The 144,179-nt window shown below is 40.1% G+C and overlaps 4 protein-coding genes across 5 annotated transcripts; 2 read left to right on the top strand and 2 right to left on the bottom strand.

Moving 5' to 3' along the window:
• Positions 1-4,300: 4,300 nt before the first annotated feature.
• Positions 4,301-25,870, bottom strand: CHMP4B (charged multivesicular body protein 4B). Its single transcript, XM_060772339.2, has 5 exons — positions 25,432-25,870; positions 11,185-11,362; positions 9,115-9,229; positions 7,386-7,512; positions 4,301-6,298 (listed from the first exon to the last, which is right to left on the bottom strand). The coding sequence occupies exons 1-5, from the start codon at positions 25,625-25,627 to the stop codon at positions 6,231-6,233; spliced, it is 684 nt and encodes a 227-aa protein (XP_060628322.1). The 5' UTR covers positions 25,628-25,870; the 3' UTR covers positions 4,301-6,230.
• Positions 25,871-31,388: 5,518 nt separating this feature from the next.
• ZNF341 (zinc finger protein 341) lies at positions 31,389-52,332 on the bottom strand. Of its 2 annotated transcripts, XM_060772340.2 has the most exons (15): positions 52,173-52,332; positions 48,244-48,354; positions 46,987-47,174; positions 45,689-45,841; positions 45,035-45,256; positions 43,698-43,887; positions 42,731-42,815; positions 41,461-41,651; positions 40,438-40,631; positions 39,175-39,383; positions 37,798-37,894; positions 37,270-37,402; positions 35,598-35,709; positions 34,571-34,641; positions 31,389-33,654 (listed from the first exon to the last, which is right to left on the bottom strand). In XM_060772340.2, exons 1-15 carry the CDS (start codon positions 52,201-52,203, stop codon positions 33,134-33,136), a joined length of 2,508 nt encoding a protein of 835 aa, XP_060628323.2. In that variant the 5' UTR covers positions 52,204-52,332; the 3' UTR covers positions 31,389-33,133. The 2 variants fall into 2 exon arrangements, with proteins under 2 accessions (XP_060628323.2, XP_060628324.2); XM_060772341.2 differs by lacking the exons at positions 46,987-47,174; positions 48,244-48,354; positions 52,173-52,332 and having other exon boundaries at positions 45,035-45,251; positions 45,689-45,776.
• A 5,425-nt stretch (positions 52,333-57,757) lies between these two features.
• On the top strand, positions 57,758-67,232 carry PXMP4 (peroxisomal membrane protein 4). Its single transcript, XM_060772343.2, has 4 exons — positions 57,758-57,987; positions 62,113-62,175; positions 64,673-64,871; positions 66,713-67,232. The coding sequence occupies exons 1-4, from the start codon at positions 57,875-57,877 to the stop codon at positions 66,974-66,976; spliced, it is 639 nt and encodes a 212-aa protein (XP_060628326.1). The 5' UTR covers positions 57,758-57,874; the 3' UTR covers positions 66,977-67,232.
• A 19,549-nt stretch (positions 67,233-86,781) lies between these two features.
• Positions 86,782-126,242, top strand: E2F1 (E2F transcription factor 1). The gene is made up of 7 exons (XM_060772344.2): positions 86,782-87,487; positions 111,255-111,345; positions 113,852-114,071; positions 116,758-116,910; positions 118,256-118,370; positions 120,271-120,496; positions 121,235-126,242. The coding sequence occupies exons 1-7, from the start codon at positions 87,230-87,232 to the stop codon at positions 121,483-121,485; spliced, it is 1,314 nt and encodes a 437-aa protein (XP_060628327.2). The 5' UTR covers positions 86,782-87,229; the 3' UTR covers positions 121,486-126,242.
• Positions 126,243-144,179: the final 17,937 nt, after the last annotated feature.

Here is a 144,179-nt window from a genome sequence, read left to right as displayed (position 1 = left end):
TTCCTGATTAGGCTCCACGTTGAAAGCTACAGTTCATATAGGCACATGCCAGTTACATCCACTAAGTATTCCAGTTTTGACCTTGAGAATTTTCTAAAGCAGGGGTCCTCAAACTAAGGCCCGGGGGCCGGATACGGCCCTCCAAGGTCATTTATCCAGCCCTCGCTCAGGGTCAACCTAAGTCTAAAACTACTTGAAAGCACATAACAACAATCCTATCTGTCAAAAGCAGGCCGACACTTCCCAATGTTCTTCATTTTAATTACTGTATTGCTTTTAAGTGTTTTTTGTACTACAGATAAAATATGTGCAGCGTGCATAGGAATTCATTCATGTTTTTTTCAAATTATAATCTGGCCCTCCAACAATTTGAAGGACTGTGACCTTTCCCTCTGTTTAAAAAGTTTGAGGACCCCTGTTCTAAAGGCACATGCAATTTTACATATAACAAAGACATTGCTCTATAACATTTGTGTCAGATTACTGTAGCCCACCATGTCATTTTATGTGGCCCTCCAGCTGCTGGACTACTACTCCTTTATTCCTCAACATTAAACAACATGACTAGAGCTTGGGGAGTTGTGATACAGTAACAAAAACGTTTCAAAAAATATGGTTTTCCTTCTGTAACCACAGATTCTCTGTTCATGGCTTCAATGGCCCTTTGAAGCTAACCATAAGGCTGATGTGGCCCTTGATGAAAATGAGTTTGACAGCCCTGCTGTATAGGCTATCTGGGCAATTTATCACACAGAGCATATCATACATGAAATCACAAATCTCTCACTTTTCCTATCTTTTTAAAGTGTTTGGAAATTTGTATCATACCCTTTTGCTAACAAACAGGGGCACCTTGCATGATAATTAATCAATTTTATCTGCACAGTAATATTTTGGAGTAGTGCAGGTAAGAGTATCACTTCTAAATTTGTAATAATTTTAGTATACTTAATTATATTTTAATATTTATCCTTTGTATGTTTTTAAATGTCTAGTTTTGAAAGTTGTCATCTGCTTTGAGGCTCATTCCTAAGGGAAAAAAAGAGGGGTAAATATAACAACAAATAGAAATGAGTAGAAACAACAATAAATACAACCGAGGAAAGGGCTCTCCTATCAACTATGTGGTTAATATCTGAACAGAGATTAGGACAGGCCTCTCCTTTTCTAGTTCAATACTGTATTCACTACACTTTTATTATAATTTATGTAGCTTATTATATATATATATATTCTCCTATTGCAGGAATCCTGCTTTTTAATACCTAAAACAACACAAGAAGTTTTTGAATTTAAAGCTTCTTTGGACAAATAATAATATTATTATTTTACTGACATAAAAACACAGTATGATGCAGCAAACGAGATATGTATGCTGGATTTCGTATCACAAAATCACAAGTTGAACACACCCCAAGCTTTTAGGACTGTGTGATGTATTTTTGAATGAAGTGCATAGATCCAAGTAAGGTGGCCTTTTGCAGTTGACGGATCATGATTTTGTCAATGTTTATTGCTGAGATCTTTTTGCACAATGTCCAGTGTGCCAATTACTACTGGGACCACCTGTACTGGTTTATGCCAGAGCCTTTGCAGTTCAATTTTGAGGTCTTGATAATGGCTGAGTTTTTCCTGTTTGTCGTCAATTCGGCTGTCACCTGGTATGGCGACATCAATAATCCAAACGTTTTTTTTTCCACAATCATGTCTGGTGTATTGTGTTCCTAGACTTTGTCAGTCTGTATTCAAAAGTCTCACAGTATTTTTGCATGTTCATTTTCCACTACCTTTTAAGGTTCATGATCCCAACCAGTTCTTTACTACTAGCAGGTGGTACTTGTGACATAAGTTCCATTGAAACATTTGGGACACATAGTTGTGCCTCTGTGCAATTTTCTTGCAGCAGCTGAAGATATGATCAATAGTTTATCAGCTTCCTTGCAGTCTGCATTCTGGGTCATCAATCCTGGCCTTAATTGCATTTGTTCTGATGACTTGCTCCTGTGCTGCAAAAGTCAGGCCTTCCGTCTCCTTCTTCAGTGTTCCATTTGTGAGCCATAATCAGGTCTTCTCCATATCAACTTTTCCTTCAATTTTGTCAAGGAACTGCACATCCATGCAATGCTCTGTTGTGCCAGCTGTCAGCTCTGGTTTGGAGGGCAGTTTTCTTGTACCGATTCTTTGTCTGCTGTGTTTTGAGAAGTTTCTGATTATTGACTTCAATCAAAGCCGATTCTTCGCTTTCCTTTACATATCCTGCCAGGGCATGTTTTTCTTCTTTGAGTGCTTGCTTTACTTGTAAAAGTCCTCTGCCACCAGACCTTCTAGGCAGATGGAGCCAGTCAACATCACTGCGAGGATGCAGTAAATAATGAAAGATCATGAGTTTCCAAGTTTTTCTGTCCAAATTGTCCAATTCCGCTTGCATCCAGCTTATGATGCCAGCAGTATATCTTAGGGCAAGTACAGCCCAGGTGTTTATGGCCTTGATGGTATTGCCTCCATTGAGCTTGCTTTTGAGAATTTTTCTGACCCTTTGAGTGTATTCTTTGCTGACCACAGTTTTCGCATGATATACACAGCACAATGACAACAAAATTCTTAATATTCCAATTTCATGTGTATGTCTCATGCATCATCTTGCATTTGGCCAATGGTGATTTTCAAAGAATTCAAAAATCCATATTCCATTTTCACACCAGTCTTGGGGGGAAAAAAACCAATTCCAAGTGCATTTCCCCCTTTTGTGCAATATATTCATTAGCTGGTGCTACATCCTGTTAGCATAAGGAAATTATTCTTTTAGACTCAAGATAACAACAAAAGATAAGAGTGATTCTGCAATTCAAATGTGTATGTGCTTCACAGATCACCTCACTGTAAAGCCTGCTTGCAAGCCTTGATTTAAACCAGAGGTGGAAAACGTAAGGCTCCTCAAACGCTGTTGCACTGAAAGATAAAGACTTATGGGAGATACAGTCCATCACCATCTGGTGAATCACACATTCTCAAACCATTACATATGGTTAAATGTTTCTGTGCTTTTAAAGGTCCCATATCTTGATCAATCTTTGCCAGGAGATATATATCAAATAATAGAATACAGATCAAGTTTAAAAAATGAAGAAATAAACATTTAAGAAAATTGTACCTTGACTAATAAAATATCTAAACAGAAAGGAGAATCTGTTATTTCAATAAACTATACAGCTTGACACAATGTAACCTGGAGCATCAGGCTTGAGATGGATTTAGCGGCAGGGCATATTAAAGAAAGATATTGTGAATTAACTTGTTTTTCACCTTTCCTTATGCACTCTCTCTATATCAAACTTCAATCTAGATTGTTCACACCTGGATAAGCAGACTACTTCCATTCCATTTTTATTATATGCTTAAGTGTGAGTGTAACAACTATGTGCTTGTTGAGTGCCATCAAGTCACTTTTGATTTATGGCAACCCCAAACCAATCATGAAGCTTTGACAACATTTGTTCAGAAAGAGTTTGCCACTACCTTCCTCTGAGGTTGAGAATGTAACTTGCCCAAGGTCATCTACTGGGCTTTTATGGTCAAAGGAATTAAAACCCTGCCTCTCATAAGTATAGTTTCATGATATTCAACAATTATCATGAAACTATACTTAGTTGTCTGTTTTGTGCATGGCATCAGAAATAATGCCATGTGGTATTTAGCCTATACTCACAAATAGCAGTATAAGGTATTATGTTATTGAAAGATACTGTATGTCTTGATTATGTAAACTTTCTTTCATGGGATATATAAAATAAATGTATCAAACTTAACAAATTTGATTTGCTGTTGCTTTTTAACAAGGAATGCTCATAATCAGTCAAGAAATTGTCGGTTGTGGTGGTTGAACAGCCATTGGGACTTTATACTGAAAGAACTTCATGACCATTTTTTCTAGCAGGAAAAATATGAATAGTTCAGACTATAGTTCAGTCCCTACAATTACACAACAGGCATGTTGACATGAATACAAAGATACACAAATTTTAGAGGATCAATTTCTTCAAACTTAGCCCCCCCCCCCCCCCCGCCCCCCAAATAGGCCTGGGCTAAACTAAAGGACAAAATCAATTATCTTCTTATTTCTGAATCAATTAAAAAAACCTTTTTTTTAAAAAAAAAAAAAAAGCAAGCAGTATGAAAATATTTTGAAGCAATGTTTTTGTACTATATCTTAAATTTATGTCAGAAAGGCAAGTTGGTTGAATATTCTTCCAGGATGTGACGTCTGCCTACAATAATGTTGTTCAGAAAAAAACGAAATGACTAATTCTACTAAAATTTTATTAGGGTATACTGCAGCAAGGAACAGAATTATAGCAATCCTCCCTCTATTATTTTGCCTGAAATACAACATACACAAAATATTGCAAATAAAGAAGCTAAATAACCTCCTCATTGTTATATTGTACTTATTTTTCCTAATAATTTATATCGTTCACTTCGTAGCATTTGTAATTAAACAGAAATTTCAACTTCAGACAGTTGGTTGAAATGAGAGAAATGTGCAAGAGAAAGGAGAATAAGGCTGTAAAAGCCGCAAACAGATGTAATTCTGGGCCTTATTCCATGGAAGAATAAAGGGGTTTAACATATTAATTATATTGATTAGAATTATTACAGCTCTCCAATTCAGAAGAATCTCATTCAGACACTCTGGCTAATTTTCTAAAGGCTCTACATTTAGAGGCCTCAATAAACTGATCAAGTTTAATTACAGAGTGGGGATTACAGTAAATGCAATTCTGTAAAGACTGTGATGGGATCAGCAGCTGGAAAAGGATCATGGAACACCTTCTAGGAAAGAAGAAGTATGAACTTGAACAGGAGGCAACTACATGGTATCTGCTCAAGAAAAAAATCTGATTTTAGCTAGTTTAGAAACCCTGAGATACAACTCAATGCCTTTTATTTTCTGTATATGATGCATGATGCATGAGGATTATTAGTGTAATTGCATATATTTAGAGTTTCAAAGAAAATGGGCTCAGAATTCTAGGAGCAGAACACTCACACAAGAAGGCAAAACTAAGCTAGCAACACTGGGAAACAAACAAAAACACAAAAAATGCAATTTCACAAAGCCAAGTCCTTTTTCAGGAATAACACCCCTGGGCAAAAATGACTGTTCTGTATAAATATTCAATTCCTTCAAAAATTGCACCTAGTCCTTAATTTTTTTAAAAGAAATAAATCACAGTGCATATCAGACTTGTAATCCTCAGTTACAATTCATGTTAGGGAACAGAGAAATTGGCATGAGCAGTTGCTTTGGCCAGAATATCTTCATTTGCATTTCTACTCTAATCTATCCCAATAATTCTAATATAAAATGTGGTAATACCTGGATATCTACATTTCTGTATCAAAGGGAGATTGAAGTCCCAAAGACAATTATCCGAACAATCTATGTACAAACTACAAGGTGAAGTTTCATTATATAGCGATACAGTGAAGACATCAGGCACATGTGAAAATCACTCAAGGTATTTAATACAGTGCAAACGGAAATGCTTACTTAAATTATGTTTGTGTCTAAATGGGACATTGGTTATCACAAACAGCAATCAACATCGAAGTGCTATGTAGAAAAATGTACAGCTTGAACTGAAGTGTAAATTTCAGCTATTCCCATCATAACATTGCTTTATCATTCCAATTTCAAATCCACCAATAAAAATGGGAAGAGTCACCAAGTTCAGTGTAGTGATAAGTAGAGTAGCAATGGTGCCAATATAAATACAGAAATAAAAAACTAATCTATTTGTACAGCAAAGCATAACAAGCCAACAATGGCTTATTATTTCTTTTTCCATTTTGAAATGCTTTACAAGACCTTTTTAAAAAATTCAATCAACTTAAGTTACAGGCGTCACATCAGTCAGACCTAACATGACCAGAATTCTGAAAGATGACGGTCCAGCAGTGGCGTTAGCGAAGTCCAAAAGCTGAATGTTCGAATTTTGCCAATAAGGTTTATTATTTAAACAAATTCAACATCCTAAATTACAGGCAACCTTCCTTGGAAACTGTGGTTTCCCTTGCTCATACCACGCTACGTAGAATGCGATTCCCACAGCTTTGGGCTTAAAGAAAGATAGATGTTGCGCTTAATGATGTCTCCCACCCATGCGTGCACCTCGAGTGCCAAGTGACCAGAGTCTGGATAGTTTCTCTACTTGACAGGTGATATATAGCTACATGTTCTCGGCCCAGGCTTCTAACTCTTTCATATCATCATCCTCTTCTTCTTCTTTCTTCTTAGCTAGTAATAAACAAAACAACAAAGAATCAAGTTCCTGCCTTTCAACTTTTCATTATTCAATTATATATAGTTCACAGATAGAATTCCTTACAAGTTGTAAGATTCATGATACAGCTTACTGAGCTGGAGCTGTTAAAACTATGCAGTACTATACTGAAAATTAAACAGGACAGTAATACGCAATTATACACTTTGAAGAAAAAAGATTACATACTTTGAAGTGTCCTTAAATCACAGGCTATTAGGTTTAAGGTTATAGGCTAATTTAAATGCTACCTCGTAGTACTCACACATTAGGGAATAGTGTTTTAATGTATTCTCTTGCTGTATGATGTACCCAAACTGCATTTTCGCCAAATATAACACTAAGAGACAACCACTATGGAAAAGCACTTTTTCCTAAAGTACCCCATGAAGACTCTTTAACATTTAAATATTCTGTAATGCCAAAGACAATAGTTTGCAAACTAATAGTAATGACCAAAATGGCTGTTAAGAGATCCTTTCTAACAAACACAGTTGTTCTAAGACCTGGAAGAAGGCTAGCAAGTGAGCATTCCCTTTAACCTGCCAGCTTATGATTAACTGTAATAGATCGGAATATTGTTCACAGGCATCAGGGATATATTCTTTAAAAAAATACGAGTACCATAGACTGGAGTTTCATGAATAGAATGTTGATGTCATGCTCTAAAAACAAGCATGTTTTTAGAGCATGACATGAACATCCTATTCTTGAAACTCCAGTCTATGACAAGATAAGGACTATTCAAGTACATATCTCTAAGGTCTGCTTTTTTGTTGAAGAACAATCACAATTTGTAAGCAGCTACCAACCCATACTTAAGACTACAGGATAAATTTTACATTGATTCTATGAGGCTGTAATTGGGAAACAAATACGAAAATCCCTTAAGAGGAGCAGCCTCGAAATATGCTGCAGAGACCTTATGACTCATAGCACAATTATGTATATATTATGTACAATAATTGAAAAGTAAAATGTCAAGGACACATATTAATTCACTTGGTACAACAAGTACAACTGAAATAAGACACCATTGGCTTCAAGAACTGAAACACCTACCCGGCTTTGAAGGCAAAGATATTGAGGGCACGTTGGGTAGTGGAACTGTCTCAGGGCCACTGATTTCCAGTAAGTTTTTATCCAGTTCTTCCTGTTCTAATTCCTCTAGCTCAGCCATCAGTTCATCCTATTGTTCAATGAGAAAAAAAATCTATTTGCAATTGATAACACAATCAGATTTCCTAACAATATAGCAAAGACCAGCCAAATAAACCTTCATGATGTACTCAACACAACTGGATGTTCTGGGAGATAAATAACACTATGGAACAAAATTTGAAAAGAAAATTGTTCCTAGTTCAAAAGTGTTATTTTCTGTTTAACTGGGTAATATTTAACTTTAAAAGTAGTTGTTATACTACAGAATCTTCATTTTTGTGGCAGCCATTTTTAACCTTTCACATGCAACTTTTAATTCTTTTGTGCATAAAGTTTCATAAACATTTTCCATGCTTTTATAATAGAACCAATTAGGAAATGACATTTAAAACCCAAGAACAAAAATCATGTTACATAGTGTAATGGCTGGCATCCTACTGGGAAATTACATCACCATAAACCAACTTACAACTACTTAAAATTGAATTGTGTCATGTGCAACATTTGTATTTTCTGAATGGAGCTGCGGCATAGCTACATCTATGAACATGTCCAAAGAAGGTCAACCAAAAAGGTCAAAGGTTTCAAAGCCAAGTCCTATGAGGAGATGCTTAGGGAGTTGGGTATGTTTTGCTTGGAGAAAAGAAGGCTCAGAGTGGACGTGATCACCATGTTTAAATATCTGAAAGGATGTCACATTGAGGAGCCAACCTTGTTTTCTGCTGCTCTGGAAACCAAGAAAATGGAGCAATGGATTCAAATTGCAGGAAAAGAGATTCCACCTAAACATTAGGAAGAACTTCCGAACGGTAAGAGCTGCTTAACAATGGAATATCCTGCCATGGAAAGTGGTGGAGTCTCCTTTTCTGAAGGTTTTGAAGCAGAGGCTGGATGACTCTTGATTGGGAGTGCTTTGATTATGTGTTCCTGCATGGCAGGCTGTTGAACTGAATGGCCTTTGTGGTCCCTTCCAATTCCATGAGTCTATGGTTCTATGATTCTATGAGTGGGACCACTATGCAAATGCAGCCAGAAGTGCAGTCACTCAGCAAGATGACCCAATGCACAAGACAACCTGATGCGCATGGTGTTCCAATGAGAAATGGAAGCACCCACTGCATAACAGAACCTCTTATGTGGTGCCCCGCTGCACACTGAAACCAACCACTACTAAGATTAAATTGTGTCAATAACATAGCTCTGTGATTGTAAAGGATCTCAGGCAGTATTTACACACTCAATATATTCTTCTGCTCTTAACATTCCTTTCAGCATCCCTCCAATCACCATTTTCTGCCTTTCAACCAAAAAAAGTTGAGCTCCCTTTCCTGGATACCTTCACTATTTGCCATTTGTTTTTTAAATGTGTTGAAACCCCTCCAAAATTAGCATTTAAAAAAAATCTGTTTTTCAAAAGCATAGTGAACATCTTGATTTCTGCCATTTTGAGCAGCTTATGGTGCTCCCATGGACAGAGAATTGTCCACCTCAACATTAGAGTATCAAATTGGAAAATTCAGTCATTATTTACCATCACAGTATTTGAGTCAAAAGAAGGTACTGTGTCTCCAAATCATTATGTCAGCAAATAAGTATATATACCTGGACAGTAATGTTCACCCTTACTTACCTCATCAAATTCTTCCCCAATTCCTACAGGCTTGGAGATAGCTGTTGAAATTTCATCTGCTAACTCCTGCTGTTCTGCAATATCTTGCATAAGTTCATCTACTTTGTCAATATCCCTGGAACAGAATTTAATACAGTTTAGTCATTCATGCATTTACAGCAGTAATAGTCTTAAAGATCAACAGAAATCCCTATCTTTTTAAAGAAATGTTGAAATATACTCAGACTTTAAGCATTAGGTTAGTTTTTGCAGAAAAGGCCCAGTTTTTTTTAAGTGAATTCTTCTAGAGCAACAACATATATTACGGGTCTGTTGTAACTATTAAAATGTGTCAGTTTGCAATACAATATTTATATGTAATCTAGACACATAATGCAAAATATTCAGAATACAGCCCACCTAGTTTTTGTACTCTACCTCTGCTTATAGACATTATCATTTACTTGGAGGTTAATAATCTTATGCTTATTAGACACAGGAGAAAGCTTCAGTGTACAAAGAAGAATTTACTTCAAAGTAATGTGGGCTGCAATGAGCATTCAAAACGTTCCAGGAAAAAAGGGATGGTACTTATTGAACAAAATAGTTTTGTCCACAGTGTTTACCTGGCAATTTATAATAACTTCCAAACTAAATAGTAAAAAAAAACCCATCTGGTAATAATACAAAATAAGATTTTTGTGCCCTTCATAATATCTTCATTTCCACACTAGCAAATCAATCTTTAATTTGTACTTGATAGAGGGTAATTATTCATATTAAGAGACTGTAAATTCATTCGCGTGCTCTTCTCACACACACACTTTTCAAAACCAATACAGATGGGGTATTTTGACCTAATCTATACCCACAAATTATAAATGGACACACATATTTTTGGATGTAAAAATCACGTAACAGAGAAATGCAAGAATGCAAGAAATCATCCAAAAATTCTCACATTTTCCAAAGTCACATTCATAATTATTATTCGTTCTGAAAAAGAGGTATCCAATTTCTGCAATTTCAAGCTAGAATGGCCCCTAAACCAGGAATGTGCAATATGTGGTGTGCTAGTGAATACTTCAAGTTCTCAGTGGAAGAATTTGACATAAAGATAGACAACTGCACATCCAGAAACCTTCAAGAGGCATAATTAGAAATTTAAGAGCTACTCTAAGGGTCTTGTGGCCTACTTCAAACCCATTTTTAATGAAGTGATTTAAAAGTGGGCCTCAAGTGATTTGTAAGTGGATAGAGACAAGCTGCTAAGCTCCAGAAGATGATAAAATAGTACCCCGGTCTTTAAAATTGCTCTTCCTTCTCTAGACAGTAGATAGCAGCAATGTTAACATTGTTAAGAAAATATATGAGCAAAAGCCATGCTACTCATCTGTCATGGGAGAACAGGGATTATGTTCCTAATATACCAAGGATAATAATATATTTTTGCCCATTGACTACAACTGTTTCCTTTTATGGTGGAGACTAGAGTTTCTGTACTTGTTATACCACAATACACCATACAGATGGTGTATTGTGGGCTCCCACCATCCAGGGGTCACCACTTTTGAGAAGAACTGTGCTAGAAAAAAGCATTAACACAAATATAGACATTTTGTAATAATGTATAAAATATTTGTAAAATTAAAGTATAGGATCTCTAATTTTTGGAATTTAAATGATGACAAATGGTAACTGCAAGCAGAAGCTGGCTGACAGGGCAGTCTGGAAACAAGAGCTAAACCATAGCATTTCAGATTAATTTCAACTAATAAACTGACTACTGCACAGTAGCTTATTTCTAGTCAGAAAAAATCAAAATCATATATTCCTTTCTGTATTTTAAAATGTTGAAACATTGAACCTAAACAGATGTTTAAGCGCAGACAAGTGCTGGTGCCAGTATTCTAAAATGCACTGTGAAGGGGGGGAGGGGGGAGCAGAATTTTGGTGTGAAAAAGGTATTTCTCTCAGAACTACATCACTATAAGGAGCACTTCTAATATTATTGCATTGTGACCATCATATACAAAATCCTTCTGGAAAGAAACTAATCTACATAGTAAACACAAAAGAAGATGGCCTTACATGTTGTCATGAGCAGCTTTCATTGCTTTAGCAGCAAAGCCCATATTCTTGAGCACTTCTGTATTGGTGTTGGCATTCTCCAGGGCTTCCCTCTGGAATTCAATTGTTGATAACGTGCCATCTATTTGTGCAAGCTGCTTCTCATATCTCTTCTTTCGTTTTAGGGCTTGAAGTGCAGCTGAAGAAACAAAAGACAAAGAAAGATTGATATAAGATGTGCATCTGAAACTATCTTTGCTAAAATACTGTTCAGAACACAAATGTATAAATTGACGCTACTTAGTATAATTCTTCCCTTTTTTTTCAAGTGTACTTTGCATGTGTTACCAACACATTATCTTTCCTAAGCAAATCCATTTTGGTGTAATGAAGCCTTTTGTACATCTTGTATAAAACTTCAGAACATAAAGCTAAAACAAATCATACTGAACTGTGACAATATAACGTATTTGTAAATCTGAACTCGTTACTGACAACGGAAACCTTGATTATGTCTTTCTCCAAGAAGGTTTGACAGCTGATGACAGCAAGAGAAGCCTTATTCAAATAATTTCTTGATAACATTCAGGATTAGGCTATTTGTGCACATGAGACAGGACATATTTACACATATTTATGGTAGAACTGAAAGTTCCCCAGATATGGTATTTTAGGAAGCAAAACATTCATTCTGAATATGCTTTAACTCTGATCTGTTAAGTATTACCAGTTTCCATCCCAAAGCAGGCGTCTATATGTTTTGTACTGGTATATGTTTGTACCTTCAAGTCTGTTGACTTATGGTGATCCTAAGAATTTTATAGGGATTTTGTAGGCAAAAATACACAGAGGTAGCTTTGCCAGGTTCCTCCTCTGAAATATAGTCTATCGGTATATAAAACCCAGCTAAAAGAATTTATACCACTTCCTTTGAGGTTCAATATTCAGAATATCCATAATTCTAAAATGGGTATTTTTTATTATTTCAAACTATTTATGCCTTCCCATTTTACAGTATTTTAAATTCTGGATTCTGTACCTTTTCATGTTTTATTATTGCACACTTATTGCCAAATAGCCTAAGTATGAGTTTAAAGTCTTCCTACAAATAAAACTGAGAACATATTTCTATTATATACCAATAGTTACTGATGCACTATTTAGAAATCAGAGAGCCACCCTGGTTTAGGGGTTTGGGTGTTGGATTACGACTTTGGAAACAAGGGTTCAAATCCTTACTTGGCCATGGAAACTCACTATGTAACTTTAGGTAAATCATATTATCCTGGCCTCAGAAAAAGGTAAAGGCAAACCTCTCTGAACTAATATTGACCAAAAACACCAACAAACCCATGAGAGAGTAGCCACATGCCGGAAACAATTTGAAGGCACAAAACAAATATTTAGAAAACAAATTAAAGGTATTTGCAACCCTGAAGATCCACTTTCTATTTCAGATCACCACGTTATCATGGTACAAATCTGCAAAATGAGACCAGGAATACAAAATGTAATAAAGAAAGCTTGGTTGTCTGGTTACATAAACCACTTGAAGTTGCACGGCCTGAGCTATTCAAGCTAATGTAGCAACTGGTGTTCAAACATAATTTTGACTATCGGTAATTACACTTCTAAAAAGATTGTCTACCACTATTAATGTTAAACAATGTACAATCGGATGTCCCTTCTTACCTTTAAAAGTTACATTTTTATACTAATGGAAATTGCATTAAGTAATTTGACATGTTTAAAATGCAGCAATTAACAGTTGCCCAGCATTGACTCCAAGTTTTGAAATTAAGCATTTACCATTTATATCCTAAACCAGAATTATACTTATCGACATATCTAGCCCATATGTGAAATTGTATACAAAGCACACAAAACCAGAATACTTCAGATGTCTCATTTGGCTCCCTTTCATGACCACTGGAATTTGAGCTTTTTCCATTGTAAAAGATTCAAAACATGGGCAGGTGTTACAACAGAACACCCCCTCGATGGACTGTCACCCCCTCGATGGACTGTCACCTTGTCGTGGTGAGGGGGCTTGCGTGTTCCGATGAACCTGTGGGCACAACAACTGGAGTCGTGCACTCCCAGGAGTGGCTGCGGGGGAGGTCCCAGACCAAGCACAGTCCGAAGACCCAAAGACCTCAACGGCGGAGCAGGCGGAGGATAACATGACACATGTTACAACGGCTGCGAAGGCGGAAGAAGGCTGCAACAGACTGAGAAGCCATGGTCATTGTGTTAAACTACATCACCAGTGGAACCTCATCTGTGAAGACTGTGTGTTGTTCAGTTGTGCACTGACCTCCACACATTAAAAAAACCCACGCACAGGCGTCTTCCAAAGAAAATAAAAACCAAGCAATCAAAGTCCCATGGCGATCAGCGAGTGGCGACGGGGGCAGGACTGTGAAATCTGGAAGCCCCTAGTCACAGACTGGCACATGGGCGGTGGGTACGGACTCAGTCGTTCTACCTCAAGGTCCGAGGCAGTTGAGTAGTTCGGCAGCTGTATCCACGACTGAGCAGCCCTATTGAGGACCCACTCTGCTCACCCCACACGGGGAGGGGGCTAGAAAAGGTGCCCTAAACATAGTCTGCCTCACTTATCCCTGACTGGACTGCCGCGTCCAGTGGGGTCACCATCCTGCGGCCAAAAAAGGAAAATGAACTTCGGTACGTGGAACGTACGGACACTGATGGACAACAGTGACAGTGAACGCCCCGAACGCAGAACTGCCATCATCGCAAGGGAGCTGGGACGCTTCAACATCGACATAGCAGCCCTTCAGGAGACCCGGAGAGCAGGAGAGGGACAGCTGAAGGAAGAAAAAGGAGGCTACACCTTCTTCTGGAAGGGACTGCCCGAAGAAGACCAAAGAATGCACGGAGTTGGCTTCGCTATAAGAAATGATCTGATGAAACATCTGTCCGAAGCACCCACTGGCATCAACGAACGACTCTCCACCCTCCGAATTGATCTTGCCAAAAACCAACGGGCAACCATCATAAGTGCCTATGCACCAACACTAGACGCTGATGAAGACATCAAGGAGAAATTCTACTATCAGCTGGACACTGTCCTATCGGGGATACCTAAGGAGGACAAAATCATTCTCCTGGGGGACTTCAATGCAAGAGTCGGGCGAGACTTCGACCTGTGGCCAGGCACCATAGGAAAAGACGGGGTTGGAAACAGCAACTCGAATGGCATCCTGCTTCTCACCAAATGTGCGGAGCACAACCTTGTCATCACCAACACGCTCTTCCGCCAGAAAAACAAGTTCAAGACATCATGGAAGCACCCCCGGTCAAAGCATTGGCACCTCTTAGACTATGTAATCACACGTGCCAGAGACCGCCGTGACGTACTCCTCACAAGAGCCATGACAGGTGCTGACGACTGCTGGACCGACCACAGGCTAATCCGATCCACGATGGCTATCAAGATCGCCCCCAAGCGCAGACTCCAAGGAAGAAAGACAAGGCGCAAAATGAACACCCAAGCCCTTCAGGAGCCCTCCAGACGAGCCCATCTCCAAACAGCACTCAAGGACCATCTACCCACAGTACACCCCGAAAATGTTGAGGAACATTGGAACAAACTGAAGACCTCCATCATCCAAGCCTGCGAAGAAACTATTGGATACCAAGCCAAGAAACATCAAGACTGGTTTGACGAAAATGACATCGAGATCCAACAGCTAATCGACAAGAAAAGGAAAGCCTTCCAAACATGGCAGAGAGACATCAACTGTGCTGCTAAGAAAAAGATCTACGCCAGTGCAAAAGCTGAGGTCCAAAGAAGGACAAGAGAACTCAAGAACATCTGGTGGACAAAGAAGGCTGAAGAAATCCAACACCTGGCAGATACCCATAATGCTCAAGGATTTTTCAAAGCCACAAAGGTCATCTATGGGCCAAGAAACCATGGCATACAGCCTCTACGCTCATCAGACGGAACCAAACTCCTGAAGGACCAAAAGTCAATTGCACTACGTTGGAAAGAACACTACCAAAGCCTCCTAAACCGCAGCTCCAGTGTGGCCGAAGAGGTCCTCTCACAAATCCCGCAACAACAAACCAGGGATGAGCTTGCAGCACTGCCTAGTTTGGAAGAAGTCAGCAATGCCATCAGCCAACAAAAGAACAACAAAGCCAGCGGACCGGATGGGATCCCTGCAGAAATCTTTAAAGAGGGAGGACCTGCGCTGACACACCAACTCCACCAGCTCATAGAAAAAGTGTGGGTGACCGAGAAAATCCCAGCAGACTTCAAGGATGCCACCATCATCACCCTCTTCAAAAAAGGGGAAAGAACAGACTGCGGAAACTATCGAGGTATCTCCCTTCTAACCTCTGCTGGAAAAATCCTCGCAAGAATCCTTGCAAACCGCCTTCTGCCCCTCTCAGAAGACACCCTCCCAGAATCCCAGAACGGCTTCCGCCCCTCCAGAGGAACTGTGGACATGATCTTCACTGCACGACAACTCCAAGAAAAATGCAGGGAACAAAACCAGCCTCTGTACATGGCATTCATCGACCTTGCAAAGGCATTCGACACAGTGAATCGCAGCGCTCTCTGGACCATCCTCCAAAAAATCGGGTGCCCAAGCAAATTTGTGAACATCCTGCGGCTCCTCCACGATGACATGATGGCAACAGTCTTGGACAGCAATGGCTCCCAAAGTGACCCATTTAAGGTGGAATCAGGTGTCAAACAGGGATGTGTTATTGCCCCAACTTTATTCTCCATCTTCATCGCCATGATACTACACCTTGTTGATGGGAAGCTTCCCACCGGAGTGGAAATCATCTATCGGACAGACGGCAAGCTATTTAACCTCAGCAGACTGAAAGCCAAAACCAAGGTCACAACAACATCTGTTATAGAACTCCAGTATGCTGATGACAATGTCGTCTGTGCGCATACAGAAGAAGATCTACAAGCCACTCTCAACACCTTTGCAGAAGCATACACAAAGCTTGGCCTGTCACTGAACATCGAGAAAACCAAAGTGCTGTTCCAGCAGTCACCAGCCGCCCCCTCTCCAATGCCAGAGATACAGCTTAATGGTGTAACATTAGAAAATGTCGACCATTTCCGCTACCTTGGCAGCCACCTCTCCACCAAAGTCAACATCGACGCCGAAATACAACACCGCCTGAGCTCTGCAAGTGCAGCATTTTCCCGAATGAAGCAGAGAGTGTTTGAGGACCGGGACATCCGTAGGGATACTAAGGTGCTTGTCTATAAAGCTATTGTCCTCCCAACCCTGCTATATGCCTGTGAGACGTGGACTGTCTACAGACGTCACATGCAGCTCCTGGAACGATTCCATCAGCGCTGCCTCCGGAAAATCCTGCAAATCTCCTGGGAAGACAAGCGGACAAACGTCAGCGTGCTGGAGGAAGCAAAGACCACCAGCATTGAAGCAATGGTCCTCCAACATCAACTCCGCTGGACAGGCCACGTTGTCCGGATGCCTGACCACCGTCTCCCAAAGCAGTTGCTCTACTCCGAACTCAAGAATGGAAAACGGAATGTTGGTGGACAGGAAAAGAGATTTAAAGATGGGCTCAAAGCCAACCTTAAAAACTCTGGCATAGACACTGAGAACTGGGAGGCCCTGGCCCTTGAGCGCTCCAGCTGGAGGTCAGCTGTGACCAGCAGTGCTGCAGAATTCGAGGAGGCACGAGTGGAGGGTGAAAGAGAGAAACGTGCCAGAAGGAAGGCGCGTCAAGCCAACCCTGACCGGGACCGCCTTCCACCTGGAAACCAATGCCCTCACTGCGGAAGAAGATGCAGAGCAAGAATAGGGCTCCACAGCCACATGCGGACCCACAAGGAAAACCATGATGGAAGACCATCTTACTCGTCCAACGAGGGATCGCCTAAGTAAGTAAGTAACAACAGAACCACAGCACAGTTTCTTCCCAAAGTTTTTTTTTAATCTCCAAAAGGAAAAGAAGTTTCCAAATGATTCCATGGCACTCTTCTATAAATAAAAAGCATTCCTCTGTAAGCTCCAAATAAGGAGTGGTTCATCACATTCAACTTTCAATATTTTCATTTACTTCACAAGTTAAAAAAGCATGTACTGTACAACAGACCAACACTGAAATGAGGTTATTCACATACTGTTTGTCTAGGTTAGAGCTGACACTATCTGTATCCAGTAATTATAGGACTATCTGCAATGTTCAACTGTGATCAATACAATGTAATATACTGAATTTTCTTGCAATTAGTTTTTTATAACACTTATATCCAAACCAGATACAACACAATCCTTCTTATATGCAATGAAGTTCAACTTTGCTAATACTCTATAACACTTTATGACCAGAATACTTCATCTAGGGGTAAAGTATAATTTCTAAACAAGACATCAAATTCAACCTCTTTTCAATAAGATGATTGATTTGAACATAATGATAAACAAACAAAAGAACAAATATGGCAATTCCTAATAATATTACTTATGCACCATTTTTATATTGTATGTTATATCAGATAAGAATCTTAACTATTATGTTTCTTAAGTGACTTGCAAGTTTAGAAATTTGAATCAATGACTTAAATTCAAAGTTCTGGGTAAGACATATTTTAAAAGCAAAGCCTCCCTATCTGTCCCAGGTGAGGAATACCTGAGAAACGGTTACTTCCCATATGAGCCAGTTTTATGATGAGAGGAATCCCATCAACTTCATAACCACATTAAGACACATGAGAGAATTGTCTCGGTGGTTGCGGCCAAATATGAAATTTCCTCACACAGGAGGCTCACTGGGCCTCTCTTGGTTCTCCTTTCACAAGCAGGGAAATATTTTTATTTTGACAAACCTTTGATTTTTAATTGGTTGGTCAGGATTTTTAATGGCATGCTGGAATATGATCTTCACATTTTAAACATGTTTTAAAATGCTTTCAAATAATTTTAACTGTGTTTTCTATCTAATGTGTTTAAACGTCTGTATTATATACACTGTCTTAATCTTATTTGGTTTTAAGATATACTATTGCCTACCTTGGGTATGTATTATAAGCATATTGGTAGTGAAAAATGACAGAGGACTAATCAGCTAAGCAACCTGATATTTATAGGCTCCTGAATATTATTATAAAATCCACTGTTGTAGGATTCATTAAGCAAAAGACAGACAATTGTGAGACACAATAGCAAGTATCACCAGGATTACAGCTCTGATTACCAGATGCTAAAACCTCAGAAACAGATGGGAAACACCATCAAGTCCTGATTATAAGCTCCCAAAATACAACCTGCACAAATTAAGCATCAGAACTCTCACACTGTGACTGACAGTGGGGGCTCTCCAAACTATCAGTATTGTTACAAACAAATGTAGAACCTAAACATTAGCTCTGCATGTGACATCAGCATGTACTCATATATAATAAGAAGCTTAAAATATTATCTACTACATGGAGCATAACCTCTGTGATGAGACAATAATAGATTTGACCAATCCCTTATTATCAGGTAATGGCCAACTGTATTAAAACATTAATTTTATTAGAAAAAAACCACTTTTAATTATTATTAATTACCTAATTTATTTCACAATTATTTAAAGTTTTTGTTAAAATGGTAAACTGCAATGAAATATTAAAGCTTTAACAACAGATATCAAGGCCAAAGTTTCACCAAACACTTCATAATTTTTAACCCAGGACCATTGAGATCAGGCTGTGCTTAAATATTTCTCAAAGGAAATTAAAAAGGGAAATAATGCAAAGCTATACAAACTATTTAAAACAAAGTTCAAATTTAAAGACAGCTTTGCTAACTTAGCCACAGAGCCATTATTCACATATCATCAACATAATGGAAGATTTAATCATTGTTGAGCACAGACAAAAAGTCATCACTAGCGTGCCAACCGTAGGAATGCTATTTTTGAGAGGTTATGGCAGAATGCTGAGCTAGAGACAGAGCATTACACTTTTACAACCTTTCTGCAAAATGAATGTGTAAAACAATCTAAGTCCAATGTGTTGTCAAAGGATTTCTTGACCAGACTCACTGGGTTGCTGTTACTTTTTCAGGTTGTATGGCCATCCTCTAGTAGCATTCTCTCTGAGAATACTACAGGAACATGGCCAAATAGTTTGAAAAATTCACAGCAATCTAAGTCCATTTAACTGTGAAACCTGAACACATGAAAACAGTTATTGTTTCATTAGTGAGTCAACAACACATTTTTAAAGGACCATAAAATGTTGTTTTGAAACTTGCAAAATGATATTTTCATATTTGCAGCCTCTTATTCCAGTTATGGTTAGTGTATTATTGAATACTTCTGTGTCCTAATTATACACTTTTCAAGAGCAATGCCACAATTAAAATACAAAATCAGAGTGAACTGCTGAAGTTATTAATTATATTTGAATTGTATTTGAATACAGCTTATGGCAACAAATACATAAACCTAACAGTTAATTCATTTGCAAGTTTCTGAGTGCAATTAATTCAATTCACTAGTTTAGGCTGCATTGCTATACAAGCCTACAAATATACAGCCCAAGTTTGTCATTGGGAAAATGTTTCTCATCTTCATTCTTGAAGGTGGAGAAGGAATGGAACATCGCTCCCACAATCACATCATTCTTTTGAAGTGCTCTAAGCATTTTAAAAGAATGGCATGAGAAACTCACAACACATTTCACAATCTGAACACCAGAGGAGGACCATTCGCTAGTTGTTTTGAGGCACTTGTGTGAGGGGTTCTCAATAACGCAATGTGACGGTGAGATAACATCATCCACCCACCAAAAGAAGGTATGAAATTTGTTCTTTTACTGCAAAGGACATTAGGAAATGCTTTGTGGAAGACCTGAAGACTGTCTCTTATGTCACAATGAGAATTGGTGGAGAAATAAAGTTCAGAATTGAGTCTTACATTGCACCGAATTTCAAAGATACAGTATGCAATTAGGGGCAGCAGCTTGTTCTTTGAGAACAAGTCCTGATGACCACAAATTTTTGCATGGCTACCAAGACCAGATTAACATCTGTAAATTCCTGTATGTTATCTTAACCCTTCAGATTCATCTTCCAAAATGAAAAATAAATAAGGCATCAGTAATTTATCCATAAAATCGTTGTAGCAATGTAACTTAATTGGTAGTAAAACACTCTTCAAATATAACCTTGCTGCAATACTTGCACAAATTAGAAATGCATACTGAAGACAGAATCTTTAACTAAGAGACTGTGGCTTGTTTTAAATCGACCTAATAAGCATGTATAATATGTCATGAGATTCAAATAGAACACTTTTTGATTTGTAACTCAGTCTATTAGAAAATATAGCACACAAGATGGTTACAAAATAAAATACAATACTGTTTTGAAGCCAGAATATCAATTTAGCCCCTTGCCTGTCTAGAACAAGAAAATATTTGCCAAATCAATTTGGGGCCTTTTTCTTAGGTCACTGGTATATGTTGTTGACATTTTAAACAAAGTAAATATAATATTCATTGCTTCATCTTGTGAAAATAAACAGTTTTGGCATGACTGTAGAGACCCTATTTTGTTGTAATATGACAAGACAAGACAGACATATCAACAAATGGGCTTATCCAACATAAATAGACATCAAACTGCAGTTTCATGAATGAGATCTTGCTTTGTATTTCTTCCATGAACCTGAAGCTCAAAAAAGAAATGAATAATAACCCTTATATGACCAGAATACTACCTGGAACTTAGCCTCAATGACGAAGTACAATGTATAAGCCACGCTTGGCCAAATTATATAATAATAATAATATTAATAAGAAGAAGAAGAAGAAGAAGAAGAAGAAGAAGAAGAAGAAGAAGAAGAAGAAGAAATAATCTCGAAGGGACCCAAAGCAGCTTCCGACATGTTAAAATACAATATAAAATCAACAGGAATTGAACATACAAATATAAGACATTTTAAATCTCATTTTAATTGCTGTTGCCATGTGTGTTTTATTTATTTGTTTACATGTTTGGTTGAGATAAATTGTCATTTTAATTATCTGCATTTAATTTGTTATGCATTTGTAATTTCACTGTATATTATATGGCATTGAATTGTTGCCATTTATGTTGTAAGCTGCCCTGAGTCCCCATGGGGAGATGGGATGGTGTATAAATAAAGTTGACTTGACATTATAAGCAATCAAAATAAAACATAACTAAGCATTTGAAACCATATTCAATATCATAGATCACTCTCTGTCTTCATCTTTAATAGTTTCGCTCCCAGGGATGCAATCCAGAACTAAGCAAACATCTTACAAACAAGTTTTTAGGAGAGAACCTACAGTCATCATGTGTTAACACTCCTTTCCAATCACTGTTCTCAGTGCTATGGCAAAAGTTAAGTGCAATAAAGTGAGAAACTGGAGGACTATATAGTACTAGTAGAAAGACAAGTGGCTCCATAGAACAAAAATAGGTACGTTTCTAATGTACAAATACATCACTCCTGAAAGATGCCCACCCAATGCTGGTTTAAAGACTTTCAGAAGTGGAAATTTGTTCAAAGGGAGACAAAGGACATGACTGAGATGGAGAACACGACTTGCCTAAAGTCACCCTGTGGTTTCCATGGCCAAGCAGGAATTTGAACCCCGGACTCCTGGTTTACATATTTATTTTGACAAGCATTGCACAAATAATCCGGATAAAATTGATAAAGGGAGCACAAGCAGCTAAATAATTTTGGACCAAAACCAGGCAACGGCGACTGTAGCTTAAAACAGTTCTTTCTCTGTGCATGAGTCAGGGCATTGTGGGCAAGCATACATGTACTGAGTTGCTTGTTCCGCTCCACAGTCGCAAGAGATGCAGGGTTCTTCTAGGTAGTGACATTTTGCCAGGTTGTCTTTTGATCTGCTTGTCTTTTGATATTCTTGCTGTTGCAAAAGAAACATTAAGAGGAGTGGTGGTTCACATGAAACTTTTCCTTGATTTGAGTCTACTGGGAGGAGGCTGGTAGCACGCAGAGGGTGACTTTCACAGGGTTCAACCTTTTTTGTCTCACAGTTGGTAACAACGTCCTTGTCACACATCAGGGAGGCAATGCTAGCTAGCTTGTAGAGTTTTATCAACAGGTGTAGTTTGAGACATCCTATGATTATCCTACATGTTTCGTTAAATGCTATACTCACCTGCTTCGTGTGGGCAGACTTGTGTCAAACAGGGCAGGCATACTCAGCAGTTGAATAAGATAAAGCCAGGGCTGATGTTCTTATTGATTTTGGGACTGCACTCCATGCTCTACCAGTAAGTTTCTGCAGAATGTTACCGCGTGCAGCTACTTTGTGCTTGGCGTTCATACTGTGTTTCCTAGATGTTAGTGTTCAATCTAAGATGACACCGAGATATTTTGGGTGGGAACAGTGTTCGAGCTGTGTCTGAGTCCAACACACAAACCACTACACAACACTGGTTCTCACAACTTCCCCCTGTCCCCAGTGTACCAGAGACCAATGACTGATTTGTTTTGACTACATTGTTTGTTTACTTTCCTAGGCCTCTTCCACACAGCTGAATAAAAACCAATATTTTCTGCTTTGAACGGGAATATACGGCAGTGTGGACTCAGGGCCCTTCTACACAGCTTTATATCCCAGTATATCAAGGCAGAAAATCCCACATTATCTGAGTGTGGACTCAGATAACCCAGTACAAAGCAGATATTGTGGGTTATTCTGCCTTTATATTCTGGGTTATATGGTAGTATGGAAGGGCCCACATATAACCCTGGGCCCTTCCATACAGTCCTAGAACCCAGAATAGCCAATCTCCAGAAGGTAGGAGCAGAATTCAAAACAATCTTAACAGATAAGAGAGATGGGCCAAAACTAACAAAACGAAGTTCAACAGTGACAAATGCAAGATACTACACTTAGGCAGAAAAAATGAAATGCAAAGATACAGACTGGGGAACACCTGGCTCAAGAGCAGTACGTTTGAAAAAGATCTTGGAGTCCTTGTGGACAACAAGTTAAACATGAGCCCACAATGTGATGCAGCGGCAAAAAAAAATGGAATTTTGGCCTACATAAATACGAGTATAGTGTCTAGATCCAGGGAAGTCATGCTACTCCTCTATTCTTCCTTGGATGGACCACACCTGGAATACTGTGTCCAATTTTGAGCACCACAATTGAAGGGAGATGTTGACAAGCTGGAATGTGTCCAGAGGAAGGCAACTAAAATGATCAAGGGTCTGGAGAACAAGCCTTATGAGGAGTGGCTTAAAGAGCTGGGCATGTTTAGCCTGAAGAAGAGAAGGCTGAGAGGAGACATGATAGCCATGTATTAAGTATGTGAAAGGAAGTCATAGGGAGGAGGGAACAAGCTTGTTTTCTGCTGCTCTGGAGACTAGGATGCGGAACAATGGCTTCAAACTACAAGAAAGGAGATTCCATCTGAACATTAGGAAGAACTTCCTGACTGTGAGAACCGTTCAGCAGTGGAACTCTCTGCCCTGTAGTGTGGTGGAGGCTCCTTCTTCGGAGGCTTATTAAACAGAGGCTGGATGGCCATCTATCAGGGGTGCTTTTAATGCAATTTTCCTGCTTCTTGGCAGGAGGTTGGACTGGATGGCCCATGAGGTCTCTTCCAACTTTATCATTCTAATATCAAGGCAGAAAATCCTACAATATCTGCTTTGAACTGAGTTACCCGAGGGCCCTTCCACACAGCAATATAACCCAGAATATCAAGGCAGAATAATAATATCTGCTTTAAATTTGGTTATTTATTTATTTATTTCCGGTATTTCTACCCCGTATCTTCTCTACCCCTGAAGGGGGACTCAGGATGGCTTACATTTGGCAACGATTTGATACTGCACACAACAATTACAATAATACAACAACAATTAAAATAATTGTTCCTGTTCCAACAGACCTCACTACCTTTGAGGATGCTTGCCATAGATGCAGGCGAAACATCAGGTGAGAATGCCTCTAGAACAGTGGTTCTCAACCTGTGGGTCCCCAGGTGTTTTGGCCTACAACGCCCAGAATTCCCAGCCAGTCTACCAGCTGTTAGGATTTCTGGGAGTTGAAGGCCAAACCATCTGGGGATCCACAGGTCGAGAACCACTGCTCTAGAACATGGCCATATAGCCTGCAAAAAACTACAACAACCCAGTGATTCCGGCCATGAAAGCCTTCGACCAATATATTAAAACAATACATAAAGCATTAATTAAAACAATAAAAACATGAAAACAGTATCATCCGCTGTATCGCCATTCCAGTCAATTTCCAACTAAAGTGCTAATTATATCTGCTGTCCAAATGCCTGGTTCCAGAACCACGATGTCAATTTCTTCCTGAAGGACAGGAGGGATGAAGCCGATCTTATCTCATCACTGGTATAGAGCTTTATAGGTCAAAATCAGCACTTTGAATTGAGTTCGGAAGTGGACCGGCAGCCAGTGGAGCTGACAAAACATGGGGGTGGTATGCTCCCTGTCACTCAGATACTGTGGGATTTTCTGCCTTGATATTCTGGGATATATGGCTGTGTGGAAAGGCTCTAGAACAGGGGTCCTCAAACTAAGGCCCGGATGCGGCCCTCCAAAGTTATTTACCCGGCCCTCGCTCAGGGTCAACCTAAGTCTGAAATGACTTGAAAGCACACAACAACAACGGCAACAATCCTATCTCATGAGCCAAAAACAGCACCACACTTCCCATTGAAATACTGATAACTTTGTATTTGTTAAAATTGTTCTGCATTTTAATTATTGTATTGTTTAAAGTGTTTTTGCACGACAAATAAGATACTTCAGTGTGCATAGGAATTCATTCATTTTTTTTTCAAATTATAATCTGGCCCTCCAATAGTTTGAGGGACTGTGACCTGGCCCTCTGCTTAAAAAGTTTGAGGACCCCTGCTCTAGAACATGCATGGTCAAACTTCAGCCCTCCAGGTGTTTTGGACTTCAACTCCCACAATTCCTAACAGCCTACCGGCTGTTAGGAATTGTGGGAGTTGAAGTCCAAAACACCTGGAGGGCCGAAGTTTGCTCATGCCTGCTTTAGAAACTTGACAGAGCCGAACACGGGTCCATGGACTGCCAGTATGAGTCCCATTACAGGACATGACTCCCTCCAATGTGTTCACAGAACCACAAAGTCTTAAAAGACACCACAAGGGCCTTCCAGTCCAGCCTGACTGACTGACTGAGAGAGGGCCACCCAGGCCTGGCTCTGCTCTGCTCTGCACTCACCGCGCTTGTTCTTGGTGCCGTGCTTCCGGGCGGCGGCCAGCTCCTGCTCGATCTTCTTCTCGAGGAACTCCTGCTTCTTGCTCAGCATCTCCTCGGTGTCGCGCAGCCGCTGGATGGCCTCCTGAGGGGAAGGCCCCTTCCCGCCCCCCTTCCCCCCGGGGCCCGTCCCGAACAGCTTGCCCAGCAGCCCCGACATGGCCGGGCCTCACTCCGACCAAGCCAAGGGAGGAAAAGGCGCAGGCTCGGCTTCCTCTTCTCCCTCAGCCCACTCCAACTACTACTTCTTCTTCTTCTTCCTGTTGACCCCTCCCGGCCGGGTCAGCTCTGCGCAGGCGCGAACGGCGGCCGCGACCACTCCCTGACCCGCAAGCAGACCCCGGACTGACTCACGGCTCGGAGGAGGACCGCTCTCCTTCCCCCCCCTCCTCCGTGGCCGCGCGCGCAACCTCCTACGTCACCCGGGCGCCATGGCAACGGCAAGTAACCCCGCCCACCTATGCCTCAGCTGATGGGGAGGAAGTATCACTAGAGCGCAAAGGGTGTCGGGAGTGGTAGTTTGTTTGTATTGTCGAAGGCTTTCATGGCCGGAATCACTGGGTTGTTGTTGGTTTTTTCGGGCTATATGGCCATGTTCTAGAGCAGTGTTTCTCAATCTGGGGGTCGGGACCCCTGAGAGGGTCATGAGGGAGTGTCAAAGGGGTCACCAATGACCATCAGAAAACATAGTATTTTCTCTCAGTTCTTGTGGGTTTTTTTCGGGCTATATGGCCATGTTCTAGAGGCATTTCTCCTGACGTTTCGCCTGCATCTATGGCAAGCATCCTCAGAGGTGAGGTCTGCTGGAGATGGGAAAAAGGGGTTTATATATCTGTAGAATGACCAGGGTGAGACAAAGGGCTTTTGTAAGTTGGGCTAGGTGTGAATCTTTCAACTGACCACCTTGATTAGCATTTTCTGTTGGTCATTGGGATTCTATGTGGGAAGTTTGACCCAGTTCTATTGTTGGTCAAGTTCAGAATGCTCTTTGATTGTAGGTTAACTATAAATCCCAACAACTACAACTCCCAAATGTCAAGGCCTATTTTCCTCAGACTCCACCAGTGTTCACGTTTGGGCATATTGAGTATTCATGCCAAGTTTGGTCCAGATCTATCATTGCATGAATCCACAGCACTCCTCTGGACATAGGTGAACTACAATTCCCAAACTCAAGGTCAATGCCCACCAAATCCTTCCAGTGTTTTCTGTTGGCCATGGGAGTTCTGTATGCCAAGTTCAGTTTAAATCCATCACTGGTGGAGTTTAGAATGCTCTTTGATTATAGGTGAACTATAAATCCCAGCAACTACAACTCCCAAATTACAAAATCAATCCTCCCCCCAACCCCACTAGCATTCACATATGGGCATATTGGGTATTTGTGCTCAATTTAGTCCAGTGAATGAAAATACATCCTGCATATCAGATATTTACATTACGATTTACAATAGTAGTAAAATGACAGGTATCAAGTAGCAACGAAAACAATATTATGGTTGGGGGTCACCACAACGTATGGAACTGCATTAAGGGGTCACAGCATTAGCAAGGTTGAGAACCACTGTTCTAGAGGCATTTCTCCTGACGTTTCGCCTGCATCTATGGCAAGCATCCTCAGAGGTAGTGAGGTCTGTTGGAACTAGGCAAATCTGGCTACCAGTATTAAAAAACTCTAAAATTAGAACAGCACAACTGCCAGGAAACAAACAAGGACATCTAATCACCTCTCAAGAAAAGATTGCTCCAGGCACTGCCAGGCAATCAAATGCTAATCAAGGTGGCCAGTTGAAACATTCACACCTAGCTCCAGCAGACAAGAGTCCTTTGTCTCACCCTGGGCATTCCACAGATATATAAACCCTTTTCCCTAGTTCCAACAGACCTCACTACCTCTGAGGATGCTTGCCTTAGATGCAGGCGAAACGTCAGGAGAAATGCCTCTAGAACATGGCCATATAGCCCGAAAAACCTACAATAACCCGGTAGTTTGTTTGCTTGGAAGGTGGATCTCCTTAGCTTTGCTCGATGCTGTTCAACAGGCCTGGGCAAACTTGGACCTTCCCTCCAGGTGTTCTGGACTTCAACTCCCACCACTCTTAACAGCCTCAGGCCATTTTCTTTTCCCCTTCAGCCACTTAAGCTTGGTTGTCCATGTGATGGATCTTCTTCCAGCAGCTCAGAAACAGAAACTGTACACTCTGACTTTTCTTGGCAAGATGGTGCACAAAACCTCACTGTTGCCAAAACGTGTAACTGTTGCCAAAACTTCCAGGCTCAGCTAGCCTCCCGGACATGGCTCAACCAATCAGCTTCGTGCTTTGCATTTTTCAGTTAACACACTCACCAACTGATGTTTACATGCTTCAACAATACACTCCACTTGTCTCATTTCCAGCAGACCTCTGAAGATGCCATTAGCCACAAATGCAGGCCAAATTTCAGGGGAGAATGCTGCTAGAACATGGCCATACAGCTTAGAAAACTCACAGTAACCCAGTGATTCCAGTTAAGAAAGCCTTTACCAAAATAGTTACAAAAGATTATTGAAAGACCTATGATAAGAAAAGAGATGACAATTATGCTGGGGAAAATGGAAGGAAAAAGGAAGAGGGGGCGACCAAGGGCAAGATGGATGGATGGCATTCTTGAAGTGACTGGATTGACCTTGAAGGAGCTGGGGGTGGTGACGGCCAACAGGGAGCTCTGGCGTGGGCTGGTCCATGAGGTCACGAAGAGTCAGAAACGACTGAACGAATGAACAACAATGATAAGAAAGTTAGGGTCTGGCTATCAACTCTCTGGAAACATCTTCTCTCTCTCCATGCTCACAGGAGGATCAAGGGACTTAAGCAGCTGAGGGGGGAAAGGAAGGGGCCTGAGTCTGTTAGGAATAATGGGAGTTGAAGTCCAAAGCACCTGGAGGGAAGCCTATACTGTAGAACCATGAAAGTTGTAGCTTTGCTAACCATCTCTGCCCAAGAGTGCTGTTGGTGCCTCACCAAAACTACATCTCCCATGATCCTATAGCATTGAGCCAGGGCAGTGGAGGTGGTGTCAGACGGCCAGAGGCGGCCCACGCTAATTTTCAACGGTAAGCAAACAGTATTCCCCCCCCCCCCCCACACACACACACACACCAATCACTGATATATATTTTCTGTTCGTCATGGGAGTTCTGTATGCCATATTTGGTTCAATTCCATCATTGGTGGAGTGCAGAATGCTCTTTGATTGTAGGTGAACTATACATCCCAGTAACTACAATTCGCATATGTCAAGGTCTATTTTCCCCCAAGAGTGCCTCAAAAGCATCCCTGGGTAACATCAACTATACTGCGAATGCTTACTTTGCGTAATGGGTTGAGCCACCCCTGCAGACGGCATCAGTTCTACAGTGCGGATGCACCTTCACTCATCCGAAGCTTGCAAACAAAAAGGTGGAAGTGAAAACACTTTCAACAGAGATTTCGAACAGTTTCTGCTTTATGGTTTGTGGCTGGAAACTAGGTACAGCCTTGGGGAAGTTGCACAAATGGCTTTCTGGGGATCTGTCTGTAAGAATAGTGCAGTTTGACTTTACTTGGAACTGCGATGGTATCCTAGAAGTTGTAGTTTTACAAGATCTTCAGCCTTCTCTGCCAAATAGTGCTGATGCCCCACCAGTGGGTTAAACTCCTGTGCCAGCAGAACTGAAGACCAACAGGTTGCAGGTTCGAATCCGGGGAGAACATGGATGAGCTCTCTTAGCAGCTCCAGCTCCTCATGCAGGGACATGAGAAAAGCCTCCTACAAGGATGTTGATAAAACATCAAAACATCTGGGCGTCCCCTAGGCAACGTCTTTGCAGACAGCCAATTCTCTCACACCAGAAGCGATCTGCAGTTTCTCAAATCGCTCCTGACACAACAAAAAAACCCCTACAAATCCCAGCATTCCCTACCGTGGCAGTTAAAGTAGAGTCACGCTGCATTAATTCTGCATTCTAGAGGTAGATCTACACTGCCCTATATCCCAGGAAATCATCTCAGATTTGCGGTGGCGCAATGGGTTAAACCCTTGTGACGGCTGAACTGTTGACCTAAAGACATGAAGATTGACCATTTGAATCCAAGAAACGGGGTGAACTCCCATCTGTCAACCCCAGCTTCCCATGCAGAGACATGAGAGAAACCTCCCACAGGATGGCAACACATTCAGGCATCCCATGGGCAACGTCCTTGCAGACGGCTGATTCTTTCACACCAGAAGTAACCTGCAGTATTCTCAATTCGCTTCTGACACAATAAAATAATCCCTGATGATCTGATAGTGTAAACTCATATAATCCAATTCAAAGCAGATAATCTAGGATCAGATCCTGGGCTATAGGGCAGTATAGACCCAGCCTAGGTATTCCAGCTTGCTGCTATGAAAGTCTAATGAAACTGATTTACAGTGAGTTTAGGATCAATGAAAGAAGCAACTGTTTGGAGATGAACTGGCAACCGTTTGGAGATGAACTGGCATGAGATATAGCAATGGCAAACAATGACTTGTATAGCTTTCTCAAGAAAAAAAAATGGAGAACAGACCTCTTTATATCCCAGTTTAAGAGATGGCAGGGGGAAATTGATAGAGTGTGTTGCTTTTTCCTCTTATAGACATAGCAAACCATGACCGCAAATGACCAAGAGCAGTATTTAAGAGAAAACCTGTAAAAGGAAATGCTCTGCTTTACTTTCCAGAAATAACCTGGTTTTCCAAACATCCCATGCTCAAAAATGCAATGTAGTCAGAGCCAGGCTGTTGTGACCACATAATTATTACTGCCAAGTGATGCAGAAAAAGCTGGAAGAATATATTTAGCATTTTTCTTCTAACATTGTTGAACACCCCATGAATGCTGCCTAGATTTACCAGAAATATACTAAGACTTCAGACATTGACCTGCTGGATTGCCATCTGAGTAAATCTACCAAGGATTATTTTGCACATTTTCATGAATGTTTATTACTGCGAACTGGACGATCGATATACTGTATTATTAAATTTCCTTTTTTTTTCATCACATGACATAACAGAGATTCTATTTTGCTTATCACGGCAGAATTGTAATATGATTCAGACCAGTATCTGGAACCCAACTAATCTATTTTCAGTGATGAAATTAAATTACTAGAAAGTTGCATACAATTTTAAAAGAATCTTACAGGGACTGAATGTAAGAGATTTCTGATGAAGAGGTTTTCAGCAAATAAATGAATTTGTCTTTAAGATAATCCAAACCAGATGTATTTTTAATAGCATCCACTGAGAAATCCTTTGCAGAAATTGAATGCTTGCTTCACTGAAAAAGCAGGCTTTCAAAAGCCAGTTTTAATATATACATCTTCTTTCATCATAGAGCTGGAAAAGACCCCAAACGACATCCAATCAATCCCCCTGCCATATAGAAATAAACAATCAAAGCACTCCCAACAGATGGCCATCCAGCTTCTGCTTAAAAATCTCCAGAGAAGGAAATTCCGCCACACTCTTTTCCTGTTGTTTGAATCCATCACTCTGTGCCCTAGTCTTCTTGGTATGCAAAAAATCCTGCAGTGTAGTGCAGTGCAGATATATCCTAATATAAAGCTATATAAAGCTAATAGAACAAACAGATTTGTTGTACTGAACAGGGAAGGGGCTGCAGTGGTGCAGTGGGTAAAACCGCTGAGTTGCAGAACTTGCTGACCAGAAGGTCAGCGGTTCGAATCTGTGGGACAGGGTGAGCACTCGTTGTTAGCTCCCATTTCCGCCAACCTAGCAGTTCAAAAACATGCAAATGTGAATAGATCAAGCAAGAAGGTAATGGCGCTCGATGCAGTCATGCCAACCACTCTTCGGTTTAGAAATGGAGATGAGCACCACCTCCCAGAGTCAGACACAACTAGACTTAATGTCAAGGGGAAACCTTTACCTTTACTGAACAGATAATCCAGAATTGCAGAAAACAGTGGAAGAGTTGGAGAGGAACCAAAAACCCATCTAGAACAATGCCTTGCCAGTGCAGGAATCCACAGCTGATGTTTTTCTCAGGGATCACTTTCAAATCGCTAAAAACTCCAGTTTCCGAGATAGTCTTTTTCACTGCTGAACAGCTCACAGAAACTCTCCCAAACATTTAGGTAGAATCCACTGTACTAGTTTGTATTTTCAGTTCACCAGTTCAAATTCTGTTCTTTAGAACAACAGAAAACCAGCTCACTCCATCTTCCACATGAAAGACTTTCATCTCTTGTGTCATCTCTCAGCGTTTTCATCTCCAGGCTCAGTACACTCAACTTCAACCTTTTCCGCTAGAGCTTGGTTTTCAAATCTTTTACAGTCTTGGCTGCCCTCCTTTGGATAAATTCCAGCTTTTTTCTTCTTAAACTGTGGTATCAACATAGTAGTCCAGGTGAGGTCAAACCAAAGAAGAGAGTGGAATTACTACTTACTTAGAATACCTGTCAGCTTATCTGTACTTAGAATACCTGTCAGCTTATCTTAATTTTGTACAGAAAAAAGTGAGCATTTCAGCATCCAAGATATTATCTAAACACAATCCTACCTGCTTGTTGTAACACTTCCTTTCATCCAAAATAACTCATCAGGAATCGGTGATTGCTAAATGCATATATTCATGCATATATACACTTGTTCAAGCATTACAATCAGCACGGACTTGGCCACTGGTTTGAATGCAAAATGAAAGTCATTGTAGCTGCAATCCTACAACAGATTTACTAGAGAATTAGTCCCATTGAATTAACTTTTATCTGAGTACACATGTACAGGATTACGCTGTAAGAGGCCTAAACAAGTCAGTTACTCACACTTAGCCTACTTCACAGTGGTGAGACAAAGCTGTTTTGAGTTCCTTGAAAAATGGATATGTAAATATAATTCATGGGAGAAGCAGTAAAGACACTTTTTAAAAAATGTGAAATGCCAACAGACTCGGAGTGAGGGATTTACGAAGCTTTGGTTTCACAGAATGCATCAGTTTTCCTGAAGCTAATGGTCACAAACAACCAAAAACATTGAAATTTGGATAGCATAACAATTCTGACATATTTTAAGAATGTAACATTATATCCAGCACCTGACATAACCATCATATTAAACTGTTATGATTTCTTAGTGCATCTGCTTGGCCCATAATACATCCTTAGCAGCTATTTGTTCCTCTCCTGGCAATTGCTCCAGAAGTTTTGAGGTCACTGCATAATGACAAATAGCAACCTTCCCTTCATTAGAGACATAATGGACTTGCTTGAAAAGGAAAGGCAAACCATCCCAGGGCAGGGCCATGCAGATTTCAGTGCACAGCCACAAATGGGATAGACTTTAACATATTCTGAAAAAAATTGCAGAATACTATACTCATCAAGATTATGTTTCTCACTGGGTTCAGGACAGAACATAAACCTCATTGACCAGAAAAAATACAACTATATTTTCAGAGCCTCTGCTGGTGTGTGCAGTCATGAAAATTGAATTATTCTCCTTTCCCAATGCATTTTCTGCTCCGAGCAGCCCAAAATTTACGAACATACACTTTTCTCATGCCTTTCTAGTCCCTGGCTGTAATCCAGCTCTGCCAAAGACAAGAGGAACCTTCTTCCCACTAAGGTGGCCCACAAATCACAATATTATTCAGTCAGTCTGTAGCCTGAATGTAAACAGGAACTGCCAGCATGCCACATGGGTTCCTTGACCCGGGCTGCAACTCAGTGAGAGAAACATTGGATGGGATGCCACTACACTGGGTAGAGTGGCCATGTTCTGAATTTGATGGCATTGGGGCTGGCCTGCCAACCACAATGGACAGGACTGTGTCAGACTCTGGAAACTGTTCTTTATTCGAACCACTTTTTTGAGGATTCTCTCCACCTGCATTGTCCTTTAATTCAGTCAAGGCCAGTTGAGTTGAAAGAGAAAGTCCCACTTTCCGCCCACGAGTCCCCCACTTCTTCTGGGACCTTCTGATTGGCAATTCTTTGTCCTTGGGTAGGCTTATCCTGCAGTTGTGATCTTTCATGTATTTCTGTCGTGTAAAACCTTTGCTACAGGTAGGGCAACGGTACCTGTAGTTGCCTGTGTGAGCACGTTGATGCTCTGCCATGTGAGCTCGCCGGCTAAAGGTCTTATGGCAATACTGGCACTTGTGGATCTTCATCCCTAAAGAAGAAAAGACACAAACAGTGGAATTATTTGTGCACTAATGCTTTGACTAGAGCAGGAAATGGCAAAGTATACAGTTCAGCAATGTCCTACATTGCCTATTCTGGGCCTAGACCCACTTTATAATCAAGGTACAATTTGAAAATGGGTGTTAAATGGAACTGTAAAATTTGGAGGGATTTGGAGGGACATGAAGAATAATTTAATCCAACCCACCAGCAGCATACAGATCCTCAATTAACATTTCCCTGACAGGTGACCAGCCGTCCTCTACATGGTCTAAAGTCTTAGCAACTTTACTACATCATATTAAATTAACCTGTTTCTCTGCATCCCAACCAGAATAAAATGCAACAGGTTTTGCATGAGAAGACATGTAAAGTCCATTCTGCTGAATACGTTTTGGACAAAATCTAAGGCTGGACCTACAGTCATATAATACAATTTGAACTCCACTGAACTGCATTATATGGGTCTAAACCAGGCATGGGCAAACTTCAGCCCTCCAGTTGTTTTGGACTTCAACTCCTAATTCCTAATTTTGAGCATTGAAGTCCAAAACACCTGGAGGGCCAAAGTTGTCCAATCTACACTGACTATATAACACAATTCAAATACATTATATTACAGTGGGTATCCAGCCTAAGTGTTGTAGAAAAATTGAGCTGACATGATTAAGTTTTGCTATCATTAGCTTCTTTGGATAGTTTCTGGGACATACATTTCAATGCAGGGTGGATTATTTAGCTACAGCAGCAGACAGAATTAGGTCCAGCTTAATCAGATGGTCCTAAAACCTCATGGCTTGAGCTACATTTCTTCCCCACTTCACTACAGATGAAGTACAACAAAGCTTACTTTGAAGGAACAATGATATGTTCATTCCTCCCCAAAAAGCTGTAAACTTGTTTACCTGAATGGGAAAGAATATGAGCTTTCAACTTGTCTGGCCTGTTGAACTCTTTACTGCAGCCTGTGCGATTTCTGCAACAGCAACAAAAATCAAAATGATGAACAAAATATACCAGAATCAAGGTATTTTAACAATGGTTGCATCTTGTAATTTAAATAGTAGGAAAATTACAAGAGCTCCTGATCACTGCAGAAACTGAAGCCTGAACACCAATGCAGATATCAGCTTGCAAAAAAGATCAGTGCTCTATCTACGCTGTTCCTTCATCCTGCAAAGCTTTTGAAAATTGGCTTACTGAAAAAGACACCAAAATTGTGCCAGAAAAAGAGCTGCAGGTTTCTCTTGAATTGAAGAACTGGAAGGGACCAAGAACATCTGATAGCTATCTATCTCCAAGCAAGTCCATGTTCACCATTTCAATTTATAGCATAGCACACTAAATCCCAGCAAGATGCCTGCTCAGCAAATGACTCAGGAAGACATGTCCAAACAATGACAAGAAAAAAAACACAAAAATAAACGAAAACACTCTTGCTGGGAACAAAAGTAATACTCAAGGTAATAAAGTAGATATCGAGGTTTTCCTTAACTGAGTGAACCGAAGGATAAAACTACATCTGTGTGGCTAAATATATAGTGTGAGGTGGTGGCATTTGACTTCAGTCCTCACAGAACTGCCAGGCTCTCACATTAACCACCACCAGCCTCCTCTAATTTCTTCCATTTGCAAAATATACTATAATGAATTGTGAAGACAGAGAATGCTACTGAATGCCTCATTAATCAGATGTGGACTGAAGATCCTAGAGTAAGAAGGCTATTCCTCCTATGGGTTATCTAATACTGCTACTTGTTTGGGAATCATGCAGAATGTTTGGATTGACAATCAGAAAAAATGACCTCAAAAGTAATAAATAATTACAGTAATAAAGCCTAATTTGAGAAGAATCACACTTCCCAACCATTATAATTATCCCAACATTATCTGCAATGCCAGTGCTATTCTCAAGGCACATGTGATACTTACGAGAATGGACATTTATACTTCTTGAAAGGCTCATGGATCAACATATGCCTTTTGAGTTTATCCTTCCGGTTGAAGGCTGAGTCACACATGGAGCATTTGAAAGGCTTTTCACCTGCACAAGAAAAAGAAAAGATGGGTTTGGTGTAAGCACTTAAAGATTTTCTACTGACTTTGCAAGGAGACTTCCAAGATGGAAACAGTTTATCATCCCTGGAACCACGTTTCCATTTTTTTGTAACAATTAATGTAGGCCACAAATAAAACAAGGGGTGGGATATATCTGACTTGAAAACCACACTTTGACCACACTTTATATTAAATATTTCTAGAATATATTAGATCACATGTTGAAAAGACACATTAAAATATAATTTCCAAGAAACATTTAGAATGTACTATAGAATTAATGCAATTTGATTCCTGCCAAGGCTCTATGCTATGGAATCACAGGAGTTGTAGGTTTACAAAGTCCTTATCGATTACTTGAAGATTGTTAGTGCCTCATCAAACTACAAACTCCAGGACTCCATAGCATGGAGCCATGGTAGTTAAAGTAGTGTCAAGCTGCAGTAGTTCTACAATATTATTATTATTATTATTATTATTATTATTAAACTTTATTTGTACCCCGCTAGCATCTCCCGAAGGATTCAATGCGGATTACATAGGCCGAGGCCTCAACACAACAATACAATCTAAGCAAATCAAACAATTAAAACCAGAATAAAGCAAAATAAACAACAGGCACAATACAGTAAACACAATAAAACTGGGCCGGACCAGAGCAATGGGTACAAGATTAAAAGTGCTGATGTGACAGGAGGTGTATATAGGGCTTCCAGGGCAAGTGCGATGTGTGATGTGCAGCAATCATTGGTTCTGATAAAGTGCTTATGGGACTTGGTGGTGGAGATTTCCTAATCTGGGAAGGCGCATCGGAAAAGCCAGGTCTTAAAAGTTCTTTCTGAAGGCAGCCAATGTAGGGGCCTATCTAAGGTCTTTGGGGAGGGTGTTCCAGAGTCGGGGGGCCACCACGGAAAAGGCCCTGTCCCGCATCTCCACCAAGCGCGCTTGCGACGCCGGTGGGATCACGAGCAGGGCCTCTCCAGATGACCGAAGAGAACGTGTGGATTCGTAGATGGAGATGCGGTCACGCAGGTAGGGTGGTCCCAAACCGTTCAGGGCTTTGTAGGTAAGCACCTGCACCTTGAATTGGGCTCGGAAAATAAATGGCAGCCAGTGGAGCTCCACTATATAGCTGCACCCTAAGATAATGAAAATTTTCATAAATAAAAGAGAGTGGTTCTAAAAACAGGTGAGAGATGAGGCTTAAAGGGGAATCCCAAGATGCAAAAGCTATTAATGTAATCACAATTCTTCCTCACCCCACTATTTCTTAATACTCTGATTTGTTCACAGTTTCTTATGAAGCTTTCATCTGCGGGCTAATCTGTTTAGGCTGCTTTATGCAAAAGGGCTGACCACAATTCAACAGTAAGTTTGAAACTAATGCTAACAATCACCAAACTGGGAACAATTACTCCTACAGATAAGTGAAATCCAAGCAGTGTGGGCTACTGACCATTGCTAAAGATAGTAACAGCAATTTCCCCAACCCTAGGACTGAAAAACAAGTATGATGCATTGTAGATATTTTTGCCTCATTACCTACCAGAGTGAATGTGAGCGTGTAGTTTGAGGTAGTGTTCTCGGCGGAATAATTTCTTGCAGATATGGCATCTGAATTTACCTCCACCCCCATGTGTGGGGAGGTGCCGTCTCAGGTACCTCTCACAGGGGAACACCTGCAAACACACACACACACAGCTAAGAGCAAGGTCATCACTAAACAGTATATGTGTATCTGAATGTAGCTGCAACTCATTCCCAGAATGGAGAAAAGCTTAAGGGACCTTAGAAGAGTCTTTTAGTTACTACTGCATAATCAAATCTTGTGGATGTAACATGGAAGAAAGAGTCACAGAACAAAATGTCCCTAGTTAACTAAGGACAATGTTGTACAGCCTTTCTGTGATACTTTGGATCTGCAGTATAGATTGCACTCCTCAGTTGGACATTAACATTTGACTTCATGAATTTGTAACTTAAGAAGTCTGGTGAAATACATCAGATGGACAAAAAAAAAATCCCAGCTATACACCCAAACAGTCAAGTAACTTCATTAAATCCACCTACTCACCTTTTGACAGTGAGGGCAGGGGAAATTGTGTGTTGCTGTCTGTAAATGATGTTCCAGGGCTTCTGGTGTGGAATATTTATTTACACACTTGACACACCTGAAGCAGAAAGGAGAAGGAAATATGTTTGGAGTTAGCTTAACTAAAAATGGATGTAAGTCTTTGTGCTCTTTGCCCTAGCATGCAAGGCTGAACAGTGTGCAAATTGTTCTCCCTGCTAAAGAAGAAAATGGAGATTTGTACACAGGTCTCAAGAGATATTTTCCCATTGCAAAGACTTCTAATGAAATATTATGTATATGTGGCTTTCCTATGCAAATATATGCATAAAGTATTTCTCTGCATAGGAAGTATAGCTTTCTGCAAATATAGAGATTGTGTAAAAATACATTTCTTGGAAATTTTCTAGAACACTGTCACTATTCTATTTTTCCTGAGTGTTGGGAAAACCAACATTCTGATAGGAAACCAATACGAACATTTCCCTCCATTTCTAAATTGAAATTTTCTGCAAACAAAGTGACACTTAAAAAAAAACTTTTCTAATTTGTCAACATAATGGAAAACTAGACATTTTGTAGTCACAAGTGTCATTGGGGTACAGTGTCTAAAATACTGGAGGTGGATGTAAGAGGTCTGATCTCTGCTCAGCCATGAAGCTATTTGGTGACCCTTTCCTAGCCTAACTCAAACATTTGTTTTGAGAATAAAAGAGTAGGAGGATACCATAGGTATTACTGTGAAAATATGTATGGAGAAGGGAAGCCTTAGAATGCAAATGAAGAAATGAATCCTTCCTCCAACTGTCCAGTTCTAAACTGTCCAACAAAAGTGGAAAGAGGGGGAAGCATGAGCATGGCTTGAAAGGGCAGTGAAAGAAAATGGCTGAAAACAGTTGTCCTTGAGCCCAAACTTCATCACAGATATCAGAGGCCTAAAACATATGAACATAAAAACATATGAACATAGTTCATTTCTGAGGGTTTTTTAAACTAGCCTAGAAGTTCTAGATCTAAATGCCAGGTAGTCTCATCAAAATGTTCTCCTATCTGGAATAAGGGATAATGGCGTAACAGTGACAAAACAAGATTTGAGATAAAAATGAGCAACAGTAAACTTCAGCCAACGTGTTTCTAACATGTTGCAAACTACATATTATCTTCATTACTGCAAGTTATGGTTTGTTCTCAACCAGCTGATTTGGTTTGTTAGTATTTCTCAACTAAGCAAATTAGATCTAACCACCTAAACCTCATGGCACTGATAGATTTCCTAAGTTTATTTCACATGTTTGCCCTGCTAAGAACACATTCAAAAAGCAGTTTTAACTTTCTCCCTTCAAACTCAGATGACAACTGCTGGCTCTGCAACTACTGTACTTGTAAATGGCCAAGTCTTTCTTTGGACTGTGTTGAGGCAGCAGGCTGTGGGAATATTGGTGGACGCCCAGTTCATATAAGGAAGAAAAGTCCTTGATGCAGAGGTGGCAGCGGTAGCTCAGCTCCTCCTGGTGGTTCTTGGTATGTTCTAAGAAAGAGTCCAGCTTCTGAAACGTTTGTGCACAACTTTTCACAACACATTTGTAAACCTACACAGGAATGGAAAACAGAGAATTCAGTCTGATAATAATCATTAATCTGTATTCTACAAAGACCATCCAACTAACCATAACGTACTGTTTGAAATAAATTAACACAAGTAATTGAAGGCTTTTGTGAGTTTCAGGTTCCTCCTTCATGCACAGGAGGGGGTCTACTACTACCCTATATTCCTATAAACTTTCCTCTGTCTGATCCCAGAGTGAAGGTGATTAAGAAAGAATACACCAAAGAAGCTAGCAGAACTTTTTTTGAAACTGAATTAAGCCCTTAAAGTTTAAAGAAGTCTTCCCTTCCCCCAGCAAGTAGCCCGAACACATTCTAAAATAAACATGGAGGTTGGACTCAAAATGAATAATTTACTTCAGATATCAAAAGTTTGACAAAAACTAAGATGAAGTTTTCATGGATTTGTTTTAGTTTTACCCTTCCATCTTGGCGAACAGTGAGAATATATGCTCTATCAGTGAGTGTAATATATTCCAGAAGGGCTGCAGATGAACTATAAGACCTTAATGCCTCTGATTCTGCCTCTAATATTTCTACCCAAATAATGACATAGAACTGTGACTAACAGGTGAAAAGTATACTAGGCTAGAATGATAGACTGAAATAGGATATGGAGTTATATAGAAACACAGAATTGGAACAGACCACAAGGGTCATCTAGCCCAATCCCCTTCCATGCAGGAACACACAATCAAAGCACTCCGACAGATGGACATCCAGCTTCTGCTTAAAAACCTCCAGAGAAGGTGACTCCACCACCCTCCAAGACAGCAAACTCCACTGCTAAACAGCTCTTACCACCATGAATCTCTTCCTAGCGTTTAGGTGAAATCTTTTTTCCTGCGTTTTGTTCTGAATGGCACTACAGAAGGAAAAGCCCTGCACCAAATTATCCTACATTCTGCACCAAGAAAAGCTTAATTCTATGTTCTACTTAGATTATACAAATTTCAGACATAAATTCCTCAATTTCTACAGGTCAAGGAAAGACCTAAGCAAGGCAGGAGGAAATCCATGCCTTGGCTAGTCACCCACCTGCTCATGTTTGTGCTGAGTCATGTGTGATTTCAGTTGGAAGTATGTGCTGAATTTGTTGGGACAGAACTGGCACTGGTAAGAACTGTCTATCAAGACCACTTGCTGGGCTTCCAACTTGCTGGATTCATGCTCTTGTGTTGGAGGCATGGTCTGAGGTTGTGGGGGGCTGTTTCCTGGAGATGGGTTTAGGTCTGCAGGAAAAAAATAAGACACAAAACATTAGAGTTCTAATTTGAGGTATTATTGAGAAGGGTTATTTTTAGGCCAGGTTACCCACCAAAACCATCCTTCTACTTTCGTTCAAATTCACTAATCCAAATTTTCATTTTCATTTGTTCAAATTATGATGAGCTCTTAAAAATGCAAAACTAGGTCCTCTTCATTTTCCATTTTCATTTCACTAAATGTGTCAAACCACTGTGGAACTTTGTTTTGGGTACCTTTACTATAGGAACTGCTCATCCTTCAGAGATGGAAGACACGCACCATAAAAATATTTGGTATTTTCAAAGCATGATATACAAAGAGCATAGTGTCCACAGATTATCCACAACTCCTTCAAATCAATGACAGCCCATAGCAGTTATATTTAGGAAGCCAACTGGATCACCCTTCATCACAAGCTACACTCTACACTCTACATGTAAATGTTTGTGTTGTTAATGGTCATCAGGTCAACTCCCATTCAAAATAACCATATGAATGAGAGACCTCCATCTTATCCCATTATCACTATCACTGCTCCGGTTTTGAATTTATGTCAGATTGATCTCAGGAACAAACCAGCTGGGACATACTCTCATAAATATGACTGGAGAACACATAGCATAGAGATGTGACTGAAGGGGCATGTTGACATATACATTTGACCTTGCAGTAAGTAGGATAAACAAATAAAAATCTTCAACTCTGCTAGTCTTAGGACTGAAAAAGACAGATGTGTAAAAGCAAGCACAAATATTCAGAGGTTTGGGGAGCAGGTCATCAGTCAACTGGTCATTTCACCAGTAAGCAATGCACCTGCATCTTCCTCATCCTCCTCCTGATTGGGGTTGAGTGGCAAGACTTGCACAGTGACAGAGCTCCGAGAGAGGGTACACCCAACTCCTGGTGGCCACACCTTATGCGTCTGCATGTGCTTCTTCACGTTGGACTTTTGTGCAAAGGCACGGCCACAAACGATGCACTGGAAGGGCTTTTCCCCTGTGTGGCTGTAGGAAAAGAGGACACAAATTCAGAACCTGGAAAGCAGACTCTTAATTGTAACTCTGCCTTGGTTTTCAACAATAAACTGTACTTAAGGTGGTTCCAAAAAGTAAAGTAAGCTAAAAACATTATAAAACAAATCAACATCCTGACTGCTACATCCCAATTAGACTACTGCAATGCACTCTACGTGGGGCTGCCTTTGAAGGCTGCTCAGAAGCTTCAATTAGTCCAATGGTCAGCAGCCAGGTTCCAGAAGTGGGAAGACTCTTTCTCTTCTTAATTTGTGTCTACTCAACTATAGCCCTTCACCTAAAAGTTGGAATCAAATGTGATCACAGTGATCACATCAATCCCATCAATTTTGCATTGACTATTCTGCCTCAGATTGCAAAATGTCTTGGGCTGTTCCAGCTCCTGGACCATCAAGTTAGTTTCTTTCGACACAAGAATGATCCTGTGCCTGGGTCAACAATCAAGATCCCTCCATTTTATGTGCTCAGAATGTGCATTGGTGTTTGCTATTGTGGTCACCAATATGTCTAATGCTATCAAATATGGCTTGGATTTTGGAGGCATATTCCTGGCTACTGCAACCCTCCCCATGTCCAATTCAGTTTCTAAAATAATAATAATTAGTTGGTGATTTTTTTTCTTAGAACAGTATGTCAAAGTACAGTAAAAATTCCCCCAGAGAAAAGCAAGAGGCACATGAAACAGGGATGTGGACTGGTAGCACAGATCAAAAACTGGAACATATGGACAGACAGAATGAAGAAGCAGAACCTGAACATGACAATCTGGAAGCTAATACTGTTAACAAGATTACCAATGGCTAGACAGAAGTGTCAATGTTAGGGGAAATGCAGCAGGCTGATAACAGGCAGTCAAGAGCTGGAACTGAGTTACTTTCATGCATGCATGCTGTAGCCAGTGTTCAATGTTTGGGAAACCACCCCAGTCTAGTAGACAGATAGTTTCCAAAGCCTTAGCCAAGTAGTAAGAATGGCTCCAATGGAAGCATAATTGTTGCCTTTGATCTATAGCTAATGCCACTGTGTCCCATCTGGAAGCCTAGCATTACCTTCTGATATGCTGCTGCAAGTCAAAGTTCTTGGTGAAAGTCTTGTCACAATATGTACATTTCAATTTGGGTGATTTAGATTTCCCTGAAATGCAAACAGCAGGAACAAAAGCATTAGTTCATATCAAGAAAGCTGCTGTCATAGATTCTTACTGTTTCACTTCAGTTCACGAACACTGTATTTTAATTTCCTTCTCATTAAATTCTTGTACTACAGCAGCTTAAATAACATGATCGACCACCCCCCACCCCCCAGTGGCACAATGGGCAGGACTGCTGACCAAAAGATCAGCAGTTCGAATCCAGGGAGTGGGGTGAGCTCCTGTCTGTCAGCTCCAGCTTCCCATGTAGGTACATGACAGAAGCCTCCCACAGAATGGTAAAACATCCAGGCGTCCCCTGGGCAACGTTCTTACAGATGGCCAATTTTTTTCACACCTGAAGCGACTTGCAGTTTCTCAAGTCACTCCTGGCATGAAAAAAGTGCAGCTTAAATATAGTCCCAATCCTATAGAGAGATATTGCCAGAGAGTGCCTAGTGCTTCCTTTCCTCAGAGCTTCTTGTATCTTCAAAAATATCCAAATATGTTTTTAATCAGTTTTTTATGGATGTTAACGGTATATTTTTAATACTATTGATATTTAATTCTGTTTTAATGTTTGTATATCTGTAAATTTTGAATTATTTTGAAATGCTTTTAATGTAAGATGCTTTGAGTCTCCTTTGTGGAGAGAAAAAGCGGGGTATAAATGGACATAGTAGTAGTAATAATAATAGTAATAGTAATAATAATAATAATAATAATAATAATAATAAATTATTTTCTTAGTTTTACACAAAAATGCACAAGATTCTAAAGTGGGAAGGTCACCTAGAGATGAATCATGTCCACAGCTCAGTTTTCTCTCTCTCCCTTCTTCTGCTGCCACATTTTAGGTAAATCAGAGGAAAGGTAAACACGCTTACCTTCCAGAAAAGTGCTATCCGGTTTAGAACGACGGTTCTTTGGAGTTGAATCAAAATTGGTCACATTTCCCCTGCATGTATTGTTCAAGGGATGAGCAGCATTCGGGCTTTTGGACTTAAAACCTTGCTTGCCTGGGCTGTATGCCGGAGGAGAGCGGTACACAGAGGCTTCCACACATTGGCTAGGCACCTAAAACATAAAGTATTGGTGAAAACATGTTTGAAAGTGTTATATTAACATCACAAAATGCCTTATTTTTTAGAAGCCTCAAGGCTCCAACATTCATTTTTAAAGGCTGAAGCAGCATCAAACATATCTGTAACTAAGGCTTGGACTACAATTCCCATGGATATGCCCTCTGGTGGTGCAGCAGGTTAAACTGCTGAGCTGCTGAACTTGCTGACTGAAAGGTTGGTGGTTCAAATCCAGGGAGTGGGGTGAGCTCCCACTGTTAGCCCCAGCTTCTGCCAACCTAGCAGTTTGAAAACATGCAAATATGAGTAGATCAATAGGTATCGCTTCTGCGGGGAAGTAACTAATCCATGTAGTCATTTCAGCCACATGACCTTGGAGGTGTCTCCATTTGTAAGCTCTTCAGCTTACAAATAGAGATGAGCATCACCCCCCAAAGTCAGACACGACTAGATTTAATGTCAGGAGAAACCTTTACCTTTACTATGACCATATTTTAATTCAACTCTTGGCTAACAGTACAAAATAATTACTGTAACAAAATACATATAAACACATACAGGTAATAATTTAGTTTTAAACTCTATAGAAATGATGAGGGCATGTTGGGCGTTTCTGAATTTCCATGCCTGATAGTTGTCTTTAATACTGAGGATAAGGCCCCATCTACACTGCCATATGATACAGTTTGGAACAGTCTAATAAGGTGAGTGGATGCTCATATAATGCATTATATGGCAGTGTGGGTGGGGCCTCCATTTCCAATACTCACCTTCCCAATGAATAAATAAGGCTTCTGTTTCATGACTTGGCATTTGAGTACTTGAGGTCAGTTCCCACTATATCACATGCACATGTGCCATTTTAGTAACTTCTCTATATCAGTCAGTTCCTGTAGCCTATGCTGTCAATAATTTTCCTTCTTGTCTCAATTCCATGCATGAGGCGGACATCTTCCTGATAAACACTCTGGTCACTAATGAAATAATCACCAACTAGAAGACAGCTGTCTACATTCTGTTATGCTTTTCTCTAATTATGTTGGTAAATCACCTTTTGGAGCTGGATGAATCAGAAGCAGCATTTTAGACCACAAACAATACTAGCAGCACACTGAACAATGCAGGCCCAAACTCATCGGTACCTCCATATTTGGGTAGGGCTGCATCCCCAGATTCTGTATCTCTACTGCACCATTCCTGACCATGGGGGGAGGAGCACTGTACACTTCCACAACTCCTCTGTTACGAGCGCTGGCTTGGACTGGTGCTCCCAGGCTTGGAGGGGGAGGCTGAGGAGGTGGAGGAGGAGGGGGTGGTGGTGGTTGAGAAAGATATCCTGCTCCAGCGTGCATATTCAGGCTGCTCTAAAAAAGGAAAATGGGGAATTAGAAAAACGTTGGAAAGAAAACATCAAAAAGATTTGTACCCAGACTCTTGCCTCCATTCATAAACCTGATCAGTATTCTTACTACTACTACCATCATTATTATATACAATACGTTCTACCCTCTGTATTCTGAGATTCCGTAATCATTCACAAGTTGAAAATACTAAAATAAAATCCCCAAAGCAAACATTGATTTTGCCATTTTATATAATGGATACCACTTTACTGTGCTACTGAATATAATGGGACTTCAGCATCCATGGATTTTGGTACTACCACCAAAATACAAAAAATGTTGGGAAAGTACAAAACATATTTTAAAAATACACGAGCTGCCTATAAAATCTTACACCTGGCACAGTTTTACAAATTTTCGGGCACCTTAAAATAAGAAAAGCATTCTGTTTACCTGAACAGAGGGTTGTACAGTGGGCATTTGTGGTTGGTCCAGAGTTGTAAAGGCAGACATAGCTGACATCAGGACTTCATCACTTACTAAAATATTCCCTTGCACTAATGTCTGGATCAGAGGAGACGGTGGGACTGTAATGTATGTAGAGATCTGTTCGGAAGAAGGCATTAAAAAAATCTTACTTTGCCTGTAACAAAATTTCCAATCCCACTCTTTCAGAAAGGATTCGGTATTTAAGATAAATACTGCACTTTGGAATGTTCAAACATTTCACAAATCTTTACAATACCAGTCATGAATTTACTGTTATACTGCTTTCAGATGATTTGAGGTTATTAAGATAGGTATAACGAACTTTTTATGGCTATCAAGAGTCCAGGGGTTAAAGGAACACATAAGAAGGGCCACTATCTTTATTATATGATGGCACCTTCACTGCATAATTCTGCTATCTTCTATGTTATATAGTCCCATAAATATATATTGTTCAGATCTGGAAAACCTACAATCTTCCAAATGTATCTAAACACAAATTACCATTAGTTCCAGACAGCCTACCCAACTGTTAGGTTGACTTTTCCAGATGTAAGATGCTAATGATATATCCTCCTCTTTCTTAACTTTTCCAGCCAGGTTAGGCTGTGAATCACTTTCAAACGTAACAGTAAGGCAGGATTTCAGTGGACAGTATCATGAATATACTACATGTTAGTGTATTCACCTTGTTCCTCTCATGAGCACATCCAGGTAAAAGCATAGTGCTTCCTCTGAATCTGGTACCCTACTCTATTGCTCCAGAACCAAGCATGATACTTAAATAAGGAAGACACATTGGTTTACAATCCTGATTTGTAAAGTCCTATCTACATTCAGACAATAAGTTATGTTTCTGAATCAGGTCAAACAAGTCAATGCTCATCTGTACACAGCTCATTTATGGCAACCCGGCATCTTCGTGTTTGTGTGGCCAGGAGCTCCACATTCTGCCCTGGTTACTTAAAATTGTATTGGATTTTCTAGATATTCAGCATCCAGCACAATTAGCAGCTTGTCATTGGCTTAATTTTTATATGATGTTATAAAGTTGAACAAAATTGTAGTGAGATAATTCATTACCAACTTGAGAACAAATATAATAATTGTGTTGGTAACACTTTTGTGAATGCTCCTGTAAACCAAAGGAATCCTTGGTTTTCTTCCCCCCTCACAAATGTCTAACTTTGAATCAATGGCTTATGATTATAACCTTTTATCCCCTTATAGTGCAGAGATGCCTAAACATTCAGCATTTTTACCTGGCGATTTGTGGTTTGAGCTTGGTGCACTGACGTAATGGACGGTGTGTAGCCACTGTTAGTAGCCAGGGACACTGTAGCCAATGAGGGGGAATTGCCTTGACACTGTTCTCGCTTATGGGTCATGAATGTTGGCAGCGAGTTGAATTGCTTCTTACATTTCCCACAAAGGAATACGTCCTCATCATCTGTGATTACAAAAAAGTTATTTTCCAATTGTCAAAGTTGATTCTGCATCACTCAACCAGGCTCTTGCATGCAAGTACAAACACAAAACTATTATCATATTTAAACATAATTAAGATAAAATAGTTGAACTGGTAACAAAAACATACAACATTGGTTAGAGATTAATTCTTGTGGCTCGACAGGTTTAAAGTTTCACTTTGATAGGACACATATAGCCAGCTCCTACTAAAAAAAGTCAAGGTTTTATCTAGAGGACAACATCTCTAATAGAAATAATAAGAGAGTCGAGTCAATGTAGTGTTCTTAAAAGAACACTTTTTTAAAAATGTCATTTATCTTCCATTTTTCCATAGCCATATGATCACAGACTATCTATGTTAGGTATGTCATAATATCACCCTCTGACTTTCATTAGATGCAAATTACGGTATTTCATCTGTACAGGGGAACGTCTACTTATGAGTGTTTTGAGTTAAGAGCTTTGCTTGGCCTGTGTTTTGCTTTGACATACAAGCAACATTTTGAGTTAAGAGCTAGTGCCAGAGGCTTTATGGCTTTCGGGGCTTTATGGCTTCTAGCCTCCATGCCTTGTTCCTTGTGCTTGTCCACTTTGGGAAACTGCTATCTGCATTGGTCTTGTCTGCTTTTAGGAAATTTGGGTTAGTTGATTTTGTGTAGTTTTTATTTGTTGTATGTTTGACTTCATGAAGAGAGGGAGGGAGAGCAAGAGAGGGAAGGAGGCTGGAATGAGTACAGTATGAAAAAAATAATGCTTCTACCTCTTCACGTTGTGCTTCCTTGCCAAAACTTTGTGCTTCTACCATTTAAAAGTTGATCTTCCTTTCTGTGAATGTGCAGGTTTTGCCTTGCTCATAGCCAAAATTCTTTGAATGCTATGAGCTCAAATCTCTTGAAAGAGATCTGTTGCTTACATTTCCACACAATTTTAGCTCACAGCACAGGTTCAAAAGCATTACAAGCAAACAATAAAGATACAATATAACTGGAAAACAAGTTTTTTATTTCCTCCCACCCCATGTTCCTTTAATATTAACACAAAGGACTCACCCATGGTCTGAATGGTGGTGGATGCATTGACAGTTTGTGCTGATGGATCTGCTACTCCTCCTTGGCCATCTAACAATGACTGAACAGCTAAGACAGTTTGATTATCCATTCCTAAAGAGGACAAAAATGGTGGCTAGAGATATTGCCTTCCGAAATATGCCATAAACAGTTCCAAGGTTGTCTTAAGACCTAACTAAATCAATTGTATCGAACACCATGTCTTCGTCAAGTTCTGATGCAGCTTTTGTTGTTCTACAATGAGCCACCCAATTATATTTAAAACTATCCATACAACATCACAGTCTTCAAAGCTTACCATGTGAATGATCCAAATAAATTGGAATATTGAATGTGACAACTCAACAAGACTGATAAGATTTCTGACTATGATGCAGAAACATCCTTTGAAGGATACCTGAACATGATCCAGGTTACGTCAGATGTCATTTAAATCACTAAATGCTAGGACAGCCCTTAATTTCTTTGGACTGGTATTTAAGAATCACAGTATGGTCCCTTCTACACAGTGAAATCTGCACTATCAGAGAAGTTAAGTAAATAGCATGCCATTTAAGATCAGTTTCTTTTTTTACTGTTCTTTAAGCATACATAGCCTTGCCTGGATAGGGGGGATTTAAACCTCCTCCCCTCCTCCCCACATAAATATAGATACATAGATATATATGAAAGAGAAGACTCTGATCCATTGGCTGCAATTGCAATCTTCCTTGTACCTTTAGCACTTTCACAGGGTTGGAATATGCAACAATCAAGGCAGATTTGCACTTTGAAGGAATCTCCCTTCTACTATCAAAGCTTCATAGGATTGAATATTGTTGAATATTCCCTAGCACTTTTAGGAATAGTCTTGCATATAAAAATATGCTTGAATGCTTGTTGACTAGGACTTCAAGAGACAAAGGTTCAAATCCCTGCCCAGTTACTCGGCAATCATACTTTCTCAGGGTAACATCTACACTGTCAATTTAATGCAGTTCGACACTAGTTTAGAACTGCCATGGTTCCATCTTATGGGATCCTGGGAATGAGAAAGTTGAAGACACTGTTACATCGTATGGAGCCATGATGGTTATAAACTAATGTTGGACTACATTAGTTCTACAGTGTAGATGCACCCAAGACAGTCCTTTTCTTTGTAGTACATTTTTAAAGTATCTTCAGCTATAACCAAGGAATAATTCAGGACAGGTTGAGTATCTCTTATTCAAAATGCTTGGCACCAGAAATATGCTTGGCACCAGAAATATTCTATATTTCATATTGTTTTCATCTTTGAATAGATGGATAGATATATAGATAGATACTCATTTCCAAGGATGAATATATGGGTGGATAGATAGCTACAGTAGAGTCTCATTTATCCAACTTTTGCTCATCCAGCGTTCTGCATTATCCAACGATGTCTGTCTCCCGCCTGGATCTACAGCTGTTTCAATACATTGTGATGTTTTGGTGCTAAATTCGTAAATACAGTAATTAATGCATAACGTTACCGTGTATTGTACTGTTTTTTTCTGTTGACTTGTTGTAAAACATGATGTTTTGGTGTTTAATTTGTAAAATCATAATGTAATTTGATGTTTAATAGGCTCTTCCTTAATCCTTATTATCCAACATTTTCGCTTATCCAACGTTCTGCAGGCCCGTTTATGTTGGATAAGCGAAACGCTACTGTAGATAGATTTATTTATTTCCTTTGCTTATATACCACTGTTCTCAGCCCGAAGGCGACTCACAGCAGTTTACACACAATAAAAACAGCAATAATTCAATGCACATATAACAATTGACCACTTAACCCTTATCCACTTAATAAACAACAAGCAATTACACTAACAATCGATCGATCTATTTATCCTTGGAAATGAGACTCAAGCTTAAACACACAATGTGTGGATATTTCATATTTCCCAGATGTGTGACGGGAAGGTGATGCTGTGAGAGAAAGAAGGTTGAACACTGTGAAAGCCATCCACTGCATGGCTATCAGCCTCCTCCCATTAGATTCAAACCAAGGGAAAGCTTCATGAGAACCACCACACCCCTTAATGTTCCCTCAGCTAACGTTCCCCCAGCAACAGCAAGAATATCCCTCTGGGTAGCTAAACCATGAAATCCCAATTGCATGGCCCCCCACGAGGGTCTGCCTCCAGAGGCAAACCAAGAATGGGCAACTTGGAAGTCCCCGAACAGACTCAGAAGTAGTGTTGGGAGATCAAAAGATAACCTGGCAAAATTGCACTACTTAGAGAATCCTCCACCTTGTGTGACTGTGGAGCAGAGAAAAAAACTCAGCATCTGTATGCTTGTCCACAATGCCCTGCCTCATGTACAGAGGAAGAATTGTTTAAAGCTACAGACAATGTGGTCGTTGTTGCCCGTTTTTGGCCATAAATTGTTTAGCTGCTTATGTTCTTTCTATTTCTATCGGTTTTATACTTATTTATGTAGCTCCCGGTGCGCAATGGGTTAAACCCTTGTGCTGGCAGGACTGAAAACTAACAAGTCAGAAGTTCAAATCTGAGGCAAGCACAGATGAGCTCCCTCTGTCAGCTCCAGCTCCCTATGCGGGGACATGAGAGAAGCCTCCCACAAGGATGGTAAAACATCAAAACATCCAGGCGTCCCTTGGGTGACGTCCTTGCAGATGGTGAATTCTCTCACACCAGAAGTGACTTGCAGTTTTTCAAGTCGCTTGACACACACAAAAACAACTTATTTATGCAATGCTTTTGATACGAAATAATAATCTTATACACATTGTTTCAAGGACAATATGTGCACACTATTGAGCACAAAAAGTTTGGATACATTGAACCATCAGAAAGGAAAGTTGTCACTATCTCAGCCACCCATGTTTAAAGGGTTTTATTGTAATTTTTAAACATTTTATGCTCATATTGTTTTACTTTATGTGATGTCGATTGTTAGCCACCTTGAGTCCGTATATTGATAGAAAGGTAGGATAAAACAAAAACAAAGCAAACGAAGAAATAAATCCATGAGGAGGCTCAACCTTCCATCATGACATGGTATTTTATATGGTTTTAATCTGTTTGATATGTGTGTTTAATATTTAGATTGTTTATATTTTGATGAGATGTGCAGCATTGAATTTTTGCCAGATTTGCAAGCCGCCTTGAGTCCCTTTTGGGGTAAATAAAAGCGGGGTAGAAATGAAGTAAATAATAATAAAATAAATAATAGCCTGTAATATGAGACTTTTACCAAGGTACAGGCAAACTTGGGCCCTCCAGGTGTTTTGGACTCCAACTCCCACAATTCCTAACAGCCTACCGGCTGTTAGGAATTGTGGGAGTTGGAGTCCAAAACACCTGGAGGGCCCAAGTTTGCCTGTGCCTGATCTAAACTATACAATTGTGACACCAATTTAACTGTAGTGGCTCAATCCTATGGAGTCCTGGGATTCGTAGTTTGCACCACAGAAAGTTTAAGGCCTTGTAAAGCTTCCAAGATTCCACAAAATTGATCCAATGCAGTTAAAGTGGTGTCAAACTGCATTATTTCTGATGTAGATGCACCCTTATGAGGAAAAGCAACCTATGAAAGAAACTGAGGGATGTTTGTGTTGTATCAAGGATTTAGGATGCCTCATTCCTCAGTCAGACGCCCAAAAAAAAAGATATAAAGGCAGACATGGGCCTCAAGAACTCCAATTGTGTTTCCTCCCAGAGAGGCTGCCTCAGTCTCTGAGCGCGTCCGCCAAACGCTCCCCCTCCCTCCGCTCGCCTCTCCGGCTGTTCCATGCACCCTCCCCTCGGCCCTTCTGAGCCCGTCCCGCCCGCCCGCAGCGGCGGGAGGGGAGCCACCTGGCGTGGAACAGCCGCGCCCTTGACACGCCAGGCCTCCACTCCCCCCGCGCGCCCACGCTTCCCCGGCTGAAGTACCTTCCAGCGCCTCGAATATCGCCTGCGCCATCTTGGAGCTGAGGCAGCCGCGGCAGAAGCAGCCTCAACGGGCATTGTGGGAAAGGAGAGGAGGCTGGCTCGGCCGGCAGGGGGAGCCCGGGGAGGGGAGGCCGGCTGAAGGAACAGCCTCTCTATGTGAACGGGTAGCTAGGGAGGGAGATTGATTGACAGCCAGGAGGCGGGACCTTCGCTTCAGAGCCTTCCAGTGGAGCCTGAGCTGTGATGGACAGGCGGGGGGCGGGAAATCGATTCTGCTGCCTTCAATGGAGCCTGAGGCCCCATCTCACGTTCCATATAATACAGTTTGAAACTGCGTTATATAGCCTGTGTAGACGCATATAAATTCAGTGCAGTCAAATAAATGTCTGGGTTGCTGTGAGTTTTCCAAGTTGTATGGCCATGTTTTAGAAGCATTCTCTCCTGATGTATTGTCGAAAGCTTTCATGGCCGGAATCAAGGACATCTAATCACCTCTCAACAAAAGTTTGCCCCAGGCTCTGTCAGGCCATTATATGCTAATCAAGGTGGTCAGTTGAAACATTCACACCTAGCTCCAGCAGACAAGAGTCCTTTGTCTCACCCTGGTCATTCCACAGATATTTGTTGTTCATTCGTTCAGTCGTCTCCGACTCTTCGTGACTTCATGGACCAGCCCACGCCAGCGCTCCCTGTCGGCCGTCACCACCCCCAGCTCCTTCAAGGTCAGTCCAGTCACTTCAAGGATGCCATCCATCCATCTTGCCCTTGGTTGGCCCCTCTTCCTTTTACCTAGTTGGATCTTCTCGCAGTCCAAGGCACTCTCAGCACTTTCCTCCAACACCACAGCTCAAAAGCATCGATCTTCCTTCGCTCAGCCTTCCCTAAGGTCCAGCTCTCACATCCGTAGGTGACTACAGGGAATACCATGGCTTTGACTAGGCGGATCTTTGTTGCCAGTGTGATGTCTCTACTCTTCACTATTTTATCAAGATTGGACATTGCTCTCCTCCCAAGAAGTAAGCGTCTTCTGATTTTCTGGCCACAGTCTGCATCTGCAATCATCTTTGCACCTAGAAATGCAAAGTCTGTCACAGCCTCCACATTTTCTCTCTCTGTTTTCCAGTTGTCAATCATTCTTGTTGCCATAATCTTGGTTTCTTTGATGTATAAACCCACTTTCCTAGTTCCAACAGACCTCACTACCTCTGAGGATGCTTGCCATAGGTGCAGGGGAAACGCCAGGAGAGAATGCCTCTAGAACATGGCCATATAGCCCGAAAAAACCTACAACAACCCATTCTCTCCTGATGTTTTGCCCACATCTATGGCAGGCATCTTCAGAGGTTGTGAGGTCTGTTGGAAACTAGGCAAGTAGGGGTTTATATATCTGTGGAATAATGTTCAGGGTGGGAGCAATAACTTGTTTGCTTGAGGCAAGTGTGAATAGTCTTGCAGCTTCAAATTGAATAGTCTTGCAGCTTCAAAGCCTGGCTGCTTCCTGCCTGGGGGGTCCTTTGTTGGGAGGTGTTACCTGCCCCTGATTGTTTCCTGTCTGGAATTCCCCAGGTTTTTTTAGTGTTGCTCTTTATTCAGAATCAGGACAGTAAATAAACTAGATTATATGGCAGTGTGGACTCATATAACCCAGTTCAAACGAGATAATATGGATTATCTACCATGATAATCTGGATTATATGGCAGTGGAGATCAAACTCCAGATGGTGATTGTGTGTGTGTGTCAGGAGCAACTTGAGAAACTGCACCCAGATGGTGATGACGCAAACGACAGTGATGCTCATTAGGGGTTTTCTTTCATGCTAGCTTCGAACTGCATTAAATGCTCAATGTAGATGGATCCTAAGAAGCGGTAATGATCTCTGTACTTTTTGCCATATTTAATAATAATAATAAACCTTTATTTGTACCCCGCTACCATCTCCCGGAGGACTTGGTGCGGCTTACAAGAGGCCGAGCCCAAATACAATAGTCAAACAATAACAACAACAGCAAAATAACTCAAAAAAAAAACAAAGCAATAACATTAACAACACACAATGACGCAATTAAAAACAATGGCAGGGCCAAATGTAATAATAAAGTTAAAAGTGCTAGGCATGACAGGTGGAGTGTTTGGAGGGGGTGGGCATGTAGATATCCTAGATCTCTGATAAAGTGCATTGGGACATAATCCTAGGAGTTTCCTTATTCTGGAAAGGCACACATATTTGAACTGAGACAACACTCCATACATTTATCAGCTATAGTTCTCAAAAACTGGTGGCAATTACTGCAACAGACAAATACATCTGCTGCCTTCCTCCTTCAAATAGTTTGGAAAAGGATTGTTACACACTTCACCATGATAAAATTCATCACACAACCTTGGTAAACTTTGGGATCAACACACACTTTAAAAGTAATAATGGTTCTGGGAAATAAAGCCTTGGATAAAGCCTAGGGGCCACTGATAGCACAGCGGGTTAAACCATTAGCTGCAGAAAATCTGCTGGCCGGAAGGTTGGCAGTTTAAAGCCATGAGTCAGGCTGAGCTCTCGACTATCAGCCCTAGCTGCTGCCAACCTAGCAGTCTGAAAGCATGCAATGCGAGTAGGTCATTAGGTACCATCTTGGCAGGAACGTAAAAAGGGTGCCCCATGCAGATATGCAGACATGCCAGCAACACAATCGGAGATGCCCATGGCATTATGATTCATAAATACTAATTATTTAAAATCCGAATGCATTTCTGTGTGTGCTGATGGTGGGGTGACGAAATGGATTGATCTTGATGGTCCACGATGTATCCAATTTTTGCCTCAGTGATCCATGGTCTCTTGAAGTTCGGGAACCACTCACAGTTCTACAGTAATATTGACAATTTTGTAAAATGTTAGTTAATCCACTAGGGGGCACTGTAAACCTAGCGAGGATTAACATAACTAATTCAACTTTTTCAGAGCACATTTTTAATTGAAAAGTGTTCTGAAAGAGAACATCAAATCATTTCCAATTACTACTTGGCAAGACTAATGTTTCTGATTGGCATCAAGATTATGTCTTTTCCAAAAGGTATAATTATCTTAAATTGTTCCATTTAACAATTAAAGTTTAATGATAGGGTGCAAAATAGATATAGTTCATAACTGAGAAAGGTAAATGAACATATCAAATAGTCTAGATGGCTTTAAAAGCCTATGTCTTTAAAACATCCATATTGACAATTGGCTTCAGCCATAGACAAGACTTCCTGGTTACTTTTAATATCAAGCTTCTTTTTATGTCAAAGAGTGAAATTGGCAGCTGCTCATAGGTACAAATATGTGTGCCTTCAAGCTGCCTGTCAAATTTCTCAGGTAAAGAATACTCAGGTGTGGCTTTGTCTTTTCTTCCTTCTGATATATTGCCTACTGAACCTGATATTCTTTGGTAGTCTCCCTGCTAGGTTTAGACAAAAACTATTGCCCTTAGGCTTGTTAGAATGGAAACATTTAGGACAATGTGACAGTAGTGATTTGGAAGCAATGTATCCCCTACAGCATATCAGTAAGAAAAAAAAGAAGTATAAAGCCAAGTCACTGAGTGAAGAGAGAAGTTGGCGTTCTTCCTCATTTCGATCTTTCCCAAGTAGGATTCCTGATTTCTGAACTGTGCTGCAAATAAACAAAAATCCTAAGTTGAAGACTCATATTAAGCTTTCAACAAGTTGAACTCAATTTCAGCATTCAGTATACATGCTTAGTGTGTGTGTATATATAAAAGCTGTATGTCTATGGGTTTGTATGTATGTACACACACATATATATAAAGCTAGGAACTTTCTGAAAAAAATACGTACAGACACACACGCACACACAGTTTTAATGCATTTCAATATTGTAATCTTTAATGGTTTTAATAACAGTTTGTTTTTTAATTTTCATATTATATTTAGAGTATATATACTGTTTTAATTTGCATCCTTTTATATTAATTTTGAACTACCTGAGTTCTAGTATTGGGAGAAAGGTGGGATAGAAATAAACATACACACATATATACATATATAAAATTTGTGCAGATAAGCTGAAAGTACATATATAAGTATATCTGTATAGAAGTACATGTGCACATATGCACATTATATATATCATATACACACATACACATATAACTTGTGTTTTATAGAAATATGTTTTAATATGTATCTTTTATAGACATACATTTTAATATGTGTATTTTTGGTCTTTTTACACTGTTCACAGTTTTATAGTTTTATTAGATGGAAATGTGTTTATGATGGGATTGTTTATTGTCATGGTTTGTGATGTCTTTGCTTTTTATATGTTGTTCGCCGCTTTGAGTCCCCATGAAGGACTCAAATAAATAAATAATGTGTTTTTAAAATTCTATATCTGGCTTTTCTCCCATAAGTGGGACTCAAAGTGGCATACAGTAGTTAGAAACAACAGACGTTTTAATTATTCTGTAACCTGACTCAAGCCTTATTTGCCTTATTTCTATCTTGCCTTTCTCCCGATATAGGAACTCAAAAGTGGCTATCAATACATATAAAACCATACATATGTATTTGAAGAAGGTTCCTCATTAACACACACAAACATATACATGCAGGGTATTCCATTAGTCTCCATACATAGGGAATGTATATGTATGTATGTGTGTGTGCGTGTGTGTGTAAATATGTGTGTGTGTGTGTGTGTGTGTGTGTAGAAAGAAGTGCCAACATTTATTTATTCATATATTTACGACATTTATATGCCACCCTTCTCACCTCAAAGGGGACTCAGAGCGGCTTACATACAATATATATATACATACAAGATATATATACATACATTATATTATTAGCATAGTACAATATCTGTATTATATATTACTATATTGTATTATACCATTATATTGTAATATTATTAGTAATATTGCATGTAATATAAATATATAATTATATTATTAGCATTATATTGTATTATAATATTATAAATATTATATGTGCTGTATATACATTCTTCATTCGTTCAGTCGCTTCCGACTTTTCGTGACCTCATGGACCAGCCCACGGCAGAGCTCCCTGTCAGCCGTCAACACCCCCAGCTCCTTCAAGGTCAAGCCAGTTACTTCAAGGATGCCATCCACCCATCTTGCCCTTGATCAGCCCCTCTTCCTTTTTCCTTCCATTTTTCCCAGCATTGTCTTCTCATTATGTGTCCAAAATACTTCATCTTGGCCTCTATTATCCTTCCCTCCAATGAGCAGTCGGGCTTTATTTCCTGAAGTATGGACTGGTTGGATCTGGTTGGATTATAATATAATGTAGTATATTGCATTATCTTATATTTTTAGCATAGCACAGGAGACAAGGTAGAACTGTCCCCTGGCCCCCTCTCTCTTCTATGTAGAAAATAGTTTGCAAATATTTTGAAATAATTATGATCCTTTTGTAAATAAAGGTGCATTTTGCTGTACTTTTACTGTAGTTTCCATTTAATATACGTGTGTGCGCGTGCGCAGGAAGTTCCTCGTTCGACCGCTGTGGCAAACGAGGAAAACCGCATGGTCTTGTTTTCTTCCCCGGAACCACAGTTCAGGAGCGAGTGTTCCGCACGGACTGCATTCCTGTGGACTCCATTCCCACGCATTCGGTGCAGTAGACAAAGCGTTCCCCCTCTGCCGAGCTGAGAGGCTGCCGGGCTGTGTCGTCGAGCATGGGGGCCGAGACGATGGTGCGCACCCTGCTGTATACTGTCAACTCTCTGCTGCAGCAGCGCAGATACCAGGCCGCCCTGGCAGTGCTTAAGGGCTTCCGGAACGGCGCAGTGTAAGCCCCGGGGCGGGGTTGTTTCTTCTTCCGCTCACAGCCGGGCTTCAGAAGGGCCCCATTGGGCCTGGGGGGCGAGGCCTTTTCCCTCGAGAGGAGGCGAACTCCCCTTGGATAGTGGGTTCCTCTGTCTCAGGCGCGGGCAAACTTGGGCCCTCCAGGTGTTTTGGACTTCAACTCCCACAATTCCTAACAGCCAGTTGCCTGACGCAACATGTATGGCGCCCCAGTTATTAACCTGGCTGCCTCTCGTTGTACTATTAGAACCTTTCAAACAGTCTTCAAAGGCAACCCCACGTAGAGCACGTTGCAGTAGTCTATCCTAGATGTTAGTTAGAAGTTAGGCAATCCCTCTGTGGACGAGTAGGATAGTCTTCCATGATCAGTAGGTGGCTGTGGAGCCCTATTCTTGACCTGCATCTTCTCCCACAGTGAGGGCATTTGTTTCCAGGTGGAAGGCGGTCTCGGTCGGGGTTGGCTTGACACGCCTTCCTCTTGGCACGCTTCTCCCTTTCGCCCTCCATTCGTGCCTCTTCAAATTCTGCAGCACTGCTGGTCACAGCTGACCTCCAGCTGGAGCGCTAAAGGGCCAGGGCTTCCCAGTTCTCAGTGTCTATGCCAGAGTTTTTAAGGTTGACTTTGAGCCCATCTTTAAATCTCTTTTCCTGTCCACCAACATTCCGTTTTCCGTTCTTGAGTTCGGAGTAGAGCAACTGCTTTGGGAGATGGTGGTCGGGCATCCGCGCCAACGTGGCTGGTCCAGCGGAGTTGGTGGCGGAGGACCATCGCTTCAATGCTGGTGGTCTTTGCTTCTTCCAGCACGCTGATGTTTGTCCGCTTGTCTTCCCAAGAGATTTGCAGGATTTTCCAGAGGCAGCGCTGATGGAATCGTTCTAGGAGTTGCATGTGATGTCTGTAGACAGTCCACGTTTCGCAGGCATATAGCAGGGTTAGGAGGAAGCTCAGCCTATCCTAGATGTAACGAGAGCATGAACCACCATGGCCAAGTAAATTGTGTACAACAATTTATATTTATTCAAATACATAGGTACAGGAATACTCTTGAATATTTATACCTCAGTATAAATACTCAAGCTAATAATCATTTTCCCCTAGTTTCTCCAGCTGTTCTATGGTTTAAACATAATAAAAAAATAATTTACTGTAACTAAAAGTGTCTTTAATCTTACACATAACCATAAGCCTGAGGTTCTCAAAAGTAAGCGAAACTAAAGGGTATGCTTTTCTACGTTACCCAAGCCCTTTCCAGGACACCTCTTCAGATATGACGTTATGGCCTGTCACGTTGAATTTTGCTCTTTAAACTTTTTAGCTGCTTTGGTATTTACAGGACATTATTACACATTTTTGTCTTCTTTATCATCCTGTACCCAGTTTTAAATAATGTTCCTTTTTTCTCCCTCCCTCCTCTCCCCGAGAACAGTTTACTAATTTTGGTATACTCATTGAGACTGTTCAGTCATGAGGATAATCTTGTTTAATTCCTTATATTTATATTTCCCCATTATTCTAGAAATAAGAACATTTCCATTTTGTCTCCCAGATCTTTCTGATTTGGCCGTTCCTGTAATAACTATATTAAAAATGTTATTTACTTTGAAATATGAACAAGTATAGAATTCAGTGTTCTGCCTGCACTGTAATGTGAAAAAGCTAAATTTCAATGTAATACTTTTATTTGTAAAATTCTAAACTTACAATTATTGGTGTAAAATCAAGGTAATGGAGCCTGATAGACTCCCAAAATTGTGCCTACTAGAACAGATAAAATCCCAACTACCGACCTCCTGGATTACACAACTGACAAATTATATAAGAAGTTGTGGGCTTCCTGTCTCCTGCGCCTCAAATGACCAAGTAAGAAAGGGTGCTATACAAAGGATTTTGGATATAGAAGCACAAAAAGATATAGCCACCCTCAGTAAGACTGCTAACCTAAAATGGCTGAGTCAATATAAACGTACCTTTCAAACTGCTAACTACCTAAAAATGCAAATACCAAAACATCTCAGAGAGGTATTCACTTGAGCCAGATTTGACCAGCTCGAGACAATGGTTAGATACAGGAGATTTAACAGCATCCCTTATAATGAACGGAGTTGTATCTGCGGGGCACCTGAAATTGAGGATATAGCACACATATTGTTTGATTGCAAATTGTATCAAAAGGTGAGAGACTTCCACCTTGGTCCATATATCAAACGGACAATGTATTGGGATTCTCACATCAGAACAACATATTTTATGTGTGGCCAAGACCCAAAAATAACGTATAAAACAGCTCTGTACTTAAGCAAAACAATACGTCTGAGAACCACATATGTAAGGCTGATTGGGGTAAATTGTAGGGGTGATAATGAAATATGATGTATATACTCAGCTTGATCAGTTTATCAGTTTTATCATGTCTTATCATATGTATTTACTGTATTATTATAAGTGTCTTATTTTAACTTTCTACGTGGAGTGTGATCAGGTCTTGTCAGACCTTGTTGTTCTGTTTCTTATTGTGATATGGCCTAAGGGCTAATCAATAAAAATTACTATTACTGTAAAATTTATACAGTTTAGATCAAGGGTATTTGATGGATTGTAATCCCCCTTATGGGCTTGTCTAGACCATGAAACTTTCAAGAGAGGACTTTCTTTCAGACCCATCACCTTGGACAGGACACATCTATACTGTGAAAATAATGCAGCTTGACACCACTTTTAACTTCCATGATTCAGTGCTACAAGTTTGACAAGGTCTTTAGCTTTCTCTGCTAAAGTGTGCTGGTGCCACACCAAACTCTATCTCCCAGGGCTCCGGAGCATTAAGCTTTGGCAGTTAAAGTGATGTCAAACTGTATTGATTCTACAGTGCAGATGCACCTCTTGTTAGGAAAGAATTGTGGGTAGACAAGATTGGGCCTCATCAATGTCCACCCCTAGGTTTTTAAAGCTGAAGTTTTAAAGAAAGGAGCTTTTAAGAAGATGCCATATTGTTTTAAATTATACTGTTATCATCAGTGTTTAGTTTTAATATTATTAATAATATTATTTAATATTATTAATAGTTTAATTGTATTTTAATGTTGACTTACTATATATTTTAACTATATTATCATTGTTTTAATATAATAACTGTCTCTAGTTCCAATCTCAGAGAAAGAAGAAGTATAAAGATGATTATTATAATAATGTCCAATATATTTGATTTGCTGTTGAATCATTTCATTTTTGTCTTCACATGTGATATCCATAAACCAATATATTCTTTATTATTCGTTCACTACAGCAACACCAAAATCTACAGTTGGGCAATGCTTTACCAAGACTTCTAAAGTTTCCCACCTCTGCCCCCAATTCTGACCTGTTGTAAAAAATAATCTATCTTTGTATTTGATATTGTGACTGTGTTCAGTTACTGCTTTGTTCCTTTGATTAATATGCTGGGTCTGATCTGTGCCTCTCATTTCAATGTGTTTTGAAATATATACCTTTTAGAATTTCTGTATTTAAATCTGTGCTCAAAATTTGCATTTTCCACTTGGTGTTTACATAGACAGTTTTTAAGGATATTTGTGCCTTAATTCAGTAGCTTTCAGTAATGCAAAGAGAATATACCCGTTCGTATTTGCATTTTACAATCTAGATGCATCTTATTTTATTCCTTTGATTTACATTATGGATTCACTTGGGGCAAAGATTTTATTTTAGTTATCTGTGAAATACTAGTCAGATGTTCAATGCTTTATCCTTTTTAAAAAATGATGAGTGATCTGGAAAATCGGCTAAAGCTATTAGAGTACAAAGAATCCTTTTTTAACAGGGAAATGATAACATTGGCATTTTCAGATGTGTACACTGAATTAGGCAGCCATTTTAAACTAGTCCTGCCAAGACTTGTTTTAATTCTCTTGTTCCAGAAAGTTGCATGAAGAGCAAGTCCAACCTGCTTGTGAAACCTGTATGCCTAACATAATAATACAGGTACTTTCTCTACAAACTTGGCTGCTTCATGGCTAATAGGACACAGGCACTTATCACTGCAGTCATAAACAAAATAATATTGAGACCTTTTTGTGTATTGTATTTTATTTTTCTTTCTTTCTTTGGCAGTTATGGAGCAAAAATCCGTGCCCCCCATGCATTGGTAATGACATTTCTCTTCAGGAGCGGAAGGTACATTTCTCTGTCTGAAATCTTTGAAGCATTTTTTACAAGCTTGTGATTTGAATTATTTATGAGAGCAAATGAGGTTAAGCTCTTCTAAATGATAAAAAATGCTTTCTGTATGTATCAAACTTGTTGAGATGTATTTTCCATGTGGTTTTCCATTCTGTGCATTGCTCTGACAGGTTACCAAGGTAAAACATTTATTGTTGTTAACTGCCATCAAGTTGACTTTGATTTATAGTAACCCTATGAATGAGATACCTGCAAGTTACCCTCCTCAGGTCCTCAGGCGTATTTGAGACCATTCATCTTCAATCCAGTCTTCTTACATTCCCAAGTGCCTTCTACCTTACCAAGCATTATTTTCTTTTTTTAGTCAGTCATGCCTTCTCATTGTATGTCCAAAGTACAACCATATGTCCAAAGTACAAATTCAGTCATCTAGGCTTCAAGGGAAAGTTCAGGCTTGATTTGCTCTATGACTCATTTCTTGGTCTTTTACCAGTCCATGATTACTGGAGCATCAGCACCACACTTCAAATGATTTTCTTTCATCAACTTTCTTGGAGGTATCAGTACGATCCTACGCATGTCTTCTCAGAAGAAAATAAAGCAACTTCATTCAGTGAAACTTGCTTCCAAAAAGTTTATAAGGCAATCTCCAAGAACATCAGACTTATAATTACAAATGGGGGTAAGACATCAGGAAATGGGAGAAATCTATCACTCGGATGGTTTATACACCCCTGAAAGAGTTATTATGGAGAAAAGGTATCCCATCTGAAGACTTATCACCAATCCTTGTTTTCATAACAAGCCAATTTTTTCAAAGTCCAAGTTATCACAGGGACAGAAAGTGAGGTGACATCTTCTGAACAGGGGCACAGACTGCAAAACAAACAACACAAAGGGTGTTAATCCTTCCCTATGCTATCCAAAGCTTTTCTGTGTGTGTGGCTGGAATTACACTTAAAAATGTACATGTTCCAACTTACAAACAAATTCAACTTAAGAGCAAACCTAAATAACCTATCTTGTTTGTAACTCGGGGACTGCCTGTAGAGAAGTCTCATTACTTCAAGAGAATACTCATACATAAAATTATATTAGATATCATTAATATGTATGGCTGAATTTCAAGTAGGACAAATAGGCCAATCACTATATTAGGTGTGGAGAATATCTGACTGGGGGAGAGATTCAGTCTTTCAAAGTTCTTCAGATGGCCCCCTATTCCTTCCCTTAATATCATTGTCTGTTGTTTCCAAGCTCTGTTATGTCCCCACTCCAACACTGAAAGTTGAAAAGGCATTTTCTAGGCGTGTTACTGAAAATAAGACTTAAATAATATTAAATAATATTCTTGTATTTTGGGTCTCACCTTTTTTTTCATCTTCCCCCTGGAATGTAAACCCCAAGATTATATTTGATCTGGGTTTTTTTAAGTGCTGCCCAGCTTGATAGTCTCTTCTCCTACAGAACCTGACCCTTTCAAATGTCCACACAGTCTGAGAAGTCCCCCAGCCATTCTATGCCTCCTGAGGAGTAGGGGGGATAAAATACCAAGTTGACTGCGTTTTCATAACTAGTGGCTACATCAGCACTGAGACCTCCAGAGGACCTTACTAGATCTCAGCACTACTGTGATAATTTTGTGTCCGGCTAGTTAGACCTTTCTGTGCTCTACCCACTCTCCATGAGTCACAGGCTACATCTACACTGGAGAATTAATGCAGTTTGATACCACTGACTAGTACTACCATGGCTTACTGCTATGGAATTGTGGGAGTTGTAGTTTGGGTGGCGCATCCACACTCTTTGGTAGAGAATGCTAAAGATCTAGTAAAACTACAGCTCCCAGCATTCCATAGTGTTGAGTTATGGCAGTTAAAGTGCCATCAAACTCCAGTAATTCTACAGTACAGTAGATGCACACACAGAATGACCATGCAAGAAAAGAGACCTCTGAAACTGTATGGTAAGTGTGGAGGGCAAGAGAGGTATATGGCTTAGGTCAACGTATGTTTGCATGTGAAAATGTGATGCTGTGTTGAGCCATGTGGGATTGTGGTTTTTAAGTGTAACTTTTAAAGTACTGGTATTCTGTTTTTGAGTTGATGTGAGTTCTAATTGTGGGATATCTCAATGATTTCTTCTCATGTTCCATTTCATTGTAACCTCATCCTTTACCATTCTCCATCCCCCACCAAGTACGTGTGTGTGTGTGTGTGTGTGGGTAGAGAGAGAGAGAGAGAGAGAGATGTTAATTTTCAAGTCTTACAAGAATATACTGGTTTGGTATAGGAATTTCTAAAATGTTAAGACTAACAAAGTCTATAAATTACTATGAATATATTATCTCATTTTAATTTTCTTTAGCTTTAAATATGTCTTAACTGCTTTTTTCTATTGACACACAATGGATTATGGGTATTTGAGCATTAGATTATGTGTAATAATAATTAGTTATGTGTATTGATTCTTCTCAATTTCCTTTTTTCAGTTTACAGGAGAAATTGAAAGCTATTTTTTGGGCCACTTATACTCATTCGAGAAACCTGGCGTACTTCGTATTCACATACAAGGGTTTAATGGCCTTACAGTTGCGAATGCAGGGGAAAAAGATTCCAGTTCACTCCTTTCTTGCAGCCTGTGTTGGGGGCTGGTTAGTGTTTGGGGAAAACAATAATATTAACAGTCAGGTAAGCAACAGCTGAGTTCTTTGGATTCTGTTTCTGGCTTTCCATTCAAAGTTACAAATCAAGTGAGACTAGTGATTGATGTTGCTTTTCTTTTGTTCCCGTGCTCTGAATTTATCTTTATGCATTTCCAGTTAAAGCTCTTGGGAATAATAAAATGAACTACACCAATAGCTACTGCATCTTCCAGTCATGAAGGTGCTGAAAAAAATGGGAAGGGAAGGGATTTGTTAAAGTACATGTAGTCCCCAAGTTACAAACATTTGACTTGCATTCCTAGTTACAGACAAGGATGAGACAACAGGAAGTGAGAGGAAATCTTCTCCTAGGAAGGTAAATTGACTCTTGAAAGAGTTATTGTGGGGAAAAGGTATCTCCACTGAAGCTTTATCACCAGTCCTTGTTTGCACAACAACCCAAAATTTTCAATTCTCAGAGGGGCCAGAAAACAAGGTGAAATCTTCTGAACACGGGTGCAAGCAGCAAAACAAAGATTACAAGAGTGTTAGCCCTTCCCTACGCTATTCAAAACTAAAAAAAATGCACTTAAAAAAGTATGTGTTCTGACTTACATACAAATTCAACTTAAGAACAGACCTACAGAATCTATCTTGTTCATAAATCGGGGACTGCCTGTACAGAGTGTTTGCTACAACTCTATCCATTTTTAGCTGCCTATATAGATCAACCAAATGCAAATATAACTGTAGTAGAACAACCGCTCTACTTCTTCTTGGACAAACACATTGCCTCTGAAAAGTTGCAGTTCATTATATTATTGTAGAATAAGAAATGTATGATAGAAAAAGCACCTGTTTATCCTGATATTTCCAAATGACGAGACGATTAGAGACTCCAGGAATTAAGTGCAGGTCAACCCCCCCCCCCTCCAAAATATTGCAACTGAGCAAAGATTGCAAATGAAACCATTTTTTTTTTCAGCAACTATATTTTGAAACAAATAGAATCATAGAGTTGGAAGAGATCCTAAGGGCCATCCAGTCCAACTGCATTTGGCTATGCAGGGATACGAGTGCACAAGTTTATTCACTGCTTAGACCATAGGTCTTTCACATATAAGGCAAACAAAAAAACCAGATTATTAAATACATTATAAAATACACCATTAAAGTCCTGTATAAATTATTAAAATGCTACATGTATCAATGGCGAGACAGGCCCTTAAAATATTACATACTGCATGGACTAGCACCTGCATAATTAAAAACCAGGTAAAACCAAGGAAATACAGCATCATTAAAACTTAAGCAGGGAACACCTTGGATATAAACAGCTACTATTAGTTAAAAGCACTCCCAGCATAGTCGACTGCAGTATCAGAAATTAGTCTTGCTAGGATTTTCTGTGTTGCCAGGGCATAGAGTAACCACAGGATTAGTGTCAGCCAAGAGATAGAAAATCTTTCCCAGGATTTTAGTTCTTGGCTCAGAATACAGAGGGCAGGGAAACAAATAGTGAGGCAAATCCTCACTATTTGGGGCGCCACAAACACATAAACAGAGAACCAGAGGGGTGCCCGTGTATCTACCATCAATCACTGCTGTGGGCATACTTTGGATACTTTGTAGGGATACACAATCAAAGCACTCCTGACAAATGGCCATCCAGCCTCTGCTTAAAAACTTCAAGAGAAGGAGATTTCACCACACTCCAACGCAACACATTCATATAAGCAGCCCATTTAATAGAATCTAAAAATACTGCAATAAGAATACCATTAATGTAACAACTGGGAGATGATGCAAGTGAAAGATTGTTTGAAATAATTGTGTCTTTTGAGTATGCTATTTGCCTTACAATCTTACAAATTTCCCCTATTACAGATAAACATGTACCTGTTGTCTCGCATCCTGTTTGGCTTGTCTCGGTTGGCCGTGGAGAAAGGTTACATCCCAGAGCCAAAACGCGACCCCTTCCCACTCTTTGGTGCTCTGGTTTGGGGGATTGTTCTCTGGCTCTTTGAGTATCACCGACACACTCTACAACCATCATTGCAATCTTCCATGACCTACCTGTATGACGACAGTAATGTCTGGCATGATGTTTCTGACTTTCTTGTATATAACAAAAGACCCGCTGTGAAATAGTCTTGAAAGGTTTTTGCACAATGGCACATTCCAGTAGCAGTGCTTACAGGGTTTTTGCCTGTACACACAAGTTTACTATGGTTAGCATTGAATGTGAACCTCTACTTGAGCCTGGCCATAGTGTTTTGTGTAAGCTGCTGGTTTCTGTTGGTTAGAGCTTGAAAAGGGGTCACTGCAAGCAACATGTTTTTGTGAAGTGTTTCTTTGTTCTGCAAGAGACCTTGTTTTCTTTTCTAAAATAAAGTTGTAGAATTGCCTTGTGGATGGGAAAACAAGTTATTCGGTGCACTAGGCCAAAGTGCAAAAAACCTCCTTACATTTTCTAAAGTAATAACTATAGAACTACTTAGAAGATGGGAAAACAAACTATTAACAGTTTCTCTGAAAACTTGAAAAAATATAATTAAATATTAAATTAGCAATAGAAAAAATAAGACAGTTTTCTCCATGATATATAGCACTATATAAAGCTCAAGTTTTGGATTTTTGTGTGTAAACAAACATGGCACTTGGAAACTTACAATGTATCTTCTTTGTATATTTTCTATTCTCTTTGAATTATACGTAGCAATCTGTAAAGGTTAATTTTAAAAAGTAGCCTATTTTTTTAAAATATAAGCTACAGAGGTTAGGGTTGCTAATGATAGATGCACCCAGCACTGTGGTAGGTTTTTAAAAGGTATAATCAGCATGGTATCGAAAAGCCAGAGATTGGTTATATGCACATGATTAATTTTCTGGCACCTTCTTCAAGGTTTAAAAGTCCAAAAAGACTATAGGAGTGGTGGCAAATTAATTATCTATTGTTTTGTCATGTTCATCATTATTTGGTGTGTGGGGGCATTAATACCAGAATAATTTTATTTGCTGTAGCTGTCACCTCACAATAATATGCAATTACAACAGTTTGTACTTTTGGAAAATTATACTGTGGTGCTAGTTCGTCTTTGATCAAAATACTGTTAATTAGCAATCTACTGTCCTAGAAGCAAATGTTCTAAGTGGATCATTAGGCTGGTTCTGTCATCAGAATGTTTTTATCAGAATGTTTATATGTAGGGAAAGCTAGGAAATGATTAAGAATTGCCCAGATTATTAGCCCAATAAGTGAAAGCATAGTCCCATTGCTTGGTTTGGCTAGAGCAGGTTTTCTTGCTTGTGGGGACAGGATAATGTGGGGAGAAAAGTACTTTACTGTTTTATTTTTCAGGGTAGCTTGAGGAAGGAAGGATTTTGAAAACATTTACTCTCATAGAAAATTCAAAGCTTCCCAAATATTACTTCCAGTGTGTAGTCTCTCTGCTTCAAAATAAGTATTAGGACCTCATATATACTAAATTTGAAATGGCCCACTATATAAGTTACACTGTATGACTGCAATTCTTATTTCAATTTAGAGTAGTGAACATGAGCTCAGTAGGTCTGCTGTGGAGAAAGTGTACCCAAAACACAGGTACTGGTTATGGTCTCTTTAAGTGAGTGTAAACGTGCATTCTTTTATATGTGTTGTTTAGACATGAATTGTTAGCGGTAAAATGAGGACATGTTGGTCAAAGAGCATGAAAATGATTACAAAATATGGTTTTGGTTATTTTCTAAAAGAAAAAGACTGGTTTGGAGTTTTTCACCAAATTTCTCAATATCTTTGCTTGCTAATCTTTTGGTTTGTTTTTTAAAAAAATCTCTGAGGGCCAATGATTTTACTTAATACTGTGTTTCCCCAAAAATAAGATACTTTCTTATATTTATTTTTCCTCAAGAAGATACACTATGGCTTATTTTCAGAGGATGCATTATTCTTATTAAGTACGGTACAACAATCTATGTTTATTCAAATATAGTTAAGTCATCTTCTTCTGAAACTGTTGCTGGTTGGTACTGGGGAAAAGAGACCAGCCTCGCTGGGCCCTGGCTGGAGGAGGCTACCAAAGCCGGCAGCACTGTTGGTAGTGTTTGCATGCGGTGAGCACTCCAGTGGCCCCGAGTGGCTTAAGGAAGTTGCTTAAGAAAGCTGGAGGCAAAAGGAGATAGAGGAGGTGGCCTAGTGTTCACACTCGCCTTAGTTGGGCCTAAGGAAGTGGAGGAGGAGTAGGCAGCCTCACTGAGCTCCATCTGGGCCTAGGAAATGATGAGTGAGGCTGGAGAGAGAGAGGGTGGAGGGTGCCCGGGAAGAAGAGAACCGCGTGCCCCAAGAAGGCCTTGCTGCAAACCTAATACTTCAAAACATTAAAAAGGAACGTCTAAAGGAGACAAGTAGGGGCCCTTAAAGAAAAAAATAGGGGAGAGCACGCCTATCACTATGTCTTATTTTTGGGGTATGGCTTACATTGCGCAAATGCTTAGAAATCCTGCTCCAGTTCATTTTATGGGTATGTCTTATTTTCAGGAAAACACAGTATTCAGTTCTTGTGGGTTTTTTCGGGCTATATGGCCATGTTCTAGAGGCATTTCTCCTGACGTTTCGCCTGCATCTATGGCAAGCATCCTCAGAGGTCTGCTGGAGCTGGGAAAAAGGGGTTTATATATCTGTGGAATGACCAGGGTGAGACAAAAGGCTTTTGTGAGTTGGGCTAGGTGTGAATCTTTTCAACTGACAGTTTTAAAATTGTTGAAAAGATTCACACCTAGTTGAAAAGATTCACACCTAGCCCAACTCACAAAAGCCTTTTGTCTCACCCTGGTCATTCCACAGATATATAAACCCCTTTTTCCCAGCTCCAGCAGACCTCTGAGGATGCTTGCCATAGATGCAGGCGAAACGTCAGGAGAAATGCCTCTAGAACATGGCCATATAGCCCGAAAAAACCCACAAGAACTGAGTGATTCCGGCCATGAAAGCCTTCGACAATACATACAAACACAGTATTACAAGAACATCCTACCATTGAATACAGTATTTGTAATATTTTTGCAGTTGCTTTTCCCACTCTCAGCACTCATCGGCCCTGCACTGTTTGCTTGTTTGATGTTCATTATCATCGTATATCCTTGAGTCCTCAATAGATGATTTGTGAATTACTGTTTCCTGGTCAGCTGCATTTTACCATCACACATAAAATCTTTTGCAAACCACTATATCACAAAACTGACTTATAGATATAAAAGTCCATATTCCTCAACATTGGCTGTCTTCATTAGCTTTACTGAACTCTCCCAACCCCTTACCAAAACACATTTTGTCTCCTCTATGTAACAACCCAATTTTCTATTGCCCACATCCCAACAATTGCCGATAATTGTTTCTGGCTAGAGACATAGCATGCTCTTAACAGTGCCTGCAATATATTTCCTTAATTTCCATATATTTGCTGCCCTCGGTCTCCAGAATAGTAATACCAAGCTTTTTCTAACAAACTGTGTGAGACTCTAACTGTTTGCAATTCACAGAGCACAAAACTGCCATAAAACAAATCAAACTGTGATCCCAACACAGCAGCACCCTTTACATATCTGTCTGTGGCAATTAACTGTGCTTTTTACAGATTGCTCTCCTGCTGTGTAAGGCTAGAATGCTATGGCTGCAAAGTCAGTCAATTTCCCAGGAAGGTAGCGGGAATAATTTTCAACAGCATTTAACATCCACCACTGTTCCTTTCGCCCAGGAGGCGAGGTTGAATCCCTTCTGCCACTAATGTGGCTGAACAATGCCAGTGTGTGCTGAGGAAGTGAACTAGAAGTAATGGGTCTGTCTGAAGACCCTTGGATATGTAGGTTCTGTTCCTCACTCTTCCAGATTGTATTGTTTGGCAAGCTAAGTGTCCTGTTTGGTTTTCATGCTAATAAGAAAGAAACACAAACAGAAATAAGGAGACCGTTTGACAACCCACCTCCCAAGCAGCTCATCACAGCAAAATGAAGTAAGGCCCAACTATCCCCACTTGGAAGATCAAAACAGACATGCATATAAACTACAACGGTGGCTTCTCATTTGAGGGCCCATCTCTTTTGTGTTTTGTTCAACATGGGAGCTTGGTTCCCAATGCTGGGGACCTATCCAGCCCTATCTATCATGCTGTTGTTCTGCTGTGCTTGAAAAATAGTGTTTCCACAAAGAGTTGAAATAATTCTAGAATGTAACTATATGCAGAGGTTTTTGGGGAAAGCAGAGACTCCAAGGTGAGAAAAATAAAACTGAATGGCCGCATCAGTTGAATTGCTTATGGAAATATGATATTGAACTCAAAAGGGCAAAACATTAGAACCCCTTTATGTTCTTGTACTTATTCTAAAGAATCTGGAGTATTACAAGATGGTCCATAGTAAGGCACATTTTCATTTCTCATCACAACATTTTTATGAAGGCTGTTTAGAATAAGCTTCCTTGTATGTTTTCAAAAATTGATTGGCAGACAAATGAAATGTTATGTATAAGTTTAGGTAATTAAATAGGAAAAACAATCTGTTAAAAGTGCCAAGAGTCTGTAAGTGCCTTTCTATTAATCAATGCGTATCCCTGTAAGAAAATCTTTTTTCTTCATACCTTGTTGCTTTTTTACTAAATCAACCACTGTATGTGATACTATACCTACGCTGAACTATACCTACATAATGTTACAGGGATGAGGAATGAAATGTGTACATATGCAGTTGTATGACATTTATATATGTTTCTCTTCTCAAGTATATGGGCATTAGAAATAATCAATTACATCTCCCTGACAAATACCATATTTTTAAATAAATGTGTTATGTTCTATTCTCCAGAATTCCTATAGGGAAAATGTCATATATGATATTTCAAAGCACTTAATAGGAAAACCCAAGTAGATGCAACACTGTTGCTAGTTAGTAAAGCCTAGCCAAGAACACAGCTAGAGGATGCATTTTACTTGATATTGGAATAGCAGAAACAAATTATGTACTAAATATCTGCATTCAGATGCACTTTCTCTGTAAAATATGTTTTTCTCTTTTTATTGTAATTGTTATTTTGTAGGGAAGGTCAACATCCATCTTGTAGATTCTTGTAAGAGTCCGGAGAATTCCAGTTTTCATTCTGGATAGATGTGTCTGCTTATTATTGCTATAAATGTTACTGGCATGGAGAACACTAAAGGATTGGGAACGAAAAGGTGATTTAGAAAATGTAAACTCATTTTTTCTGGAGTTCTTCATTTGTATATCAGAATTCAGCAACGTTGATTTACGTTTTTCATACTCAAACAATAATTATTGTAGACTAAGCATTTTCTCCAATTGTAACATATCTGTCAACTGTAATTTGGCATCTGCCATATTCATTAAAATGATATGCAAATTATGGAGAGTGATTAAATATGCATATTAGCTGCAGCTGTCCAGCTGACTGTTTGCTAGTGGGGTCTTTCACAGTGACCAAGTTGCCTGTCTCTACTCTCAATGATTGATATTGCTAATTAAACAGATCTTAATTAGGTACATATTTCTAACAACCTTGGAAAGAAATTATAAGCAACTAATATACTCTTACAGCTATTTGGTATCCCAATTTACAATAGAAATTAGACAGTTGTGATCTCCAGTTAAAGCTTGCAGGGGATGTAGGTATCTTGCTGTTCAGTTCTGTTGCATATATTGGGTTCAAGTGGGCACTTAAAAGACATCGTGAACAGAAGTGCTGAGGTTTATTAAAAAAAAGTAGTCATATGATTTAGAGGTGGAAGAGACCACATGCGTCACCCAGTCCAACCTTCTGCCATGCAGGAAAGGCACAATCGGTACCCTTGACAGATGGCCATCAGCCTCTGTTTAAAAGCCTCCAAGGAAGAAGTTTCCACCACACTTCAAGGCAGAGAGTTCCACTGTTGAACAACTCTTACAGTCAGGAAGTTATTCCTAATGTTCAGGTGGAATCTCCTTTCCTTTAATTTGAACACATTGCTGTGAGTCTAGACTCCAGGGCAGCAGAAAACAAACCTGCTTATGACATCCTTTCAAATATTTAAACGTGGCTATCATTCTTCCTCAACATTTTCTGCCATTTTGAATTTTGCCATTCATAAAGCTGAGGAGAACTTATATGCTTGTGTTAGCTATGAAAATAGTCGAACTTAACTCATATCCTGAAGTATAATGACATCTCCTAGATTACAACTTCCATGAAACATGCACCAATGAGCTATGTTGTGTATTAGTTTGTATTGTAACTCTTCACCTTGTGCACAACTCAGTGGTGTGTGTGAGAAGCCATAAGGTCAACTTCAAGTGTCTACCTTACAAAGAATTTGAAAAAATAGGATTATACACTTCAGACATTGTAATTCTGATATGCATCTCACAAATGCATCTGTGGAACAGACAGTAATCTCTTCAGAATTCCTTCATTTGGGCCAAGCTAGACGCATGCATTTTTATATCTTGCTTTTGGCTTTTTCTTCTCAAAGGGAACTGAGCAAAGGGTTGTGAAAATGTTTAACTCTTTTCCCTACCTGTTACCTTTTAACAACCATTGACCCTGAATTGCGTCCAGCAAGGAAAGGAGGTATCCCTCTTCAGTGGATAGACATACCTTGGGCAGCTCTGTTCTCTTTAAAGCAATACAATAATTCCAAGTTTACCTATTTCTTTGAACAATGACAGATAGATATAAGCAAAGTGGCATTAAAATTGAAAACAATGAGCTTAGTTTCAATATTTTTAATTGTTTTTAATTTGGCTTTTGTTTTGATTATATAATCTGATTAATTGTATTTTTATATTACAATGTATTGTGGTTTTAGGTGCAGGTTTGTAATCATGTTCTGAGTCACCTTGTATTATAAATAAATAAATAAACCTAGATTTAGGAGGATGCCAGTGGGATTTAAAAATAAAATAAATCATGTTCCGAATCACCTTGTATCATAAATAAAATACAAACAAATAAGTACATAATCTAGATTTAGGAGGATGCCAGTGAGCTAGAAGAAGCAGGTTTGCCCTTCTCATCTGCTCTTCCAGACGTCTGAAATGCTACGTGAAGGCATGCCAACAGCTTCTAAGGGTTTGAATATTTCAGTGAAAGAGCATATTGATGAATTGGGATACTATCTCCTTGTTAATTAATGTGATGATTACTGTTTCGTTATTTTTTTAGAAAAAAAGTTTTGAACAACACAAAAATAAAGGCAGTTAAGTTTTGAGGAAGTTAAACAGAAGTATCTTGCAAGGAGTGACTTGGTTTATGGGAATGCCACCCACACCATTAATTTACTACTACAATCCTCACAAGAAGAAGGTACATTATAATGTTATGTAAGACTGAAATACAAATTAAAGTTTACATTGAAGGCCTGAATGTCTCCTATGTGTATGTGTATTTCCCAGTTACACTGTCCCATTGTCCTTGCAGATACAAGTGGTGGGAACATGGGGAGTGGACTTAGGGCCCTCCTTGCTATCCTTCATAGCAAAGTGAAGACCTTTTTGTTTCAGCAGCCCCATGTTGGTTCAATCTTAGGGAGGAAAGGACTTTTCAGAATGGGCCGTTGTGCTTGCTGTTTTGAATGTTGATACTTTAAATTGCTTTTAATTCTATTCATTAATTTAAGTATACTCTTTGCCTTTGTATGATGTGATTTTTTTTTCAACACTATCACTTTGACCTTTGTAAACAGATTTGAGTTCCAGACTGGGAATTTTTGGCATATACATGTGTATGTGCTTTCAAATCATCTCTCAGTGGTGACCCCATGAATTTCATTGCATTTTAATAGATAAGGGGGTTGTTTGCCAATTCTTTCTTATGAAATATAAACCTATAGTAGCTATCATTTGTTAGAAGTCTCCTATCCAAGTACTAACCAGGGATGATCCTGTTTAGCTTCCAAAATCAGATGAGAATCTGATGCCCTTACGGTATTTTGACAGTTTAGGATTTCAGTTCTGTAAAGTAGTAATAACGATTTTATCCAAATGCCTACAGGCAACACAAACCACAGAATTCACTTGGGTCTCTATTTGGCTGATAGCCCAGTTTTTATCAGATTTCCTTGGTGATTGCCTGAATTGACTGAGATCTTTGCGAATTCTGAAACTTTGTTTTCTGCAGCCCATTACCTATAATTGTAAAATAGAAAAAAATGATATAACATGCTTTGGTTTTTGTTTTGTGGAGAATTTTTTGGATAGACGTAACATCTGCAAGCCTAGTTATCCCTTGCAGGGATGGAGCTTGCTAACTTTGAGGTGCAAGGGATTTTGTGCAAGACCTGCCTCAGCTGGATTTCAAAAGGGATGTACTGCTCACTCCACTGTCAGTTGCCAAAAATTGTTATTAAAGTGTCATACACTATAGAGAAGGTCCCTGAGCGCCCCCCCCCCCTGGGGGGGGGGGTTGAGAAGGGCGGGGTACAAATGTTTGAAATAAAATAAAGAAAAGTTCTGTAAAATGTTCTTGTAAAGACTGCACATGAGAGTGATTTGTTACTAATAAGTGTTTGAATATTATACTTATTTTATGTACCTATATATACGGGTCGCATAAAACTTTCTCGAGCCAAAAGGGGTCCAGAGTGCAAAAGTTTAAGAAGCCCTGCTCCTGACTGTAAGATAGGTGAGGCTGAAAGTGTCTGCTGCAAAGTAACCCAGCATAGATCAGAATCTCGACTCACCCATGCTCCAAGTCAAATCACGGCACCACTGGTCTCTCATAGGAGCTAACCAGTTTGACTTTGGATTCATTTTAATCTGATGTGTTTCCTTTGACAACCAGCTCTGAAGTGCTAGAATCATGTAATGTTGAAGGGAAACTGCCCCCTTTTCTCCCCAAGGAGGAGTGGCTGGTGAACTGCCTGCCTGCTTCTTTCTCTCTCCAGGGGGTGTGGGTGTGGGATTAAGCAGATCTGCTCACCCTGAATAAACTTACCCCATGGATTTGAAATTAAACTTTTTAATTCCACTTGGCGTTTCTGAGCTCCTTGCCAATGAAGGCTGCCTTGCTTTTTAAAAAATGGCATCTTTTGTAACAGTAGGAGGAACAGCTGGTGCAGCAGCTGTGTCCAAAAACTGCACAGTAAGGGAGTTGCAGAGCCTCCATGGGGGAAGGGACCAGGCAGAGCTACCACAAAACTCTGCCCTAGTTTCTCACAGATGGGGGTGGGAGGGTGGGGAGGGGATGGAAGCAAGCTATAGGCTGCTTCCATCTGGCCAAACTGTTGCTCGGGTTAGAATCACACCAGTGGTTGGGATCGGAATTGTACTGTACATACAATGACTAGATGAAGTTGTTTATTTATCTCAAGGTATAAAAGTGACCAGGTTTTTACTATCTGTCATTTAAAGCATGCTATTTAGCACCAGTCTTGTAATATCAAAGTGATAGCATCTTAACTTGAGGTTCCTATACATGCAACCACAGTGATGTGGCACATTGATGAAGGCACATCCTTATATGGTCCCACGACACTGCAAATTGTTTGCAAAAGAGAAATGACATTTGGCTGGATCATGAACATGCATCCCACAGACATGTGGAATTATACCACAAAGATGCCAGTCCTGAGTTCTATCTCAATGCAAAAAAGGCCTATACAGCCAATACTGTGCTTCCAGTGGCACAGTGGATTAAGCCGCTGAGCTGCTGAACTTGCTGACCAAAAGGTCGCTGGTTCGAATCTGGGAAGTGGAGTGAGCTCCCTACTAGTCCCAGCTTCTGCCAATCTAGCAGTTCGAAAACATGCAAATGTGAATAGATCAATAGATACCGCTCCAGCCAGAAGGTAATGGCGCTCCATGCAGACATGTCGGCCACATGACCTTGGAGATGTCTGGACAACGCCGGCTCTTTAGCCTAGAAATGGAGATGAGCACCAACCCCAGAGTCGGACACAACTGGACTTAATGTCAGGGGAAAACATTTACATTTTTACAGCCAATACAAAGTGGGAGAAGACAATGGAATGGAAGGATTAATGAGAATATGATTGAGAGTAATGAGAATATGGGTGGAAAAAACAATTTCTCCACTTTATTTATTTATTTATTTACTATATTTGTATACCGCTCTTCTCAGCCCTTGGGCGACTCAGAGCGGTTCACAATAGCAAAATTCAATGCTTAAAACATCATAAAACAGTTAAAAACAATTAAAACAATAACATTATAACAATAAATTAAACATCATTTAACATCTCATCGTCTCATAGTTAAAATCAAGATCCAATCTCATCATCCAATTGTTCCATATTCCTATATTCGTTACACTGCCTATTCAAAGCCTGCTCGAACAACCATGTCTTCACTTTCCTCCGTAAACACAAAGCTATCAGCAACCAGTTTTGTGCTGTCCAAAAGCATTTGTTTCTGGCTAAATATGCAATCTTGACTCAGTGAATCTTAGGTGGTCACTGCATAAAAATGTAGAGCAGAGCAAGGTTTGCAGAGATACTTCTTCACTGTCATGAAGACACAAGTACTGTTTGGCAACATGAAATCTTGCCAAAGCCACAGGACTTTGGAGTGGGGTTGCAAACATGAAACTCGAATAGGTCCTAGGAGTATCATTCTGGCACATAGTTTGCCACATCCTTTTTGACACATGCTGCTCTTATTGCTGTGGTGATATGGAAACGAAACTGAAGGCTGTAGAGCACAAGACCTTTACCATGAAGCAGTTGTGGACTGGATTGTAAGTGGCATCCCCAAGGTCAGAAGAGAGTAACACCTCTTGAATTATCTCTTCTCATAAGCACAGTTATTACTTAAAATTAACCTCTCCAACACACACATACACACCTAAGATGGATTTTTCAACCAGTTGGATTTTTTTAAAAAAACTTGCAACAGGTGGCATATTTGGTATTCCTGAATGCATAGAAATTCCAGTGTATTTCAAGAGATGGATGTGACCCCGTCCACAAGAGTGCGTAAAATTAAGGATATTCCACCTCTAGAAGCAGAGGTAGACATCCAGAATCAGACATGAGGCAAAACATTTGTTTTGAATAGCAACATTAGTTTGTGTCCTAAAACCCCTGATATTTTCAAAATGAAAAAACCACCTTGTGAGCCCCCCCCCAATAAGAAACAGAAAACATTGTTTTTATCAATAGTTTGCCCTCCACACCCACAAATTTTGCATCCATAGATCCCCCCCCCCCAAATAATCCAAAAGACAAACCTTGATCTTGCAATTTTCTGACACTAATTTACTATTGTACTATAACAGAACATGAGTAATCACATATTTTGGTATCCATCAGAGGTCCTGGAACCAAACCCTATCAAGATCCCACTGTATTGTATTAGTACTATAACAGAATTAACACTTGAAGACAATATCCCTACAATGAAGGCAATTCTATAGACAACTACAGCCTGCCACTTGGTTACTAGAGTGGTTCCTACAAGCAAATTTATTAATCTACTGATTTTCTTTGCATTGCTCTATTAGTGAAATAATTACAGAGCGGGGCATATGGTTCATTTTGTCAAATGATACCAACATACATTGGGTCTTTTGGTTAACAGACCTCCTGTTGTTCTAATTCCATTTTCCAGCTATATCCACATATTTAGTTCTTTATGGAGACATATGTCTTGGCAAATTACCAAGGAGGTATGGATCTTTAGAAAAAGAAATTTTTGTTTACATTTTTTAGCTTTTTTACTTTTTGTACTTTTTGTATTTTATTTTCACTGTTTTTTCTTTTTACTTGTGGTTTGTTTTTTCTTTTGGATTTTTTGTGGACTTATGTGAAGGGGGGGTGTCTTTTTATCTTTTCCTACTTTGCTATCTTCTTTTTTAATATTCACCCTCTTTCGCTGTTATTTTCAAATACTTTAATAAAAACTACTTTTTTAAAAAAGAAAAAGACTTCAAAACAGGAAATTATCTGAAAACTTGAAATGTGTAAATGTATTAGAATTGTTATTAAAGTTTTTTGTATTGTTTACTACTGAATTAGTACGATTTGATAATTATATGCCATTCCTTGTTACTTTGTTTATCTGCAAACCTTCCATTATAGTTATCTTGTTTCCATTAATAGCCTTTTACTACATTTTTATACTACTTGATTCTACATGGTTTTCTGTTATGCGTTTATTTTGTGACTATGTAAATGGTTTATGTTATTCTTAATATTGTATACAGTCTATTGATTTCCTACAATATACCCCCTTTGGGTATTTGGCATAAGGCATTTTTTGCCTAAACTCATCAGCATGATTGCTGTTGTTTTTCTTATAATATTTATTTTTATATGACTTTTTTCTATCTGGGATTCAAGGCAGGTTACAAAAGTGAAAGCAGAACCACCTTTTGAAAAATCATAGAATCAAAGAGTTGGAAGAGACCTCATGGGCCATCCAGTCCAACCGCCTGCCAAGAAGCAGGAATCTTGCATTCAAATCACCCCTGACAGATGGCCATCCAGCCTCTGTTTAAAAGCTTCCAAAGAAGGAGTCTCCACCACACTCTGGGGCAGAGAGTTCCACTGCTGAATGGCTCTCACAGTCAGGAAGTTCTTCCTCATGTTCAGATGGAATCTCCTCTCTTGTAGTTTGAAGCCATCACATCATACAAAAGTTTTAAAAGTGTATGTGAATTCTACAACAGCAACATGAGTATCTAGTATTGGGATAGTCAAATGTTCTGTTTCATAGGATAAGAATCAATGGTCACTGGATAGTTCAGTACTGACTTGCACTTTATTAAATTAAATTATTTCTACCAAAATGATGTTCAGGATGACCATAATGTAAAACACAATGATATAGTTATTTATTTATTGTGTCAGAAGCGAATTGAGGGTACAGTTATAATATATCGTATTTTCCGGCATATAGAACGACTGGGCATAGAAGACAAGCCCCAACTTTTCCAGTTAAAATATAGAGTTTGGTATATACTTGCCGTATAAGACTACCCCTCTTCCAAAGAACACCAAATAAAAATTTTAAAAGCATCAGATTTGATTTCAATATGGTAATTTTCCCATTACTGTACCTCCTTCTCTGCCTCTCAGATCTCACACATGTGCACCTGCACCACTTCACTCTAGTCTTCAAGAACAAGATCTGAGAGGCAGAGGAGGAGGTACAGTAATAGGATACAAGAGCGGACCAGACAGGTAAAAGAGGTGCATTTTTCTGGGCCCAGAGCCATTCTATCTCTTTTTTCAATACCCGGACTCCTGCAGCTTGCTCCACTCTTCACTTATACCTTCCCGGTGAGGCGCCCCTTCACCTCACCATTGGAACCGCATTAAGTCCACAAATCCTGATGAATGGATTTTCTTCTACTGTACTTGTACAGTGTCACCCTTAATGCTTTCATACAGTCGCTGCATACGGCAGGGACGCGGCCACTGCCATTTTTGAGCTCCCCCCACCATAAGCAGCAACCACAGATTCTCCAATCCAGATTGGAAGTTTCAGCACCCGCTCTACAAGACGACTCCCAGCGTATAAGATTACCCCCACGTATAAGGCTACCCTGCATATAAGACAACCCCTGACTTTTGAGATTTTCTTGGGTTAAAAAGTACTCTTATATACCAGAAAGTATAGTATTTAAAAGTACAAACAAAGTTAAAAACTTGGCATTATGCTAAATGTCCTTTGAACAAAACCTGGCCACTTGGAGTGCCTCTGGTGTCGCTGTAAAAAGGTCCTCCATTGTGCATGTGGCAGGGCTCAGACCACATTGTAGTAAGTGGTTTATGGTTTGCTCTTCTCCACACTCGCATGTTGTGGACTCCATTTTGTAGCCCCATTTGTTAAGGTTAGCTCTGCATCTCATGAAGCCAGTGTTCAGTCTGTTCAGCACCTTCTAAGTCACCCAGTCTTCTGTGTGCCAGAGGGAGTCTCTCATCCGGTATGAGCCATGGAATGAGGTTCAGTGTTTTAGCCTGCCACTTTGGGACTCTCACTTGCTGAGGAGTTCCTGCGAGTATCTCTGTAGATCTTAGATTTAAAGCGTTGGCATCAGGCATGTAGCCGGGGGGGGGGGGGCTCGGGGGGCTTCAGCCCCCCCCGAAATTCTCATGGTGGTTTGCGAAAAGGCCTTACTGGTGCATTATTTAAACTGTTATGTTTATTAATATCATGATTTGATCACCATACTCAATATATCCCATATGTATGGGGGTATTGGGGTAATGATACAAAAGGTTTGCTAGGCTAGACCCTCTTTCACTCAGACTCAGCCCCCCCCGAAACTCAGCCCCCCCCCCCCGAAACCCCCCCTGAAAATTTTTTAGCCCCCCCCCCCCCCCCCCGAAACGAAATCCTGGCTACGGGCCTGGTTGGCATGCTAGCTGATATCCTAACAGAGGATGGGCCGGAGATATCTCTGCCTTGGTCTTTTCATTATTGGCTGCTACTTTCCAATGGATGTCAGGTAGTGCAATATTGGCTAAATAGTATAATTTCTCCAGTACTGTAGGTCATAGACATCTTGTGATAATGTCATTAAGAACCACATCCACTCTTTTAGTGTGGTGAGATGTGTTCCACACTGGACATACATATTCAGCAACAGAGTAGAAAAGCACAAGGGCTACACTGTATCTGGTTGTGATCCCCAGGTTGTGCCAGTCAGCTTTCATGTGATATTATTTCCAGTGCTATAGTTAGCACCCAACAAAGACCCTTCCTTTAATAGCTAACCATATTACATTTCAAAGGTTGACCTGACTTGAAATGATGTTACTGCACAACAGGTAAAAATGATGTCCTTTGAAGGCATCACCCAGTGTGGTCTGGAGAAAAAGATTTCCCCAATTTACCCCATAACTTAAAATACTAGTGTCCATATTTTGTTTTCGTAATATTTTGCAGAAAGTCAAAAATAGCTTATCATCCTAATGCACATTAGAAGGCACACAGAGGGACTACAATCATCTAGACCACATTTTGTGGGTGTTCCTTCTGACACAAATGCTTATTTATACTTTGAACAACTAACATTCTAAATTCTAGCTTGCATTCAGTCTATCATTGAACAGTTTAACCCAGAACAAATGGCATGTGTGGATGCAGAGTAAGTCTACGAAAGCTTGTGTTCCAACTTCTTTTTCTCAGCCTTTTTCTCAAGCACAAAATATACTCAACTGCAATAAGTACAAAGTTATGTAAGATTTTGCTGCTACAAGCACACAATATGTGCCCGATTTATTTGAATTCTCTCATCTTCTCAGTGTGGGTTGTGAGCAAATTTGGGCTTTCCCATATCACACAGATCAGATCGATATGCAGGCAAGGGATGTAAACAGAATGAATGTGGGTTGTTGTGAGTTTTCCGGGCTGTATGGCCATGTTCCAGAAGCATTCTCTACTGACGTTTTGCCTGCACCTATGGCAGGCATCCTCAGAGATTGTGAGACCAGTTTGTCAGGAGAGAATGCTTCTGGAACATGTATGGTCAAGATGGCAAAAGTTATTAAGGAAGAAAGGCAAAGGCCCCTTCTACACAGCTGTATAAAATCCATATTGAATTTTTTTTGTGTGTGTCAGGAGTGACTTGAGAAACTGCAAGTTGTTTCTGGTGTGAAAAAAATTGACTGTCTGCAGGGAAGTTAGCCAGGGGACACCCGGATGTGTTACCATCTTGTGGTAGGCTTTTCTCATGTCCCTGCATGGGAAACTGGAACTGACAGATAGGAGCTCACCCTGTCTTGCAGATTTGAACTGCCAACCTTCAGGTCAGAAGTTCAGCCGGCACAAGGGTTTCACCACATTAAACTGGGATATTCCCACATTAAACTGGAATATATGGCAGTGTGAACTCAGATAATCCAGTTCAAAGCAGATATTCTGGGTTATATGGATGTGTGGAAGGGCAAAAAGGAACAAGGAGAGGTTGCAGCAGTGTGCTTTGCCCAAGCATCCTGCGAAGGGCCTTATTCTCCCCTCTCCTTCTGAAGTCAAACATGACCTCCCCCCATAAGAGATAGTAACTTATAGTTTTGCTAAGGACAAGGACATCAGGCTGGATGATAGGGGTCAAGTCTTGGTCAATTTGCAAAGACACTAACAACAACAATAACAGTGACCCTTCCCATGTCAGATAGTGGTTTTATGCCCTATGTTTCATATATAGCAGAAGGTAACACATTTATTACTGAGAAACCACCTCCCTTTACACTTATGTACTCTCTTGAACTTCTATGGGACTTTTTTCCCTTCTGAAGGACTCTTAGAATTTTGTATTGTCGAAGGCTTTCATGGCCGGAATCACTCAGTTCTTGTGGGTTTTTTCGGGCTATATGGCCATGTTCCAGAGGCATTTCTCCTGACGTTTCGCCTGCATCTATGGCAAGCATCCTCAGAGGTCTGCTGGAGCTGGGGAAAAAGGGGTTTATATATCTGTGGACTGACCAGGGTGAGACAAAAGGCTTTTGTAAGTTGGGCTAGGTGTGAATCTTTTCAACTGACCACCTTGATTAGCATACAATGGGCTGACTGTGCCTGGAGCAAAGTCTTAATGAAAGGTGCTTAGAAGTCCCTGCCTGTTTTTCTCTCTGCTGTTTTAATTTTAGAATTTTTTAATACTGGTAGCCAGATTTTGTTCATTTTCATGGTTTCTTCCTTTCTGTTGAAATTGTCCACATGTTTGTGGATTTCAGTGGCTTCTCTGTGTAGTCTGACATGGTGGTTGTGAGAGTGGTCCAGCATTTTTGTGTTCTCAAATAAAATGCTGTGTCCAGGTTGGTTCATCAGGTGCTCTGCTATGGCTGACTTCTCTGGTTGAAGTAGTCTGCAGTGCCTTTCATGTTCCTGGATTCTTGTTTGGGCGCTGTGTTTGGTGGTCCCTATGTAGACTTGTCCACAGCTGCATGGTATACGGTAGACTCCTGCAGAGGTGAGAGGATCCCTCTTGTCCTTTGCTGAACGTAGCATTTGTTGGATTTTCCTGGTGGGTTTGTAGATTGTTTGTATGTTGTGTTTCCTCATCAGCTTCCCTATGCGATCAGTGGTTCCCTTGATGTATGGCAGGAACACCTTTCCTCTGGGTGGATCTTCATCTTTACTCTTGTGGCTTGTTCTTGGTCTTGCAGCTCTTCTGATGTCTGAGGTGGAGTATCCATTGGCCTGTAGAGCCCAGTTGAGGTGGTTCAGTTCATCTTGGAGGAGGTGGGGTTCGCAGATTCTTTTTGCACGGTCTGCCAAGGCTTTAATGGTGCTTCTTTACAGAAAACCCCCACACACAGATAGATATCTACATAAAAACTCCAACCATCACCCAAGTCAAAAAAGAAGCACCATTAAAGCCTTGGCAGACCGTGCAAAAAGAATCTGCGAACCCCACCTCCTCCAAGATGAACTGAACCACCTCAACTGGGCTCTCCAGGCCAATGGATATTCCACCTCAGACATCAGAAGAGCTACAAGACCAAGAACAAGCCACAAGAGTAAAGATGAAGATCCACCCAGAGGAAAAGTGTTCCTGCCATACATCAAGGGAACCACTGATCGCATAGGAAAGCTGATGAGGAAACACAACATACAAACAATCTACAAACCCACCAAGAAAATCCAACAAATGCTACGTTCAGCAAAGGACAAGAGGGATCCTCTCACCTCTGCAGGAGTCTACCGTATACCATGCAGCTGTGGACAAGTCTACATAGGGACCACCAAACGCAGCGCCCAAACAAGAATCCAGGAACATGAAAGGCACTGCAGACTACTTCAACCAGAGAAATCAGCCATAGCAGAGCACCTGATGAACCAACCTGGACACAGCATTTTATTTGAGAACACAAAAATGCTGGACCACTCTCACAACCACCATGTCAGACTACACAGAGAAGCCATTGAAATCCACAAACATGTGGACAATTTCAACAGAAAGGAAGAAACCATGAAAATGAACAAAATCTGGCTACCAGTATTAAAAAATTCTAAAATTAAAACAGCAGAGAGAAAAACAGGCAGGGACTTCTAAGCACCTTTCATTAAGACTTTGCTCCAGGCACAGTCAGCCCATTGTATGCTAATCAAGGTGGTCAGTTGAAAAGATTCACACCTAGCCCAACTTACAAAAGCCTTTTGTCTCACCCTGGTCAGTCCACAGATATATAAACCCCTTTTTTCCCAGCTCCAGCAGACCTCTGAGGATGCTTGCCATAGATGCAGGCGAAACGTCAGGAGAAATGCCTCTGGAACATGGCCATATAGCCCGAAAAAACCCACAAGAACTGAGATCTTAGAATTTTGTTTTGGAAATTTTACCTTTTCAAGCCCCCTATGAATGATCTTTGCCTGACCCTTCTGTCCTATTCCTTTTTATAAAAAAATGTATAAAAAATTAAGAAGCCACTCTCAGTGACCTTGGAAGGAGGAAATCTCCTGTTTGAAAAGAACTTTGTCAAAAGACATATTTGCATGGACAATATAATGGGATTTGACCCTGGGGCTCGGAGTTTGGCCTCCCAGCGGAAGGTGCCCACTTGGCATGACTGATCATATCTCAACAGGTCAAAGGGCCTTCGGAAAGCCACAATTTGTCCTGATCTGTTCTCTCAGTTATCTTCCTTTTTCTTTTTTCTTTTTTGAAATAATTTTTATTGTGCAGTTTTTCCATTTACAAATAAAAACAAATAAAACAGAACAAATAAGTATCACCCTGTGCCCCACCCATCTCCTCCATCCCTCCTCCCCAGTTATCTTCCATCTACCAAAACTACAGCCAGGATTACCCCATTGTCTCCATATCTCAGTTCAAGAAAAATCTGGACTCTGGCTATCTCGCCAGACATCAACGTTGATTGCCACCTCTCAAGACAATAGGCTGGTTGGCTAGAAGGCCCCCTGAGGACTCGCCAACCACATGGACACCACATACTTCCATAATCCACCCCAGTTCTCATTGTTTCCCTCTCGTCCCGCCTCCTGATAGGCCAGGAGGCCGAAGTGGTGTGAGCTCACCCATTGGTTAAGGCGCTCAGGAGGCAGCCAAGCCTCCTCCCAGCTGTAGAGCGCCAACCAAACAGCTCTGTTTCGTGTATAAAAAGGCTTTATTTTGTGTACACTGTATGCTTGCCTGACGAAATATCGCGGCTTTGCATCCTTTCCAGCTGGATCGCAATAAACAACTCAGTGGCTTACTTCAACTTGGTGAAAACTTTTATTGGGAAAAATCAGGGAAAATATTGGGTGCTTCTTTCTGTCTCGCCAGGGCAACGAACTCTTTGATGAGTCTGATAGGCCTCTTGGCAAAGACCCCTAAATTCTTGCTCGATATCACTTCCCTCTATTGTGCTGAATCAATTGAGTGCAAACTACAGTGGGCTCTCCATATCTACTGATTAAAACAGTTTGAAAATATTCCATCTAAATCGAAATAAATCAAGCAAACCTTGATTTTACCATTTCATGTAAGGGGGATTTTATCACAGGCAGAGGAAGCTGAAAGACTTTGTGAAACTACAATTCCCATGATCCCACCACAGCACAGAGCTATAAGTGTCAAACTACATTCATTCTCCAATGCAGATGCACCTCAGATCTCGAGTTGCTAGATAAAGGTTTTGCCCTGACATTAAGTCCAGTCGTGTCCGACTCCAGAGTTGTGACTTCCAAACTAAAAGAGCAGACCCAGCGGAGGCAGCAATTCTGACTCTTCTACAGAGAAACCGGATTGGCGGCAAACGAGGGAGGGCGGAGACTTTGACAAACCACCACGGGGGCCGCCCCTCGGTGGGCGTGCCCACCCTGCTCCGCCCTCCGCTTCTCATTGGCAGAGCGCCGTTCCCTTTTCCGCCGCTCGAGCCTCATCCATTGGTCGTTCCTCCAGCACGTTCTCTCCGTCCCCAGCGGCGGCCGCCTTAGCCAACCAGAGGGCGGCGGCGCCGTTATCAATCTCTCCCCGCCGGCCAATGAGAGCGCCGCTCCCCTTCCGAGGCCGAATGTTGATACGCGGGAGCCGTCCAATGGGAGCGGCGCTGCCGGGCTCGTGCGGCTTTCGCGGCAAAAAGGATTTGGCGCGCAAAGGCGTGCGAGGCCGGGACCAGCTGGGAACAATAACAGAGAAGCGGGATCGGATCGGATCGCGGCCTGCGAGCGGGTTCTCCGGGGGATGCCCCGGAGCGGAGCCTTGGCTGGCTTCTCCCTCCTCGGCGGCGGCAGCAGCGGCGTCGTCGTCTCTTGACTCGGAGGCGATGGGGCGTGTTCCTGGCCGCCAGCCCCCGGCGCCCGGAAGGAACCCAAAGGAAGAAGGGGGCTCGGCAGAAAGACAGGGCGCTCGCCCGCTTTGCTGAAGGGGCGCGGGGCTTGGGGCGGACGGCGATGTGACCGCAGGGCCGCGTCTTGGCGGGAAAGAGGCCCTCCGCTCCCCTCCCTCGGACCATGTCTCTGGGAGTGGCCCACAGCGTGGCCGACCTGGAAGCCCTGCTGCGGGGCGCCGAGGCCATCCACGTCGTGGACCAGCAGATCGTCATCATTTCCACCCCGGACCCGCTGCCCGCGCCCCGCAGCGAGGCCGAGGCCGCCGCCGCCGCCGAGCTGCTCCTCTTCGCCACCCCGGAGGCCGCCGCCACCAACGCCACCGCCGCCGCCGCCGCGCAGAGGCCTACTCCTTCTGCCGCTGCCCTGGAGCGCCCGCCGGTAATAATCCAGCCTCCCCCGCGCTTGCCTCCGGGGAAGCCAGGGCTGGCCGGGCAGAGAGGCGCCCTCCCTCCTCCTCTTCCTTCTCTTCCTCCCCCTTAAAAAGGCCCCAATGCCCCTCCGGGCCCAGACTAAAGAGACACAAATCAAGATATATATATCTATATCTATATCTATGTATATACATTTGAGGGGGAGAGGGGGGTAATCCACCATGTTAAGGGGAAAGGGCACACTTCCATGCTGGGAAAATGGCCTTTTGTTAGGGCTCCATGAGGCCTGGTTCCTGAAGCAGAGCCTTTTTCAGGGTAATGAGACTCAGGGCCCTTCCTCACAGCCTTATATCCCAGCAGATCAAGGCAGAAAACCCCACAAGATCTGCTTTGAATTGGAATATATGGCAGTGTGGATTCAAATAGCTCAGATCTTGTGGGATTATCTGCCTGAGTGATATGGCTGTCTGGTAAGGCCCTCAACTTCAAAAGTGTACGATTGCTATTCATAAGCTTCAAAAGAGTGTGATTGCAATATTCAACCCCTTGCTGCTCTTAATAATAATCATAACAATGATACAAATGGCCTTTTGTTAGGGCTCCATGAGGCCTGGTTCCTGGAGCAGAGCCTTTTCCAGAGTAGTGAGATTTAGGCCCCTTCCACACAGCTGGATAAAGTCCCACATGGTCTGTTTTGAACTGGGATATTTGGCAGTGTGGGCTCAGATCACCAGTTCAAAGCAGATATTGTGGGATTTTCTGCCTTGATATTCAGGGATATAGAACTGTGTGGAAGGGCCCTACATTTCAAAAGTGTACGATTGCTATTCATAAGCTTCAAAAGTGTGTGATTGTAATATTTAATAACTATAGTAATGATACAAATGGCCTTTTGTTAGGGCTCCATGAGGCCTGGTTCCTGGAGCAGATCCTTTTTCAGGAAAGTGAGACTTAGGCCCCTTCCACACAGCTGGATAAAATCCCACATGGTCTATTTTGAACTGGGATATTTGGCAGTGTGGACTCAGATCACCCAGTTCAAAGCAGATATTGTGGGGTTCTCTTCTTTGATATTTAGTATTATAGGGCTGTGTGGAAGGGCCCTTAAGTAAGCTTCAAAAGAGTGTGATTGCAATATTCAGCCCCTTGCTGCTCTGAATAATAATCATAACAATGATACAAATGGCCTTTTGTATGGGCTCCACGAGGCCTGGTTCCTGGAGCAGATCCTTTTTCAGGACAGTGAGACTTAGGCCCCTTCCACACAAATGGATAAAATCCCACATTATATGTTTTGAACTGGGATATATGGCAGTGTGGACTCAGATCACCCAGTTCAAAGCAGATATTTTGGGATTCTCTTCCTTGACATTCTGGGATATAGGCCCTTCCACACAGCTGAATAAAATCCCACACTTTTTGCTTCGAACTGGAATATATGGCAGTGTGGACTCAGATCACCCAGTTCAAAGCAGATATTGTGGGGTTTTCTGCTTTGATATTCTGGGTTATAGGACTGTGCGGAAGGGCCCTAAATCACACCATTCTGAAAAAGGATCTGGTCCAGGAACCAGGCCTCATGGAGCCCTAACAAAAGGCTATCATTATAGTTATTAAATATTACAATCACACAGTTTTGAAGCTTACAGTATCTGCTTTGAAGTGTGATATATGGCAGTGTGGATTCCGATTGCCCAGTTCAAAGCAGATATTGTGGGATTTTCTGCCTTGATATTCAGTGGTATAGGGCCTGTCTGGAAGGGCCTTTAAGTCAGCTTCAAAAGTGTGTGATTGTAATGTTAAGTGTCTTCCTTGGATTAATAATAATCATAATAATGAAACAGTTGCCTTTAGTTATTGCCCCATGAGGCCTGGTTCCCAGAGCAATGTGGTGACACATGGGGCCCTGCCATACAACCTTAAATCCCACAATATCTGTTTTGAACTGGTTATCTGAGTCCACATTGAGATAATGTGGTATTTTCTGCCTTGATATTTTGGGATATAGGGCTGTGTGGAAGAGCCCTTAGGCCCCTTCCACCCAGCTGAACAAAATCACATTTTCTGCTTGGAACTGGAATATATGGCAATGTGGACTCAGATAACCCAGTTCAAACCTATTCATAAGCTTCAGAAGTGTGTGATTGTTATTTATAAGCTTCAAAGATGTATAATATTAATGACAAAAATGTTTATTTTATTAGAGCTTCCATGGGGCCTGGTTCCTAGAACAAATCTCTCAAGATGGAAGGGCTTCAAAACTGTATTATTACTATTATGAATAATGATAAAAATGGCCTTTTGTTCAGGCTCCATGAGGCCTGGTTCCTGGAACAGATTGTTCAGGATGGTGGAAGAGCAAGTTTCAAAAGTGTATGATGGTTATGAAGTGTATTACTGCTATTATAATAATGATAAGATCGACCTTTTGTCAGAGCTCCATGAGGCCTGGTTCCTGGAGCAAATCTTTCAGGATGGAATAGCTTCAGGGCCCTTCCTCGCAACCATATAATATAGCCCAGAATGTCAAGGCAGAAAATCCTACAATATCTGCTTTGAACTGGGTTAACTGAGTCCACACTCAGATAATGTGGGATTTTATGCTTTGTTATTCTGGGATATAGGGCTGTGTGGAAGGGCTGTGGATTATCTGAGTCCACACTGCCATATATTCCAGTTCAAAGCCGATAATGTGGGATTTTATTTAGCTGTGTGAAAGGGGCCTTAGTTAGAGCTCTACCAGGCCTGATTCTTCAAAAGTGTTGTTGTTGTTGTTGTTGTTGTTGTTGTTGTTATTGTTATTGTCATTAGTGATCAAAATGTTAGAGCTCCATAGAGCCTGGTTCCTGGAGTAATTCTTCTAGGATGATTATAAAACAACTTTCAAAAGTGCATTATTATTATTATTATTACTACTACTACTACTACTATGCTTATTATTATTATTAATGATAATGATAATCAGTGTCCATTGTTAGGTCTCAATGGGTTCTGGTTCCTGGAGCTAGGATAGAAGAGCTTCAAATGTGTGTTTCTATTACTAATAATGATAAAAATTGCCCTTTGTTCAGGCTCCATGAGGCCTGCTTCCTGGAGCAAATCTTCCAAGATAAAAGAGCATCAAAATATATTATTAATATTAATAATTATAATGATTAAATATTAGAGTTCCATAAGGCCTGGTTTATAAAGCAGCTCCTCCAAGATGGTGTTGTAACAAGCTTCAAATGTATATTACAGGCAGTCCCTGAGTTACAACATCCAACTTACAAACGTTTCATGGTTACAAATGGGGATGAGAGAAATCTATCCCCCAGGAATGGAAATTAATTTCTGAGAGAGTTGTCTCCATTGAACTTCTGAGAGAGTTGTCTCCAATGAAGCTTTATTACCAGTCCTTGTTTTCACAACAACCCAAAATTTTTGAAGAGGTTCAAAAGTGTACCCTTGTAGACATTTTCCACCTGGATAGTGGGGCACTTTGTTATTTCAATAAAAGAAATATAAGTTAATAAATGAGATCAAAACTAATATGATAGGGGCTAAAGGACAGTTTTACAAATCATGGTTCCTCGAGCAGATCTTCCAGGATGGTGATAGAACAAGCATTATAATATATTATTATTAATTATAATGATAATAAATTTTATTTGCTACCTGCCTGTCCTCAAGGCGGGGTATAACACGGCATAATGCCAAGTTTTTAACTATTATTTATTCATCGTGTCAGAAGTGAATTGAGGGTACAGTTAAAATGTATTTAAAACACAAAGTTAAAAACTTGGCATTATGCTAACTGTCCTTTGTCCAGTAGCTGGCCACTTGGAGTGCCTCTGGTGTCGCTGTGAGAAGGTTCTCCATTGTGCATGTGGCAGGGCTCAGGTTGCATTGTAGTAAGTAGTCTGTGGTTTGTTCTTCTCCACACTCGCATGTCGTGGACTCCACTTGTTGGCCCCATTTCTTAAGGTTGGCTCTGCATATTGTGGTGCCAGAGCAAAGTCTGTTAGCACCTTCCAAGTCACCCAGTCTTCTGTGTGCCCAGGAAGAATCTCTCATTTGGTATCAGACATGGGTTGAGGTTCCGGGCCTGCCACTTTTGGACTCGCGCTTGCTGAGGTGTTCCTGCAAGTATCTCTGTAGGTCTTAGAAAGCTATTTCTTGATTTAAGGTGTTGGCATGCTGGCTGATATCCGAACGGGATGGGCCATAGATGTCACACGAGAAGTGACTTACAACAAAGTTAAAATACATAGATAAAGATACATGGTGGGCCCAAACCCACAAACAGATTTTGATATTTAATAAATCCTTTATTTTTTTTGGGGGGGGGGGTTAATTTCCAATACCATAGTGTCATGCAGGAAATAATAATAAATAATGAAAAACTTTATTTATAACCTGCCACCATCTTTCGGAGGGACTCAGGGCAGCACCCAAAGGTGCAAACACGTAGTATACACAAAGTGCAAAGGCAACAACACAGAGCAACAACAATCAACATAAACATCACAAAACCTCCCAATTAAGATCAATACAATGCAGCAATAGCTGCAGAAAACAATACAAATTACAATCAATAACAGTCTTGTAAAATGTATGGAGAAAAATCTCTAGGTCCTCAAATGTCTAGAAATGATTAAGGACTTGTCTAAAAAGCCATGTGTTCAGTTGTATACGGAAGGCTTGGAGAGTGGGGCTAACCTAATCTCCCTTGGAAGGGCATTCCAAAGCTGCGGAGCCACCACCAAGAAAGCCCTCTCTCCCTCTCATCCCCACCAATGCACTTAAAATAAATTTACAGTATGTGTGAAAAATCAAATATAGGAGATATTTTGGCTCATCCTATTTAAGACGATTAAAACAGATGGGAGGAAGGGTGCCTATACACTGGACACTGCTTTAACTGCCTGTAGTTTGATACTGTCTTAAAAGACAGACCTAAGATTTAAATATTTTGGAACATCCCAAATGATAATGTTTACATTTTCCACCTGGATAATGGAGCGGTTTATTATGCTATTATTATTTATTATCTTAGTAAAACAAAATATTATTACCATATACACTCGAGTATAAGCCGACCCGAATATAAGCTGAGGCATCTAATTTTACCACAAAAAACAAAACAAACAAAACAGGAAAAAGTATTGACTCGAGTATAAGCCGAGGGTGGATGGGAAATGCAGCAGCTACTGGTAAATTTCAAAAATGAAAATGGATACTGATAAAATCGCATTAATTGAAGCACCAGTAGGTTAAGTGTTTTTGATTATTTAATATTTTGAATATTAAAACTGTAATTTAAGATAAGACTGTTCAACTCTGATTACTCCAGTATAAGCTGACCCAAATATAAGGTGTCCAGGACTCTCCCTCGAGTATAAGCCGAAGGGGGCTTTTTCAGCCCTAAAAAAGGGCTGGAAAGCTCAGCTTATACTCAAATATATATGGTAATAACAATATGATAAGGACTAAAAGTGTAGCTTTGATCACTACTCTAATGTTCCCCTTTGTAAGAGTTGGTTTCCTAGTTCCAGAAAGCCCTGCAAGAACACGCAAAATCCTCTGACACCTATTCTAGCCTCTTAATATTATTAATAATTAATAGTAATATTAATAAAACAATATGATATGGGCTCAAAGGGTAGTTTAGTAGATCGCCTGAACACTCCTTTGTAAGAGTTGGTTTGTTAATTCTGTTTAGCTCTGCAGGAGCATGTAAAATCCTAAATAGTGTGCCATTGTATCCCTGTCTAGTTTTCTCAGGCCCAGCAAGAAGAACAGGGCCAGTAGTTATATTTGTGTGCTGATAGAGTTGTTTGTCAAAACCCCTGTGGCTTGGTGAAGACTCACCCGATGCTTATAATTAAAGGAGGGATGTGGGGAGAGCTTCAAAACAGACTGGATTGGTGTTTCTTCAACGTGGCATATGCAGCAGGCCTGCAGGAAGGGCAAAGATAGTGCTCTTGAGAGCATGCAAAGAAATGATTAACTTAGAAGGGCCAGACTGCAAAAGTTGCATGACAGGAGGAAACCCAACAACGCTCTTGCGTTTGAACCCCAGAAAGATAGTTTTAATTTTTTTCAATCTGCTGTCAAGTTTTCTGGATTGCGAACAGGCCTCCTTGCTCTTCCCTTGACATCATTTCAAAGCAGTAGTCTGTAAGTGTTGTTAATGAGGCAGCTTAACTTCCTGTTACAGGATGTTAAGGCCCAAGTTTTGTGCAATCTGTTCTTAAATTAACAAAAGCAAATCGTGGAGTTTGTTTGTGTTCTGCGTTATTTCTTTGCATCAAAATACTCCAAGGTACATATCCAGGGAGAAGAGCAGGGTGATGGTTTGAGCATTGCACTATGACACTGGAGAACAGTGTGTGAATCCCACTTGGCCACGGTCTTGGGTGCATCTGCACTGCAGAATTAATGCAGTTCGACACCACTTCAACTGCCATGGCTTAATGCTATGGAATCATGGGAGTTGTAGCTTTCCATAGTTTTTATGCTCTGCCAAATAGTCCTGCAGACTCACCAAACTATGGTTCCTATAATTGCAAAGCAATGAGCCGTGGCAGTTAAAGTGGTGTCAAACTGCATTCGTTCTTTCATGCAGATGCAGCCTTTGGGCAAGACATACGCTTTTATCCTCAGATCTCCTTAGGGCCTCCATGAGTTGGAAACAACTTGAAGGTGTACAACAATGCAATGTGCAATTGAATATAATGAGATGGGAAGGATAACATTGTCCTCCCCTGCCCCAAATGTAGTAACAGCGTAACACTCTCTTCTGTCACATCCAGCTAGCGAAACAATGTACTGTGAGAGAAATTACAAGTGTAACACAATTTTTCTAATTTGTCACAGTGAGGCATGTATGTTTACATGTATTCAGGAGCTAATGGAAATGCCGGTTGTGGCTAATAATTGTGTGTGTAACAAAGTACTATACTATTGGTATAATCATGAAATCTAAAATATTTTTTAAAATACAGAATGTAGGAAAAGCAGTCATATCTTCTTCGTGCTATAATACTTTCATGTTTGAAGAAATAAGGAACTGGGGAGAAAAAGATTTTCCGCTGTCTTGTGTTAATACATGAGGAAATAATTTAAGGTTTCGGTGCCAAAGGGGTGGATACTAAGGAAGACAGTTGAGGCGAGGCTGGATTGGACAGTTATTTTATGCAGACCAGTACTCAATTTAAAGGGAGCATCTCTTTTGTGTAGTGCTGTCCACACCATGTGACACTGACCAGCTCTCAGGGTTGGTTCTATTAACTGCTTCAGGCAGCAGATATTGAGGGGCATCTATTTGTGGATAACTTCCAACCTGTGCATCTCTTAAAAGATAGAAGTCTGTGCTCTGCAATGGTTTATATCCCATAAAATCATAGAGTTGGAAGAGACCTCATGGGCCATCCAGTCCAATCCCCTGCCAAGAAGCAGGAAAACTGCATTCAAAGCACCCTTGACAGATGGCCATCCCGCCACTGTTTAAAAACTTCCAAAGATAGAGCCTCCACCACACTCCAGGGCAGAGAATTCCACTGCTGAACGGCTCTCACAGTCAGAAAGTTCTTCCTCATGTTCTGATGGAATCTCCTTTCTTATAGTTTGAACCCATTGTTCCACATCCTAGTCTCCAGGGCAGCAGAAAACAAGCCTGTTCCCTCCTCCCTGTGACTTCCTCTTACATATTTATACATGGCTATCATGTCTCCTCTCAGCCTTCTCTTCTTCAGGCTAAACATGCCCAGCTCTTTAAGCCACTTCTCATAGGGCTTGTTCTCCAGACCCTTGATCATTTTAGTCACCCTTCTCTGGATACATTCCAGCTTATCAATAGCTCTCTTCAATTGTGGTGCCCAGAATTGGACACAATATTCCAGGTGTGGTCTAACCAAGGCAGAATAGAGGGGTAGCATGACTTCCCTGGATTCAGACACTATAGTCGTATTGATGCAGGCCAAAATCTCATTGGCTTTTTTTGCCGCCACATCACATCCTAGTCTCTATATTAGCCCAGTGTTCTTGGGTGTGATGCAGGGAAACTGCCCCATTGCTAGTATTTATTTATTTATTGCATTTGTATGCTGCTTTTACTTCAGTGGTTCCCAACCTTTTTTTCCCCAGGGACCACTCTCCAACATTAGTACCAAAAGGGTTATGAATCCGTTTTTGGTCAACTTTAAATTTGGTTTGGTTATATGGGGTGCTGGATCAGAAAATTGCATTGGATAGACCACATCAGCCCTAGTTTCTGATACAGAACATATGCCATCCAGTAGTCTCCATCTGCTTGCCCACAGTAAACCATATTCAGTAAGCCTCGGTATGATGAGGTTTCATGAGACCAGTCACTCTCATTGCAATGGTGTAGTTATGGTGAGGCCGTAGACCACATTTTAGTTCTTGCGGACCACTGGTGGTCCATGGACCACAGGTTGGGAATCACTGCTTTGCATGGATTGGAGAATGGCACAGTCTTGTTTTTTCTTTCTGACTGCAAAGTGTCCTGGGGCAAGCCTGCAATGATCTATCATACTTTTGAGAATTAATGTATGGCCTACTACTTTTTGTTATATCTAGTTTAAATTGTAAATATTGTGTATGTGACTGTTTAGTTGCATGAGGGCACTAAAATATTGATAAGAATGATGAGGCATTGTTTGAATGTGAAAAGGATCAGACATGTCAAGGAAGTGATTTTAGTTCTGCAGGCGAAACATTTGACAGCAGAAAGTCCTCCTGAGTGTTTCTCTTCAGGCTTTTGGCACATAAGGAAAGAGTGGAGGAATGCATGCTGGACTTCTGTATGTTCAATGCAGTGTCTGCAAAGGAAAACCAACATGAGGAATAAGCAGAGAAATAGGCTGTTCATAAGGTGCCAGAAAGACTGGGACTTACTTATTATATTTCTACAGAAAAAATGGGGTTAAACCTTCACTATTATCTTTTTGAATGGGCAAAGAAAACCCCAACATGTGAAGAGATGTACCCATATAGATTTCAGTGCGACAGGGACTCTTATCACTGCATATTAGGATAGTATTATGTGTCTAGGCTTCTCTTTGCATCTGTCACACCAAATACAACAAGACAGAGAACAGCTGGAACTGGCATGATGAATGGATGGATGGTATTGGATGGTATTGGGTTCCCATGTATTAGTACATATCAGAGGGACTACAAGGGCTAGATAATCAGGAGTGCTCCTTGAGAGAAGGCCATCCATCCTCTGTTTAAAAACATCTAGAGAAGGAGTGTACTCTACCCTTCAAGGCAGTTTACTGTCAAGCTTTTCTTACAGTAAAAAGTTGTTAATATTTAGGTGGAATTTCTTGTAATTTGAATCCACTGGTTCATGTTTCAGTTTCTGTAGCAACAGAAGAAAAGCTTCCCCCATCTTTCACATGACATCTATTCAGATATCCAGTCCCTTCTCAGTCTATTCTTCTTAAAAGCGAATCTTCCTAGCTCCCGAAGTCATTCATCATAAGGCTTGGCTTCCAAAATTTTGACTCTCTTGGTTTCATTTTCTTGACACATTCTAGCTTGTTGGTATCCTTCTTGAATGGTGAATTGCTCTCTGAAACTGCACATAGTATTTGAGATGAGAATAGAGTGCCACTGTTATCTCCCTTGCTCTGGAAACTATACATCTATTGATGTAGCCCAGGATTTCTTTAAATTGTGGTCTGCTACAACCTGTAGATCCCTTTCATGTCTACTGCTTTCAAGCCAGGTGTCACCCAGTCTATATTTGTGTACAAGCATCCCCCAAGTTACAAACATCCGACTTACAAACAATTCATAGTTAAGAACGGGGTGGGACAATAAGAAGTGAGAGAAATCTACTCCTCAAAAGGGAAATTCCCTCCTGAAAAGAGTTATCTTGGGGAAGCAATGTGTCCACTGAAGCTTTATCACCAGTCCTTGTTTCCACAACAAACCAAAATTTTCAAAATTCAATTATTACAAGGACATCATCTAAGTGATTTATAAAGGCATTAAACAACACTGGGTTCAGGATAGAACCCTGAAACATTCCCCAAGTCAGTTCTTTTCAGGATTAAGAGTAGTCATTGATGAGCACTCTGTGAACCTTTCCTGAAATAATTGGTCTACCGTATTCAACATTTTCTATATCCCAAGAATTCAGCCATTTTCAGCTTGAAAATATTTAAAAACAAGACCTAAAAAGGAATCTTGATTTTTTTTTTATTTTATATAAGGGACACAATTTTATTACATCATTGCATTTAATGAGACCTGAGCATCCACTTTTGGTATCCATAGGCCTGGAACCAAATCCCAGCTGATACCAACGTTCATTGTATTCGTGTCAAACTGACTGGTTCATGTATTGTCGAAGGCTTTCATGGCCAGAATCACTCCAGAGAATGCCTCTAGAACATGGCCATATAGCCCGAAAAAACCTACAACAACCCAGCGATTGGTTCATAGTTGCTTGTGTCTCCCCCCCCCCCCCCAGCTTTATTGCATTGTTGGTTCTGTTTGTACTAGGTTTAACACTCTTTTTAGAAGGAAGAACGTGTTGAGTACATTCCCTTTTTCCCTTTGCCCCGTTTTCATTTTACTAAGTTCTCCACAAAGCGTTCCCAGCATTTCCTTGTTTCTCCTGATATGAACATGCCCTTTCTATTATTTTTAGCTTCTCAAGGAAGTGAGTGATAATTTTCAGGTTTAGCTTTTCTGATTATCTCCCAACAAATGCTGACAGTTCATTTTCCTCTTTCTTTGATGATTGTCCTCTTTTACATATCCCTTTTACATTTCAGCTCATATGAAATGTTGCAATTATCTACCCACCCTGGTTTCTTTAGACAACTGACCGCTTTTCTTCCTCAATTTTCTTCCTCAGTGTGATCGTGTCTTTAGCATATCATTTTTAAGAAATGTCCATGCCTCCCAAGCTCTGTTACCTTTGAACATTTCTGACCATAGGGCCTCCCCAGCGCTTCCACAAGCTTACTGAAATCAGCTTTCTTCAAGTATAGATTACATGATCTTACTTCATTTGACTTTCCCTTTCCCCTGTATAACAAATGCCAGGAGAAAGTGGTCACTTCCACCTCAGCATCCCAGGGATCCATTTCCACCCCAAGGATCAAATCCAAAATAAACAATCCCTTTGTTGACTCCTCCAATTGCTAGGCAATAAAAACTAAGTAGAGAGGGACAACTGAAGAAGTATGAAGAGAGCTGTTAAGTCTTATCACTTCTTATTATGACTTAATTACTTTTTCTATGCCTTCTTTCAATTTCAATTCCAAGAATTCCCATCCCACTGAAGCTACTACTTATGCTGCTGGTTGGTGGTTCTGGAAATTGCAGTCCAAAGAGTAACTTCAACAAATGGTTTTGATACCTATGTTTTTGCCTGCCCATCTTAATTTTCCCTCCATTGTGATTACTTTCTTTCAGTAGAAGCTCAGTCCTCATCAAGGTTATATGACAAACATCTCCTCAAATAGCACAGCCTCTCTGTTAATGCATCTCCAAGTTCACAAGTCTATTTCAGGATAGAATAATAATAACTCTTTCTACTCTTCCAACTGAATTTCTGCTAAGTGTATGTGTGTATGTTTATGCATTCAAGTTGCCTGTTGGTTTATGGTGAGCTCATGGATTTCATGAGGTTTTCTTAGACAGGGAATCCTCAAAGGAAATTTTAGCAAATCAGTAGGTAGCCTACTGTAGGGGGATGGTGGACCCTCATCCAATTACTAACCACACTGACTCTGTTTAGCCTCCAAGATCAAATCAGATCTAGTGCCTTTAGTGCATTTAAGCCTCCCCTGAACAATGAATCAGGAAAAAGGTGGGATGTAAGCTAAATATATTGAGCCCCCAGTGGTGTAATGGGTTGAACACTTGTGCCAGCAGGACTGCTGACCGAAAGGTTGGTGGTTTGAATCTGGGGAGTGGGGTGAGTTCCCATCTGTCAGCCACAGCTACCTATCAGAAGCTTCCCACAGGATGGTAAACATCAAGATGTCCCCCTGGGCATTGTCCTTGCAGACGGCCAATTCTCTCACAGCAGTTGCTCCTAACATGAAAAAAAGCTAAATTTATGAATACAGACCACCACTCCTCTTAATGTTCCCCCAGCAGCCTCAAGAGCATCCCTCTGGGCAGCTAAACCAGAAAATCACAATTGGATGGTCCCCCATGAGGATCTGCCTCCAGGAGCAAGCCAAGAATGGTCAACCAAACAGACTCAGAAGTAGACTGAGCAGATAAAAAGACAACCTGGCAAAATGGAACTATCTAAAAGAATTCTCTACTTGATGCGACTTCTTCTTAGGTGATTCCTTGTTGAACGAGTAGGATAGTCTTCCAGGATCAGTGTACTGGTGGTGGGTCCGTAGGTGACTGTGGGACCCTATTCTTGATCTGCATCTTCTTCCGCAGTGAGGGCATTGATTTCCTGGTGGAAGGCAGTCCCGGTCGGGGTTGGCTTGATGCGCCTTCCTCTTGGCACGTTTCTCTCTTTCGCCCTCCATTCGTGCCTCTTCAAATTCTACAGCACTGCTGGTCACAGCTGACCTCCAGCTGGAGCACTCAAGGGCCAGGTCTTCCCAGTTTTGAGTGTCTATGCCAGAGTTTTTAAGGTTGGCTTTGAGCCCATCTTTAAATCTCTTTTCCTGTCCACCAACATTCCATTTTCCATTCTTGAGTTTGGAGCAGAGCAACTGCTTTGGGCATCCGGACAATGTGGCCGGTCCAGCAGAGTTGATGGCGGAGGACCATCGCTTCAATGCTGGTGGTCTTTGCTTCTTCCAGCACGCTGACATTTGTCCGCTTTTCTACCCAAGAGATTTGCAGGATTTTCTGGAGGCAGCGCTGATGGAATCGTTCCAGGAGTTGCATGTGATGTCTGTAGACAGTCCACGTCTCGTAGGCATATAGCAGGGTTGGGAGGACAATAGCTTTATAAACAAGCACCTTGGTATCCCTACGGATGTCCTAGCGGAAATGATCAACGTTTTCTAATGTTACACCATTAAGCTGTATTTCTGGCATTTGAGAAGGATTGGCTGGTGACCTCTTGGAAGAGCACTTTGGTTTTCTTGATGTTCAATGACAGGACGAGAGCAGAACAAACAACTCTTCACCTGTATGCTTGTCCACAATACTCTGCCTCATGTACAGAGGAAGAATGGTTTAAAACTACAGACAATGTGGTCCTTGTTGCCCTGTTTTGGTAAAAAAAAATAAAAATCATATGCTTGTACTCCTTTTATTTTTATGTATGCAATGCTTTTGACATGAAATAGAAAATAAATAAATACAGTATTAAAAACAATGAATTAAAAGGAGCACAAAATTGTACAGTTCAGCATTGACTTGTGACAATAGATGCAGAGAGCTCTTTTCTCACCCTTTCTCCAATTTAAGGCTTTGAACTGGCAAATAAAACCTTTTCCATAGTCTTCTCAAATGGACTGGATTATGGAAGATTAAGGAAATGGGCTTTGGACACTTAAATGACTTACTGTCATCTATAATGAGACAGCTGCTGAGCTAAAATAGGGAACTCCAATTGTCCATGACCATATTGTGAGGGTCCTTCCTCCTCTTCCTCCTAACTGTCCACCCTTGGGAGAGCCAATGCTATTGTTGGATCGTGCCCATCGCAAGGGACTTGGTGGTCTACCATCGCCATCCTTGTGGCTGCTCTTTCTCCGCAGGCAGCGCAAGGGAGGTGATGTGCACAAAGCTTACTGCTAGTTTGACATCCTCCTCCCACAGAGGCCTTTTCTGTTGAGGGGGCCTGCAGTAGGCGGCTGCTTTACAGTCGTGTCTTTGTTTTAACTGTAGGGTCTACTGTTTGGGTCAGGAATTTGTAATGAGCTTTTACTTTGTGTCGTCTCCTTGGGGTGCCTGTTGTTTGGGGAAGGGCTGAAGATGTCTGGCTTCCCCACCCAGTTCACATGGATGTACACAAGCTGTGGGGTGGGCTGGAGGGCATGGCCTGGGATGAGTAGAAGGTGACTATGCCCCAGAACCTGGTTTGCATAATTCATTGCATAGAAGGCGCTTGTAGATTAGGAAATGAGGGATAATGGGGAGCGGATTTTATATTTCAAGATTTTTTTTTAACTTTTGGAGATTCAGCATCAACTTTTTTGGCTGCAAACACAACATGTTTAGATGCCGTTGGGATGCCTGGGATTTTCCTGCTTTGTTCAGAATGAATGAAGTCTGGTCGTGAATTTCTCAACTTGACTGAGGCACATTTCTACTGATATTTTCCTCTTCCATCACAACTCAATATACAGTATAATAAAATCATATCTTGTTTTGGTTCTTTTTTGCCTTCTTCCTCTTTTCTTATTTTCTTCTCTCAGTCTTCATTTTGCAACACCATTTCTGAAGATCATGAAATCATGCTGTAATAGGACTCTTGGGTTCTGCTTTATTGTCTGTCTGGTCAAGATTGAAGTGTTCTTGTAAATGGGTTTACATATTGAAGTTCTTTTCTCAGCCCAGCAATTCCAGCATTGCTCAAAAATTTGAATAGCTGGGTTGAATGGCACAGGCATAATAAGGGCTCTTTGCTGTACCAGATCGCACCCATATCTTCATATGTGTTGACCATTTTTCCTATTTCTTGGCAGGGGGTTGGACTGGATGGCCCTTGAGGTCTCTTCCAACTCTATGATTCTATGTGTCCATCTAAATTAGGCATAGGCAAGCTTCAGCCCTCCAGGTGTTTTGGACTCCCAACTCCCTCAATTCCTAACAGCCGAAATTGTGGGAGTTGGGAGTCCAAAACACCTGGAGGGGTGAAGTTTGGCCATGCCTCATCTAGATCAAGCCTTTATTGTCCAATTTGTCTTTCTAATTTACATAATTTTACAAGTGGATGGTAATAGGGTTCAAACCCTCTTATCTTCCATTTGTAACCCACCCAGTGCTGCTTCTGCTGCCTTTTTTTTTGCCATAGATAACCTGTTAAGTGGGGGGGGGGGGGGGGGGAACAATATGGAAGTGTCTCACAAAATAACAGCATAATATCTATGCAAGGCAAAGCATAACTTGTGTGTTTACATATAGGACAGTCATCCAGAATCCAAAGTGAGTTTGACCCACTTCATACATGCTTAAATAGAAAAAAAATATATTCTGTGAGATATATCACTATCCAACTGTGAATGATATTGCTATTCTCTCTCACGTGAAATGTATATATTGCCTATTCTCTTTATCCATTCTTATACCTAAAAGGAAAGAACTAAAAAGCCTAGATTCCTAAATGTATTTAGTTATTTGTTTTATCATCTGCCTATCTCCCTAATATAGGACCCAACACAACTCACAATACAATTTTTAAAAAAAACAGTCAAAACAATAATTAAAATTTTAATTACATATATATTACAATATTTATTAAAACTTTCAAAAATATAAAGCCTAAAATAAAACCGCAGCTCATTAAAAGACACTTCTACCATGCTCAGTTAAAGACCAATGACCTGTTTAATTAGATTTCTCTGGTTTGTGCTATGATTATGTGGTCTGACACATGTTCATACATTGATGTTTTTATGCCTATAGAAAGAATGTGCCTGCTGCCATCTAAGAAAACTAAGGCGGAATACAGCATTTTATTGTGCCCTAAATGAATTTCTGTTGACAGAACAGGAAAATGCATTTAGAGACGAAACAGATCATTCACACTGAAAAGCAATACTTTTTGGGACTGATTAAAAATGACTGTCTTAATGCATTGTGTGCTCCATTAACTGCGCTCACTAGTTCCAACTCGCGCCTGCCTTCAAAAGGCATTTTTGGCACCACTTTGTGGAAGCATCCAAAGGGCAAGTCTACTTTGCAGATCTAAACTGGCTTAATTGCCTTATTGCCATAGTTCTCTATCCAAGACTCCTAGAAATTCTGGTTTTACAACAAAGAAAAGCTTTGCTTGCTAATTTGCGATGCTTCAAAATACTAATTCCTGCTTTCATTCACTATTGACGGTACTTGTATTATTCGATAAAGATGAGGAACATACCAGATTCCAGATAATATTGAACTGCAACACTCCTCGTTCCTCATCACTGACTGCTATTAAGGACTGATGGGAGATGCAGTCAACATCTGGAGTGTCTTATTTTCCTCACCACTGCTATAGAGCGTCTTCGAACCGCAATATGTCAAATCTGTTCACTGTAGTAATAAACCATGCAGAGTTCCTGCCAACCATGGCATTGACTGTTTAAGTATCATTAGAATCTAGAAACATTTGGTTTTACATGGGGCTTGCAGAAAACATGTTTTTCTCACTTCGAGCTGATGTTGCAAAAAGGAAGGGTGACAGTATGCTGTGGTCAAAGGACCTTATGTTGCCAGAGTATCAAGCAATGAATAATTGAGTCAGCTTCCTGAGCCATCTCTTATCTGAAAAGAGTAGCTGCCCCTTTGAAGGACAGCTCTCTTTTGGAACGAGAGGTAAACTCTTGCAGCGGTGAGAGGATCCCTCTTGTCCTTTGCTGAATGTAGCATTTGTTGGATTTCCTTAGTGGGTCTCTAGATAGTTTGTAGGTTGTATTTCTTCATCAGCTTCCCTAAGCATCACCGTATACCATGTAGCTGTGGACAAGTCTACATAGGAACCACCAAACGCAGCATTGCCCAAACACGAATCAAGGAACATGAAAGGCACTGTGGACTACTTCAACTAGAGAAGTCAACCATAGGAGAGCACCTGATGAACCAACCTGGACACAGCATATTATTTGAGAACACAGAAATGCTGGACCACTCTAACAACTGCCATGTCAGGCTACACAAAGAAGACATTGAAATCCACAAGCATGTGGACAACTACAACAGAAAGGAAGAAACCATGAAAATGAACAAAATCTGGCTACCAGTATTAAAAAACTCTAAAATTATAATAGTAAATAAATAACAACACTCAAACGCAGGGGAACTCCAGACAAGAAACAAACAGGGACAGCTAATCACCTCAACAAAGGATTCCTCCAAGCAGTAAGAAGCCAGACTTTGAAACTGCTAGGCCATTAAATGCTAATCAAGGTGGCCAATTGAAACATTCACACCTGTTGTATGGTGCAGACTGTACTGCTTCCAAAAAAGGGTATCCTTAGACAAGCACTGCTGAAACAGTATTGTGCAGCATTGACCCCAATGGGATGTTTCTTGGGAAATACATCATCTTACCCCTTCTCTGTCTTCCATCCTCACTCGATCTGTCTACGTTAAAGATCTATGCCAGGGGTCCTCAAACTTTTTAAACAGAGGGCCAGGTCACAGTCCCACAAACTGTTGAAGGGCCGTATTATAATTTGAAAAGAAAAAAAACGAATGAATTCCTATGTGCACTGTGCATATCTTATTTGTAGTGCAAATGCACTTAAAAACAATACAATAATTAAAATGAAGAACAATTTCAGCAAATATAAACTTATTAGTATTTCAGTGGGAAGTGTGGGCCTTCTTTTGGCTGATGAGATAGGATTGTTGTTGTTGTGTGCTTTCAAGTCATTTCAGACTTGACCCTGAGTGAGGGCCGGGTAAATTACCTTGGAGGGCCGCATCCGGCCCCCGGGCCTTAATTTGAGGACCCCTGATCTATGCCCTTGTACTATCTATCCCCTTCTCCCTCTCCTACTCAGGTATGTAAATGAAGAGACATGAGTGTGACCATGCACTCTGCTAGTTTGATTTGTTCTCAGCGACCAAAGATTTCACCATTGACTAAGCTTGACTCAGTATAGACATGAAGGTTATTAAACTTCATATTAAAATGGTGTAGGGCAGCAGCAGAGGTGGTTGTGAAATTTTAACTCAAAACCTTTTATTTATCAAAGTCTTAAAGGATAGAAACAAAACAAGGGCTCTTTCAGTACCTGGTCCATGAATGGGCATTGCCCATTAGAAGTGGTTGCCTCAGGAATTTAACATCCCTAGAGATACTGGTAGAAGAGGCCAATCCTATATCCAGAAAGGTGTAGACGTTTGGATGATGACAACTTTCAGATGTCAGTTCTAGACTGTTTGATTTATTTCTGTGAATTGAGAAGTCTGGGGTATTGGCCACGGTGGTGTCCAGGAACAACGTGATAGGCTGGGTTGCTGTGAGTTTACCGGGCTGTATAGCCATGTTCCAGAAGCATTCCTTCTTGACGTTTTGCCCACATCTATGGCAGGCATCCTCAGAGGTTGTGACATCTGTTGGAAACTAGACAAGTCAGGTTTATATATTTGGGGAAATGCACAAAACCTGGCTACCAGTATTAAAAACCTCTAAAATCAGAACAGTAAATAAGGAACAATGCTCAAAAAACAGGGGAATTCCAGACAAGGATCAATCAGGGCCAGCTAACACCTCCCAAGAAAGGATCCCCCTAGCCAGCAACCAGTCAGGCTTTGAAGTTGCAAGGCCATTAATTGCTAATCAAAGTGTCCAATTGCAACATTAACACTTGTCTCAAACAGGCAAGAGTTCTTTCTCCCACCCTGGACATTTCCACAGATATATACACCCCACTTGCCTAGTTTCCAACAGACCCCTCAACCTCTGAGGATGCCTGCCATAGATGTGGCTGAAACGTCAGGAGAGAATGCTTCTGGAACATTGCCATACAGCCTGGAAAAGTCACAGCAACCCAGTGATTCCAGCCATGAAAGCCTTTGGCAACACAATGTAATAGGCTGTTGGCACTCTGAACGAATTCAGGGCGATGGACTGGTCGAGGGCCTAGAAGCTCAGACTTTGTCCAGACAAGATGAAGGTACTGTTTGTAGGTGGTTCACCTATCTAGGTAAGTGATGTTCATCTTGTTCTGGAACTGGTTGCACTCATCCTACTAGATAATTTATAGGTGCTCTTGGATGATTCATTGTTGTTAGAGGCCCAAAACTATTAACTGGGGCTTGGCTGACAGTGTCATATTATGTTAGTGCTTTGGCATCTGTACTGGCTTATTCTGGGTCCAGGTCAGAGTTCCGGTTTTAATCTTGAAAGTATTCAGTGGTTTGGGACTAAGTCCTCCTATGTTTACCTGCTAAAAGTCATCTGCAAACCTTCTCCAAAAAAAAAAAAAAAGTTTTGAGTGGCAGTGAAAAGACATTTTCAGTGATGGTACCTTAGTTGTACTTTTCCAAGATAGAAAATACATCCAGGTATTTTCAGCACCAGTTCCCCCAGGCGTTGCATTAATTATTTCTGTTTTTAGTCTTCTACATTGCTTAATTTTGAAAATATTTTATTTGTTGCTGGTAGTTTTATTATGTTACATGCTGCCTTGTTTGTGAATTTATTTTGTGTTTCTTGTGCTGTTTTTTTTTTTTTTTTGTTATGTTATAGCTTTCATTTTACACCCTTGTAAACTACCCTGAGAATTTTGTTTACTGGACTGGCTAAAAGTATAAACACACACATTTAAAAATAGCACTTTTTAGATACATGAAGAACTCTCGCAGAAAGAGCAAATATTTGTTCCCTGCTTCCTCAGAAGACAGTCCATGTTGGAAATAGCAATCTTCTCAAGCCTCCACTGGTTATGTGTTATGTATATAATTGCTTGTTGTATTGTATATCTGTTTATTGGTTTGCAGTTTTCTTTAACCTCTTTGTTGTTGGAGGGACTGCAGACCATGTGATCAGAACTGGGCATATTCAGGACAGACTCCATTTTTACAAAACGGTTAGTTTAGAAGACTGTAGAATCAGAGTACCTTTAGAAGACCGTAGGAACATCACACTTTAGACTTCAGTGTATGCTTAGAGACCACAGAGACTATTAGACTCTCAGAACAGAGAGATGCTTTGGACTATGGGCTGTTTGGAGAAGGATGCCCTGTGTTACCTACACAGAGAAACTACTTCAAATCCTATTTTACTGGATTCATATGCAAAGTACCTAAATTCTGAATACATTAAGTTTGTGAGTAAACCAACGATGTTCCTTTTGAAGAAGTCTGCTTATTTTGTCTCTTGGGAGCATTATTTAAAGGCAAATATGTTTTAACAGAGTAGCTATGTTGGGGCAACTAAAAAGGAACACTTCTGAAACTCTGCTAAATATAAGTGATTTTTGTGCATTGGCATATCTTTGCCCCTCATAGTTCAAAGAGATATTTAGGATATTAATTTAACAGCTGAGAAACCTGATTGCCTTGCATGAATGCTGGTGAATGCCATTTTCCCAATAGGTCATGACTCCTAACACAGTGTTTTGCAACCTTCCTAATGCCACGACCCCTTAATACAATTCTTCATGTTGTGGTGACCCTCAACCATAAAATTATTTTTGTTGTTACTTCATAACTGTAATATTGCTACTGTTATGAATCGTAATGTAAATATCTGATATGCAGGACAAGTTTTAATTCAATGGACCAAATTTGGCACAAATACCCAATACACCTACATTTGAATACTGGTAGGGTTGGGAGAAGATTGATTTTGTCATTTAGGAGTTGTAGTTGCTGGGATTTATAATTCTCCTACAATCGAAAGAGCATTCTGAACTCCACCAACTATGGAATTGAACCAAACTTGGCACACAGAACTCCCATGACCAACAGAAAATACTGGAAGGATTTGGTGGGCATTGACCTTGAGTTTTGGAGTTGTAGTTCACTTACATCCAGAGATCACTGTGGACTCAAACAGTGATGGATCTGGACCAAACTCTACACGAATATTCAATATGCCCTAAAGTGAACACTGGCGGAGTTTTGAGAAAATAGAATCTTGACATTTGGGAGTTGTAGATTTGTAGTTCACCTACAATCACAGAAAAGGGTCTGGTGGACATTAACCTTGAGTTTTGAACTTGTAGTTCACCTGCATCCAGAGAGCACTATTGACTCAAACAATAATGAATCTGAACCAAACTTGGCATGAATACTCAAATATGCCCAAATGTGAACACTGGTGGAGTTTGGGAAAAATAACCTTGACATTTGGGAGTTGTAGTTGATGGGATTTATAGTTCATCTACAATCAAAGAATGGGGCCAAACTTCCCACACAGAACCCCCATGACCAACAGAAAATACTGTGTTTTCTGATGGTCTTTGGCAACCCATCTGACACCCCTTCACGACCCCCCCAGGGTACGGTTCCCCCCCCCCCCAGGTTGAGAAACACTGCTCTAACCAATCATGCTTTTAACCCGGAGGTTTTGGCATCATTTTTCAAAAGATTATGACTTCTAACAAGGTCATGCTTTCCCAAAGATTATAAAATCTCCAAAAAGATTATGGAGATTTCCATTTTCCAAAAGTCCAGATTGTGTATCCAGTGCCTAAAATGCAGCAATGAGAACAAAAAATGAGGGGAAACATATTGAAAACCTTTTTTTAAAAAGAAAGACAAATACTTTGAATACATAATATTTTCTTTTAGGGTTATAAATACTTAAAACAAGGTTTTTGTACATCCTCCCCCCCCCCCCCCAATTATTTATTTAAACATAACTTAATACAAACAGGAACATCTTTAGATAAGAATATTCTAGTATCAAACTAATTCAATTCTTTTTATAGCTCTTTGATGGGAATCAATGTCTGTGCCTGTGAAACTGTGAAGAGACAAAGCTTCCTTTCTTTTGCAAATGTGATAGTTTCCTTTCTTCTAAAAAAGGCCTTTTTAAATATTTGTCATAAATTAACAAAAGCAAAGATGTTCTTTATTACAGTTCACTTTGTAACAAAAAAAACATTTAAAAATCCATTTGTAATAAATTTCCAAATAAAGTGTATTTTTAATATTTCAAATATAATTTTATGCCGAACCAAATTAAAGGTTAAATATTTTATGTTCCCACAATAACCGACTTTCAGTTTGAAAAGGGCACTTATAGCTTCCTCCCTCCCACACACATACATAAATTTTCTGCAGATTACTTAATAAAATGAAGAAGAATTGGGTTTTCCCATAGTTTCAAATTTCTGGAAATCTTAGATCTGCACTTCTAAGGAATGGAGGAGGGGTAACCCAGAGAAGCATTGGGATTGAAAACAGAAAATGGAAAGTGACCTTAGTGGACTTATTTATAGTATATGTGACCCTGCACTGGATGTCCTGCAAATCTCCCTATCCAAATTCTGTTCCTGTAATAAGGACATTCATGGCAAACATAGGTTTTCATACTGCTTATGTTCTCAAAATTATGCTTACTAAAGTAGTAAATGTTACCACTCCGGGATCACCCAGTGACCTTCATCTGGCCACGGTGGTCCATGCCTTAGTTATATATTGTATGGATTATTCCAATGCAATCTACGTAGGGCTGCCTCTGAAGACAGTTCAGAAGCTTCAACTAGTACTAAGATTGTCAACCAGGCTGCTGATGGGGGCAGATTATAGATATCATACAACCACCTTCCTGAAGCAGCTTCACTGGTTGTCTATTTGCTTCCGGACCCAATTGAAAATGCAGGTTATTATTTCTTATAAAGCTCTGTATGGCTCAGGTCCTTCTTATTTACATGACCGCATCCCCCCGTATAAACCTGTTCGGGCCTTATGATTGACTGGGGAGGTTCTCCTCTCGGTCCTGGCTCCTTTGTAAGCAAGGCTAGCAGGGACAAAGGGGAGGGCCTTCTCAGTGGTGTCCCCCTGAGTCTAGAGCATCTTCTCCAGAGAGGTTAGGCAGGCATCCACTCTCATGGCATTCAAGAGGGGGATTTCAAGATATGGTTATTTAAGCAGACTTTTGACCGTGATTAGTCAACCTCTAGAACATGGATTTACTATAACAAGCCCCCTTTATCTCATAGAAATGACTGTGTTTTTAATCTAATGTTCATAATTTTATTATTCATTTTTTTACTTGACTATGCTGTATTTTGTGTTTTATATCGATTGGATGTGTTATTAATAGTTTATTCCATTTTATGCATTTTATAGTATTGCACTTATTGTATTATTTATGTTGTAAGCTGCCCCAAGTCCCCTGGGGAGAGGGAGAGGGATATAAATAAACGTTGTTATTATTATTCATAGCAAAGTGGGGATTCTTGTCCAGTAGCAACGTCAGCTGTGAGATTCCGGAAGTTGCGGGAGAAGTGGCATTTCCAAATACTTTTCATTGCTGCCACTATGCTACATCTATAATTTTTGTGTTGTATTTTCAAGTTGTTTTAGAGAAGACAGAACTGGACAGTCAAAAAAGTTTTAAGGGACCTATGTTAGATCTGAATAGCAGCTGAAATTGAGCCAAAAATGTTGCCAACATGATTTGAGGATGTTTTGAAGGACAGTCTACTCAAAGTTTCTGAAGGCTTCCAGGAATTGCAATTCATTGGCTGGGGAAAATTTTCTTGGAGGCTTTCAGGGGATCATGGATACAATAAAAGAAAAGACTTTGAGAGGCTATATGCTTCCTGTGGACTGCATTGTACCCACCTATGAGATAGGCACCAGTGTGGTATAGTGGCTTGAATGGTGGACTACAATTCTGGAGACTAGGGTTAATATCCCTGCTTGGCCATGGAATCCCATTGACCAAATCAGAGGAAGGCAAAGGCACTGCCTCTTGAACAATTTTTTTCAAGAAAATCCTGTGGTTTAGCTTTAAGGTTGCCATAAGTTGAAACTGACTTAAGAGCACACACCCACTAGAGAGAGTACTACATTAATAGCTCCTTATGTAAATTGGCGTTACAATTCTTTCCCTCATTTTTAGCTGCCAGTATAACTGTAAAGTTGAAGAACCTCTGTTGTTCGGTGTCTTTTTTTTAAAAGGGCTTCTTTTTCCCTTTCAGGTAAAACGGAAACTGAATTTGGAGACCGACCACCAGTACATTGCAGAGAGCTTTCAGGGAAACCGAGGAAAAGCAAGAAATGCTGTCAAAGGTAGGCAGAAGAAAGCCCTTGTGCATTAAATTTCTCCTCCATTTCTGCATAGGTTACTTGGCTAAATAGGTAACACTTTTCTGCCAAAGAGGCAGCGTGTTAAGGTGTAGAAGCAGAGACTATTAAGGAACGTTTGGGATCTTTGGATGGGCTCCTTCAGTTTCTACTTTCTTTTAAACTGAGGGATGAAATTTTCTTTAAGGAAATTGTCTTCCAAGTGATCTGCAGCATGTTGTGTGAATAGGGGAGATCAAGAGCATGCAGTTCTGCCTTCTCATCCATGTTGTGGCAATATTTATGGCTAGTGGTCAGTTTTCTGAGAACTACTAGGATTCCAAAACTTGGAAGTAGTACTTTTTAAAAATTCTAGATCCCAGAATCCCAGAATCCCCCAGTCAGCTTATCAAGAAAAAGAGCTTTCTCAGAGTGTTACTTCCACGGCAGCCCCACAGAACTGGGACAGGGAATGCAGTGTCACAAAGAGCACAGTGATTTGTATTTCAGTGCTGTTAAGATAAGTGTCTGCATGATTAAGAAAGCAGTGAAGGAACAGCAGGCTTAGCATCCCTAACAACACCTGCCATTCTGTATCATCCAGTGAGAACATTGAGTTTCCCTTTGCCATTCACCACACCATGTGTTAACTTGTTGTCTACCTAAATCTGATGCTGGCTAACCTTTCACCATTGGAATATTTTCACTTAAAGCATGGCCAGCAGTAAGGGATTGTGGAAGTTGCAATCCAAACTATATGGAGACCCAACAATTCCCCATGTTTGACCAAAATTAAGAAACGATCAGGGGCTTAAGGAGCTGGGACGTGCTATTTGTGTAATTCTGTGATTGCATTGCTATGTGTCTTATTTTGGATGCTTGGTAAAAAGAATATGGTTTTAAAAAATATTGAGGGTTTTTAAAAATAATGGCGAATGTTTTGAACCCAGAATTTCTCACATTGAAATCTGAGATTGCTTGCCAAGAATAGCAAGTTTCTATCCCTCAAAGTGTGTACTGATGTGACCTGAAAGTGTATTGGCAATAGCAGTTGGAAATATAGAAGCAAGGAGCACCATAACACTTTTATCACTTCATCCAATATGTCATCTTCCAATTGTCTCTGGAGAGCAGATCCCAGGATCCCACACTGTTCACCATATTGTTCAGCAACATCTGGAAGACCACACAATTCCCATCCTGATCTATTATACTCTGCTTCTCTTAAGAAATGTAAGAGGCAGAGATATGTGCAATTACAATAGTGTCAAAGGTCTGGTTATCCTTCAAAGGCACTTTTGGGTGGGTGAGCTCTCTGTGCACTCTTATCCATGTCCTTTATCTCCAGCTTGGATGCTCCTTTCCATAATTTCAGCACCAAAGTGCTGAGGTTTACTTAGCATGAAAGTCAGTGTCTGTTACCACCAGACCCTCTGCGGTCATGAGAGAATGGGGAGTTGGTTGAAAACCTTTCTTTCTTGCATCTTTTTTATTTTTTTATTTTATAATTTTTATTTACATACGTCAACAGCTTACAGTGTAAACAGAACACAAAACAATGAACATTTTACAAACATATAACCCCACAACCAAGGCTTGAACAAGTAGCATTCCCTTTGCTATAAATTTATGAGTCAACCGGTAAACAAATGTCATATCCAATATTCCTGACAAACAAGGTCTCTACAATATGTTTAATGAAAACTGATCAATATGAATCAATTTCTGATCTTTTAATTTCCCCCCTGAACACCCTCATTTCCACTGATAGTTTATCATTTAAAGTTACATTCCATACCTCCCCATTCCATGCTTCCAGCATGTGATTGGTCACTATCTTCTAATTCCTTGCAATGATAAGTCTGGCCACTGTGAGTAAAATAATCACCAGTTGTTTTTTTCTCTTTCTAAGTTCAGCTTTGTGGCATCCCTTAGTAATGCTGACCTAGCATCTGGGGCAATATTTAATCCTATAATGTTGCCTATTTCCATAAATATATTGTTCCAAACATTCAGCTGGGGGCATTCCCACCATAAATGAAAATATGTGCCTTTGTGCATGCCACATCTCCAGCAGAGGTTACTTTGCTTCCTATCAATATATGGTGTAATTTAACCTGTGTGGTATACCATCTCCATATGACTTTAAATGCGTCTTCTTTTAATTTATTGACAGATTCTTAACCACTCTCCACTTTTCCAATTGGGATCCGTCAGAGGCCCTAGGTCTCCTTCCCATACCTTTTCTAACAACTTCAACCCTATTTCCTCGCCTATTAATCCATTGCTTTTCTTGCATCTTTATGAAGCTTTCATATACTCACTAAAAGTAGTATGGAGAATAGGAAAGTATTTATGCTCTGAGACACAACACTCTGTAGCAAAGCAGCTTGGTCTCATGACATAGCCAGACAAGGTTTATAATTCAGCAGGGTAGGTGCTTGAATTATCATGACATATGACATTATTCAGACATATCATGAGGTGTAATCAAGTCCTCCTTAATCTCAAGGGGTGAAGTCTCCTGGAGAGAAATCCCGTTATGAAACCTCTTTGAATCTGACCACCAAGCGTTTTCTGGAGCTGCTGAGCCAATCTCCTGATGGTGTTGTGGATCTCAACTGGGCCGCAGATGTACTGAAGGTGCAGAAGAGGCGGATCTATGACATCACAAACGTTCTGGAGGGCATCCAGCTGATCACCAAGAAATCCAAGAACCATATTCAGTGGTTGTAAGTAGACCCGTATAGTTGATTTATGCCTTGAGGGCAGAGATGGAGAAATTCTGTCCATTACTTGCAAGGCACACCCTTGGCCATCCCCTAACCAGGGGAGAAATACCCATGTGGTGTTCCTGTTGTATAATGGGATTGATCAACAGAAATAAAACTTCCTTTTTTCCAATTGAATGAATAAATTAGCCTGCATGGTTTATACACAGACGATCTGAAATACTGTATCTCCCTGTCTGCCACCAGTACACTTAGTGAAGACATAGATTCCCTCCTACAGACGCAACCATCCACAGCTTGAAAATATTCCAGACAACAAAAATCCAAAAAGCAAATACTGGTTGTTCAGTTTTCTGTAAGGAACATCATTTTACTATAGCATTGGAAATAACATGACTTAAGTATCCAAGGATTTTGATATTCATGGGAGGTCCTGGAATCAAAGCCCAGTGGATACCAAGGACCAGTGATCAGGCATTTGATGAGTAAAGGTCTTTCAATGAGATGATTTTGGTTTTGGTTTTATTGTTGTGTTTTAAATGCTTGTACAATGTATCAAATTAATGTTTGTTTTAATATGATAAGGGTTTCCTCTCTTAAAATGACCTTTGTATCACAAGTTTTTAGCTATTTTTGTTACTATTTAGCTTTATTTATATATATTCGACAATGAAAGAGGGCTAGGTTTACATAATAGCTTTTTACAAACGCTTTATTATTTCAAATCTAAGTACAAATCGCAACGAAGACAGTAAAACATACAAAAAACTACATTCTTAATATTAATATTAAACCAAATAAAATAAATATATTTTCATTAACTCTTCTATTCCATGAATTGAATAAGACCCATCTATCAGTAAATTATCTGTTTTGTTGAGAATTCAGTTCTGGCCTATAAAAAGTTAATGTGAACCTTAAATGTGCTTATTTATATCTTCTTCTTTTTTTGCCAAAACTGGGGAAATACATATATTTAATAATCATGAGTGAAGATCTAACCATTCGTATGTCAACTCTACAGTTGTATTCAATCTACATAATAGGGGAGCTTTTAGAGTAGGGAACAAACGATATCTGTTAACTAATGAATTATTGATAACACAAAGTTCCAGGTTTTAAAAAATGTCCTGCGAAAATTAGCTTTTGTGGTTTTATATCTCCAGCAGACCATTTTAGAATGATAGATCTTATTCAATCTACATAGAGTGAGATACCATTGGTAAATAGATTTGTAAAGATTGTCTTTGAAATTCAGTAGTTGTATTTTGTTTTAACCTTCTTGTGAGCTCTCTTGAATCCTGTGTCAGAAGAAAAACAGGATGTAAATTAAATGAAAACATTAGTATGGAGATGGTTGGTCAGATAGAGGAGAAGAGTGATGTCTGTATTGGACTTAGGGCTGCTTCACTGATTTTCTTGTATGGGTGTACTTCCAGTAAAACATAGCCAGGACTATACACCAGGGTTGCAGTGAGTCTTAGATTAAGAGATGGGAATATAAAGACTGCAGGGATCATGGCTTGTTATATATGAAAAGACTGTGGACAGTAATAGAAACATGGGCAAGTCCATACAATAACACAGAGATGTTTATCATATTTTATTTATTTATTTACTATATTTCTATCCCGCTCTTCTCACCCTGAGGGGGACTCAGAGTGACTTACAGGCAAGGGAAAATTCAATGCTGCATTATCAAAACAAATAGACAAACTACAATATAGTAAGTGATAAAAACCAATAAAACATATTAATACAGTTAATACATATTAAATCATAATACCTGTTCTCATATTATTATTCATGGTGCTGCATTTAAGTTGAGATCCATAGTGCATATTCCATATTACACTATTCCCTGACCACCTGGTTCCAGAACCAGGTCTTTAGCTATTTCTGAACATCAGGAGGAAGGCGGTCAGTCTGATGTCACTGGAGAGGGAGTTCCATAGCTTAGATGCCACCACTGAGAAGGCCCTGTCTCTTGACCTCACCAGTCAGACTTGTGAGGGGGGTGGGATCAAGAGCAGGGCCTCCCTGGCAGAACTTAACGCTCTAGCTGGTTCATATTTTATTCTGCAGAGGGGGATTTGGAAATATTGTTTTGGCTTTCTTCAAGCTCTATGATTCTATGTCATGTAAATTTACAAACATACCTGTCCACAATCAGGAGATAAATGTCTTTTTTTATCATAGTTACTTTATGGCTACATTTTAAAGGACCTGCTCTGTTGTAAGGACAAAAAACCCTCCACCAACACATCCTTTTGCATTGTTCAGGCTTTGGGTTCTGTTGTGTAGATATCTAAAGCAACAGCAGTCACATGGAAGAAGCAGGCTTGGGGAATGCTAGGATTTGCAGAGCTTTCCTTGAGGGAAGGAAAATCCTAAAGGGAAAACCATATTTCATAGCCACAGAATTGCAGGGGAAGTACAGGGGGTGGGAAATGGGGTGGCCTGAATCACAGCAGTAAATCACAGTACAGCGGTTGGTTGCAAGTTTTGCTTGTGGAACCTGTTTTTTACCCATTTGGGCAGGCACTCAGGTGCTGAATCAATTTCGACAAAATGGATGCTAGTAAAATGCTTTTTGGCCCTCCTTTGTGCTTGGATGCTTGAGTCAGCAAGTGCATGCAGGTCATGAAATATGATCTCTTCATCTTTGTTTTCTTCTGTTCCCTAGGGGTAGCAGGTCTACAGTGGGAGGCCCCAGCAATTGTCAAGGGTTGATGAAGGAGCTCCAGGATCTTCAGGCTGCAGAACAGCAGCTGGACACTCTCATTCAGATGTGTACGACTCAGTTCAAGCTTCTCACGGAGGACCTGGAGAACAAGCAATATCCTTTGCAGAGAGATGGACGGAGGAGTGGGTGGTTTTAACCAGTATGAGGGTGTGAAACAGGTTCATAGCATCCTTTCTGCAGGGTTAGCTGAGAGCAGCACAAGTTCCAGCTTCCAAACAGGTAGCTGCCCTCCTGGCATTCCAGAACTGGGTGTTGGTGTTTTAATGTATACTTCCCCACCCTGTGAGCTGAAGGAAAATCCCTCCCTAACTGCCAGTTAAGACTGAATATTCCTGGTGGAGGAGGAGCAGGGTGTGTGTGAGAGAACCATAGTACGCGAAAGCTGATGGTGAGTCAGTCAGATGTTTGTTGTTGATTTTTGTCTGGCAGCTCTGTAACTGAACCTGTTCCTGATAATGAACCTCAGAGGCCGCCCTCTGCGCTCGATAACACTGCCTTAGGTCTGCGTTGGAGCATGTGCATATGCTGGATCAGTGGCTGTCTCCATTCATTATTATTTATTATATTCAATGATAAATTGGTTATTTGTTTTACTAATCTATTTTGCTCCCACCCTGTTCTATGTAGCATAAAATAAAATCAAGTTCAATAAATAATTTGAAATTTAGAACTGAAAAGACATAATAATAAATATTTGAAATAATAATAAAACAACAATTAAAAAGAGTGTAAAACTATGTATATTTACAGTTACAGCTGTAACTGCCATGGCTCAATGCTATGGAATCCTGGGATTTATGGAGTGTTTTAAAATGATTATGTGTTTGTTTATGTTTTAGTAATGCTGTAACCCACCTCAAGCCATGAGGAGAGGCAGGCAAGAATTAAAAGTATTATTATTATTATTATTATTATTACTTGTAGTTATACAAAATGGTTAGCCTTTTCTGCTAAATAGTGCTGGTGTCCCACCAAATGACAACAGCTACGGCATTGAGTTCTGACAGTTGAAGTGATGTCAAACTAATTTAATTCAACAGTGTGGATGCACCTATGGCAAGAAATTAATAGGTGTGGCATACCTCAATAGTGCCTTTATAGTGCTGAAACAATTAAATAATCATGTAGGTATCTTAAAACAAGGGAAATTGCATTCACATTTTTGGATGTACAAAGTCCATGTTTCAAAAGGAAAGGAAAATGTTTTGGATGTTATGAGGAGTTTTCACTCCAACCAGAAGTGTATCTGCTTACTGGTTCAATTACATACATACATTTTGTGTTGCAGAAGGCAGTCTTAGGTATTAGTATGACTGTTTCCCAGCACTTTCTGATTTAAGTGTGGTGGTGGTGGTGGTGGTACATATAATGTTGTAGCAGTGAGTTTTTGGTGCTATGGACTATGATTCAACTTCTTACAAAACTTGACTGAGCACACTTCAGCTTATGTGACTTGCCAAGACTTACGAAGCGTTGTAGATCCATCTGAGCAGTTGGTGATGGTGATCAAAGCCCCTCCGGAGACACAGATGCAAGTCTCTGATCCAGCAGAGGTACGTTTTCCTGGTTTCCCAGATTTACCCCGGCCTTACTGCTGCACCAGTCCTTTAGAAACCAAATTCACGTGGAACGGCTTGACCACCCAGCCATGGTATTTCTCACAGTAAAAGACAGCTGACTGCGTTGCAGCCCATTTTGAATCAATGGCATGGCTAAGAACATGAGAGGATCATAGAACCTGGAGAGATCTACGCATCCCCAAAAATCCACTTTGACCATTCATATGCAAAATATACAATTGATCCTGGACATTTCACTTTCAGTTAAATCAGTCTCATTCTGATAATTGTATATAGAGCAAATACAATGACTGGAATAGTTTACTAACTGAACCTAAATTGTTCAGACAGGAAGAGGCCAGTTACATATTAGCAGATGAAGGGGAGAGCCCAACTTAAGTGGTTAATGGCATATCCTAGGCTGGTTGATTCAACAGGATAGCATGCTGGGTGATGAGTCAATGTTAAGTTGTGAATTTTAATCTGCATTTGATCGATGTATTTTTACCTTGGGTTGCATGGAGAGTATTATTATGATTACTATTGTTATTATTAACAATCAAAATCCCAGCCACAATCTTACCATGCACAAGTCTTCCCAAGGGGTGAAATGTTCAGATCTTTATAGAATAAGAGAACTTAACCTCCTTTGTTTAACCCTGTAAAATATAATTGAAGAATCAAGGAAAGAGCCATACTGTTATAGCAGGCAGCTAACATTACACTGGCCAACACACCTTTTAGCGTCTCAAATGTTAGTCCTGTTTCTGGGTGTATTTGACCTGCTGATTCCAAAAACAACTCCAGGTTTCCCCTATTAGCTCTAGTTTTTAAGATACGGGACATAATGCTATATGCCAGCCTTCATCTGCGGGCTTTGGGAAGGCTGGGTGAGATTGGGGAGAATATGAATTTTAAAGACCATTTTAGTGTATTTAAATTCTGTTTTTACCACATTATTATTTAATTGTTTTTAAACTTTTTGTATTGCACTTTTTAAATGTGTTTAGGGTGGCATGTTGCCGCTTTGAGTCACCACAGGGAGAAAAGTGGGGTATAAATAAAGATAATAATAATAATAATAATAATAATAATAATAATTCATCTGCCAGCCCATAAAAAACCATGGTAACCATCTTTTAAGAAACTAAAGCTGATGTGGTCTATCCAATGCAATTTTCTGAGTCAGTGGCCCAAATAACCCCAGGAACAGGCCTAAAAATTAATACACCAAGACAAAAAATGGAGGGTTGAAGTGTGAATTATTCATCTCTGTAAGTGCAATAAGTGATTGACTATTAATTGGCTCATGATTACAGTCAGGGATAGAAAATAGTGGCATCTTTCTAAGCCACTTTCAATTCCCCTCTAATTTCCAGCTAGGTCCACCATTTGTACCATCCTTCATGTTAGACTTAGAGCCCTTTGTCTGAAGAGCCTAGAATACTTTGGAATGTGCCCGATGACCAAAAAAAGGGTATTTTGAGCTTGCAAAGTCCACAGCTACTTGCACTTTTAAGAGAAGGTTGCAAAGAGAGATCGAGCTTCCTCAACCCCTTTGCTTCTCAAAGGCTTAAGAAGTAGCAGCATCTTGGTCTTTTTGAAAAGAGAAAGTTGTAGAAAAAAACAGGAGGTATCTTGTTTATTAGCAGTAGTGGAACCAGATGAGTGAAACAAGTCACAGACTTCTGTGGTATGTTTTTTCTCTCTCACACAATGCTAGATCTTGGTGATGGCTGATCAAATTCATGTTAGTCTCATACATTCATATTAAAACAAAACGCTCATCCATCTCTTTTGGGGGGGAAGGAAGCAATAGAGAGCAACCATGCCAAACATATCTGCAGTCTTCTGATAGCATCCTCCCATGCCCACTTTTGTTCTTTTCTTCCAGGCTTTCCAAATTGCTGTGAAAAGCACTCAGGGACCCATTGATGTGTTCCTGTGCCCGGAAGAAAGCTCTGAGGTATGCAGTCCCACCAAGAGTCCACAGAAAGTGGCTGTTGGGCAACGTACTCCAGAACCTTCACAAGCAGCGCCTGTAGTCACCACTGCAGCCACATCTGCGCTTCTGCACCCTTCCCAGGAAATGAACTTGCCACTGCTGAGTGGAGACCAAGGTATGATCTGGAAGAGAATGTAGTGTTTTTGTTGGGATTTGGCATTCAAGAGATGCATTTGCCATTAAGCCTTCACTCTCACCCATTTTGACCTCATGGTAATGGGATTGCTTGCTTCGATGAGGCAAGACACTGTCCTGAATTCAGACAGCATTGTCTGAACAGGAAGGCCTTTGCTGAAGAACCAGACCAAATGTACCAAAGAGTTACTGGGCAGCAGCCGGTTTTATAGGAGGCGGGAAGGGTTGATGACATTGGCAGAAGATCTCTCAGAGATAACAACAGTGACATTTTAGCTAAATCTGGCACAATCTGAAATGAAGCAAGAGTTAGTGTTTTCCTTTTTCTTTTTTTTTTACCTCAAAGCCAGTTTGGCAGCACACAACAAGAACTTCTCTGTCAAACTGTGCTTGCCACTTCTTGTTGGATCTCCAGTCCAAAGCCATAGAAGAAGGTGCATCTACACTGTAGAATTAATGCAATTTGACACCACTTTAATTGCCATGGTGTAATGCTGTACAATCCAAGGATTTGCAGTTTGATGAGGCAGTCTTTGGAAAATAAGGTTAAAGAGCCTGTGAAACTACAATTCCCATGATTCCAAAGCATTGAGCCATGGCAGTGGTGTCACACTTCATTAATTCTACAGTGTAGATGCACCCTGAATTATGTATCTTGATTTTGTTAACAATCTAATCCAAGTTTACCCATTTTCCTGCTTTGTCTTTCTCTTGGCAGAGCCCTTGTTGTCTGGTGAAAATACTCTGCCTCTGAAGTGCCCAGGAGACGACGTGAGCCTCTCGCCCCTGGCCTCCGTGGACACCTTGCTCCAGCAGGGCAAAGATGACTTCTCAAGCTTCCTCCCTGCTGAATTCATCGCACTTTCGCCCCCACAGACCCAGGACTATCACTTTGGGCTCGAGGAGGGGGAAGGCATCAGCGAACTCTTTGACTGTGACTTTGGAGACTTCACCTCCTTGGATTTCTGAACATCTGCTGGTGGTTGGGGATGGAATGCCACTCAACTGATCCCACTCCACCAAGGCAGGGAGCTGACCTCTGAATGTAACCTCAAGGCCAGCTGTGGCCTCCAGGGCCAGCATCCTGTGGGTTCCAGGGGAGAAAAGGGTAGGCTGGGACAGGGGCAGTAGTGGGCAGGGGTGGGATTCAACTCTTGGAGATGGCCACCCAATGTGGGTCACCTCGCCATGACTGAGGAAGGTGGCTGGAAAGCTGCTTGCTGCTCTGAACGTTGCAGGCCTCATTCTGTGACTTTTTAGATAGCATCAGGCAGACATTACCTCGAGCCTATTGTCCCCAGCCCCCTAAGTGGTAGTGGCTAGGAGTCAGTGGGTAGATTCGCCTTAAATCTCTGGTGCCATGTTTTGATTCTGTAGGGATAGTCCTAGCAGTGCTGTTGCCACACCAACAACTGACCCATTTGGGCTGAACCATTCTTTCCTCCTGAATTCTCAATTTAAATCCCACTGAGTGATGGGCCGGTTGCTTTTTGTCAGATGGTTCTCTCTCCTTCCTGTGAGCAGTTTCCCTTTATGCCTTAGAAAAGAAGCTCTCTTTTGGAGAAGCAAAGCAATTTTGCCACCCTTTCAGCAAAATTTCCTTTGGGATGTGAGGCAGCTCAAAACTGTCCTTTGAAGCAAGATGGGGAGGCAGACCATTTGTCAGATAGCTATGGGGGAAAGACACAAGAATGGTACTTCTAATAACAGTCAGCAATAATGCGACACCCCCTCGTCCTGCACACTTGGCCTTTTTGATTGGTCGGTGATGAAGCATGACGAAAAGTTCAGGGATAAACAGACGTTCTTTTGCAGGGAAGATGTGAACCTGAGATTTGTAACTGTAGTGAAATAATGGCCATGGTGAGGAAAGGAAGCCAAGTATGTGAAGCGGTAGTGTGGCACCAGGGGAACCTTTAATTAAAAACAAGCTGCTGAGGCTAATGAGAAGAACTGAGAAATCAGACATCCTAAAAAAATGAAGTCTTCTTTTTTTCTTGTTTTTTTTTTAAAAAAAATCTAATTGCTGTTTCTGGATATTAGTGCCGATCTCGTTCTTTAAAAGTCCTTGTGGTAAAGCTTTAAGGAGAGTCTTGTATGAAATATTTATTTATTTTGGGGCTTTTGCTTTCCTGTTCCCGCTTTTTGGAGTGGCTCTGATCCTCCCTAATCCTTGGTGGAATATGTACATGACTGAAGGGTGGATTGGATTTTTATTTTTTGTTAGAGACATATTTGGCTTGGAGGCCAGTGTACTCAGTTATCCATGTTTCTGAGCAAAAGGCCAACAAGGCAAATGAGACAACCCTTCGGGTAGGGAGCAAAGTTAGTTTGCTTTAGCAGGAGAGAGGCAGTGTGGCTAGATAGTTCTTTTAGCAGCAAGGGACTCTCTCCCAGAAAATACTGTCAGCCAAGAAGTGATGCAAATGCCTTGTGTTCAGAGCCTGTCTGACTTTTCCCCTGTGAAGCAAGGAAGAAGATGCGGACTCCTGTCTCCATGCTGTCACCTCCTATACAAAGCTCTTTTTGGGAGGGGAGGAGGAAGGCGGATGTCCAAATGTCAATTCACATTAATTTATTTATTTATGTGGCTCCATTCTGTACTTCTGGAAGGTAAGGAAAGTGTCCAAGGAAGAGTTGGCATGAGCGTGGACCCTACATGTCCAAGTATGAGGAAAGAGGCCATACTGTGTCCTGTTAGAATAGCTAATTTAGCAATTGAGAATGCAGAAAAAAAGATTTGGGGGGGAGGAAAGAGTTAGCCTGTGTGTGCCGTAGATGTTCTGTTAGGATCAGGTGACAAAAGTCTGCTGAGTTTCCCATCCATGAGATGGGAGTGTGACTGGTCAAGATTGCTATATTGAAATGCTATTTATTGGTAGAAAGTGGACCTCAGGTTCATCTGGTAGAGAAATATTTGGAAATGTTGAAGGGTGGAGATTGAGAAAAGTAGAAAAAGAGAGAGAACGAAACTAGGCTAGTGAATGTGTGAGGAAGAAATGGCTCGCTTTTTGACTTATCTGTTCTGATAAGTAGCTTTAGTTGTCGAAACGTAAATGTTACCAGCTTGATTAAGAGCTGTAACTAGCTAGAGCTTGAAAATGTTTCATTTTGACTAGAGCTCCCTGAATTCCCTAGCCATATGCATAGATACAAAAAAATAATGTTTCCAAGCTCTATACCTAGCCTATGACAAGGTAATGATTGGTGCTGTCCCTTAGGTGCCTTCCTGTTTCAATAAGTACTATGTATTTTAGTTAACTGGAACTCACCAAAGCATGCCCCTCTTTGAAAGGGGCTTCTCTTGCTTTACAAAATGGCAGCTGTAATGGTGTGTGTGTGTGTGTTTTCTCTGTGTGTTTGTGTATGTTAAAAGAGGAGCTTTGGCGCCCAAGAAGTTGGTGTCTGTAGAACGTATATACAGTACCAGTAGGTTCATGGATTACCTTTATCCATTTTACCTAGATGTATAAGGAAAATAAATCATTTGGGTTTCTGAGAATAATGACTCTCCTTGCCACACCTTGTGGCATCTGGTTTTGGGGTACTGTACTGGAATTTCTTTCTTTCTTTTTTTCTGGATGAGGGGAAACATAGGAATGGAGCCTTTTTCTAACTGGGTCTTTCTCTGGCTGTCAAATACAGCATTAGTTCTTGGTCAAACTCAATCAGACAACAGAGAGTTATGTATAAAGGTATATAATGTGTCTCCTACACAACTTTACCAACCTCTCCAGGTTTGAGAATCCCTTAACATAAATCTGGAGCAAATAAAAATTAAGAACAATCTTCCTTTTAGTCTAGGCTTTGTAGTAATTGCATCAGGAGGGGTTGGCTGACTGACTCAAGTTTTCAGTCCACCATCTTACAGACTTAGTATTTTTAACTAAGGCTGTCTTGAAACAATCATTAATGGCTATAAGAATATATAGTCCAAGAACCACTACTGTAGATTGGGTGCCATTACATCTTTACCTTTGATGGGCTTTACTTTCCTTTTTCATTTAGCAGAGAGTAAAGGATCTTGGTCATGCTCATATGATCTACTTTCCTCTTAGCTCTTTGGTATTTCTTGATATTCTTTCCTCTGTAATGTGTTCTAGGGCTTTCCTTTTGGAAAACCGATGGCCCTTCAGATGTTCAGCTCCCATCCTCATTGTGCTTCACCATAGACTAGTTTGGTTAGGGCTAAGGGGAATTGAAGTCAAATTTCAGAGGACCATAAATTCCCCAGCCCTGCTCTGGATGCTCTCTATTTCAATGGTGAGCAGCAAACTATTATTTTCCCTGGCTTCTTAGAGCCACGATGGTTGCTGACTTTCCCTGTAGTTTTAATTTTCATGAAGTCATCAAAAAGCTGCTTCATTTTTCAGCCTTGCAGTTGAGGCCTGTCCGGTAATTGTTTTTCAGGTGACTTGTTTCATCTCTTTCTCTCACCTTGCCTCTGTAGAGAAGGTTACCTGTGGCAGAATGATCAAAGATTGTTGACTTTTAAAAAAGGTGACTTTTATTACATGTGAGATATAGTCGCATGTGTTTTGCCCAAACAGCATTGAACTGGAAGGTTCTTGCTGCCAGCATAAGGGATCAGCCCCATGAGTAATAACATCCAATTTTTTATTCTGAGAGGGGTAAAATCTCAGAACACAAAACCCTCACTTGAGCTAAAAGTGTTGTCAAGCAGTACATTAGAAGGAGGTGATGAGATGAGCCTCAACCTTTGCTCTTGCATGGTAGAAGAGTCTAAAACTCAGATATGTGTGTACGTGTAACCTTACTTTTCTCCTGCTGGAACAGCGGTCTGCAAGAGAAAAGGAACTTCCAAGCAGTTACTTGCAGAATGGGTGATCCAGCCACTTACTGTACTAGATAAAATAGGGCAGTGGTTCTCAATCTGTGAGTCCTCAGATGTTTTGGCATTTGACTCCCAGAAATCTTAACCAATTTGCAGCTGTTAGGATTTTTGGGAGTTGAATGCCAACACATCTGGGGACCCACAGGTTGAGAACTACTGAAATGGGGGATGAGAAGAAGATATGCCCATTATAGATCAGGGAACTTTCAAGAGAATAATTCCAGGTAAGATGTTCCAAGTGTCTTGAACTGAGGCATGGAAACCCAGAGACAGCTGCAGAACGTTGTACTGGTATCAACCCAAGAACCAGGGGTGGGTTTATTGGTTTTCCCACTCGAATTGAAGCACTTAATGTGGCCCACAGTACTAATAATAATAATGCTGAAAAGCCTTGAAAGCAATGAAGTAAAACTCAGTTTGTGTGTATTACGCCTCCTTCTGGCAGGCCTCTAGTACTACTGCCAGTGAGAAGCATAGGCCAATCCACGTGGAGGTTGGCTTTTTGTCCCATGATTTTATTAAAATTGAAAGCACAGTAGAATGGAGATCATGCCTTCAGCCCTAGCAAGAGAAGTAACAGGTTGTAAAAGTAAAGCATTTGGGGAAAGCAATGGTAATTCTCTTGGGTTGGGTAAAGGATGCTGGGATACTGTGATGGTTCTGAAAGGATTGCACCTTTTTTTGGCAAGTGCCCAGGCAGGAGATCTGGGAACTTCAGTGGCCAAGCAGCGTAAATGCATTGCAGAAACGACAGCAAATTCCAGTGCCTCGTACTGAGGGGAATGCACTTCTGTGTGTGCCTTTTTTATAATAACAAGCCTTGTTCATGATTTGTGCTTTTAGTTTTAATAAATATTTCTACTTCATTTCATCTCTGCTTTTGAATGTGTGCTCTTTTCTTTTAATATTGTTTAATGGCCTCCAAGGGCTGGTTAGTGGTCAACACATGTCCTACTCTAATGTCCTGTCCTAAGAGTGATGAAGATTTTAATTGACTTTTATTCTATTTAAAAGGAGTCCCCGGTGGTGCAATGGGTTAAACCCTTGTGCCAGCAGGATTGCTAAGCAACAGGTCAGTGATTCGAATATGGTGAGAGCAGGTTGAGCTCCCTCTGTCAGCTCCAGCTCCCCAAGTGGTGACATGTGAGAAGCCTCCCATAAGGATGATAAGACATCAAACATCCAGCAAGAGTGGGTTGAGCTCCCTCTGTCAGCCCCAGCTTCTCATGCAGGGACATGAGAGAAGCCCCTCACAGGATAGTAACACATCCAGCCGTCCCCTGGCAACATCTTTGCAGGCGGCCAATTCTCTCACACCAGAAGTGACTTGCAGTTTCTCAAGTCGCTCCTGACACTATATATATATAGAGGGAGAGAGAGAGAGGATTATCTCATGATTGAGACCCTAAGGAAAGCTGTGCTGTGGCAGACAGAAATATCTATCTAGTCCAACACTCTTCCTCATAGTGAGTAACTAGTTGCCTTTGTACAACATTTGCAGAAGTTACTTTTTGGACTACTAGCTCCCCAAATCCTCTAGTCAGCATAGCCATTAGTCCGTGGGTTTTAAAAGTTATGATCCTAAAAAGTAACACTTCCAACCTGTGCTCAAGAAAGCCCAAAGTCAAGTGGCTTCAGGGTGTTTTTTATTCAGTTTTTAATTTAAATCTTTTTTGATTTAAATCTTCTGTCACAAGGAATGGTAAGTACATTGTAAAACCTTCATCAATAGGATAGAATCAGAGGAATTCAAGTGGTATCAAAGGTGTTTGAATTGTGGTTTGTTGATATTCCCATGGTGGTTTTTTGTCTTGCTTTTTCTGGGTTACTTCTCCCTGAAAAGAAAATTTCTACATTAAAGTAACCACAAGAATAGTCAGAAACACTCTGCTGCCACTTATTTATTTTTTTCTCTCAGGCTGTGACCTTGCTAATGTGTGGAAAACTTATCTTTGTGCAAATTTTCCAGGTAAGCAACCATTATATTTGGCTCCAGTCCCTAAAATGTCATAGCCAGCATGTTGGTCGGGAGGATTTTGAACAATATACATTTGTGGACCATTAATAATAACCTATACTGGAATGTTCCATTTATACATTATTCCACCTTTTGAATGTGTGAAGCTCCCTTAATATGAATTCAGACCTTGGACACATAATTCCGGTTGCAATTTTTTATTGTAATGAACTTGAAGGAAGGACAGTATTATATTAACTAGAGTTTTAACTGTTTTTTCTTTGTGCTTTTATACTCTCCCTAAGGTCTGTGTCGTTTGTCTTGCATCCTCACAGTCCTTCCAGGAGATGTTTTTGTTCTAAAATCCCTGTTGTTCACTGAATTTTATGGAGTTTGGCAGCCCAGACTGTCTTGCCTTGCATTCATTAGTAGAACCACTTCATTTTTCTGAGCAGCTCATCATTCTTTTAGAATTATCCGGATGGTTGATGCAATTATTCCCTATTGAGAATAATTGTACCTATTGCAAATGGGAGATAATTTCAGCCTATGTTTGAAGGATTTACTAGCATTTGCAATTTTCTTCATTTAAGGTTTGAGACTCTCCATTGTGCATATTATGCCGCAGTGAAGTTAGCAAAAAAGGTCATACTGTGCTGCTACTGCCACATTCCCAGTGTGCCTTTAGTCAGAGCTGTTCCAAATGGAGAGGATCCTGTTGGAATCGGGCTCAGAGAGAATGAGTATCAAACACTTGGATGTCTGCGGAAACAAATTTGCAAGACACTTCAAGGATAAATTCTCATGTTTGCTCAGAAACTTGACACCACTTTTATTGTAGAGCCTGGGGAAGTATCTAGTTATCCAAGTGGTTATGCTTTTGGAATAATTTTTCAGTAACTCTGAACAAGATGCTTGGATTAGTTCATCTCACTCATGTAAGCTCAGACCTTTCACATCTTAGATGATAAGATCTAGCAGGAGTGGATTTACTGCATGGATCCATGGAATGGTTGCCTTGCACTGTCAAGGGTAGGTACCTATTGCTTTGAAAAAGACTGTAGTTGCTGCATCTCCTGAAGAGAACCTCACTGGATACAGACAGATGGCAAGAACTACTGCCTTTTAACTAATCATCCCTTTTGGAGCAAAGTGCTTAACCATGTGATGGTTGGGAATTTTTAGTCATTCATGGAGGAAGCACAATCTTGACTTATTCTAGTCTGGTGTCAAGCAAGAGTACAGTACTGAAAGAGCCTTATTTGCTCTGATTGATTGCCTATTCCAGTGTTGATTTTGTGGGATCTCTCAGTGATGTTTGAAGCCCTAAATAATGGATAACTTAGATCAAATCTAGAGGATGGGAATAGAAATTACTGTGTTACAATTGTTTTGTTCCTAACTGCAGACCTTATTATCAAAAGTAACATTGGGTGTGTGTGGGGGGGTCCTCTTCAGCTACATGGCCGTGAGATGCTGCAGTTTCCATTCCATCCCACATTCTGTTCAATGTCTACTTGAAGCCACTGTGAGAGATTAGTTGCCCTGAATAGGGTTGCTCTTTCCCAACGAAACAACCACATACCTCCAAGATCAGTGGTTCCCAACTTCTGGTCCGTGGACCACCAGTGATCCACAAGAATCAAGGTCCATGGCCTCACCATTACTACATTGTTGTAATGAGAGCAACTGGTCTCACGAAACCCTCTTATGAGGCTTACTAAATATGGTTTTCTGTGGGCAAGCAGATGGTACTACTGGATGGCATATATTCTGTATCAGAAATGAGAGCTGATGTGGTCTGTCCAATGCAATTTTCTGAATCAGCACCCAAAATAACCAAACCAAATCTAAAGTTGACCAAAAACTGATTCACAACCCTTTTTGTACTAGTGTTGGAGAGTGGTTCCCAGTTAAAAAAAAAAAAAAGAGGGGGGGGGGGTTGGGCACCACTGTCTTAGATGCATCTCTGACATTCACTGCCAATACAATTCTCATCTGGATTCAAGATGGTAGTAATCTAGTATTGGAAGGAGCACCTCCTTGTATGTACCACCCTGATGTTTGAGGTCTATAGGAGGAGAATTCAACTTTGCCTGAGCAATAAGTTTAGAGAGGATGTGGGGAAAGGATCTTCTCTGTTGTGATACCCTGGGTAGAAGACACTCCTCGATAGAGGCCCAGTTTACTGGCAACAAATAAAACATAGGTTTGTCTTGAAACTAAACCCACTTTCACTGGTTTAAATTATCCAGACTTATGGAATTGTCTAATATGTTTTCATTCCATGTAAAATTATTGTGTTTTAAATTGGTACAAGGCCTTTTGATACAAAAGGATAAAAATATTTTGATAGCTAATCTGCGACAAAGAAATATGACTGATTTCTCTTAAGTCTACCAATGCGTTTCTTAAAGAATGTTGCCCACACAGCAACTCTTTTATTGAAATGTATGTACGGTAGTTAAAGAAGATGCAATATACATCCATTTACAGTAGGTGGTAGCAAAGGGAAGCAAGGAAAAACAACCAAGACTAAATAAAAAGTAAGTGGGAGAACTGCAGAGAGCCTAAACCACAGCATTTACTGAATGGATTCTTGTTTATACGTTGGCAGCTTGTATGCTTTTAATTTAAACCACTTGGTAGCTTTCTTTGTTCTCAAACCACCAGCCAATGCATATACAGTAAATTAAAATATTAAGAGGTTATAAAAGATTATGTGCTGTTTTAATTATTTCCAAGCCTTAGAAAGCTAAGCTACCTTATATCTGGATCTAACTATTTGCCTGTCTAGCCCAGTAACGTTTACAATGAGTTGGGAACATTGAGACTTCCATATGTTGTTGAATTGTAAGTCCCAGTAGCCTAAGTTGGCTATTAAGCTGCAGTCCATCGCCGTATAGAGGACTGAATGACAAGAGTCCTTTGTCTCACCATTCCAAAGATATATAAACCCTTTTTCCTAGTTCTAACAGACCTCACTACCTCTGAGGGTGCTTGCCATAGATGCAGGCGAAACGTCAGGAGAGAATGCCTCTAGACCATGGTCATATAGCCCGAAAAAACCTACAACAACCCAGTGATTTCGGCCATGAAAGCCTTCGACAATAGACTGAATGATTTCCACATCTTTTGAATTGTGAACAGAAAAGCCAAACAGCAAGTTATCCCAAGCTTTTCACATCTAGGCAAAAGAATTTCCCAAGAAAATTGGTGAACCCATGTTCTTCTCTCCCGAACTGCCAGAATAAGGCAATGAGACCTTTTGTGTGTACACAGTAGAAACACACCATGTTTACTTAGACCTGTGAAATCATGTTCTGTAAACCAGACTGTAACCCCAAAGCATCTGTCTTGGTGATGTGTGTTATGCTCATTACACAAAAGTTCAGATTAGATGCTTAATTCCCGAGTGGAGAAGAGAAGACCTATACTGCTGCTACAGAACACATATCAATGGTGGCTATGTGTTGTCACTAAACACAGCTATAGGGTAAACATTGCATTTTATCTTCCAACTAGTAGACGTGTGTGCTTCCTTCATTTTTCTGTAATCTAAATGTACACTAGAATTGTGAATTACTGAATTTCAGAAAGAAGAGAATTTGTCATCCTTAAATGTTGAGATCATTACAATCCATGACAGGACTTTACACCAGAAACAAATATACAATTTCAGGGTATTTCCAGGTACATTAAAAAACACTTTTAATGGTCCACCTTTAGCTTGTAAACCTATTGTTCAGAAACTTCTTTAAGGAAGAACAGTTAGAAAAGCCATCCATTGTCTTTCAATTGCTAACACTAGAAGCCATCCATCCAGTTGTTGTTATTTGCCATCAATGTCAGCTTTTGAAAATGCAAGATTTCAAAGGTTTTCAACAGGCCTGTCAGGTCTTCTAAAAAGCAGAACAATGGTTTTCTTGACTGAAGGAATCTACCTGTAGCATCATATTTATTTTTCTACTGCCTTTCACTTTACCAAGTATAATGATCTTTTCCAGTGAGTCATATTGTCAAACGATATGTGAATAGCACGACAGACTCAGTTTAGTCATCTTCCCTCCTAGTGAGAGGTCAGGCTTGGTTTGCTCCAAGATCCATTCATTTATCTTCTGAGCATCTTTAGAACTTCTCTCCGTCATCGCATTTCAAATGAGTTGATTATTTTTCCTGTTTGCTTTCTTCACTTTCTGGCTTTCACAACCATACATAGAAAGTGGCAATGCTACAGCCTGGGCAAGCGGCTTCAATTTCTGCGAATTATAATTAATCTCTATGATGCACTTCTACGTTCTCTGCCTTACATTTTCCATTCCACTGCTCAACCAACACACAGTTGCCTTTGTAGAGGAGGTTTGCTGTGCCCTCTGTATTTCATGACTTTTATAGGAAGATCCTGTGGTATGTTCAAAAGGCGCACTATGAAATGTGATCATCAATAATGAAAGCTAAAAAACAGCTGAGATGATGAATAAACCACGAGTGCTTTGTGATGCCCATTCCTTGCTTCACTGCCTCTGTCTGATGTGCAGAATTAATTGTGGGAGGACACTGAATTGTGAAAATGTAGATACTTTCAAAATCTCCAAGTGCATTAGCCTCTGGCTAAGGGGGGGGGGGGGAAGTGTGCTTTTTATCTTCCGTATAAATGTGGAGAGAATTAATTTCTATCCATAAAAAGAACCAAAGGAACATGATTTCTACAGGCAGATAGCTTGGAGGGCCGGATTTAGGACCTATTTTCAATGGACAGAAAAAGATCCCACTTTTGAAAGGTTCCTCTCTGTCTGCTTTCATGGGCTCCATCTCATTTCTCCCAGCACCGGAATTTGTCCCATTCAGCAGTGTCCTCTGATCACCTATAAAGTGTTTTCAGGAACTGCTGTTCAGAAGATGATAGTGAAATTCTTCTGTCCATCAAAAGTAGGTCCTGAATCCTTAAGACTCTCTGGCTTTAACACTTTTGTTTATATTACCAATTTTGTGGTATTTGGTACTTCCTTTTGATTTGGGATCCCTATGTTTGTGGTCATTCAAATAGATCTCCTATGGATGTCCCATCATTGTGAGATGCCTTATATGCCTTATAATCTTACAATCTGCCCTGGCCAAAATGCTGGTGTACTGGCACTCCAAACTAAGTATCTCACTATTGTGGTGCAGCTGGTTGGGAGTCAGCTGTATTAAAATCACTACTGACGAGGGCATGAATTCGAAGCCAGCTTGGGTCAGAGTGAGCTTCCAGCCATTTGTGTAGCTTGCTGTCGACCTTTGCAGCCTGAAAGACAGTTGCATCTGTCAAGTAGGAAATTTAGGTACCACTTATGCGGGGAGGCTAATTTAACTAATTTACGATACCATAAAACTCTCCAGCAGCGTGCAAAAAGAATGAGGAAGTACTCTGTTGGTGTCACAAGTAGATGAAGCAACAACTCCCCCGGTGGCCAGAATTCAAAAAGCATACCCTCATGAAAACTGGAAAGTTAATTAGCCTCTGTGTCTCTGTCTATGTATGTTGTGTATCTATGGCGTTGAATGTTTGCCATGTATGTGTGTATTGTGATCCGCCCTGAGTCCCCTGTGGGGTGAGAAAGGCAGAATATAAATGCTGTAAATAAATAAATAAAACTAAATATCTGACCCAAAGCATGGCAAGAGATGGAAAGAAAGAAGAAAGAAGAGATTTGTCCTCTTCTTTCATTTGCTTTGCCAGTGCAACTATCTCCAAGCAGTCTACTTCTTCTCTACCTGACTACTTAGAAGGCTGGCTTGGACCAACTGCCTATCCTATGGCATAGCAATGGCTTAAACCCTCCTTCCCAGAATTCTGTCACACTGAATATGCCATGTTCTGGGAAGTCAGGTATTTGGAAGTATAGCACAACTTCTGTATCCATGGGACCAGTGACTGCAGCTTCATTTATCCCTGTCTGATAAAATATATATTCTAGGTATTTTCTAGGGCCTCCAGTGCAACTCTATGATATTCTTGGGTTGGAAGTCCTTCACTTCAATAATGTTGACTATTGTATTGTCAAAAGCTTTCATGGCCAGAATCACTGAGTTACTGTGAGTTTTCCGGGCTGTGTGGCCATGTTCCAGAAGCATTATCTCCTGACGTTTCACACGCATCTATGGTAGACATCCTCAGAGATTATGAGGTCAGACCTCACAACCTCTGAGGATGCCTGCCATAGATGTGGGAGAAACATCAGGAGATAATGTGTCTGGAACATGGCTATACAGCCCGGAAAACTCAGCAACCCACTGTTCACTAATATCTGTGGTTTCACATGTTCACCAGAAGTTTGGGAATATATCTCCCATAAATATGGAGGTCATTCGGAGTCAATAACTACATCCTCCAAAAGTGGAGAGAAAGTGCAATTGCTGATATAAGTGATAATTCTTCTATAGTGTGCGTTCAAATATTTTCCGAATTATGGAGACTTTGTTGTTGTAAGATTTCTTCTAAGGAAGTTTCCAGTTGCCTTCTTGAGCTGAGAAAACATGGCTTGGCCAAAGCCAAACAGTGAGTTTCCATAGCTGAGCATGGTTTTCTGATGTCCAGCACTCAAACCACTGCTTAATTCAGTTTCTTTCATATAATGCACCAATAAGATTCTGGTCACATAAACCAGTTTTTTTCTGCCATTTTAGTGTAGTCAACAGAGAACACTAAAGAGATTGTCATCTCTACTTTGCTTTCTCCGCTCTTCATATAATTATGGACTTTTAGTTAGCCACTGCTCATGGCATACCAAGATCAGATCAACAGTTATCTATGAGCTGCTGCAATTGATAGCCAGAAATCCCCCCTCCTCCCCATTACAACATGCGTATTCATTTGCAGCATCCTGACCTTGCCATGCCACCATGATGCATGGGGACATTGTTCAGACTTTGCCTGAAGGAGTAAGCAAGAAAGGAAGCCACATTTTTGATCGGCATTAAAAGGGCTTTCCCCCCTCTGTAGATCTGTTTAATCCAACCAGCTGTTAGGTTTAAGCTGTCATCTCACACTGAATGTGTGGGGGTGTCGTGACATGAGCTTATCAGCTCCTTGTGAGCTTCCTCTGAAGCCTGATTATCCTGGACAAGCAAGAAGATGCAGAAACTTGGCAAGCATGCAGTCAAATGAATTAGCTAAGGAGAAGTCTATGACTAGAATAGAGACTAGGGGCTTAGGCAGATGCTCAGAATTTTAAAAATATACAAGCATGAAGGAAAAGTATCAGGATCTATAGTCCCATCTCATATCTCTATTTTTTTTTAAAGATATTTTTATTATATTATACACACAGATCAGTAAGCCAAATTCCAAGTGTTACACATATAAAACCTAAATAATTCGACAAATATTAAAGATATTATACTAATTTACACTGGTGTATATTACCTTATCTCCACCTTCCCTCCCTCTCCCTCCCTCCCACCCTCCCTCCCTCTTCAACCACAGTGTATTTCTAACTAATCTTGCAGATCCAGCCACTGGTAGAGTCTTTGTGTTTTTTCTTTGATGTGATCGTTGGCTCCTCCATTTTTCACCCAGTTGAAGTAGACCTTCCATCTATTTGTAATGATCTTTTCTTTGTCCATTCTTGGTGTTTGCTTGGTCATAATTCCCGTAATGTCTAACAGCACTTGGTCGTACATATAATCATTCCAATTAGTTAACGTCCATTTCGATTTGTCTTTCCATCCTCTGGCAATCACTGCATGGGCTGCTCTTATTGTTACCTTAAATAACTCCTGGCAATTAATTATTATACTCGGATGATCCAACACTCCCCAAAGTAGCAAATCATTATTAATTTGAATTCTTATCTGGAATATCTCCTGAATTTTTACTTGTATGATTTGCCAGAATTTTTTTATTTCAGAACACTCCCTCCACATGTGTGAATAAGTACCTTTTTCTTTATTACAATGCCAACACTTCGAATTCTTTCCTTTTAACATATAAGCCAATTGTTCAGGAGTTCTATACCATCTTAATATCATCTTTTTTTCTAATTCATTATATTTTTCTATTTTTATTTTATTCATATTCCTAATTATTTCCTCTATTTCTCTTGTCTGTAATGATTTAACTCCAATCCATTTATTACTTATTGCTCTAATCATAAACTCTTTATCTTCTACCATTAAATTATATATTTTTGCCACTGTTCCTTTACTTGTCTTTTCTCTTGCATTTAGCAATTTATCTACCTTTAGTTCTTCAGTGGGTTTTGCACCCTCTTTTTTTACTTTTTCCCAAATCCCTCTTAATTTTAACCAATTTTCTTTCCCCCCCTTTTCCAAAAATTCTGGCCAATTAATTATCTCTCCATCTTGTTTCCACATATCTTGTACCCTCCTTAATCCCTTTTCTTCTAAGTTATTTGCTAACCTTTCGGGGAGTCCCATGCTCTTAATAGGGGTCTTTCCTGATATTTTATATGCCCATAGTTTTTGCCATTTTTGCCAACAGTCATATGCTACCTTTCTCGGCCCTGTTAGATTTTCCTTTATTTTGTTAATATCTCTGGTGTATAGCCCGTATTTTCCCCATCCTAGATTTATTTCATTCTCTACTTTTATCCATTTATCTTCTCCCTTTAAACTTATTTCTAGTAGTGCTCTTAATTGGAAAGCCTCATAATAACATTGTAGGTTTGGAAACCCCCATCCAAGAATTCTCTTTGGGGTATATTGAATCTTTTTCATTATTCTGTTTCTCTTTTTCCCATATATCCATTCTCTCAAAGTGTTGTCCCATTCTTTTAATTGTTTATATTCTATTTTTATTGATAAAGTTTGGAAAAGATAAAGTAGTTTGGGAATTATGCACATTTTCAGAGCTTGTATTTTCCGTGGGATACTTAATTGCTTATCCCTCCAGGCTTTTATTTTTTCCTGAATTTTTTTCCATATTGCCCCATAGTTGGCCACTTTTAACTTGGTTATTTCTTTTGTAATAGTAATGCCTAAATATTTTATTCTATTTCTTATTATTTTTATTTCTCCCATTTTTGCCTGCAGCGCCTTCTGCTCCTTTTTCCCCATATTGTATATAAGCATTTCTGATTTGCTCATGTTGACTTTCAATCCTGAGTATCTTTCAAAATCTTTTAGAATTATTTGTATTTCCATTATTGCTTCTATTGGGTTTTCCATTATTAATAAAATGTCATCCGCATAAAGATTTATCTTCAGTTCTTCGTTCTTAATCTGATAACCCTTTATCCTGCCATTGTTTCGTATTCTGTCTGCCAGAGGTTCCATTGCTAATGCAAATAACAGCGGAGATAGAGGGCAGCCTTGTTTTACTCCTCTTTCTATTTTCAAGAATTTTGTTAGTCCTTCATTTACTCTTATTCTTGCTCTCATATTACTATATAACTCTTTTATTATTTTAGTAAATGAAATGTCAAATCCATAGTTACCCATTAATTGCAACAGATAATCATGGTTTAGTGAATCGAAAGCTTTGTATATGTCTAACTTTAAGAGTGCAAATTTTCTTTTTTTGTTATGATTAAGAATGTTTAATACATTTCTTATAGGATGTGCGATGTTTCTACCTTTTATAAATCCGTATTGATCGTCCTTTACTATTTTACTTATAATCCCTTCTATTCTGTTGACTAATATTTTCGTGAATATTTTGTAATCCTGATTTAGGAGGCTAATGGGTCTATATGAATTAGGGTCTTCTGGATCTTTCCCGCTCTTTCTCACTGTTATTATCTCTGATTCTCTCCATGTGTCTGGGGGCTTTCCTCCTATCATTATACTATTAAATAAATCCTTCAATTCTGGGATTATTATTTCTTTCGTTTCTTTGTAAAACTCTGCAGTGTACCCATCACATCCCGGGGATTTTGCATTTTTCAGTGTATCAATCACCTGCTCTATTTCTTGATATGTTATTTCTGCTCCTAGTTTCCTATTGTCCTCTCTATCTAATATCTTTGGTATATTTTCATTAAACTTTTCTCCATGTATTTGTTTTCTATATAGGCCTTGGTAGAAATCTTCAAATACTTCTCTTATTTCCTTATTTGAATTTACCTTTTTATTATATTTATTCTTTAACTGGGTGACTCTTCCTTTCTCTTTCACATTTTTCAAATAGTTAGCCAATTTTTTCATTGTATTTGTATTTTGTCTTTGAAAATTATTTTTAAGAAATATCTCCTTTCTCCACAAATCCAAATTATCCATTTCTTCTAATTGTTTCTTTAATTTTTCTAACTTTAGTTTCACCTGCACTTGGTATTTACTTTGCAATAGTTTTTGTGTTTCCTCTATTTCTTTAACCATTATTTTTCTTTCTTTATCTTGCCGTTTCTTTACTGCCACTTCTTTTGCTATGCAATAACCCCTAATAACTGCTTTTGCAGCATCCCAGACTACTTCTATACTTGCTGATCCTCTATTTTCCTTGAAATAGTTTTTTATCTCTTCTAATAGTTCTTTTTTAAGTTTTTCTGTCTTGATTATCAAATTTTTATATCTCCAAGTTTTTATTACCTCTGTTTCATCTGGCTCATCTAGCTTTAACTCCACTATAATAGGCGCATGGTCTGAAATCCAGATTGGTTGTGTTTCTGTATTTAGAATTCTAGACCTGTTAGTGTTTTTTATTAATATGTAGTCTATCCATGTGAAACATTTATGACTATTTGAGAAGTATGTTGGCTTTTGATTTATAGAATTTCCTTCAAATACATCCTCCAACTTCCATTCTTTTAAAAGTTTTTTATTATTTCTAAGGTCCATGTTAAAGTCTCCTCCAACTATTAGCTCCCCTTGATAGATTTCTTGTACTTTCTTGAACCACTTTCTAAAGTATTTCTTTTGTCCTTTATTTGGACCATATACATTACCTATTGTATATTTCCTGCCATTTATTTTACATATCAACACTATATATCTCCCTTCTTTATCTATTGTTGTTTCTAATATTTCCAAATTTAATGAGTTTTTCATTGCTATTGCTACTCCTCTGGCTTTATTTGTACCCCTCGCTTCTGCTATCACCCTCCAACCTGGTATATTTATTAATTGTTTGCTATCTTTTTTATGTTTGTGGGTTTCCTGTAAACAGAGGACGTTGCAATGCAATTTCCTTACTAACTGTGCTATTCTTGAGCGCTTCAAATCCGAAGCCATTCCGTTTGTATTAAAAAAACACATTTTCAGATTATCACCCATTATCTTTGTCTATTTGTGGCTTTTCATCTGCTATTATCCCTTGTCTTATAACTGTGGTTGCCCCTTCCCCCTTCTCAAATGTTTTTTTTAAGGAAATCTATCTTTCCTTTCATTTGAGATTTCTTGGAGTACTACGCCCCCTGTTCCATCTCCTGTTTATTAATTATTAGTATTATTATTCCAGTCCGTCCCATTACTTCATTGTTTTTTACCCTTTGTATGACCCTGCCTTCAACCCCCTTCCCTCCATATATGCTAGTTTCCTTATACCAATATTACAACCCATCAACCCTACAATCATCTTATGAAAAGGTTCCAAAAACAACTTCCAATAGGAATCTTTATCTTTTTCTCCAGATAAAGAAAAAAGCAAAAGTTACTTTCACCCTTACTTCCCCCCATACTTAGTCCCAAGGCAGAGTTAGTACTTATAATAATGTTGTAGTCCATGTTCATTTTGAAGTTCTTGTTAATCCAGTTACTAGTTATCCTTCTGTAACAGTTTGATCTTCATCTTCATCTTCCTCTCCTTCTTCTGACTTGCTTACTTCTCCTTTTTTCTCTGTTTCTGGTATTGAGGGAATACCCAATTTTTCCAGCATTCTCTGGGCTTGCTCTGGAGTTCTTGCAATATATTTTTCCTTATCTTTATAGACCAGAATGGCCATTGGTAACACCCAGGAAAACTTTATTCCATGAGCAAACAAACTGTCTGCATATGGTTTTAGGAGAGCTTTTATCTTCAAAGATTCAGGAGACAAGTCATGTTTTGGAATTATTTTTTTTCCTTTGTATAATAAGTCTCTGTTTTTTCTAAGATGTTTAAACACTTCCTCCGTTTTTCGTTCTGAAGTAAAGGCAATTAGGATGTCTTTAACGCCTCCCCCACTTGCTTGGCGAAAAGCTCTGTGCACTCTTTCGATTTGAGTTTGCGTTATTTCCAAGTTTAATCCTTGAAACCATGATATTAATTCCGCTTCTAGCTTTTCTGCAGGTATCTGTTCTGGGAAGCCTGACAGTCTTAAATTCTTTCTTCTTTGCCTGTCTGAAAGCTCAGCCACTTTAAGTCTTAAAGCTGCAATTTCTTCCTGGTTCTGCTGTGATTTTTTCTCAGTCTGTTTGAGCTTTTTCTTAATTATTTTGTTATCTTGTTGTATTGTCTTCATTTGTTCCAATAGCAAGTCAACCTTTGAATTCAGAGAGTCAGATAGCTCTGTAATCGTTTGTTGAATGTTTTGCAGCTCCCGTTTGGACGCCATTTTTGGCTGTCTTCCCGGTTTTATGCTTACTTGATAAAGTCTCTTTTCCCCCAATGTTTATACTATAAAGAGAAAGTTCATCAGCTGCGGGGGCCTCTTATGCAGAGTTATCTTTTATCTGACTGTTAATTAGTACTTATCTCAGGCTCTGGACATTTATTTTCATTTGTTTCTCCGGAGCGTCAGGAACAGAGTTGCTTCCTCTTAGCCAGGCATGCGCAGTCCCCTCTGGCATCTCATATCTCTAAATATTGACTAATTTTTGCCTAGAAGACACATGCTGCAAGTACATAGGACTTATGTTTGCTACCTACCTTTTCCTCCAGCAAAGAAATCAGGTCTGTAGGGCTTACATACACTGATGCAAGTGTGTGGGTGGGTGTGAAAGTGTGATTTCTGTGCATTCGGCACCTGGAGATCAGAGATGAGGCAGCAGTAAAAATCGTGCTTCTGAGCCTTTCCATGCAAATGCCCAAAAGTGGTTTTTGTACAACTGTACACAGAAGAGAGTAGAAAACAAAAGTGTTCAGAAATGTTCAGCAGCTCAGTTGACTGCTTCTACAGATGGCACAGCATTGCATAGAGAAATGTCTTTTCTGTCTAAGAGTATTCTCTATATGTTACATTTTTTTTGAAAATTACATGATTTGAGGAACTGCTAATATCCATAGTTTGTGGTTATGGGAGAGAGGCTTTTGCAACATTGCTATATATCAGCGGCTCTCAAACTTCCTAATGCCGCGACTCCTTAATACAATTCCTCATGTTGTGGTAACACCCAACCATAAAATTATTTTCCTTGCTACTTCATAAACAGGCATGTAGCCGAGATGGGGGGGGGGGAGGCTTGACCCCCCCCCCCCCAAATTCTCAGGGTGGTCCAAGAAAAGGTCTTACTGGTACATTATTTAAACTGTTATGTTTATTCATATCATGATCTGATCACCATGCTCAATATATCCCATAAGCATGGGGTTATTAGGATAATGATACAAACTCAGCCCCTCCCCCCCCACCAAATCAAAATCCTGACTATGGACCTGTTCTAACTATAATTTTTGCTATTGTTATGAATCGTAATATAAATATCTGATACGCAGGATGTATTTTTATTCACTGGACCAAACTTGACACAAATACCTGATGCACCTAAATTTGAATACTGGTGTGTGTGAGGGGGGAGGGGGGAGATATTTTGTCATTTGGGAGTTGTAGTTGCCGGAATGTATAGTTCACCTACAATCAAAGCGCATTTTGATCTCTACCAGTGATGGAAGTGAACCAAACATGGCATACAGAACTCCCATTACCAACAGAAAATACTGGAAGGGTTTGGTGGGCATCGACCTTGAGTTTTGGAGTTGTAGTTCACCTACATCCAGAGAGCACTGTGGACTCAAACAATGATGGATCTGGACCAAACTTGGCATGAATACCCAATATGCCCAAATGTGAACTCTGGTGGAGTTTGGAGAAAATAGACCTTGACATTTGGGAGTTGTAATTGCTGGGATTTATAGTTCACATACAATCAAACAACATTCTGAACCCCACCAACATGAGAATTGGGCCAAACTTCCCACACTGAACCTTTACAACCAACAGAAAATACTGTGTTTTCTGATGGTCTTTGCCAATCCCTATGACACCCCCCATGACCCCCCCCAAGGGTCCCGACCCCCAGGTTGAGAAACACTGCTATATATGGATTTATTATTAGAGAACTACATATTAAACATTCATTAACTGGTATTCCAGGTATGCTAGCACAATATCATTCTCTTATCCATGGATCTTATACTATGATTTCATTTACCCATGCTCCAAAACATACCTCTTAGAAGTGTTTTGGGGCCTCTCTAGAACCCCCAGTGTGATTCTATGGTATGTGTCTGGTATAAGTATAGTTAAAACATAGGATATGTTGTAATCCACAGTTTCAGGGTATCCAGGGAGGTCTTGGAACACATCCTCCATGAATACATCCACTATTTATATTTTTTATAAATTTATTTCAGCCCATACACAATAAGCAAACACATTATAAAACTTTACAGAGATAAAAACCTGTAAAAACACATTTTGTTAAAATATGTAATATCCATTCCATATGACAGTTACTTTGATTCTCATTTCAGATTAACAAGTGGAATGACCGGAAATTTATCAAGCCTTTTGCCTGGTCAGAAATGTATCTTGGAGACCGGATAACAGTACTTGAGAAAAAATGTCGTCTTCTTCCTGGCCATAAAGAGCTAACATGTGGGCTTTTGTTAGACTGATTAGATAGCAGTTACAGAACAAGCTGTATTTTATCATCATCATCATCATCATCATCATCATCATCATATTACACAGCCTCTTTTTCTCTTGAAGACACTCAAATCAGTGAAGAACAGTGATAAAATCAATACAATATGCAATTTAAAACCTAAAGGCTGCAAACATTTAAATAAAATTAAATGTAGTACTATTCAACAGTAACTCCTCATTGCATATAGTGAACTCTTGGTCCTTCCTTAACTTCAGAGGGCATTGGTTTCTGCGGCTGAATGCTTGATTGCCTTCTATTTGTGCTAGTATAGCTATCTTCTTATTTGCATGTGACATTCCACTTGTTATTATTTAATCAATCCGATAAATATTTCAACTCAAGCACTCTTATATAAGGTTCCTAGTGGTCCTCCATGTTTTACACTCAGCTGCAGCTCTGCATTTCTAACTGGATAAGAAAAAGAAATTACGGTTCACCCAAGTGCCATATATTCCATTGCAAGCCAGTTTAGGTTATGGGTGAAATGCTGAACCTGGAAAACTCTTCTTTTTGAACTGCAAGTGCAAGTGCATTGCCCTTGAAGACAATACATACATTTAACAATGCAAGTCTATACAACTGTATGCTAAAGAAAGCCCAACTGAATTCATTAAGGTTTCTTCCCATTTCAATATTTATGAGGGTGGGTCAAAAAGTAATGCCTCCATTGCTCTAACTTTTATTTCTTTCACAGCTACTGGACTATCTATGCATGGTATGATAGAGGGGACCTTATTCTACTGATTTAGTTAAAGGTAAAGGTTTTCCCCTGACATTAAGTCTAGTCATGTCTGACTCTGGGGTGTGGTGCTCATCTCCATTTCTAAGCTGAAGAGCTGGCATTGCCCATAGACACCTCATAGAATCATAGAATCAAAGAATCAAAGAGTTGGAAGAGACCTCATGGGCCATCCAGTCCAACCCCCTGCCAAGAAGCAGGAATATTGCATTCAAATCACCCCTGACAAATGGCCATCCAGCCTCTGCTTAAAAGCTTCCAAAGAAGGAGCCTCCACCACACTCCGGGGCAGAGAGTTCCACTGCTGAACGGCTCTCACAGTCAGGAAGGTCATGTGGCCGGTATGACTGCATGGAGTGCTGTTACCTTCCCACTGGAGCGGTACCTCACAGTTGCATGTTTTCAAACTGCTAGGTTGGCAGAAGCTGGGGCTGACAGTGGAAGCTCATACTGCTCCCTATATTTGAACCTGTGAACTTTCAGTCAACAAGTTTAGCAGCTCAGTGGTTTAATCCACTGTGCCACCAGTAGTCTTTTCTTTTTCCGACTGACTGATTAGAACTATGAATCTGAAGCTAAAAGAAAGAGCCACCATTGAATTTCTAGCAAGAGAAGGTTGTGCAACTAAGAAAATCAATAATCACTTGAAGAATGTTTATAATTTGAATGTTTATAATCTGACTTTTACCTGTTTGGACTCCTGAAAGAGAACCTACGTGATTTCAGATTCAATGACTTGAATGATGTTAAAACAGCTTTAAAATCATGGGTCCTAAAGCAAAATCCTGAATTTTTCCAAAATGTTTTTGATGCCTGGGTTACACAATGGCACAAATGTGTCCAAATTGATAGTGACTATCTGTAGCAACTTCTGCTGTTATATGTTCATTCATAGCATTTTTATGGCACAGGAGACAAAACTTTTTGACCCAACCTCATATAAAAGAATTGTACTGGGAAGTTCTAATGGTCTGATATGAATAAACATCTTGAAGCCTATAAGGGCAGTTCTTCCAGAAGACTTGAACCTTCCTTTTAGCCTATATACTTTCCCAAAGAAGAAAAGGGTTCATCTGTTTAAAATATGTAATGGATTGCATCCATGTTGATGCTCCCTTAACTTTGATTTCTATTTCTAACTGATTTTATTTCACAGTTTTTATACATCATGGATAAACATTGAATTTGTGCAATTACACCTATGCATATAATACTCCCCTCTTTTTGATGCTTTGGGCAAGGGGAAAGGATAACTTTGAGAAGCAAGTGGCCAGGTTTCAAGGATCACAGAAGTCACAAAGGAAACAAGCAATTGGGGAAATGTGGCA

The sequence above is a fragment of the Anolis sagrei genome, chromosome 4, assembly GCF_037176765.1.
Source record: "Anolis sagrei isolate rAnoSag1 chromosome 4, rAnoSag1.mat, whole genome shotgun sequence".
Taxonomy (NCBI): domain Eukaryota; kingdom Metazoa; phylum Chordata; class Lepidosauria; order Squamata; family Dactyloidae; genus Anolis; species Anolis sagrei.
The sequence above is the reverse complement of the archived record's forward strand: the minus strand, read 5'-3'. Positions and strand labels throughout refer to the sequence as shown.

Bases quoted from the DNA above. Each gene is read 5' to 3' on its own strand.
- CHMP4B (XM_060772339.2), bottom strand. From the start codon at position 25,627: ATGTCGGGGCTGCTGGGCAAGCTGTTCGGGACGGGCCCCGGGGGGAAG. The intron at 11,363-25,431 runs GTGAGTGCAGAG...TTGTTTCTTCAG, and splicing joins CGGCACCAAGAACAAGCGCG to CTGCACTTCAAGCCCTAAAA. The intron at 9,230-11,184 runs GTAAGGCCATCT...ATTCTGTTCCAG, and splicing joins AAAGCTGCTCATGACAACAT to GGATATTGACAAAGTAGATG.
- ZNF341 (XM_060772340.2), bottom strand. From the start codon at position 52,203: ATGGCGCAGGCGATATTCGAGGCGCTGGAAG. The intron at 35,710-37,269 runs GTAGGTAATGAG...TTTCTTGTGCAG, and splicing joins ACACGCTCACATTCACTCTG to GTGAAAAGCCTTTCAAATGC. The intron at 34,642-35,597 runs GTAAGTATCACA...TTGCTGTTGCAG, and splicing joins AAGTATAAATGTCCATTCTC to AAATCGCACAGGCTGCAGTA.
- PXMP4 (XM_060772343.2), top strand. From the start codon at position 57,875: ATGGGGGCCGAGACGATGGTGCGCACCCTGCTGTATACTGTCAACTCT. The intron at 57,988-62,112 runs GTAAGCCCCGGG...TTTCTTTGGCAG, and splicing joins GGCTTCCGGAACGGCGCAGT to TTATGGAGCAAAAATCCGTG. The intron at 64,872-66,712 runs GTAAGCAACAGC...CCCCTATTACAG, and splicing joins ACAATAATATTAACAGTCAG to ATAAACATGTACCTGTTGTC.
- E2F1 (XM_060772344.2), top strand. From the start codon at position 87,230: ATGTCTCTGGGAGTGGCCCACAGCGTGGCCGACCTGGAAGCCCTGCTG. The intron at 114,072-116,757 runs GTAAGTAGACCC...TCTGTTCCCTAG, and splicing joins AAGAACCATATTCAGTGGTT to GGGTAGCAGGTCTACAGTGG. The intron at 118,371-120,270 runs GTACGTTTTCCT...CTTTTCTTCCAG, and splicing joins AAGTCTCTGATCCAGCAGAG to GCTTTCCAAATTGCTGTGAA.